At 45.9% G+C, this 122063-nt stretch overlaps 3 protein-coding genes and 2 long non-coding RNA genes across 9 annotated transcripts; 4 read left to right on the top strand and 1 right to left on the bottom strand.

Moving 5' to 3' along the window:
- Positions 1 to 13188: 13188 nt before the first annotated feature.
- On the top strand, positions 13189 to 41541 carry LOC140716085 (uncharacterized). 2 transcript variants are annotated; one of them, XM_073028782.1, is made up of 11 exons: positions 13189 to 13309; positions 26150 to 26262; positions 27051 to 27173; positions 27379 to 27409; positions 30574 to 30639; positions 33088 to 33150; positions 33471 to 33534; positions 33656 to 33773; positions 34124 to 37789; positions 38070 to 38284; positions 40558 to 41541. In XM_073028782.1, the coding sequence occupies exons 1-8, from the start codon at positions 13234 to 13236 to the stop codon at positions 33744 to 33746; spliced, it is 627 nt and encodes a 208-aa protein (XP_072884883.1). In that variant the 5' UTR covers positions 13189 to 13233; the 3' UTR covers positions 33747 to 33773; positions 34124 to 37789; positions 38070 to 38284; positions 40558 to 41541. The 2 variants fall into 2 exon arrangements, with proteins under 2 accessions (XP_072884883.1, XP_072884882.1); XM_073028781.1 differs by having other exon boundaries at positions 38070 to 41541.
- Positions 41542 to 43486: 1945 nt separating this feature from the next.
- Positions 43487 to 60544, bottom strand: LOC140715637 (uncharacterized). The gene is made up of 3 exons (XR_012096183.1): positions 60472 to 60544; positions 48036 to 48252; positions 43487 to 44517 (listed from the first exon to the last, which is right to left on the bottom strand). It is a non-coding gene; the product is annotated as an uncharacterized lncRNA (long non-coding RNA).
- LOC140715638 (uncharacterized) lies at positions 50185 to 52600 on the top strand. The gene is made up of 2 exons (XR_012096184.1): positions 50185 to 50321; positions 52159 to 52600. It is a non-coding gene; the product is annotated as an uncharacterized lncRNA (long non-coding RNA).
- Positions 60545 to 60655: 111 nt separating the features above from the next.
- On the top strand, positions 60656 to 83270 carry LOC140716086 (uncharacterized). Of its 2 annotated transcripts, none has more exons than XM_073028786.1 (9): positions 60656 to 60784; positions 63090 to 63202; positions 63977 to 64099; positions 64303 to 64333; positions 73720 to 73785; positions 77938 to 78003; positions 78334 to 78391; positions 78515 to 78633; positions 81212 to 83270. In XM_073028786.1, the coding sequence occupies exons 1-8, from the start codon at positions 60709 to 60711 to the stop codon at positions 78603 to 78605; spliced, it is 624 nt and encodes a 207-aa protein (XP_072884887.1). In that variant the 5' UTR covers positions 60656 to 60708; the 3' UTR covers positions 78606 to 78633; positions 81212 to 83270. The 2 variants fall into 2 exon arrangements, with proteins under 2 accessions (XP_072884887.1, XP_072884886.1); XM_073028785.1 differs by having other exon boundaries at positions 81182 to 83270.
- A 6724-nt stretch (positions 83271 to 89994) lies between these two features.
- Positions 89995 to 118304, top strand: LOC140716088 (uncharacterized). 3 transcript variants are annotated; one of them, XM_073028788.1, is made up of 10 exons: positions 90014 to 90095; positions 90677 to 90911; positions 93912 to 94129; positions 103001 to 103113; positions 107940 to 108050; positions 108518 to 108548; positions 110531 to 110557; positions 111005 to 111083; positions 111180 to 111329; positions 113538 to 113749. In XM_073028788.1, exons 1-10 carry the CDS (start codon positions 90023 to 90025, stop codon positions 113551 to 113553), a joined length of 1053 nt encoding a protein of 350 aa, XP_072884889.1. In that variant the 5' UTR covers positions 90014 to 90022; the 3' UTR covers positions 113554 to 113749. The 3 variants fall into 3 exon arrangements, with proteins under 3 accessions (XP_072884890.1, XP_072884889.1, XP_072884891.1); XM_073028789.1 differs by lacking the exons at positions 90677 to 90911; positions 93912 to 94129 and having other exon boundaries at positions 89995 to 90095; positions 113607 to 118304; XM_073028790.1 differs by lacking the exons at positions 90014 to 90095; positions 93912 to 94129 and having other exon boundaries at positions 90754 to 90911; positions 113607 to 118304.
- Positions 118305 to 122063: the final 3759 nt, after the last annotated feature.

The raw sequence follows: 122063 nt of genomic DNA, 5'->3' as shown, positions 1-122063 counted from the left end.
TTTCACCAAGCTTGGTATCTGTAAAGCCTACCATTTTGTCCACATCCACGAAGGGGAGGAGTGGAAGACGGCCTTCAAACCACCTCAGGCCATTATGAGTATCTGGTCACGCCATTTGGTCTCACCAATGCCCCCTCTGTCTTGCAAGCCCTGATAAATGATGTTCTCAGGAACATGCTCAACCAATGTGTTTTGTGTATCTTGACGACATTTTGTTTTTTTTTCTAAGTCCCTTGCTGAACACACAGGTCACATCTGCAGAGTTCTCCAGTGCCTTCTGGAGAAACAACTCTTTGTGAAGGCTGAGAAATGTAAAGTTCATCACAGTACAGTCTCCTTCCTGGGGTATGTAATTCCAGGTGGTTCCATTCTGATGGACCAACAGAAGGTCAAGGTGGTGGTTGAATGGCCCCAACCCTCGACTTGTTGGGAGTAGCAACGCTTCTTGGGCTTCGCTAGCTTCTATCGCTGCTTCATTAGAAATTGCAGTGCACTGGCTGCACCACTCACTGCTCATACCTCATCTGCTGTCAGATTCTTCTGGTCCCCTGCTGCTGAAAAACCGTTCTCTGATCTGAAGGAACGTTTCACCTCTGCCTCATCCTGATTCAACCTGACACAGACTCGTAGTTCATTGTGTCTGACATTGGTGTAGGAGCTGTTCTCTCTCAGTGTTCAGCCAAGGATGAGAGGGTGCACTACTGCGTTGCCTTCTCTCACTGCCTCACTCACATGGAGCGGAATTATGATGTCAGGAACTGGGAGCTGCCGGCAGTGAAGCTAGCTCTGAAGGAGTGGAGGTATTGGCTGGAGGGGGCAAAGGTGCCATTCTTGGTCTGGACTGATGACAAGAATCTGAAATATCCCTATGGCTAGGCTTCTCAACTCTCGTCAAGCTCATTGGTCCCTGTTTTTCCTCAAGATTCGGTTTTACTCTGTGCTTCCGCCCCGGTTCAAAGAATGGAAAACCTGATGCCCTCTCCCAAAGATTTCCTTCCCCTGAGGTACCCAATGTCATCCTCCCTGCTCACTGTCTCGTGGGTGCAGCACATTGGGACATTGAAGCCATGGTGTGAGCTGCTCAACAGAGCAAGGCAGCCGCTAGTTAATGTCCCACAGACTGTGTTTATGGTCCCAGCTCTGTCCACTCACAGGTATTGCAGTGGGGTCATTTTTTCTGGTTAACTTGTCACCCTGGAACCAAGCATACTCGGGCCTTCATCAGTCGGCGGTTCTGGTGGCCCTCCATGGGAGGTGACATCTGCAACTTTGCCTCAGCCTGCTCAGTCTGTGCTCAAGGCAAGAGTTCTAACCAGTCACCTGCTGGTCAGTTACAGCTCCTGTCAATCCCCAAGAGACCCCGGTCCCACATTGCTCTGGAATTCGTCACCAGTCTTCCCCCATCAGATGATAATACCACCATTCTCACAGTAGTTGATAGTTTCTCCAAGCCTGTACACTTCATTCCTTTACTTAAACTCCCCTCGGCCAAAGAAATAGCCAAATTACTAATACTGCATGTTTTTAAATGACATGGTGTACCTGTAGATGGTGTGTCAGGCAAGGGCTCTCAATTCACATCCAGCTTCTGGAGGGCATTCTGTAATCTCCTGGGTAGCTCTGAGTCCACCCACAGACTAAGTGGCCCAAACCAAAAGCTAGAGACAGTATTGCGGTGTCTGGCCTCCCAGAACCCCTCCGAGTGGAGTCAGCAGCTACCCTGGGCCGAGTACGCCATTAACTCTCATCCATCCTCCTCCACCAGTCTGTCCCCTTTTGAGTGCTGCCTTGGCTATCAACATCCACTGTTTTCTGCCCAGGAGGAGGAGGTTGACATTCTATCTGACGAGGCATTCATCTGCCATCGTCAGTGGATGTGGAGGCGCACTCGCTCTGCCCTTCTCCGTGCCTCTGCTAGGATCAAGGATCAAACGTCAATCTGACCGCCATCGCTCAAAGGTCCCATGTTACCGCCAGGAACAGCGTGTTTGGCCTTCTACCCCAGACCTGCAAACTTGACCCCCCCCCCCCCCCCCCGCCGCTTCATCAACCCATTTCCCATTGCTAAAGTCATCAGCTCTGCTGTCGTCTGTCTCAAGCTCCCATCCACTCTCTGCTGCATTCATCCCACCTTCCATATGTTCTGCATCAAGCCTTTCATGAGCCACCCCCTGTGTCCTGTCCCCAAAACCCCCTCCCTCACGGCTCATCGATGGGGCAGTGGCCGTCATAGTACAACGACTGCTGGACATTCGTTGCCGGGACCGTGGTCTCCAGTACCTTGTGGACTGGGAAGGCTATGGTCCTGAGGAGAGGTGCTGGGTCCCCACCCATAACATCCTGGACCCCTCTCTCATTGCCGGTAGCCAGCTCAACCTGCCGTGACACCAGGAGGCATCTGTGTGCGGCCCTATCAGAACCTCCAGTTGAACTGTCTTTTATTGTGTTTCCCACTAGCTGTCAGTCTGTGGTTTTATATTGCCATGCGCTCCTGCTCCACTCTGGCCCCTGTATCACTGAGTATTCCATCTCTCATCTGCTTCTCATTATCACCTGTATTGCTGCCACCTGGGTCTCATTGTGCTCTTCAGACAGGATGAAGAGGTCAATACTCCCCAATGCCATTAGGCTTTACAATTCAACCGCCAGGAGTAAGATATGTTAAAGTGCCGGGGTTGATTGTATTTAATGTATTTAAGTAAACTACTTAAGAACTTTTTAAAAGCTATTATTAATGCTTTTTGAGAGAGTGATTTAGATGCATATCATATTTTTACTGAGTTAAGTATTGTATGTAATTACTTTTGCTACAACAAGTGTATGGGACATTGGAAAAAATGTTGAATTTCCCCATGGGGATGAATAAAGTATCTATCTATCTACCTACCTATCATCTGCCTCTCTGTTTATTGCTCAGTGTATTTCAGTCCTGTTTTCACCTGTTTATTACCAGATTGTGCCATTGGATTTTCCTGAGCCTTTCCAACATTCGTATCTGGACTCTTATCTGTCTGAATATCGACTCTGCCTGTTTCCCAATGCTGGTTTCTGGATCTCTCTGGCTGTTTTGTTCTCTGCCTGAAATTTGATGTTAAGTTTGTTCATACCTCGGGATTTGTTAATCAATTAATGTCACTGTACTGGGACTGTGGCTGGATCCCTGCTCCAGCGTCCTGACAGACGTCCGGTGTGTGTGTGTGAAAGAGATTGTGTGTGACAGACAATGCGCGTGAGAGATTTTGTGTGTGTGCGCGTGACAGACAATGAGACAGTGACTGAGATGTGTGTGTGTAAGGGGGCCAGAGACTGTGTTTGTGTGAGAGAGAGAGACAGACTGTCTCTGAGTGAGTGAGTGAGTGAGGGGGATCAGAAATGGAGAGAGTGAACAATTTCAAGTTCCTGGCTGTCAACATCTCTGAGGATCTAACCTGGTTCCTACATATTGATGTAGCTAGAAAGAAGGCAAGATAGTGGCTGTATTTTATGAAGAGTTTGAAGAGATTCTGTTTGTCACAAAAATGACTCGGACTTGTATAGATGTACCATGACAGACTGAATCACTGTCTGGTATGGGGGAGGGGCTTTGGCTCAGGACTTAAAGATGCTACAGAAAGTTGTAAAATTAGACAGCTCCATTTTGGGTACCAGCCTCTGTAGTATCCAAGACATCTTCAAGGAGTGCTGTCTCAGAAAGGGGGTGGTCCATCATTAAGGACCCCCATCTCCAGGAAATGCCCCCTTCTCATTGTTTCCAGCAGGAAGGAGATACAGAAGCCTAAAGGCACACACTCAACAATTCAGGAACAGCTTCTTCCCCTCTGCAATACGATTCTGAAATGGACATTGAGCCCATGAATGTGTCAGGAGCGGACATGGAATGGACCCAAATGCAGGACGCAGGCACTGAAGTACTAGGGGTAGGACAGGATGGGGATGGCATGCAAGGGGTAATGCAGGCGGGGCTGGATCCCGGAGATCAGGCTAGGCGGGAAGATCCCAGAGGTCAGGCAAGGCGGGAAGATCCCAGAATTAGTGGCAGACAGGAGGATCACAGAGTTCAGGCAGGTAGAAGATCCCCCTGGGGCGGGTGCATAACTCCTGGACAGGGCCGCCTCCCAGGCAGGAACAGAGGCCCAGGCAAGATGCGGAACCCTGGGAAGGTGCGGGCACAACCCGTAAGGAGCAATGGGTGGAAAAGGTTGGAGTCTTCAGGGCGGGCCGCTTGGATCCCAGGCAGAAGCACGGAGGCCTGGGCGGGTGCAGGGCACAACCCATTCGAACAAGGGGAGGAAAGGGTAGGAGTCCTCAGGGTGGGCCGCATCCTGGGCAGGACCGCCTCCCAGGCGGAGACACAGAGGCCTGGGCAAGACGCAGACACCTGGACAGGTGCGGGGCACAACCCATCTGACGTGACGGGTAGGAAGGGAACGGAGTCCCTCCGCCAGGCAATGGCAAGGGGGCAAGCGACAGGAAGGGACAGAACCACCCAAGAGGTAACGGCGACAGCCTGGCTTACCCGACAGAGACAAGGGATCAGAAGGGAGCTGGGTCCAGGGTGGGCAGCAGGACAACTGGGATACACCGGTAAACTGGAAAAGGCAACCGACAGCGTGACAGCGCGGGCAAGGCAAATTAGGCGGAACAGCAGGACCAGCGCACGAGAGAAGCAGGGGGAACAAGACCAACTGGACAGAACAGATACAGAGCAGGCTGGCTATCAGGACAGAACAGGATTCCGAGCAGTTCAGCAACCAGGGCAGAGCAGGGCAGCAAACAGGGCAGAACCAGATCGAGAGTGAGCGGACCAGGTACAGAGCAGGATTCAGAGCCGGCGGACCAGGTACAGAGCAGGATTCAGAGCCGGCGGACCAGGTACAGAGCAGGATTCAGAGCCGGCGGACCAGGTACAGAGCAGGATTCAGAGCCGGCGGACCAGGTACAGAGCAGGATTCAGAGCCGGCGGACCAGGTACAGAGCAGGATTCAGAGCCGGCGGACCAGGTACAGAACATGATGACCCCCCAACTAGGCTCAGTCCCCGAGCCCCTTATAAGCACCTGCCTCCTAATAGGCGACAGGTGTACCTCCTTAAACCAAGATGATCCAATGGCTCTGGGTGACAGGAGGGCTGGCTGCAAGGCCCGGAGTCTGGAAACCACGGACCGGAGCAAGACCCGGAAGGCGGGCTCCAGACCGGACCCTAACAGACTGCTGCCTCGAACAAACACGAGGAAATCTGCAGATGCTGGAAATTCAAATAGCAACACACACAAAATGCTGGTGGAACACAGCAGGCCAGGCAGCATCTATAAGGAGAAGCGCTGTCGACGTTTTGGGCCGAGACCCTTCGTCAGGACTAACAGAAAGGAAAGATAGTAAAATATTTGAAAGTAGTGGTGGGAGGGGGAAATGTGAAATGATAGGAGAAGACCGAGGGGGTGGGGTGAAGCTGAGAGCTGGAAAGGTGATTGGCGAAAGTGATACAGAGCTGAAGAAGGGAAAGGATCATGGGACGGGAGGCCTCAGGAGAACGAAAGGGGGGGGGGGAGCACCAGAGGGAGATGGAGAACAGGCAAACAACTAAATACGTCAGGGATGGGGTAAGGGGAGGAGGGGCATTAACGGAAGTTAGAGAAGTCAATGCTCATGCCATCAGGTTGGAGGCTACCCAGCCCGTATATAAGGTGTTGTTCCTCCAACCTGAGTTTGGATTCATTTTGACAATAGAGGAGGTCATGCTGCCTCCCTGTTTTATGTATTACTTCTGTTTTGCACTATTTAAAATCTAACTATTTAATATACATATATACTTACTGTAATTGGCTTACTACTTTACTTTTTCCTTCTGTATTATCATGCGTTGCATTGTATCGCTGCTGCTAAATGAACAATAATAAAACTGATTCTGACTGTAAATCTGACTAGAATGCGGAAATGCGGAATAAGACGTCATAATCTTACATCACACTGATCAACCAGTTTTTTTTCAAGTCAGTGCTGGATCAAACGAGTTAAAGCATTACAATCTTGCATCATCAATTCAGTCATACAATATGGATCTCCCTCGGAGTAGTTCTGCGATATTACTAATAATGTTGATCGGTTGGCCCGCGGAGGTGTTAGTCAAAGGTAAGGAGCTGCCGTCGGTGAGGGCTGAACCAGGACCCTTTCCTTCCAAATACCCGATCCTCACCCTCCAGCCGCCCCGGGATGTTGGAGACGGGCTTCGGCTCTGCTTGGGAGGGAACCCCGAGGATGTGGCTGGAGAGAGAGGCTCGTATTGAGAGATGAGCTGGTGGGCCGCTGAGGGAAGGAGAGGAGACCGAGGTTTCGGGCTTTGCATGAAGGATCGCTTCCTCCCCCAACCCCCCCCCCCCCCAAACCCTCCGGCGGGAAGCGGCAGCAAACGCGACCTGTCCCGGCCGCCTCGGAAGCCACGGGCTGAAGAGCCGGTCCGAAACGTCCATTGATTTCCATTGCCTGATGTGTTGATTTTTGTGTGTGTTCCCCCGTATCTCCGTCCCTCGCTCCATCGCACCACTCTATCCTCTCCCCTCCTTCGCTTCTCTCTGTACCCCCATCTACCCTCAGTAGCTTGCATCTCTCCCTCCCGCCTTCCCCTCTTCTCTTCCTCACTACCCTCTCTCCCCATCTACCCTCCCACTCAATCACACCGCGCACGCGAAAATATATCTGTACATATACACACATACACATAGATAAAATATGTAATATATGTATACAAATAAATTAAAAATCTAAATGTATATATAAAATATAATAAAATCAATATACACATAAATACACACAATAGATATACAACATAAAATATTTAAATGTGTGTATATATATATCTAAAAACGTAAGTACGTTTGTATATGAATATATGTACATCAAACTCCATATGTTAAAATGATATGTGTGTGTGAGAGAGAGAGATTGGGTGTGTGAGTGAGTGTGTGTGTGTGTGTGTGTGTGTGTGTGTGTTTGTGAGAAACAGAGACAGACTGTGTGTATGGGAGAGAAAGAGAGACAGAGACAGCATGTGGGAGAGACTGTGTGTATGTGTGAGAGAGAGACAGAAAGTGTGTATGTGTGTGTGTGTGTGTGTATAAAAGGGGAGGGGGCACAGACCGTGTGTCAGTGAGAGAGACAGACAGACAGACAGCCTGGCATCTGCACAAAGTGAGACTGTGAGTGGGTGAGGGAGATCAGAAGTGGATAGATTGAGCAATTTCAAGTTCCTGGGTGTCAAGATCTCTGAGCATCTAACCTGGTCCCTGCATAACGATGTAGCTATAAAGAAGGCTACCTCACTTTTTGATGTATTATTTCTGATTTGCACTATTTTGAATCTATTTAATATACGTATATACTTACTGTAATTGATTTATTACTTTATTTCCTTCTGTATTATCATGTGTTGCATTGTACTGCTGCTAAATGAACAATAATAAAACTGATTCTCATTGTAAATCTCACTTACATAGAAACATAGAAAATAGGTGTGAGAGTAGGCCATTCGGCCCTTCTAACCTGAACCGCCATTCAGTATGACCATGGCTGATCATCCAACTCAGAACCCTGTACCTGCTTTCTCGCCATACCCCATGATCCCTTTAGCCACAAGGGCCATATCTAACTTAAGTGCGGAAATGACTCAACGTAGTTTCAATGAAGTGATTTTTAAGGCTACTAGACCAGATTCTTCAGTGATGTATATTTGGGTTGGTCGGTTAAAGACGTCATAATCTTACATCATACTGATCAACCAGTTTTTCAAGTCAGTGCTGGATAAAGCGAGTTAAAGATCGGAAATGAATATTTAAATAAATGGGGATCTTATCTGAAGATTTTTACTGATGGCTCAGTGGACCCAGAGATGGCAGGATTTGGGATGTACGTGTCTCAGCTTGGAGCTGAGATTAGTCACCAGATTTCAGATGGTGTTTCTGTCTTTGTAACAGAATTATTAGCAAGACTGTGGGCCTAATGGTGGATAGAAGACTCTACATCACGCCGGGTTGTCACCTGTTCAGATTCTGCTGCTGCCAGAGACGCTATAGAGTAAAAGGGAATAAATCGAAAGCTCATCCTGACATAGTTATTGAGATTCTCTTAGTTTTGTTTAGAGTAGGGAAGATGGGCTGTGAAGTCAGATTTACCTGGGCACGCTGGGGTGGAGGGAAATGAAATTGTGGGTGGCATTGCAAAGTCTTCCTTACAGAGCAGGCAAGTAGGAATTAGAATACCCCTAGGCAGACCAGAATTGAGAAGTAGGATTTAAAGAAAAGGTATGGAGAAGAAATGGCAGGAGGATTGGAAAAATTAATTAAAGGGAAGGCATTTCTTTCCTAGTCACCCTCCAGTTAAAAAGGTCTCAAACTGTTACTCTTTAAATCATAGAGATATGGTGAAATTAACAAGACTTAGGTTGGGACATTCTGGGTAAACTATTACTTGAAGATGATAGGAAAACATCCGACTGAATTATGTGACTGTGGTAGTCCAGAGACAGGTCAGCATGATTTGCGGAGTTGTTACCGATTTAAAATTGAAAGAAGAATATTGTTCAAGAGGCTGTCTGACTTAAATGTATTTTGTTTTTCTATTAAATCTTTGTTTGGCTACCAAGAGACCCACCATCTCATTGAAAAGTTTATTATTCTGTTTCTACGTGCGACTAGTTTATATTTGAGTTTCTAAAAATTCTGTGATTACGGAAATTCCACATCCTGCGGAGAGCAGTAATGCGCCTAGACAGGTCTAAACTCCCGGAAATAGGAGAAGAAGAGAGATCGTCGTAGAATATGGAGCTGCCTTGGTATAGCTCTGCGATATTACTAATAATGTTGATCGGTTGGCCCAGGGAGGTGTTAGTCATAGGTGAGGAGCTGCCAGCGGTGAGGGCTGGGTTAGGACCCTTTCCTTCCAAATATCCGACCCTCACCCTCCAGCCACCCCGGGATGTTGGAGACGGGCTTCGGCTCTGCTTGGGAGGGAGCCCCGAGGCTTGACTGGAGGATGTGGCTGGGGAGAGAGGCTCGTATTGGGAGATGAGCTGGTGGGCCGCTGAGGGAAGGAGAGGAGACCGAGGTTTCGGGCTTTGCATGAAGGATCGCTTCCTCCCCACCACCCCTGCCCCCCCCCCAAACCCTCCGGCGGGAAGCGGCAGCAAACGCGACCTGTCCCGGCCGCCTCGGAAGCCACGGGCTGAAGAGCCGGTCCGAAACGTCCATTGATTTCCATTGCCTGATGTGTTGATTTTTGTGTGTGTTCCCCCGTATCTCCGTCCCTCGCTCCATCGCACCACTCTATCCTCAGTAGCTGGCATCTCTCCCTCTCGCCTTCCCCTCTTCTCTTCCTCACTTCCCTCTCTCCCCATCTACCCTCCCACTCAATCACACCACGCACGCGAAAATATATCTGTACATATACACACATACACATAGATAAAATATGTAATATATGTATACAAATAAATTAAAAATCTAAATGTATATATAAAATATATTAAAATCAATATACACATAAATACACACAATGGATATACAACATAAAATATTTAAATGTGTGTATATATATCTAAAAACGTAAGTACGTTTGTATATGAATATATGTACATCAAACTCCATATGTTAAAATGATAAGTGTGTGTGAGAGAGAGAGATTGGGTGTGTGAGTGTGTGTGTGTGTGTGTGAGAAACAGAGACAGACTGTGTGTATGGGGGAGAAAGAGAGACAGAGACAGCATGTGGGAGAGACTGTGTGTATGTGTGTGAGAGACAGACAGAAAGTGTGTGTGTATAAAGGGGGGGGGCACAGACCGTGTGTCAGTGAGAGAGACAGACAGACAGACAGCCTGGCATCTGCACAAAGTGAGACTGTGAGTGGGTGAGGGAGATCAGAAGTGGATAGATTGAGCAATTTCAAGTTCCTGGGTGTCAAGATCTCTGAGCATCTAACCTGGTCCCTGCATAACGATGTAGCTATAAAGAAGGCTACCTCACTTTTTGATGTATTATTTCTGCTTTGCACTATTCTTAATCTATTTAATATACGTATATACTTACTGTAATTGATTTATTACTTTATTTCCTTCTGTATTATCATGTGTTGCATTGTACTGCTGCTAAATGAACAATAATAAAACTGATTCTCATTGTAAATCTCACTTACATAGAAACATAGAAAATAGGTACAGGAGTAGGCCATTCGGCCCTTCTAACCTGATCCGCCATTCAGTATGATCATGGCTGATCATCCAACTCAGAACCCTGTACCTGCTTTCTCGCCATACCCCATGATCCCTTTAGCCACAAGGGCCATATCTAACTTAAGTGCGGAAATGACTCAACGTAGTTTCAATGAAGTGATTTTTAAGGCTACTAGACCAGATTCTTCAGTGATGTATATTTGGGTTGGTCGGTTAAAGACGTCATAATCTTACATCATACTGCTCAACCAGTTTTTCAAGTCAGTGCTGGATAAAGCGAGTTAAAGATCGGAAATGAATATTTAAATAATAAATGGGGATCTTATCTGAAGATTTTTACTGATGGCTCAGTGGACCCAGAGATGGCAGGATTTGGGATGTACGTGTCTCAGCTTGGAGTTGAGATTAGTCACCAGATTTCAGATGGTGTTTCTGACTTTGTAACAGAATTATTAGCAAGCCTGTGGGCCTAATGGTGGATAGAAGACTCTCCATCACGCAGGGTTGTCACCCGTTCAGATTCTGCTGCTGCCAGAGACGCTATAGAGTAAAAGGGAATAAATCGAAAGCTCATCCTGACATAGTTATTGAGATTCTCTTAGTTTTGTTTAGAGCAGGGAAGATGGACTGTGAAGTCAGATTTACCTGGGCACGCTGGGGTGGAGGGAAATGAAATTGTGGGTGGCATTGCAAAGTCTTCCTTACAGAGCAGGCAAGTAGGAATTAGAATACCCCTAGGCAGACCAGAATTGAGAAGTAGGATTTAAAGAAAAGGTATGGAGAAGAAATGGCAGGAGGATTGGAAAAATTAATTAAAGGGAAGGCATTTCTTTCCTAGTCACCCTCCAGTTAAAAAGGTCTCAAACTGTTACTCTTTAAATCATAGAGATATGGTGAAATTAACAAGACTTAGGTTGGGACATTCTGGGTAAACTATTACTTGAAGATGATAGGAAAACATCCGACTGAATTATGTGACTGTGGTAGTCCAGAGACAGGTCAGCATGATTTGCGGAGTTGTTACCGATTTAAAATTGAAAGAAGAATATTGTTCAAGAGGCTGTCTGACTTAAATGTATTTTGTTTTTCTATTAAATCTTTGTTTGGCTACCAAGAGACCCACCATCTCATTGAAAAGTTTATTATTCTGTTTCTACGTGCGACTAGTTTATATTTGAGTTTCTAAAAATTCTGTGATTACGGAAATTCCACATCCTGCGGAGAGCAGTAATGCGCCTAGACAGGTCTAAACTCCCGGAAATAGGAGAAGAAGAGAGATCGTCGTAGAATATGGAGCTGCCTTGGTATAGCTCTGCGATATTACTAATAATGTTGATCGGTTGGCCCAGGGAGGTGTTAGTCATAGGTGAGGAGCTGCCAGCGGTGAGGGCTGGGTTAGGACCCTTTCCTTCCAAATATCCGACCCTCACCCTCCAGCCACCCCGGGATGTTGGAGACGGGCTTCGGCTCTGCTTGGGAGGGAGCCCCGAGGCTTGACTGGAGGATGTGGCTGGGGAGAGAGGCTCGTATTGGGAGATGAGCTGGTGGGCCGCTGAGGGAAGGAGAGGAGACCGAGGTTTCGGGCTTTGCATGAAGGATCGCTTCCTCCCCACCACCACTGCCCCCCCCCCCAACAAACCCTCCGGCGGGAAGCGGCAGCAAACGCGACCTGTCCCGGCCGCCTCGGAAGCCACGGGCTGAAGAGCCGGTCCGAAACGTCCATTGATTTCCATTGCCTGATGTGTTGATTTTTGTGTGTGTTCCCCCGTATCTCCGTCCCTCGCTCCATCGCACCACTCTATCCTCAGTAGCTGGCATCTCTCCCTCTCGCCTTCCCCTCTTCTCTTCCTCACTTCCCTCTCTCCCCATCTACCCTCCCACTCAATCACACCACGCACGCGAAAATATATCTGTACATATACACACATACACATAGATAAAATATGTAATATATGTATACAAATAAATTAAAAATCTAAATGTTATATATAAAATATATTAAAATCAATATACACATAAATACACACAATGGATATACAACATAAAATATTTAAATGTGTGTATATATATCTAAAAACGTAAGTACGTTTGTATATGAATATATGTACATCAAACTCCATATGTTAAAATGATATGTGTGTGTGAGTGTGTGTGTGTGTGTGTGTGTGTGTGTGTGAGAAACAGAGACAGACTGTGTGTATGGGGGAGAAAGAGAGACAGAGACAGCATGTGGGAGAGACTGTGTGTATGTGTGTGAGAGACAGACAGAAAGTTTGTGTGTATAAAGGGGGGGGGGCACAGACCGTGTGTCAGTGAGAGAGACAGACAGACAGACAGCCCGGCATCTGCACAAAGTGAGACTGTGAGTGGGTGAGGGAGATCAGAAGTGGATTGATTGAGCAATTTCAAGTTCCTGGGTGTCAAGATCTCTGAGGGTCTAACCTGGTCCCTACATATCGATGTAGCTATAAAGAAGGCAACCTCACTTTTTAATGTATTATTTCTGCTTTGCACTATTTTTAATCTATTTAATATACGTATATACTTACTGTAATTGATTTATTACTTTATTTCCTTCTGTATTATCATGTGTTGCATTGTACTGCTGCTAAATGAACAATAATAAAACTGATTCTCATTGTAAATCTCACTTACATAGAAACATAGAAAATAGGTACAGGAGTAGGCCATTCGGCCCTTACAACCTGCACCGCCATTCAGTATGATCATGGCTGATCATCCAACTCAGAACCCTGTACTTGCTTTCTCGCCATACCCCATGATCCCTTTAGCCACAAGGGTCATATCTAACTTAAGTGCGGAAATGACTCAACGTAGTTTCAATGAAGTGATTTTTAAGGCTACTAGACCAGATTCTTCAGTGATGTATATTTGGGTTGGTCGGTTAAAGACGTCATAGTCTTACATCACACTGATCAACCAGTTTTTTTTCAAGTCAGTGCTGGATCAAGCGAGTTAAAGCATTACAATCTTGCATCATCAATTCAGTCATACAATATGGATCTCCCTCGGAGTAGTTCTGCGATATTACTAATAATGTTGATCGGTTGGCCCGCGGAGGTGTTAGTCAAAGGTAAGGAGCTGCCGTCGGTGAGGGCTGGATCAGGACCCTTTCCTTCCAAATACCCGATCCTCACCCTCCAGCCGCCCCGGGATGTTGCAGACGGGCTTCGGCTCTGCTTGGGAGGGAGCCCCGAGGATGTGGATGGGGAGAGAGGCTCGTATTGGGAGATGAGCTGGTAGGCCGCTGAGGGAAGGAGAGGAGACCGAGGTTTCGGGCTTTGCATGAAGGATCGCTTCCTCCCCACCACCCCTGCCCCCCCCCCCAAACCCTCCGGCGGGAAGCGGCAGCAAACGCGACCTGTCCCGGCCGCCTCGGAAGCCACGGGCTGAAGAGCCGGTCCGAAACGTCCATTGATTTCCATTGCCTGATGTGTTGATTTTTGTGTGTGTTCCCCTGTATCTCCGTCCCTCGCTCCAACGCACCACTCTATCCTCAGTAGCTGGCATCTCTCCCTCTCGCCTTCCCCTCTTCTCTTCCTCACTTCCCTCTCTCCCCATCTACCCTCCCACTCAATCACACCACGCACGCGAAAATATATCTGTACATATACACACATACACATAGGTAAAATATGTAATATATGTACACAAATAAATTAAAAATCTAAATGTATATATAAAATATATTAAAATCAATATACACATAAATACACACAATAGATATACAACATAAAATATTTAAATGTGTGTATATATATCTAAAAACGTAAGTACGTTTGTATATGAATATATGTACATCAAACTCCATATGTTAAAATGATATGTGTGTGTGTGAGAGAGAGAGATTGGGTGTGTGAGTGAGTGTGTGTGTGTGTGTTTGTGAGAAACAGAGACAGACTGTGTGTATGGGAGAGAAAGAGAGACAGAGACAGCATTTGGGAGAGACTGTGTGTATGTGTGTGAGAGAGAGACAGAAAGTGTGTGTGTGTGTGTGTGTGTGTGTGTGTGTATAAAGGGGGGGGCACAGACCGTGTGTCAGTGAGAGAGACAGACAGACAGACAGCCTGGCATCTGCACAAAGTGAGACTGTGAGTGGGTGAGGGAGATCAGAAGTGGATAGATTGAGCAATTTCAAGTTCCTGGGTGTCAAGATCTCTGAGCATCTAACCTGGTCCCTGCATAACGATGTAGCTATAAAGAAGGCTACCTCACTTTTTGATGTATTATTTCTGATTTGCACTATTTTGAATCTATTTAATATACGTATATACTTACTGTAATTGATTTATTACTTTATTTCCTTCTGTATTATCATGTGTTGCATTGTACTGCTGCTAAATGAACAATAATAAAACTGATTCTCATTGTAAATCTCACTTACATAGAAACATAGAAAATAGGTGTGAGAGTAGGCCATTCGGCCCTTCTAACCTGAACCGCCATTCAGTATGATCATGGCTGATCATCCAACTCAGAACCCTGTACCTGCTTTCTCGCCATACCCCATGATCCCTATAGCCACAAGGGCCATATCTAACTTAAGTGCGGAAATGACTCAACGTAGTTTCAATGAAGTGATTTTTAAGGCTACTAGACCAGATTCTTCAGTGATGTATATTTGGGTTGGTCGGTTAAAGACGTCATAATCTTACATCATACTGATCAACCAGTTTTTCAAGTCAGTGCTGGATAAAGCGAGTTAAAGATCGGAAATAGATAGATAGATAGATAGATAGATAGATAGATACTTTATTCATCCCCATGGGGAAATTCAACATTTTTAATGTTTATTTAATGTTTTAATGTTTATAAATGAATATTTAAATAATAAATGGGGATCTTATCTGAAGATTTTTACTGATGGCTCAGTGGACCCAGAGATGGCAGGATTTGGGATGTACGTGTCTCAGCTTGGAGCTGAGATTAGTCACCAGATTTCATATGGTGTTTCTGTCTTTGTAACAGAATTATTAGCAAGCCTGTGGGCCTAATGGTGGATAGAAGACTCTCCATCATGCCGGGTTGTCACCTGTTCAGATTCTGCTGCTGCCAGAGACGCTATAGAGTAAAAGGGAATAAATCGAAAGCTCATCCTGACATAGTTATTGAGATTCTCTTAGTTTTGTTTAGAGTAGGGAAGATGGGCTGTGAAGTCAGATTTACCTGGGCACGCTGGGGTGGAGTGAAATGAAATTGTGGATGGCATTGCAAAGTCTTCCTTACAGAGCAGGCAAGTACGAATTAGAATACCCCTCGGCAGAGCAGACTTGAGAAGTAGGATTTAAAGAATAGGTATAGAGAAGAAATGGGAGGAGGATTGGAAAAATTAATTAAAGGGAAGGCATTTCTTTCCTAGTCACCCTCCAGTTAAAAAGGTCTCAAACTGTTACTCTTTAAATCATAGAGATATGGTGAAATTAACAAGACATTGTGGGTGAACTATTACTTGAAGATAATAGGAAAACATCTGACTGGATGTTTTCCTACACCCAGCCCTCCAGCGGGAGAGGCAGCGAACGGCACAGGCTGAAGAGATGGCCCGAAATGTCCACTGATTTCCATTGCCCGCTCTGATGATTTCCTCCAGAATTTTGTCTGTGTTCCTCTGAATCTCCGTCCCTCGCTCCATCACACCACTCTATCCTCCCCCTCCCTCACTTATCTCTCTACCCCACATCTACCCTCCCGAGCTTGCATCTATCCCTTCCCCCTCCCTTCCCCTCCCCTCTTCCTCACTTCCCTCTCTCCCCATCTACCCTCACACTCAATCACACACACAAAAATATATATGTATATACACACATACACATAAATAAAAATATAATATATATAAACAATATATATACAAATAAATTAAAAATCTAAATGTATATATAAATATATTAAAACAATATACACATAAGGCACATAATAGATATATAACACATATAAAATATTTACATGTATACACTCATCCATAAAATGTATAAATATATATATAAATATATGTACATCAAAATCTATATGTTAAAAATAATATCGGTTTAAGATTTAAAACATAAGAGTGGAGGTAGTGTTCAGGAGGCGATGAGCGCCACCTGCCTTGGCTGCCTCCGAACACTTCACTGGGCTGAAGACGGCCCAAAACATCAACCGATTTCCATTGCCTGACTGTTGAGTTCTTCCAGAGTTTTGTGTGTGTTCCTCCGTATCTCTACCACCTCACTCCATCACACCACTCCACCTTCTCCCCTCCCAGTCTCCCCTTTCTCCCCCATCTACACCCCCTCACTTCCCACTCTCTCCCTCTACCCCTCCCCACTTCCCTCTCACTCTGTTCCAACTCCCCACCCTTATTTCCCTCTCCCACTTTTCCCCAACCCCTCCTTCACTTCACACTCTCCCTAACTCCCCACCTCCTCTTCCCTCACTCTCCTATTCCCCATCTCCCCCATTCACTTTCCTCTCTCCCACTCCCCCTCCCCTCCTCCCAAACATCCCATTCCCCCTCCCTTCCCCTTTTCGCCTCGCTTCCCTCTCTCCCCATCTACCTACCTCATCCTTTCTCTCTCCCCTCCTCTCCAATCCTGCCTCATTGCCCTCCCTCCCCTCCCTTTCTCCATTTGATCCTCTTCCTTCCTCTCACCGCTCTACTTCCCTCCCCTTCTTCCTACCTACCCCTTTCCCCCTCATCTTACCTCTCCCCCTCCCCACACCCTCTTCTCCTCACACCTCCCTCCTCCCTTCACTGCTCTTCCCAAACTCCTCACCTCCACTTCCTCCCCTTCCTCCATCACTCTCCCTTCCTCCTTCCCCCTCTTCCTCTCACCCACTTTCTTTCCCCTCCCTCTTCCACCCCTCCTCCTCCCACTTCCTCCACCCCCACTTTTCCTCCCACTTGTCCTCCCCATCTCATCTACCACCTCTTCCTCTCACCTCCCACCTCAGTCCCCTGCTCCCAACCCCACCTCACCCCACCCTTTCTCTCTTCCTCCCTTCCCTCTCCCAATTCTTCCTCCCCTTCTTCTCATACTCCACTGTTCCTCATCTCTTCCCTTCCTCCCATCCTACCTTTTCCTTCACTCCATCCCTCCAATCTCTTCATCCCCTCCCCCTCACCTCTTCCTCCACCTCTGCCTGTCTCATCTATTACTACACTCCTCCACCAAACTCCTCCTCCCCCACCGCTTCCGCCCTCCCCCTCCCCTTTCTCCCTCACACCCTCACCCACTTGCCATTCTCTGACTTCCTTCTTCTCTCTCCCTCTCCCTGTCTTCCCATTCCTTGCCTCCCTGACCCCTCCCCACTTCCTCCCCTATTCCTCCCACCTCTCCCCCCCACATCTCTTCCTCCGCTTCCCCTCTTCACCTCTCACCTCTTCCTAACCTTCCTTCCTTCTTTCTCCCCTCCCATCTCTTTTCCCTCAATTTCCACCTCTTCACCTCCCCTCTCTCATCCCTTTCCTCCATCCCTCTCCCACACTCTTCACTCCTCTTCCCCTCCACTCCATCTTTTCCTCCCCCACCCCTGTGACCCCTCCCACTTCTTCCCCACTCCTCACCCCACCACCTATGCCTCCCCCTCCACTTTCCCCTCCTCTCCCCTACCCCCTCCTCCTCCCTTTCCCTAACCGCCTTCTCCACCCCTCCACAATTCCAATCCTTCCCCCCTCTTCTACACTCCTCTGGCTCTTCCACCCTCTCCCCCTCTTCCACGCCTCTCCCCCCACTTTCACCCCTCTGCCGCCTCTCTTCCTCACTGCTCCTCCCTTCCCCGCTGTCTGGAAGGTGCTTGTTTGTCTGACTCGCGAACGTACGCATTTTCTCGGGCTGCCTCGGTTTCCTCCCATGGTGCGAAGACACACTGGTGAGGAGGTTAATTGGCCATTGTACATTGCCCTGTGGTCAATCTTGGGCTAATTCGGTGGGTTGCTGGGTGGTGTGGCTGGTTTGCATTGAAGGGCTTGTCTCTCTAAACCAAATAAATAAATAAAGACCATGAGTAGCCACCATATTTATGTGATTTGGTGAACCTCAGCCTCCTCCGCTCCAGGGAAATCAAGTCCCAGCAATATCAAGTGTATTGTCATCTGTATATATACTGAGCAAAGCTTCAAACAGCACAAAAACCAAAAGATTACCATAAATAAGTTAATAAAATATATTTCAAAATGCACTGCACAGGTAATCAGTAAACAGCACACTGACCAAGTGACGAGACGGAGGTGGCAGGGTATTTGTCACTCTCACAGCCGGAGGGTGGAACCCTGGCTGCCCTGGTCCTGATACTGCTGTACCTCCATCCTGACAGTAGTGGGTCAAAGAGACTGTGGGATCGATGGAGGGGATCCTCAACATTCCCTTCATCTCCAATGCTCCCAGTAAATTGGGGGAGGGAGACCCCAGCGATCCTCTCGGCGTTTTTTTGCTGTCCTCTGTAGTGTTTTGCGGACTGAAGCCTTGTAGCTTCTAGCCCACACAGTGATGCAGCCAGGCAGGATGTTGTTGGCGGTTCTCCTGCAGAACGTTGTTAAGGTGGGGGCGGGGAGCCTTGCATGCCTTAGTCTCCTCAGAAAGTGGAGATGCTGCTGTGTCTTCTTGACTACCGAGGAGGTGTTGTGGGTCCAGGATAGATCCTCCATTGCGAGCTCTCCAAGGAACTTTGTCCCTTCACTCTCTCCACGCTGGAGTTGTTGTTGTGCAATGGAGAGTGGTCAACCTTCCTGAAGTCCACAATCATCTCTTTTGTCTTGTCCACGTTGAGACTCAGGTTGTTGTTCTGACGCCATTTCGCAAGCCTCTCTTATTCTGCAGACCTCCAAACACCTCAAATACACAACAGGCATTCCTGGGATCTGTACCCCTAGATCTGATTTCAGCTTATAACCCATTCCCAGGGATCTGTTATTTTGTATTTAATTCCTTCAAATCCCTGGATTAGATCCCAAACTGTATACTATTCCTGCACTTAATGTGATGTGTAAGAGATGCAATGGGGATTCTGAGGTGAAACCTCTTTATCCAGAGAGTAGGTGGAATCTGGAATGTTCTTGTATACCTCGCTGCAATCACAGCATGGTATGGAAACACCAATTCCTTTGAATGGAAAATCTTCCAAAAAGTTGTGAATACGGCTCAGTCCGTCTGTGGAATTTGTTGCTACAGGTGGCTGTGGAGTCATGTCTTTAGAGATATTCAAGGCAGATTGATTCTTGATTCATCAGGGCCCGAAGAGATACGGGGAGAAGGCAGGAGATTGGGCCTGAGAGGGAAAATAGATCAGCCATAACAAAATGTTGACTCAAGCCCGATGGAGTAAATAAATGGCCAAATTCTGGTCCTATATCTTATAGTTTTATGTTCTTCTGGGTAAAGTCATTGAGCACACCTACACATAGTGTTGTTCCCGGATAGCAGCACCCATCATCAGGGATCCCAATCACCCAGGACAAACTCACTCCTCCCATCAGGAAGGAGGTACAGGAGCCTCAGGACTTACACTACCAGCACCAGGAACAGTTATTACCCCTCAATCATCAGGCTTTTGAATCAATTTCTTCAACTTCATTTGCCCCATCATTGAAATGTTCCCACAATCTCTGGACTCACTTTTTTTTTTCTTTTTTTTTTAAATTAGTTTTTTTATACATTTTCTACATAGCTACAGATAAAAAAAAACCCCGGATCAAAATGAAGAACGTTGATACAGTGCAAAAATAAACATACAATAATAATATGATACAAAGAAAGATAATTGAGAAAGCACCCGAATTGAAGACATGTAAAATTAGTATCCTCCCCAAGCCCCGCAACAAAAAAAAACTCTAGACCAACCACAACACACTATAGAGAATATAAATCAGGACAATCGAACCCCCAAAACTGTAAATACACGTAGCAACAGAAGATATTAATGCCTACTACAAAAAAAAAGAGCTGAAAGCAAGGGACCGAGAAAAAAACCTTAGTTAAGAGGAAGGTTATGAAAGTACTCAATAAAAGGTCCCCAGACCTTATAGAACTTTAAATCCGAATTAAGGACTGAATAATGAAATTTTTCAAGGTCTAAGCAGGCCATAATATCGTTAAGCCATTGAGCATGTGTGGGCGGGGAAACATCTCTCCATCTAAGGAGGATTAAACATCTAGCCAGGAGAGAGGCAAAAGATAATATTCAACACTTAGTCGAACTCAGACGTAAATCTGTCTCACCCCAGAAACCAAACAAAGCAATTAAAGGGTTAGGTTCTAGGTGGTGATTCAGAATATACGATAACGTTATGAAGACATCTTTCCAAAATTTCTCCAAGCTAGGACAAAACCAATACATATGAATGAGAGAGGCCTCGCCCCTTTTGCATTTATCACAAAGCGGACTGATGTTAGGGTAAAATCGAGATAATTTAGATTTAGACATATGGGCTCTATGAACAATCTTAAACTGTAAAAGGCAATGGCGAGCACAAAGAGAGGTTGAATTAACCAATTTGAGAATCGAGTCTGAAGTCTCATCGGATAAAGAGGTATTTAAATCATGCTCCCATGCCATTTTAATTCTATCCACAGGGGCACGTCGTAGGGCTGCTAATTTATCACAAATAAATGATATTAAACCTTTACCTAGTAGATTAATAGAAAGAAATAAGTCCATAACATTTTTCTCAGGCATTTCAGGAAGTTAGGGATTAAAGGAGTAATAAAGTGTCTAATTTGGAGATATCTAAAAAAATGAGCATTAGGCAGATTGAACTTAGCAGAGAGCTGTTGAAAAGAGGCGAAGCAATTATCAATAAAAAGATCTTCAAAATGTCTAATGCCCTTCCTACACCAATCATGGAAGGCTGAGTCATACGTAGTAGGTAAAAAAAAAGGTGATTATGTAAGATAGGGTTAGAAAAGGAAAAACTATGGAAACCATAAAATTTCCTAAACTGAACCCATATACGCAAAGTGTGTCTGACAAGAGGATTAACTAATAATCTGGACAAACTACTAGGGAGTACAGAGCCGAGAAGTGCAGAGATAGATAATTCTTTAGTGGAGCTCAACTCCATTGCCACCCAATTAGGGCACTCGGGTTGGCCATGGAAAAAAGACCAAAAGGTAGCACAACGTATATTGGCTGCCCAATAATATAAACAAAAGTTAGGTAAAGCCATGCCACCCTCTTTTTTAGATTTTTGGAGATAAACTTTGTTAATTCTAGAGCGCTTATTCTTCCACAGATATGACAAAATAATAGAGTCTAAGGAATCAAAAAAAGATTTAGGAATAAAAATTGGGATTGATTGAAATAAATATAAAAGTTTAGGGAGAACATACATTTTAACAACATTAATACGACCTACCAAAGACATAGATAGAGGTGACCATTGTAACAGACTCTGTTTAATAGTATATGAAAGATTGGCAAAATTTTCACGAAAGAGATCTTTAAACTTCCTTGTGACTGTAATCCCAAGATAAGTAAATTGATTGTGGACTACTTTAAAAGGGAGATCACGAAATGTTAATTCTTGTGCTTCTTTATTAATTGGGAAAAGTTCGCTCTTATGTAAATTAAGTTTATATCCAGAGAACTGGCTAAACTGGTCAAGAAGTGAAAACATTGGAGGTAAGGATGTAGACGGATTTGAAAGAAAAAGTAATAAGTCATCAGCATAAAGAGAAACTTTATGCTCAACACCCCCTCTCCAAATCCCGGTCAGTTCAGGACAATTTCGAAAAGCTATCGCCAAAGGTTCTATAGCCAAATCAAAGAGAAAGGGACTTAAAGGGCATCCCTGACGGGTGCCACATTTGAGGTTAAATAACTGGGATTTCTGAGAATTAGTTAAAACAGAGGCAGTAGGACACAAATACAGCAATTTGATCCAAGAGATAAAACTTTGACCGAAGTCAAATTTTTCTAAAACTGCAAAAAGGTAGTTCCACTCTATACGATCAAATGCTTTCTCTGCATCAAGGGAAATAACACATTCAGGAATCCCAGTTGGAGGTGAATATAAAATGTTAAATAAACGCCGAATGTTAAAAAAAGGAAGACAGTTTTTAATAAAACCAGTTTGATCATCAGAAATAATAGAGGGAATAACAGTTTCTAATCTATAAGCCAAAACTTTGGCCAAGATTTTAACATCAACATTAAGCAATGAAATCGGCCTATACGAGGAACACTCTGTTGGGTCTTTACCCTTTTTTAATAAAAGAATAATAGAAGTCTCATTAAAAGAGGGTGGCAATTTGCCATAGTTAAACGAGTCAGATAATACTGAAAGTAACTGAGGGGAGAGAAGTGAAGAGAATGATTTATAAAATTCTACGGGGAACCCATCAGGTCCAGGAGATTTCCCTGAGGACAATGCAGAAATTGCAGAAGATATTTCTTCTGATGATATAGGCGCATTAAGTTTGGCTTTAAAATCAGATGAAAGCGAAGGAATATTCAGATTATTTAAAAAATGATCGATAGAGATATTGTCATTCAAAGATTCAGAGGAATAAAGTCGAGAATAGAAATTTTTAAATGCGTCATTGATTTCTAAGTGATCCGATGTAAGGTCTCCATTCTCCTTCCGGATCTTTGTAATATGTTGTTTGACTTTGAAACACCTCAGCTGATTGGCTAGAAATTTACCAGATTTGTCACCATGAATATAAAAATGACTCTTACTTTCAAGAAGTTGGCGTTCGACAGGTTGAGTGGACAGAAGATTAAATTTAGTTTGAAGTTCTACACGTTTCTTGTATAATTCAGGATTCTTAGTTTGAGCATACAGTTGATCCAATTCTTTAATCTGATTAATGAGGTCTAATCGATCTGCACAGGACTTTCTATTGAGATTTGCTGTATAGGAGATTATTTGACCCCTCAGATATGCTTTCATGGCATCCCAGACAATCTGTGATGACACTTCAGGTGATGTATTGGTGTTAAAATAAAAGGTTATCTGATCCTTGATAAATTTTAGAAAATCATCATCCGATAGTAAAGTTGAGTCAAACCGCCAGTGTTTATTCCTCTGAGGAAGGCCAGGAAAATTTAAAGACAGAGTAATTGGGGCATGGTCAGAAATCAGTATACTCTGATAATCACAAGAATAGACAAATGGAATGAGTTGATTGTCGAGTAAGAAGTAGTCAATTCTAGTAAAGGTATGGTGAACATGTGAAAAAAAAGAATAATCTCTCTCAGTAGGATGAAGGAAACGCCATATATCAGAGATACCATAATTAGAGAGAAACGATTGAATAGCTAAGGCAGATTTAGTAGGTGGTCTAGTAACAGAGGACAATCAATCCAAACTAGGATCTAACCAACAATTGAAATCACCACCCAGTATAAGAGAGTATGAGTTTAAGTCTGGTAGTGAGGAGAAACATATAGTTTACCAGAAACAATAACAAAACGGCCATTTGTATCAGATATCTTATTATGGAGTTCAAAAGGAATATTTGAGTTAATAAGGATGGAGACCCCCCCCCCCCCCCTAGCTTTGGCAGCAAAGGATGAATGAAAATGCTGACCCACCCACTTTGACAAAAGCCGGGAGTTATCAGAACAACAAATATGAGTTTCTTGAAGGAAAGCAATGTCCGCTTTGAGTTGTTTAATATGTGAGAAGACCTTCCTTCTTTTAACAGGGTGATTCAATCCCTTTACATTCCAGCTCACAAATTTAAGTGTATTAACAATTATCAATTGTTAGTGCGTAGAAGGCAGCAGGCATATAAAAAGTCAAGCAGTACAGTAACAGTCTGGGAGCAAAAATGTAAACATAGATTCGTAGAATCAAAACAGAAACATGTCCTGAGTAACAGAGGAAAGCAAAGGAAACAGTGAGTGGTGTTGGAACTGGAGAATCCACCCCACTCTCCCAACCCAAAACTAGATGGCTACCAAAAAAAGCAGCTAGCTCTACCAAAAAAATTAACCCAAGTATGACTTCCAGTTCTGTGTCGTTAACAACAGTTCCGTATAAATACTATAGCAAATGGTAACTAGTTTATGCACTAGAAAACATAACAAATAGGAACAGCTTCAGCAGAAGTGTGAGACTTAATACAAAGAAAATCAAAAGAAAACCAAAACTAACTTAACCGCGAAAAATTATAGGAGATTAAAAGAAAAAAAAAGGAGGGAGAAAAGAGGGAAATTATAGATTTGAAAAGAGTACTTATCAACCATTTACAGAAAAAAAAAGCAAAACTTAAACTATGAATCAACCAACAGGGAGGCCTTCAATAAAAACTCCCAACCTCCAAAACAAGTTAAAGTCAATTGTAGATCTCTTTAGATAAAGTTATACAAGAATACAATGGATTGCACAAGTACAAACTAAACGTCCGCAGGGAAACATTAAACTCGGATTATCTATTTAGAAAAAATGCACCAAGTCCAGGGAGAGATTGTCTACAGCCCTTAGAGTCTCAATAGATAATGTCTGAATTATTCAAGTACAGTCTGAGTCAGGAAAAAAAATAGCTTTACTATGAGAGGTACTTATCCATCATTTTAGAAGGTCAGACCGGGTTCCTGAGGAGATGGGATAGCCGGAAGACTTCCAACAAATGCCTCAGCATCCTTCACTGATTTAAACCACTTATATTCTCCAGTAGTAAGCGTAATTCGCAGGTCGGCTGGATTGCGAAGAGAGGGTCTAAAACCATGATCAAAAAGCACTTGCATTACACCTTTAAACAGTGCACATCTTCAGAACCTGGGGGGCAAAATTCTCCACAAAACGAATGACTATTTTGAAAAGCAAAAGTACCTCTGCGGCGTGCCTCCATAATCAAATGGTTTTTCACCTGGTATTGATGAAAGCACAAAATTACCGGCCATGGGCGGGAACCCAGAGTTGCACGGGGAACGTAGATCCTGTGTGCTCTTTCAAGCTCAGGTGGAGTCGGAAGAAATTCTTTCCCAAAAATCTCACAGAGAAAATCGGAAAAAAATTTCACGGGAGAGCCCTGTTCGGTGGCCTCTGGCAAACCAAGAATTCGTAGATTGCAACGTCTGCTACGGTTTTCAAGATCCACCATTTTGGAAAAAAGCTTACAAATCTGCTGCTCTAGGCTGGAGCAGAGGGTTTCCAGATATTGGACACGGCGTTTTAGATCTTCAGAAGTTGAGTCGATGCAAGATAAATGTTCGGCATGTTCGTCCACTCTAGCGTTGATCCGATCCAATTTGACATCCAGCTGATTGAAAGAAGATCTAAATTCCTTTAAAATATTTTGTTGATGCTGTTCCAAAGCAGCAAGAAAAAAGAAATTTATTTTTTCCCGGTTTTAGTACTTTTGTTAGACATTATAAGATAGATGTGTTCGCAGGCAAGTAAGAGAAACCTAATAAAATACCTAACTAAGGTTTAAGAATGGAGATATACAGTGCAAAGGTAGGGAAAATGACGGAGCAAAAGTTCGGAACAGCTAAACAGTCGCCATCTTGCCGGAAGTCTGGACTCACTTTCAAGGACTCTTCATCTCATGTTCTTGATAGTTATTGCTTATTTATTTATATTTACTTTTTTTTGTAATTACATAGTTTGATGTCTTTTACCCACTGGTTGAATGCCCAGTTGGTGTGGCCTTTCATTGATTCTATTAAGGTTGTTATTCTTATTATGGATTTATTAAGGATGTCCATAAGATAATGAATGGTTGGGTATGGTGATGTGTGTACTTTGATAGTAAATTTACTTTGAATTTTGAACAGCATCAGAAATTGTTTCTGTACTGTCACATGTACAGTGAAAATCTTGTCTTGGGCACTGGTCAGTCAGATCAGATCACAGTACATTGTGGCAGGACAAGCTAAAACAATAACAAGTGTAAAAAGTACTGAGAAAGTGCAAGATCATAACGAGGTAGGGTGTGAGGCCAAGAATCCATCTTATCATACACTTATGTTTCTGTTTATTTTATAGGGGATTCAGTAGAGATATTAACTACAACATATCGGTGTAGTCCATCATCGGAAATGGTGGTAAACTTATCTGCATATAATCTGTCATGTGATACTCTGATGGCCTCTATTAATGTAAGTGTCCTCATCGAGACCCGTTCCTTACCATCCTGTGCTGAGAGTGATGAGAGACAGTGTTGAGTTACACTGTGTGTGAATGGTGGTGTGAATGGCTTCGTGTTGTGGTAACGGGAGGGGCGATGATGATCGAAGGATGCCTGATGGGTGTATGGCCAATTTTGCCAATGATTTAAAGATTTAAACATGTTCTTATGTAAGCAAACGATTGTTATAATTCAAGCTCCCAACTCCAGGCACGTCCTGGTAAATCCTCCCTGGACTCTTCCTAATTTAATAACATCTTTCCTACAACATGGTGCTCAGATTGGGCGCACTAATCCAATTGTGGCCTCAACAGCATCTTGTATTACTTGTACGTAACTTCCCAATCCTAAATTTCAGAAAACAGGGCAGACGGACAAAGAGTTTTTCCTGGAGGGTATCATTAAGGGGAGGGCATGTTGAGATGAAAGAGATTTAAGGAGATCCAATGGGTATGTTTTTCTTTTAATACAGGCTGTGGTTTATATTTTGGATGACGGCCAGAGGAGGTGGTAGTTTCAGATATAATTACTACATTTAAGAGGCATAAGGGGCAGTTAAATTTGAAAGTGGTCCTGATGTGAGCGAACGGGATTGATGTAGATGGGTAACATAAGCCAGCATGGCCCCTTTGTGCTCCATACTGGACCCTGCTAGACCTGGGAAGGAAAGGGGATATTGGGAGGGGGGGTGGTGACAGGGCAAGTGAGCAGAGCTTGTTTTCTTAACGACTGTTTTCTCTGTCTCCCTCTCCATCACAGAACAAACCAGTTATTGTCCAAAATAACTTTTCTCTACCAATAACTAACTTTACGCCAGACAAGAACTTCACAATCCGTGGCTGCCATACCATTGAATACATATGTGACACGAGCGTAAAATCGGTGCGTATTGTCTCCCCCCCCCACCTCTCCTGAGCCCCCCTTTTAATGTCAGTTACTTCCCTCCCCCAGTATCTGTTCCCATTCCCCACCCTCACTGTCCCACACCCTTCGCATGGCTTCCCTCGCATGAACCCCTTATCGACCTCGTTCCTTGATGACCAGTTGTGTGGTGAGTTTATCAACCCTCGTATCTCTTTTCTTACAGGGTAACGTGGAGAAACATATAATAATAAATGGTGAGTCTCATCTTCCAGTGTAGTAGTCACCTTAGACCTGAACTCCCTCAATGCCCCACTCCCCAACTCTGCCTATTACCCTTCCTTTGCTAGTGCTCCTTTGTTTCCCCACTCAAAATCGCCCGTCCCCTCGCACTCTTCTCATCCGCTTTCCATTGATGCCTTCTCCTACTCCTCCTCACTCTATACCCTCTCCGTTCTCCACAATCCCCCTACACCCTCGCTCTTCACCACACCCTCACCCACTTTCACCTGGTCACTTCCCTCATCCCTCACTCTCCTCTCCCCCTCCTTGCCCCCATCAATTCTCCTTCCTGAAATCTTCCTCACCCTCTCTCTCTCTCTCCCCATGCCCTAAAAGAATAATACATGAAATAGGGGCAGGAGTAGCTATCTGGTCCATCAAGCCTGCTCAGCCGTTCAATGAGATCATGGCTGATCTCTTCCCTCCCTCTCTCTAACCTCTCTCTCCCACTCTCTATTCCTTTCTCCTACCTCTTACCCCACACACTCCCACCTCCCCCTCTCTACCTACCCCTCTCTCTCACCCTCTACCTCCTCTCTCCCCGCTCTCACCATTTTTCCCGCCTTCCTCCCCCTCTTTCTCACCCCATTTCTCACACCCTCCTTTCTCAGCCCCCTCTCCCCACTCTATCTGCCTCCACCATCTCTCCCACCATTCTCTCACCCTCTCTCCCTCTCACGATCTCCATCCCTTTCTCCTGCCTCTTACCGCACACACCTCTCTCTCTCCCACCACCCATCGCCCTACTCTCTCACCTCAGCCTCTCTCCCCACCCCCCCCACCCACTCTCAGGTCTCTCTCCCTCCTCTCCCCACCCTGCACCTTCTCTGTCCCCACCTTCTCTGTTCACCTGACTCTCTCCAACCCCACTCTCTCCTCCTCTCCCCCTTTCCCCTTCTCTCCCCACCCTCTCTCTCCCACTTCATCCCTCTCTTGCCTCTTACCCCATACTCTTCCCAGTCGCACACTCTTCCCACCCCTCCCTCTCCCCTATGCTGTCCTTCCCTCTCTCCATCCCTCTGTCCCCCCTAACTCCCACTCTCTCAACCCTCTCTATCTCCTTCTCTCTCTCCCCTCCCCATCTTTCTTCCCTCCCCATCTCTCTCCCCACCCTATCTCTGTCCCCACCCTCAATCTCACACCCTCTCCCCTAGCTCCCTCTCAACTCTTTGCCTCCCCATCTCACTCCCCCCTCTCCACCCCCACTCCCCCGCTCTCTCCCCCTCATTTTCTCCCTGTCTCTCTCCCACCCGTCTCTCCCCACCCTCACTCTCTCCATACCATCTCTCCCCACACTCTCTCACCTCTGTCTATCCACCACCATTCTCGCTTTCTATCTCTCTCTCCAGTCTCTGCCCCCACCCTCTGTCCTGCCACCCTCTCTCTCCCCAGCCTCTCTCTCCACCCCCACTCTCCCTCTCTCTGCCTCCACCCTCTCTCCCTCTCCACATCCTCTCTACCTCCCACTCTCTATACTTTCCCCCCCTCCCCTTTCCCCCTCTCTTCACACCCCCCTCTCACCCCTTCCCCCTCTTTCCCCTTCTCCCCCAATCTCTCCCCTCTCCCTGCCCCACTCCCTCTCCCCATCTCTCCCCTCCCCTTTCTTTGTCTCCCCACGCTCTCTTTCATCCCACCCTCTCTCTCTGCACCCTTTCTCTCCCCACACGCTCTCTCACCCCACTCTCTCCATCAACTGTCTCCCCCCACCCCCTGATTCTGACCCCACGCTCTCTCCTGCCACCCTCTTTCCCCACCCTCTCTCCCCTCATTGCTCCCTCCTCTCTCTCACACCCCCCTCACTCCCCCAAACCCCTTCTCTCTCGCCCCTTCTGTCTCCCCATCTATCTCTTTCCTCATCTCTCTCCCCTACTCTCTATCCCCACACCCAACTCTCTCTCCAACCCTCAATCTCCACCTCCCTCTTCCCCTTCTCTCTCCCCTCTGTCGCCATTACCTTTCGGGTGGTTCTGTCCCTTCCTGTCGCTTGCCTCTGTCGGGTAAGCCAGGCCATCTACTGTTGCCCGGTGGGGGGACTCGGTCCCTTTCCTACCCCTCACCTCAGATGGGTTGTGCCCTGCACCTGCCCAGGTGTCCGCGCCTTGCCCAGGCCTCCATGTCTCCGCCTGGGAGGCGGTCCAGCCCAGGATGCGGCCCGCCCTGAGGACTCCTACCCTTTCCTCCCATTGCTCCCTATGGGTTGTGCCCGCACCTGCCCAGGGTTCCACGTCTTGCCCGGGCCTCCGTGTTCCTGCCTGGGAGGCGGCCCTGCCCAGGAGTTATGCGCCCGCCCCAGGGGGCTCTTCTGCCCCGCCTGAACTCTGGGATTCTCCTGCCCTGCCTTACTCTGGAATCCTGCTCTGCCTGCCTGCTCCGCTTGCCTCGCCGGAACTCTGGGATCCAATCCCACCTGCATTACCCCTTTCATGCCATGGCATCCCCATCCTGTCCTCCCCCTAGTACTTCAGTGCCTGCGTCCTGCACCTGGGTACATTCCCATCCCCATTCCTGACAACGTCTCTCTCCCCCCACCCCTTCCTCCCCATCTCTCTCTCCCAGTCTCCCTCTCCACACTCTCCAACATCCAGCTCTCCCTCTACCTCTCTCTCTCACACCCTCTCTTGTCCCCTCTCTCCCCCCACTCTCCACTCCTCATACTCCCTATCCCCACCCTCTTTTCACTCTCTCTTCCTCCACTTTCTCCCACCTCACTGTCCTCCCTCCTCACCTTCTCTCCCCCACTCTGTCTCTATACCTACCTGTCCCCATCTCTCTCTCGCTCTCCCCTTTTCTTTCTCCCCACCACCTCTCTCTCTGCATGCTCTCTCTGTTCCCACCGTTCCTCTCTACCCACCCTCTCTCGTCCCTATCTCTCGCTTCCCTACCTCTCTCTCCCCACACGCTCCCCCCTCTCTCACTCACCCCTACCTTTCCACCCCTAAACTCCCTTAACCACACCCCCTCGAGAAAGTAGCAGGCACATTGCTTCTTCAGGCCAGAGACGAGGTGTGTGGCCTGGTCTTTGGGGACATTGAGGGTTGTGGAAATGTCTCATTGAGGGATGGTCAGACTGACGATGGAGGAGGGCCCCGGGACGGCCAAGAGACCTCACTGACAATCGGATCTCTGCTTCTCTCCACAGGGATAGAAAATCATATGAACAATACTGACGAGGGGATAAAGGACTCTGGAGGTCATCTTACAGACGGTGAGACTGCATTTGGATTATGGTGTGTAGTTCTGGGTATCCACACACAGGAGGGTTTTCAATAAGCTGGAGAGGGGGTTGTGTGGCAGAAACGATGTTGCTGGAACTGTGAGGAATTGAGATACAAGGGAAGACTCGATAAGACTGAGGCTGAGCGGTGATCTTGTCGATGTTTATAGCATTGACGGGCATCGATGAAGTGAATGGTTACATTCTTTTCCCCAGGATGGTGAGTCTGAACCTAGAGGGAATAGGTTTAAGGCAAGAGGAGAAAAGTTCACAAGTCAAGTGCAGTTCATTGCCCTGAGCACAAGTATAGTGAGATACTGGAATAATGAAAGAGAAAATTTACAACGATATTGCCAGGTCTGGGGGACCTGAGATCCATGGGAAGACTGAACAGGTTACAGCTTTATTCCCCAGAATGTAGAAGATTGAGAGGAGATTTGATAGAGGTATATGAAATTACAGATAGGGTAAATGCCAGCATGCTTTTTCCACTGACATTTGTGGACTGCAGCCAGAGGTCATGGGTTAAGGGTGAAAGGTGAAAAGTTTAAGGGGACCTTGAAGGGAAACCTCTTCACTCGGAGGGTTGTGAGCGTGTGGAAAGAGCTGCCAGCACAAGTGGTGCATGTGAGCTCGATTTCAACATTTAAGAGAAGTTTGAATAGGTACATGGATGGGGGGAGGAGGGTATGGAGGGCTATGGTCCCGGTGCAGGTTGATGGGGGTAGGCAGTTTAAATACTCAGCATGGACTAGATGGGCTGAAGGGCCTGTTTCTGTGCTGTGCTTCTTGTTGATAATTATAGTAGCAACACAAATAATTTGTGTATAATTCTTGGATGAAGTACAGGCAGGGTGGACAAAGGAGAGGCAGTGGCTGTCATTTACTTGGATTTTCAGAAGGCATTCGATAAGGTGCCACACATGAAGCTGTTTAACAAGATAAAATCCTGTGGTAGTACGGGAAAGATACTGGCATGGGAATAACCAACAGGCAGGAGGCAGTGATTGGGAATAATGGGGCCTTTTCTGGTTGTCTACCAGTGAGTAGTGGTGTTCCTCAGGGGTCAGTATTGGGACCGTTACTCTTCACATTGTTTGTCAGTTATTTGGATAATGGAATTGATGGCTTTGTGACAAAGTTTACGGATGATATGATGAGGGGAGGAGTAGGTAGTGCTGAGGAAGTGGTGGACAGAGGGGAACAGGTGAGTGTTATTTTACCTGGATTTCCATAAGGCGTTCGATGAGGTGCCACATGAAAGACTTATCCATAAGATAAGGATGCATAGAGTTGGGGGTGAGTTATTAGCATGGATAGAGGATCGGTTGTCTCATTAAAATCTGAGAGTTGGGATACATGGGCGTTACTCTGGCCGGCTATCAGTGGTGAGCGGTGTGTCACAGAGTTTGGTGCTGGGTCTGCAACTGTTAATGATACACAATAATGATCCGGAAGAGGGGATTGAGTGTAATGTATCTAAGTTTGCTGATGATACTAAATTGAGTGGAAAAGCAAATTGTGCAGTGTTGCCAGGACTTGGTGGTGGAACAAACCCAAGTGCTGAACACGGGAGTGGAGGCTGAGTCGGGAGGCATTACGGTCATAGCGAGCGCTCAGTTGGCGCCAAGGGAGTCTTTACCCGGAGCCTTGTTTTTTAGCAGAGAATTCAGGAATGATGCTAGACTTGGAACTGATATTCCTAAGAACCATGGAATGAGGTTACTCGTACACAAGTCGACCAACGAACTGGCAGCTTCTAGTTGTACTCACAGGGGTTTTTTTCAGCATCTGCTGATGGAAGGCAGGTGTTTGTAGTTGGTGGAACCAGAATGATTGGAAATAAACGAGGTGATTGAGGCCCAATTCCTGAGGTAAATAGCCAGGTGGGCGCTTGCCAGAAGGGACCATGACATGCAGAAGATACGGAGAGTCTGCAGAGAGATATAGAGAGGTTAAGTCAGTGGGCAAGGGTCTGGCAGATGGAGAACAATGTTGGTAAATGTGAGGTCATCCACTTTGGAAGAAAAAATGAAAGAGCGGATTATTATTTAAATGGTAAAAAGTTGAAGCATGCTGCTGTGCAGAGGGATTTAGGAGTGCTTGTGTATGAATCACAAAAAGTTGGTTTGTAGGTGCAGTCGGCTATCAAGAAGGCAAATGAAATGTTGGTCTTCATTGCTAGAGAAATTGAATTTAAGAGCAGGGATGTGGGGGGGTGGGGTGGGGAGCGCGGTGGGCTGTGTCTGCAAACGACCGGGCCATGTCCAAGGTCCACGAGCTGAACCTTAACCTCCCGAAACAGCAGGTCTGCCATGTTTGAGGACATTGAAGGTTATGGGACTGTCCCACTGAGGGATGGTCGGAGTGCCTTTGGTAGAGGGCCCTGGAACAGTGGAGAAAAATCACTGCCGATTGTATCTCTGCTTCTCTCCCCAGGGATAGAAAATCACAAAAACAATACCGAGGGCAAAAAGTCATCAAGAAGTCACTTTATACTTGGTGAGACTGCACTTGGATTATTATTTGTAGTTATGGTTTACCTGTGTAAGTCCCTCTACACACTCCTCCTGCCCCCTCCTCCCATCATCCTTCTATCCCTCCCTACCTGCCGTTCCACTCTCCACCCACCCGCTGTCATTCTTTCTCCAACCATTCCGCTCCCTCCCACCTGTTTGAATTTCCCACCTCCCACCCACACCAGCATCCGTCTCTTCCCCCACCCCTCCCTCTATTCACCATTCTTACTTCTGCCACCTCCCTCCCTCCGCTCTGTTAAAGAGTGAACTGCCGCTGATAGATTTTGATTTTGTTCCCTGCAGGAATTTCTGTGGGATTCGTGATCTTTATCTTTACCGTGGTCTTAGGAGTGATTGTTGTCAACAGGTAAATCTCATCCCCTCTCCTACTCCGTTATGCTCCCCTCGTCACCCCCCCCCCCACCCCCCCCGTCTGCTCCTTGGATGTTCTGTACCTGACTGACTCTATGCCCTCTCTCTCCACGCAGAGTAAAGATCAAACGCTGGTTGCAAAGTTGCTGCCAACAGGAGGAATTCCCTCGATCACAGAGACTCGCTGCTCTCCAGGAGGTCATTTAGCCATTACGGCGAGACATCTTGTTCCAGGTAGGGAAGACTGAGTAACCAGACTAATCCCCCTGCTGCCCCCCACCCACCCAGCTCCCAGCTTAGGCATCTTTCCCCAACTTCCACTGTCACTCTAACCCTCACCCCGTCTCTCATCCCCATCCCCCTGTCCCTCTCGCACTCAGTCCCCACCCCACTATCTTTATGTGGCTCCTGTACCTTGGTGATTGTTGATAATTTACCTGTTGACAACAGGTAAATCCCATCCCCTCTCCTACTCCTTCACGATTCCCTCGTTAACCGCTCCCACCCCCACCCCCACCGCGGGCTGTCTGCTCCTCTGATGTTCTGCACCTGCCTCACTCTAAGCTCTTTCTCTCTCCACTCAGAGAAAAGATCAGACGCTGGTTTCGAAGTCGCTTCCAGCAGGAGGTCATTTCAAATCTTTTTCTGATTATTATCCAAAATTGCCAAGAGGTACAGCGAAGCAAGTAACACTTACAATGTCTCAAGGTAAAAAAAAGTGTTTTAAAGATTGAAATATTTTTGGTAACAAAAAAGAGGGGGAAACAACCGTACTAAAGCAAAGAAAAGTGAGGAAAAAAAAACCTATTAGGTGCTTAACGCCGGAGACATACGTTATACAAAAAGCTTCTAAAGATAAACATCAAACCACCAGCAAGGAAAAAAGTACTGTGGCAACCCACTTCCCAGCACACTCAAACCGGCTCACAAAGTGGCGCGTGCCGGCATAGAGGCGTGCGGGACGGGACTGTGAATATGCGCATGAGGCCGGAAGTTTGAATAAACCTCTTTTGCAACTGCAGCTCACCGACTCCGTGTTGTTATTGCAGCGCTGCATGTAGCACACCGCTACAGTACCAAAATTTACAATTAGATTGTGGAGGAAATCTATCATTTAACTCAAACGATAATAGTGAGCAAATGAACCCCATCTTTTCTCAAAATCAAACAAGGGTTCAAAGGTTGATAACTATGTTGCAGTTGTTGAAGGTAAATTCATTATCTGTGATGTATCATGGCATGTGATGACATCACACCCGGTTTTTGCCACGTCTTGTGGGTAAATACTGGTTTGGAGAAACTGGAAGGCGGGGGCTTGCGTGTGCAGGATCAATGCGAGAAAAGTTCCATTCCTACTGTTATGACCGCAGCCCCCTCCTTTGTGAGAATCGCAAGAACACTAAATGGAGGGTGAGTCAGTGGACCCAGGAAATGAGAGAGGGACGTGCAAGATACCACGTCCCCAGCGATGTAAAATCCCGGGACATATCCATTGTTTCTTGGAGACACCTTTGTGGATTGTGATCCTATACTATGTGACAGCCTTCAGGGCAAAGTGGGCTGGGTGACAGGGAGAGATTGCATCATCCACCAACCTGATTGACATCTTCAACCCTGCAAGTCAGGATAAAAGAGGAGCTGTAGGAACAGCCCCCTCAGACGCACCAGAAGACACGCTAGCGATCCTGTAATAGCGGGCAGCCATTTGAAGGAAGCCACGTGCATTCGGTTCCCTTGCCTGGGAGCCGGTGGCAGGTGTCACAGAAACAATTTTCTTGAACTAACAACAGGGAACCAACTCCCCCGACTCAACGGATTGGCCTCATCAAAAGACCCGGGCAAGTTTCTTCTCTCACAAATCTCTCTCTCTCCAACAAGTGAAAACCCAGCGGTCCCCAAAACCCAGAAGCCTGCAGGAACTGAGTGACTTTTATATTTCCAACGGACAATATATTACCCCTAGACAAACGATAGAGCTACTTCTTATTGATGATTATTACTATACCCGCGCTTTAGATTGAGTATTGACAACATATATTATCTGAATGTTTGTATTAACCTTAGTTTTGTGCCCCTTTATGAATAAAGACTTTTAAAAATAGTACCATCAGACTTCAACAGACCTCTCTATCTTTGCTGGTAAGTGAACCAGTTACGTGGTACGTAACACTACACCCTAAGAAACATCATAGAAGCAATACCTTTTCACCATACATTAATGTGGAAGAGTGAACTGTAAACGGTTAATCATACTGTGATCCTGTCCTCATTGACTCCGGTTTAACTTGGTGTTAGTTCAGAGTTTCTACACCCTGCAGGAGAACACTACAGTGAAAAGGCGGCATTACCAGGTGTTTCGACAAGTGGTATGATAACCTCGCTATCTAGCGTCAAGTTGTTGACATCCGGTGCCAAAAGCAGTAGGGTATCAGCAAGAAAGGCTGCCCTTGCAAGAGCTAAAGCAGAAGCAGCCAAGGTGCGAGCATCATACGCTGGACAAGAAGCAAAACTGAAATTGGAAAAGGCTGCCAGAGAAGCCGAAAACCAGTTGGAAAAGGTACAAATAGGATCAGAGTTAGAAGTGCTGGCTTTCCACCGAGGAGCCGATGCTGCCATGGTGGAAGCAGAAATATTACAAAGCGCTGAAGAAATGCACATTCTAGATGAAGTAAAATCTACTTCAGAAAGGACCAGATTGGAACGTATTGAGAAATATACCTGACATAATCATTATATATACCTGAAATATAATCACTATGTACTAGCTATTTACTACACTATGTAATCACTTCTAGGTACTGAATATTACTATGTATTATTTTACTAGACACCTTTTGCTATGTATTGTTTTAACTAGATACTTTGTACTCTCTTAGCTGCATACTGTGGCAATTACAGAACACCTGTTTAGCTAGCAGCACTATTAGCTGAAATGTACTCCATGTATTACACTCAGCCTTTGTTTAGTAAGAGATAACTGTGGCAGACAGGATGGTATGAGCAAGAAATGTAATGTGAGGGAGGTTGTCTGGAAAAATAACCTTGGCCAGGAATAGGGCCCCAATGCGAACCGGAGAGAAATAATGGTGGTGCACCGAGAGCTGGGCAATAGTGATTGATTAGTTAATGAATAGATGATACCCAATTAAAAATTGATTGGGTATGCTAATAAAACCGAAAATGTAACTGAGATAAAAATTACTATTAAAAAAATGTTGTACACCGGAGCTCGGTGGGCTTTCGGTGACAAGTTCATTGATTGCCTCAGCCTTTGTTTGTAAATAAAGGTTTAAACTTCTTGGAGAATTGTCTGCGTCTCCTGGCCATTTCAAATAACCACGACAAACGCACTAGCAAATATATCCAATCTCAAAACGACCTGAAGATTCGTTCTTCTTCCCCATACTTACCTGCTAAGGTCCCATTTCATGAGGAGTCAGAGAGAAGCCCAATTGCATCGCATCCATCTGAGGAAGACAATTTATGCTTGCAACCTTGAGACGAACTCAACAATGAAAGGGCTGACGACAAATACTTCTCGACACCAAACTTACCAGATTTGATGTCGAGATTTGATGTTTGTATTGACGACTTTCTCTCCATGATGCCTTCAGTCTTCCACTCTCAGCCTCTTGCTTTGATTGAAAATACTTTTGAAACTTCCCTTTTACAATCTTTTACCAAATGCAATTACATGTTGGTTTGATGGAGAAATGCCATGAATAAATTGAAGGGTTATTCCAAATAAAATTGTCAATTTATTAGGTTGTAAATTAACTTTTAAAACTTTAGAAATTGTAGAGAAAATAGAGTTCCAGAAATGTTTCAATACAGAACATGACCAAAACATATGTGTCAATGTGGCTGTCTCGGTTTTACATCTGTCACACTGACTATCAACATTGGGAAACATTTTACTCAGTCTCTCTTTTGTCAAATAGTAACTGTGTTGCCCTTAAGGCATTTATTTAACTTCATTACATTTCCGCTTCAAATAATTTGTTTGTAACTATTTTCTAGTTAAAGGTTGATAACTACGTTACAGTTTAATAAAGGTAAAATTTGTTGTCTGTGATGCATCGCGGCATGTGATGATGTCACCACCGGTTTCGTCGCGTCTCGTGGGTAAGTTCTGGTTCTGGAGGTTCGGGAATGTGGGGGCCTGCACGTACAGGACCAACGTGAAAAGCTCCATTTCTACCCACAAAGAGATATTATAGAAGCAACGCCATAAGTTCATATGACAGTAGGTATGTTGAAGTAAAAATATTAACGCTGATTCTGTTAAAAGAAATGACGGTTGATGAGGTTTATTTTCCTGTGCCATTGAAAGCATTGCTGGAAAGATTGTGTTGGAGTCTACCTAAAACTGTTGATGGCTTAAGCAGATTCTGCCTGTATATTGTACTTTAATGAGACTTTAGTGTAATACAGTTTGTTACAGTTTTACTTTTACAAATATTTATGATGCAAATGTGGTGCCAAGAAGGAAACAGATTCTGTATATATTTTGTGTTATTTTATCAACAGTTTTCACCTCACAGAGCCAACAGAATTACGGGTGCACCCAGAAAAAAGATAAGCGCTTTTTGCGACAATTTGGACTAAAATGCTGTTGGTTTTGGGGGTCTCGGGGACTCAGAGGTGTGTAGCAGCTGCCGAAGGGTCTCTTCGATCCAAAGAATCTGGCAGAATTGGGGTTTGACAGGAGGCTCAGAAGATTGATTGAGAACACTGCAGTGGGGGTAAGTACGAATAAGGTAATAAGAAGTTGAGTAAAGAAAATTCCATGTGGTGTTGGTAAGTCCCTGTGGATACTGCTTTGCACGAAGCGAAGGGCTGAATGGGCAGGGAAAGTGAAGAGAAAGTTCTGTGAGTACTGCCCTAGGTTGAGGGCTGCTCGGGCAGAACGGAACAGAAGGCAGGAAGAATTTGATAAATTGCTTGAACACTGGTAGAATAAACTGTAGGTCTAGGCGTAAAGATAGGATCGGGGAAGTATTTGAACTGTGAGACTTTTTAAGAAATAATACCTAAGAGAAGAAGAACATAACATGGCAGGAGAAAAAGGAACAGCAGTAGACATACTGTGCAAGAAATTCCCGGTAAGTAGAGGTGAGATTACTGCAATTTCAGAGAAATGGGGAAAAAAGAACCAAAAACCTGCGCATGACGAAATGGCCAAAAGAAGGGACATTCGATGTAAGCTTGTATGAAGAGATGGAAGCACTAATTAAAAATCATAAACCAAACGGTAAGTCCAAGAAAAGGGAGGAAAGGAGAGAACAGGAGATGGAAGTATTGAAACTTTTTGGGATGGAGGGAGAGAGATTGAGAAAGACAGGCAGGATATTGATAATAAACAAAAAAGACACAAGGGAACAGGAAAAACAGCTGGGTGGGGGAGAGGAAAAGCCTAACAGAAACCCGGCTTCAGCTCCATACCCCCTCCCTATTATGAGCAGGGAACACCCAAGCAGTGCCCCATGATATCAGGAACAGTAAGCCTGCAGGGGGAAGTAGAGGTCTGGGACCCTGAGGAGGAAAGAAGGAAATATGAGAGGATGAGAGAGGTGCTGAGGAACGAGATAGAGGGAGAAAAGATGAGGTTGGAACAGGATAGAAGGGAGATGGAAAGAGAAGTGGAAAGGCTACAGCAGCTGAGAAAAAAGAGGGATTATGAGGAGTATCGGTTATACTGTAGAGACAGACAGACTAGAAGAGAACAGGAATCATCTAGATGGCAAGAATGGAGTGAGTTGAGAGGAAGCTGGAGGAAGGTAGGAGATGAGAGTTTGGAGGAAGCACGAGAGAGAACAGAGAGACATATATTGGAGATGGAAGAGGGGACTAGAGGAGAGAAGGAGCAAGGGAGAAGGTATATCCCAAGGAGGTATGAATGGCAGCCAGTAGAAATAGGGTCAGCAATAGATGAAGAATCAGGTGTGGAAGGAAGCTTGATTACATGGAATGGGGAGAAGGAAATGCTGCCACTGCTGGTAAAAGGATTAGGACAAGTACAGTATATCCCTGGGGATCCCAGGACCTGGAAGGGCTGAAAAATACTCTGCCTCGTCTGCACGAGGGGGCAGGAAAGTGGATTAGAGCCTTCAAGGAGGAAACAACGGGACGATTGTTGGCAATGGGAGATTTGAAGGCACTGCTGATAAGGCTGATGGGAACTTCCAAGCTAAAAGAACTGATGGAAATGGCTGGCTTACAGAATGCGGACAACCCACAGACTGATGGGACCAATTTTGATCCAGTGAGGCAGAGGGTATGGCAGGCCCTCAGGAAGCTTTATCCACCCAGAGTGGACCTCAAAGCCTTAAAGGGGGAACCACTGGGAGACACTGAAAACCCAGCAGCCTATGTAGAAAACCAGTTGAAAAGGTGGAGACTAGAGACTGAGCAAGAGGTGGAAAATAGCTTGTTTCTGAACTCACTGTTCTGACAAAGCATTCTGGACGCAATGCCTCCGCAAGTCAAATCTAAATTGGAGGAAGCGGTTGGGCTATCGTCGCTGACCCCACAAGCATTCGGCGATCACGTAGTCCACACGGTGGAGAAATATCGGAGAGACAAACGAAAGCTGGCTGAGCAGCAAGAAGAGGTGCAGCGAAAGCTATTGCAAATGCAGCTCGAAGAACTGAAAAAGAAGGGAAAAGAAAAAAGCAAAATGATGCTGCCAGCCACCACCAGTGTGAGTACAGCCATTACACCACTAGATGGAGGAACCGGTCATTCTGTCAGTCAAGGGCCAGAAAACCCCATGCCAATAATGAATGTCTCTTCGGAGGAGCATTTCCACAGATGCCCTATCAGGGACAGAGTAGATTTAAGCAACAGCCCAGGCAGGACTGGAAGTCCCAAGGTGGGGGGCAGAGGAGTTATGGGCGACTGGTTAGAAAGCAGACTAGAGGGATGGGGTGCGTGGCTGACTAAAATGGCAATAGCTGCAGGTGTTGTATTGATAAGTTGTGCACTTATTCTGTGCTGTTTTCTTCCATGTCTCAAGACTTTGATAGTGCGTGCGACAGCAGAACGATTCCCGATGCTCCTGGAAATTGTTGAATCTGACCCCAGACAAGGAGAAAAACCAGTGATGTACTGCTACAGTCTGCACGACGCATCAAATGGACTGGAGGGTGTTAATGATATGGACACTAGTCTGTAAAGGTGTCTGAGTCTTTTTCCCTGTCTCAGCTACGGAGGGACAGGTTTTTGGCTCAGCAGCCTAGGGTAACAGAGAGAGATCATTTTGAGCTCTGAGTACAGAAATTGTAGTTGACCCAAATTTGGGATTAAAATACTGGACTTTATTTTGGCTTTGGTGCACGGCCTCTGAGTGTTCTCTTTCTGTGTGAGACCCTGTGGGTCTCAAAGGGGGGATTATATTGAGAAATATACCTGACATAATCACTATATATACCTGAAATATAACCACTATGTACTAGCTATTTACTACACTATGTAATCACTCCTATGTACTGAATATTACTATGTATTATTTTACTAGACACATTTTGCTATGTATTGTTTTAACTAGATACTTTGTACTCTCTTAGCTACATACTGTGGCAGTTAAAGAACACCTGTTTAGCTAGCAGCACTAATTAGCTGAAATGTACTCCATGTATTATATTCAGCCTTTGTTTATTAGGAGATAACGGTGGCGGACAGGATGGTACGAGCAGAAGATGTAATGTGCGGGAGGTTAAGGAGGCTGACTGAGAAACAACCTTGGCCAGGAATGAGGCCCAATATGTGAACTGGAAAGAAATACTGGTGGCGCACCGAGAGCTAGGCAAGAGCGATTGATTAGTTAAGGTATAGATGATATGCAATTAAAAATTGATTGGGTATGCTGATAAAACCAAAATGCAACTGAGATAAGAAATTACTATAAAGAATGCTGTACACCGGAGCTCGGTGGGCTTTCGGTGACAAGTTCATTGATTCCCTCAGCCTTTGCAAATAAAGGTTTAAACTTTTCGAGGAATTGTCTGCGTCTCCTGGTCATTTCAAGTAACCACGACATCATCAGGGTGGAAATATCTTCATAGTTCAATCAATCCAAATCGGTTCAAAAGGAGTTAATAAATGGGAGAAGTGTTAGAAGTGTTGTATTTGATACTTCTATTAAATTTGAAAAGATATGGAGACCATTTATTCAATATTTTCATATGATATAATATGATCCTGTTCCAAGCCTATTTGTTTTTCCAGTTTCGATTTTATATATGTTGAGAGGATCGGAGTTGACGACACTGATGATTTTGTATTTTTGTTAGATATTATAAACAGCCCTTTTTTCATTTTTTCTTTTTCCCTTTTTTCTTTTTTTGTTTTTTTCCTTATTAGATATTAGATTGTTAGATTAGTTTTTTTGCATAATTTTTTTTTCTTTTTTCTTTTTTTTTTAATATATATATTATGATATACCTAGGTTTGCCTTGTTTATTTGTTACTTGTATCATCCATGATTTGGGAAGACTCATTTATACTGTAACTATTGCTTATATATTCTTTCATGTTCAGTTGAAATGTGTATGTTTGTAATCCCATTATCTATGTATCAATTTATTATGTTGATATTAATAATAATAATAATAAATTGAAAAAGAAAAGGAGTTAATAAATGACGCGGAGAGATTTGGAAGTCGCTGATTGGTTGAGCTCTTGTCAATCAAAGGATTTAAGCAACAGTTAAAATCCCCACATATATCAACATATATATTCATTTAAATCAGGCAGTAAAGCAAATACATTTTTGAAAAAAGAAGGATCATCTAAGTTAGGACCCTACAAACTGACCAAAACAACTTTTCTGTTACAAATTACTCCCTTAACAATTAAAACTCTACCATTAAAATCTGACTTAATATCCTCAAGTAAATGAAATATTGGATTTATAAAGATAGACACTCCCTTAGTTTTACTCTGAGAGGTAGAGTGAAATTGCAAACCCCCCACCATCCAAAGAGTCTATTTTGATCTCCCGCCTTGATATGCGTCTCTTGGGCAAAAATCATTTCAGGTTGGAATCGGTTAATGATTTTACAAGACTTTTTTTTTGTTTGATAGGATGATTCCAACCACGTATATGCCAAATTATTACACTAATCCGTTTAAATACCATACTATAATTTTATTCTACTTTACACATGCCAATACGGTATGATCAAAAATGGCGGCGATGAAGCATACAACCACATAGAAAACACGCATCCTCCGGAACCACCCAATGGGAAAAACCTCCTAACTCTAACTCCAACCCCTGCCCCCACAGCCCGAAAGGAAGCAGGTACCCTATGATAGAATACGAAGCCAGGGGCTGCTCTGTCTGTACAAAAAAAAGTTTTAAAAGATTCTCTATCCCGCCCCAGTTTTAAAAAAAACGAAACCCACTGACCTTGTGAGAGGAACAGCAAAGTCTCAATAAAGGGAAGTGTTTACATTCCAGCATCTACAAACTATCCCATGTTTATATTTAATCTTTTTTAAAACAGAGAGAACCACAAAAGTTATCTCTTAAAAAGAAAAACCAGCACCATCTTAAATTTAATATTAATTCTTAAATTCGGTTATAAGACACTATAATATACTATTATATAAAAATACTAATATATTGAAAAAATTAAAAATAAGCAATTATTAAGATCTAAAATATATTACCTAGAGAAACCTAAGCATAGGTCTAATAACAGATCGACACAGTTTTTCAAAAGAAAGAGCAAAAAAGCAAAAAAAAAGGTTAATAGCATATTAAACCCAACTAAATTTTCAAAGATACCAACTAGTAATATTGTATAAGTAATTGAACCTTCCCCTAAGTATATATAAAAAAGCCTCATTAGTAGGAAACACTACCAATTTATTAAGAAGGGAACAAAAAAAATCAAACCAGATATTAGGTTAAATGAACAAGTCCTTTTATCTCCTTTTTCTCAGTCGAATGTCCGAATAACCATTTACACAATCATACTTAAACCATAAATTTTCTTTCCAAAAAAACCAATGACATGCAATAATGAACAAGTCCCCTTCGCTTATTTTAATAGTCTCTCAATGAAGTGTCCAAGTAACCTTCATAAATCTTCTTTCCGAAATGCCAATAACATGCAGATAACCAAGCAGTCTTCCAGGCAGTTCATTCGACAGTTGCAGCAGGTATAGTTTGAACGAACGCCAGTGCAACTTTAGGATCAAAAAATGAACAAGGAGGAGAATTAGGAGGAAAAACTTTAATTCTTGTTGGGTAACGCAAGAAAGGAAACAGTTTCTTATCATATGCCTGTTTCATTACCAGAGCAAATTTATATCTTTGTTCCATTACCTCCTTCGGATAATCCTCATAAAAGCGGGGCTCAGATTCGTTAAATCTAAAAATTCTCAGTATTCTTGCCTGTCGCATAATTTGATCTTAAATTTTTAAAGTGATGAAAACAAACCAGAACAGACCTTGGTTTATTGGATCTTGAGATCTTGAAGTAAAATCTCTGTGTGTTCTTTCTATAGTAGATGGTTGTGATAATATACTAGGAAATAAGGTATGAAAAAGCTTACCAAAGTGAGCAGCTAAATCTCCATTTTTGGCTCCTTCTTGCAGCCCAGCAATTCATATATTCCTTTGGTGAGACCTAGTTTCCAGGTCTATAATCTTATTTTGATATCTTTCCAAATGAGTTGTAGTTTCAAGCAATTTTTGCTTAGTTATCTTCAATTCCTTTTCATGTGTAATAACTTGAGTTTCCAGGTCTTTAAGTTTTCCAAGACATGACATCATTTCATTACTATTCTTTTCCAGTTGGACCATTGAACCATTCTGATCTTTAATTGAATTCAGTGTCCGAGCCATATCTTCAGCCAATGGTGGCATTTCATCAGATCTTGCCTTTTGCATCTTTCCTTTCCCATTGCCTTTATCACTAGGTTCAGACAAGTTCTTCCCACTCCTCAAAGACATATTGTTCCCCTTCAAGGATCAGCAAATAAAAATTTTAAATTCAAAGGTTAAACTAGGGGAAAAGGAACAAAACTGGGAGCAGCACAAAAACTGCTGCTACTCCGTTCACAGACAGGCGCAGTCTCATCTTCCAACAAGAGGTCGTTCAGCCGCTGACTGCGAGACATCTTGTTCAATGTAGGGAAGACTGAGTAACCGGACTAATCCCCCTGCTGCTGCCCACCCACCCTGCTCCCAGCTTAGGTACCTTTCCCTGACTCCCACTGTCACTCTAACGCTCAATCCCCCTGCCCCTCACCTCCATCCCCCTGTCCCTCTCCCACTCCGTCCCCACCCCACCATCTCAACGACCACCGGCTCCCTAATTGCTTGCCAATACCCTCACTTTGTCTGGCTCTCGCTAACAGCAGTTTTCCTCAGTGATCATTTCTTTATGTGCCTCCTGTACCTAATAAAGTGGCTACTGCAGATACATCTGTATTCTTCTACAACTGTAGCCCATCCACTTCAAAGTTCCTCTGCACAACACCGTATGGGCTACTGTCACCTTCCTGACAGTTTGAACCAGTCTGGCCATTCTCCTCTGACCTCTCTCGTTAACAAAGTGTTTTCACCTACAGAACTGCCACTCACTGCCACTCATTTTATTTGTTCTGCACCAAGCTCTGTAAACTTTTAGAGACTGTTGTGTGTGAAAATCCCAGGAGATGTCTGAACAACAACTGAACCTCCAGACCATGTCTGCACGCTTTTATGCATTGAGTTGCTGCCACAGGATTGGCAGATTGGATGTTTGCGTTGACGAGCAGGTGTACAGGTGTAGTTAATAAAGCGGCCACTGACTGTAAGTAAACAGTCAATCGGCAGATCAGTTTATTGTTGTCAGTGGAGGATCTGGTGATTTTTTAGGAGTCCCACAATGTGAAAATGTGTTGTTTTACGATCGTTTATTTTAAAGTTCAGACAAAGGAACAGATACAGAGCATGTGAACTAAAGAGCAGACTGAGGCCAAGACGAAGATGGAGAATATGCAGAGGCTGGCACTGTTTACTTAAGCTAAGGCATCTAAGAAGGGGGTTGCCCACCTGATGACCCCTGGGAAGCATCTGCCACCCACCAAACCCCACCTCAAGATCTCTATGCTATGACCTGAGTTAACAGGTGTTTATCATAGAATTGAAACATCTAGTCCTATGAGCTCAAATTCATTCCTGACAAAGTAAAAAGCCAATTAAGGCATGTGCTAATACTCAGCCAGTGGAAAACAAAAAGGAATGTAGCTGCTATATTGCTTTTGGCCCAGTAGGTGGAGAAAAACACCAGATTTTGTGAAAAGTTTTGTATTAAAAGTACAAACTAATACCTCAGCATTAAAAAAAAGGATTCCAACATCAGATATACAAAATTATGGTGAAAATGTTTGTTTTGCATGCCATCCATACAGGTATATGGAGAAATTTAAGGTGGGGGTTTATATGGGAGGCAGGGTTTAAGGGTTTGCACAGCATTGTGGGCCGAAGGGCCTGTTCTCTGCTGTACTGTTCTATATAATTTCATTACAACAGTGCAATGAGGTAATACAAGGCAAAGGAACAACAGAAGGTATATAAAGTATTACCGTTACAGACAAAGTGTCGTGCAGGCAGGCAGTGAGGTTCAAGAGCCACGATGGAGTAGATTGTGAAGTCAGGAGTTTATCCAGGTGACTGTTCAGTAATCTGATAACAGTGGGGTAGAATCCGTTCTTGAGCCTGGTGGTACGTGCTTTCCGGGTTTTGTATCTTTTGCCCAATGGGAGAGGGAGAGGAGAGAATGTCAGGGTAAGTGGGCTCTTTGATTATGCTGGCTGCCTCACAAAGGTAACGGGAAGTGTCGACAGAGCCAGTGGAAGAGGGGCTGATTCCCATGATGTGCTGCACTGTGAGCACAACTCTCTGTAGTGTCTGGTCACGGGCAGAGCAGTTGGCTTGACAAACCGCGATGTATCCAGACAGGGTGCTTTCTCTGGTGCTATATTTCATTTGGAGTTTGAAGGGAGTTAGTAAGTCACCAAACACACTTGCAAATTTCTGCAGATGTACCACGTAGAGCCTTCTCGCAGGTTGCATCACTGTCTGCTCTGGAGGGGCCACTGCACAGGATTGAAAAAAGCTGCAGAAAGTTGTAAACTCTGTCAGTTCTATCATGGGCACTAGCCTCCCCAGTATCCAGGACATTTTCAAAAGGCAATGACTCAAATAAGCGGTATCCTCTGCCATCAGAGTTTTGAATGGACAATGTACTCCTGAACACTTCCTCATTTTATCCTTTTTTTGGCACTACTGGTTTCTTTTTCCGTATACTCATTGTAATTGCTATTTTTATTATTATGTATTGCATTCTACTGCTGCAGCAAAACAACAAATTTTACGACATATGCCAGTAATATTAAATCTGATTTTAATTCTGACAATAGGTGTCAAGGTAACAATGAAGTAGATTGAGGCCCAAGGACAAATACAAGGGGTTCATTCAAAAGGCATGGTAGAAGCTGTCCTCGAGCCTGGTAGATAGTTCACTTGCTATATAACTTGCTGACTCTTCATCTCAGTGTCTTGACTAATAAAGGGAAGCATGGCATATGCCTTCTGAGCTCTAACCTCTGCTGGAATTTTTTTAATACATTCTGAAAATCTGAATATACTACATCTGCTATGTCACCTGACCCACCCTCCCCATCTTAATTTCACTAATATATTAGACAAATGTATTGAATTCTTGCTAACTCTGCCTAACCATCAAATATTACTTTCTGCAGCTCAATCTGTCTTTCTTCCAATGAAATCTCACCATCTGACAACATTGTCCCTGACCAGCATCGTCTCTACTTCCCCACTTCCCTATCACAACGTCAGCTGCCTGTTTCTGTGATGGCAAACCCTTCCGCGATGGACTCGGGATGGAGTTGACGCATGTCACAGATGATGTGGAGGGGAAGCGCACAAAATGACAGGATCCCACATTGACATCGATGTCCCAGGCATCTGTCTTGGAGAAAATACCAGGAGCATTTCTGATATAAGATTATTTTGTTATGTAAGTATCTCTGTCCAATGGAGTGGAATCCTTGGCCTTTGTATTTTGTATGTTGTATTTATCAGATATGTTATCCCAGAATATTCTACTGAATAGGATATTTGGGTTTAAGAATCAATATACAGTGTAATAGATCCAATATGCATTACAGTTCATGTATTTAAATATGACACAATAGTCCTGCATAATCTGTTTCAGATATGTGGTTGGTGTGTCTTATTACCAATGGAGTGAATCTATTGGGCATTACAGCAATGCTTAAATTTGTATTGTATCAAGGAGACCACTCCAATGTTGTTGATTACATATGATTAATTCTCCCTTCACCAGATTCTGTAAGTGAGTAGTAAAGTATATGACTTCAGAGATTTCTCCAGACTTATGACTTTTCTTCCATCCCCCTCCTCCACCACCACCAACAGCTAAATGCACGGCAAATCATTTTTTTTACCTGTTGGCAATCAAGGAGCAGAGAACTTTATGAAAGGGAACATCCACCAAGATGGGGGCAGCGTCAATGCTTAAAGGGATGAGCAGGAAAGGCCGGTGGGGTTGCATCACTCCAGACTCTTGGGGGTTAGTTTGTCAGCGTTACGGTGCCTATCTCACATGGAGTGAGAGAAGGGAGAGTTCTCTTCTGTTTCCAGCTCAGGGAAGACTTGCATATCCTGTATACATGATTGTTCGGTCAACATCAGACACAGACTTATACAGTTTGATACAATACATAGACTCCATTATTCCAAAGAAAAGTTGCACAGCTTCTATCTCGATGTTTCACCAACTTGTCACATTCATTCTGGTCATGTTGTAAGCTTTATGCATACTGGAGAAGTACTGTTCACTGTTTTGCTGAGGCTTATGGGACGCTATACAAATGTGGTTCTATGCAAATGTACGATCTATGGCTGAGAAAACCGGCAAACACTTTACATTTGGAGCGACTCAGACTATGCAATGAGGACAGAGGGGACATCTTTGAAGGGATATGTGTCCCTGTATTGGACTTTCTTACGGGGTGAGACTCAGGTCTATTTGGCACGGTGCCCCTCTGCTGTGTATGTTTACTTTTGCCTTTATGTTATTCTCCCTTTTGCTGCTCAATATTTAATTTGATTTTGTTATGGTCGTGGTTTTTGGGGATGAGCTGTATTTTTGTTGTTGTTTGTTTCTGGGGAAAAAAGAATAAAAAACTATTTAAAAAAATAAAAAAACATCTTTTAGGTCATTTATTAATTAATATTGTCATGATGTTTATGCAGCTAGCTCAAGGTGTTCTGAATCAAGGCAACTTGCTTCCCATTGAAATAAGTGAAAGGCATCATTAATCAATTAATATCTTTGATTTGCTTTGCTATGCCTGACTTTAAGACCCAACCGGCTGAATGAACATTGTAAGTTTCTCCTCTCTCTCTATGTGGTAACCTCAGCTGTATTGTCAAGAAGATTGAATTTTGCTTTCCATCTGTTAAGTAGTCATGCATTCCAGTAAAGGTCTTCATGTTGAAAGGAATTTGTAATACAAAATATGTCGATTAAAAAAAGACTTGCATAGCCTGAGCTCACAGGAGTCTTGGGGAACGAGAGGGGCGCTTGTCCCTGGGTGGTGGGAGCCTCTTTGTTTTTTATCCACCCTGCCACCCCCTCCCCTTTAAGGACAACCCTTCAGACAGAGTGTTTACCTGCTGGCTACCCCTAAACTGATCCCTGCCTCCGCCATGCCCTCTCTGCATGTGTGTGAGTGTGAGAGTCGGAAACTCTACCCATCCTCCCTGTGGGACTTCTCCTCTGATTGCCTCCCACCATCCCAGAAACCGTGCTGAGCCTGTGGGCCAATGAGATGCTGTAGGTGCCCCCCCATCTCTGGGCTGTGGCTGAGGGGGTAGAATCTGTAGGTAGGCAGTTGATTGATGTGAAGAACCGGAATGAGGAGCTGTGTAAAGGGGTTGGAATGGACTTGATGGGATGAATGGACTGTTCCTGTGCTGTCCCTCCCCAGTAAAGAACAGAAATTAAGTAGGATTGGTGTAAATGGGTGGTTGGGGTCAGGCTGGACGTGATGTGGCTTCACATTCAGAGATGTCACAAACCTCTGGAGACACAGAAGGTTCCCATGGTTATAGGTGACCTGACCCACGGTTCGTCTGCCTTATCCCAAATTCTCATCTATATTTTAAAAGTGCATTTAAAATATAATAATAATTAATATTAATTAAGTGTCACGGTATGATTAATGTGTGGATATGGTACATGTTCCATTCTGGCCAGTGTCAGGAGTATGATGAAATTAACTTGCACAGGCGGCTGGTGTAAGTGGATATTTCTAATGTGGGGAGAATTTGGTTCAGAGACAGCACCCGGGAAGGGAACCCATTCAACACCTGGGGAAGGCCTCTGAGCCCGTCCAATGGTATTGACTGTGGTGGTGTGAAGACCAAACCTATCCACCCATCTTGGGGCCAATCCCTCAGATTGTAGATAATGTTTGGACTGCAAATACAAGTTATTAATTTTTATTTCGAGGTACAGCACAGTCACAGGCCCTTCCAGCCCAACTTGCGAAATGTTCTGATTTTAAGCTGGAAGGGAGACAATGTTTGTTATGGACAGTTTTTCAAAATTTTATTGTACTTTATTTTCTTGTGGCTAATGATTGTACACACTTAAATATTAAATTTTCTTTGATTAAGCTTGCGTCGCCTGATCGTATCTGTGTGACTTATGAACCTACTAAGCGGTATGTATTACTATGATAGAATTCATCCTGCTGTTTGAAAGCACAGGGTAAATACATCCCAATGAAGAATAAGTACTCTAAAGGCAAGGTGACACAACCGTGGCTGACAAGGGAAGTCAAAGCCAACATACAAGCAAAAGAGGGCATATAATCAAACAAAAATGATGGGAAGTCAGATGATTGGGAAGCTTTTAAAACCCAAAAGAAGGCAACTAAAAAGCCACAAGGAGGGAAAAGATGAATTATGAAAGTGAACACACCAATAATATCAGAGGATACGTTACGTATCTAATATTTCAGTAATATTAAAATAATCAAATATTATTTTATAATTTTCTAATTTAATAATATATTAGATTATCAAAAATCTGTTTAGTCAACTGTGTTATTAATAAAAATGCTGGAGATGGGAACTACGTTTAATGGTTCTTTACTGGTAGAGTCTGAACTTGGACACACATATAAAGATCAATACGCGCCTAATAGCACATGCAACGATGTGTTACTAAAACATAAAAGTAGTCCCTTATTATAATGTAGGCTATACAGTACACTCCTCCCCATTTATTTTAATAGTGTATTAACTGTGTATCCATCAAATAGACCACGCAGCCTATTTGACATGCACGCCATTGGGAGGATTTAATGGGCAATGGGAAATTATCCCCACTACAACCCCCAGCTAAAAAACCTTAAGGAACCATACATTTATCTATACTATATCTCTGGCTCTCCTAATCCTCAAATATCCATCAGGTCTCTCTTCAGCTTCCATCTCTCCAAAGCAACTCAAATCTTGCTTTCCCTCTAATGCAGGTGAACCTCTTCTGCACCCTGTCCAAAGTGTGCGCGCACGCGTGTGTGTGTGTGTGTGTGTGTGTGTGTGTGTGTGTGTGTGTGTGTGTGTGTGTGTGTGTGTGTGTGTGTGTGTGTGCGTGCGCGCGTGTGTGTGTGTGTGCGTGAGACACAAAGAGAGACTGGGTGTTTAAGAGAGAGAAAGAGTGAGACAGACTGTGTGAGAGAATGAGAGAGGTAACGACTGGGTGTAAATGTGTATGTGTATGGCAGAGACAGAGATGGGTAAGTGCATATGAGTGGGAGACAGATTGAGACTCTGTGTGTGTGTGAGTGAGAGAGAGAGAGAGGAAGATCGAGGGGGCAGAGACTGTGTGTCTCAATGTGTGTGAGAGAGAGGGGGAGACAGAGACTGTATGTGTGACAGAGAAACAGACAGACAGTGACTGGGCGTATTAGAGTGGGTGACAGAGGGGGGGGAACTGTGTATCTGAGAGAGAGGGTGTGGGTGGGGATGGGGATTAGCAGAGGGAGAATCAGAGACTGTTTGTGTGACAGAGAGAGAGCGAGAGAGAAAGTATGTGTGTGTGTGTGAGAGAGAGAGAGAGAGAGTGTGTGACAGGGTGTGCAAGTGTGCGAAAGAGACTGTGTCCGAGAAGAGAGTGATAGAGAGAGGCAGAGACTGTGTGAGAGATAGAGAGACAGTCAGACTCAGTGTGTGTGTGTGTATGAGAGACAGACTGTCTGTGGAAGTGTTTGTGATAGAGAGAGATTGCAAGTGTGTGTCAGAGAGAGTGTGTCAGTTTGTGTGAGTGACACAGAGAGCAAAGCAGAGACTGCGTATGTAAGTGTGTGTGTGTGTGTGTGTGTGTGAGAGAGAGAGAGAGACTCTGTGTGTGAGGGGAAGAGAAAGAGAGACTGCATGTGCGTGGGAGAGAGACTACGTCTGTGTGTATATGGGGAGAGTGAGACCGAGACTGTAAGTATGGGAAAGTGTCAGTTCCTCCAGTTGAACTCTGTCTCTTTTTGCGTTCCTCCCCAGCTGCAGAAGATCGTGAACCTAGCCCAGCACATCACACAAACCAATCTTCCATCCTTGGACTCACTTTACTCCACACACTGTCGGAGCAGTGTTGCCAGGATAATCAAGGACAAGACCCACCCAGCCAACACACTTTTTGTCCCTCTTCACTCCGGGAGAAGGTTCAGGAACATGAAGATTCGTACAGCCAGATTTGGGAACAGCTTCTTTCAAACTGTGATAAGACTGCTGAATGGATCCTGACCGGGATCTGGACCTGACTTGCACTACCATACTTTACCTTTTCTATTTTCTAATTATGATTTATAATTTAAATTTGTATTATATTTACTTTGATTTGTACTTCAGGGAGCGCGAAGCGCAGAAACAAATATCACTGTGATGATTGTACGCTTTAGTATCAATTGTTTGGTGACAATAAAGTATTTGTATTTGAATGTCAGTTTGTGGGTTTATATTGCCATGTGCTCCCGCTCTACACCGGCCCGTATCACTGAGTACTCTGTCTCTCATCTGCTTCTCATTATCACCTGTATTGCTGCCACCTGGATCTCATTGTGCCCCACCTATCATCTGCCTCTCTGTTTATTGCTCAGTGTATTTCAGTCCTGTGTTTTCAACTGTTTGTTGCCAGATTGAGCCAGTGGATTTTCCTGAGCCTGCCCAGCATTTGTATCTGTATTCTGTCCGTCTGAATATCGACTCTGCCTGTTTCCCGATGCTGGTTTTTGGATTGCTCTCTTTTTGACCTCTGCCTGAAGTTTGACACTGACTTTGTTCGCACCTCGTGATTTGTTAATATCACTGTACTGGATCTGTGATTGGATCCCTGCTGGATCCAGTGTCCTGACAGTACAATCTGGCCAGAATGGATCCAGCCAACCCTGGCCATCTGAGAGCTGCACTGGAATAACAGGGAGTGACGCTGGGCAGACACCAGAACCAGCTGGACCGTGTTCAGGGCAGTGGAGTCACTTTCAGCCAATGTAGCTGACCTTGTGGCCCAGACTCAGTCACTCCAGCTGTTCCAGAGCGCCCATCAACATTCTGCAACTGCATCTTCTGCCCCGTCCTCCATGTTCTCGCTCACTCCTCCCATCCAACAGCCCCGTCTGCCTCTTCCAGAAAAGTACTCAGCTGAGTCTGGTACCTGCCGCTCTTTTCCTTCCCAGTGCACCCTCATTATTGAATTACGACCAACAACCTTTCCAAATGATCGAGCCAAGGTAGCCTACATCATCACCCAACTGTCCAGTCGGACGAGGGAATGGGGAACAGCCGTCTGGCAGGCAGGCTCACCTTTCTGCAGTAGTTTTCAGTTATTTTTGGATGAGATAAGAAAAACGTTTGACCGCTCCAAACGTGGGAGAGAGGCTGCCCATGGAATGCTACACATGCAACAGGGGCACAGATCTCCATCAGATAACGCCATAGCGTTCCGGACCCTAGCCACCTCGAGGGGCTGGAACTCGGAGGCACAATACAACAGCTTCCTGAATGGCCTCTCCAAACACATCAAAGATGATCTGGTCACCCAGGTCCTTCCTGCCACCTTTGAAGCCCTGGTGGATTTGGCCATCCGTATTGATGTTCACCTTCAGCAGTGCTGCAGAGACTGGGTTCCAGAGGGTCCCTGGGGGCACTGGGTGAGTTCCAAGCTCCTCATCAGTCTACGTTGCCCTGCCATTTGCCTCCATCTACAATTCCTGTTCCAGAGCTGAGGCTATGCATGTTGACCCTATCTGCCTGACGCTGACTGAAAGACGAAGGAGATTCAACACCCGCTCCTGTCTGTACTGTGGCCAACCTGGCCATTTCATCTCCACCTGCCCGGTAACAGCCAGCGCTCACCAGTACGATGAGGAGTATGGGTGAGTGTGACCCCTGTCCTGCCCTCATCGGCATCACTCACTTTCATACCTGCTTCTCTGGGGTAGCATGTCCAACGCCAAGCAGTCTCCCCCTTGTTCGATTCTGGTGCGAAGGGGTGTTTTATCGATTCTGGCTTGGCTGCCCAGTGGGGACTATCTCCAGTCACCATTAATAACCAACACCTTGAACGGTCAGAGATTGGCTAAAATCACCCATGTCACGGCCCTAGTGAGTCTCAGTTTATCCGGTAACCATCATGAACAGTTAACCCTTTATGTTATTGACTCGTCTCAAGCTCCCATTGCCTGGGCCATCCCTGGTTATTCAAACACAACCCCCACATTGACTGGCTCAGTTGCAAGATTGTAGGGTGGAGCCCATTCTGTCACTCTCACTGCCTGGGCCATGCCCAGATCCCCTTGTCTAAACGCCCAGAAATCCCTCCTGGAGGAATTTCCGGATCTTAGTGCAATCCCTCCTGAATACATGGACAGCAAGGCTGTATTCAGTAAGTCCCGGGCCACTTTTCTGCCGTGTCATCATCAACATGATTGCACCATTGATGTCTTGCCTTGCACATCTCCCCCAAGGGGCCGCCTGGAATACGCCCGTATTCCCTCTTCCACTCATGACCTCGGCATTTGAACTACTACAAGGAGCTTCAGTTTTCACCAAGCTTGGTATCTGTAAAGCCTACCATTTTGTCCACATCCACGAAGGGGAGGAGTGGAAGACGGCCTTCAAACCACCTCAGGCCATTATGAGTATCTAGTCACACCATTTGGTCTCACCAATGCCCCCTCTGTCTTGCAAGCCCTGATAAATGATGTTCTCAGGAACATGCTCAACCAATGTGTTTTGTGTATCTTGATGACATTTTGTTTTTTTTTCTAAGTCCCTTGCTGAACACACAGGTCACATCTGCAGAGTTCTCCAGTGCCTTCTGGAGAAACAACTCTTTGTGAAGGCTGAGAAATGTAAAGTTCATCACAGTACAGTCTCCTTCCTGGGGTATGTAATTCCAGGTGGTTCCATTCTGATGGACCAACAGAAGGTCAAGGTGGTGGTTGAATGGCCCCAACCCTCGACTTGTTGGGAGTAGCAACGCTTCTTGGGCTTCGCTAGCTTCTATCGCTGCTTCATTAGAAATTGCAGTGCACTGGCTGCACCACTCACTGCTCATACCTCATCTGCTGTCAGATTCTTCTGGTCCCCTGCTGCTGAAAAACCGTTCTCTGATCTGAAGGAACGTTTCACCTCTGCCTCATCCTGATTCAACCTGACACAGACTCGTAGTTCATTGTGTCTGACATTGGTGTAGGAGCTGTTCTCTCTCAGTGTTCAGCCAAGGATGAGAGGGTGCACTACTGCGTTGCCTTCTCTCACTGCCTCACTCACATGGAGCGGAATTATGATGTCAGGAACTGGGAGCTGCCGGCAGTGAAGCTAGCTCTGAAGGAGTGGAGGTATTGGCTGGAGGGGGCAAAGGTGCCATTCTTGGTCTGGACTGATGACAAGAATCTGAAATATCCCTATGGCTAGGCTTCTCAACTCTCGTCAAGCTCATTGGTCCCTGTTTTTCCTCAAGATTCAGTTTTACTCTGTGCTTCCGCCCCGGTTCAAAGAATGGAAAACCTGATGCCCTCTCCCAAAGATTTCCTTCCCCTGAGGTACCCAATGTCATCCTCCCTGCTCACTGTCTCATGGGTGCAGCACAATGGGACATTGAAGCCATGGTGTGAGCTGCTCAACAGAGCAAGGCAGCCGCTAGTTAATGTCCCACTGACTGTGTTTATGGTCTCAGCTCTGTCCACTCACAGGTATTGCAGTGGGGTCATTTTTTTCTGGTTAACTTGTCACCCTGGAACCAAGCATACTCGGGCCTTCATCAGTCGGCGGTTCTGGTGGCCCTCCATGGGAGGTGACATCTGCAACTTTGCCTCAGCCTGCTCAGTCTGTGCTCAAGGCAAGAGTTCTAACCAGTCACCTGCTGGTCAGTTACAGCTCCTGTCAATCCCCAAGAGACCCCGGTCCCACATTGCTCTGGAATTCGTCACCAGTCTTCCCCCATCAGATGATAATACCACCATTCTCACAGTAGTTGATAGTTTCTCCAAGCCTGTACACTTCATTCCTTTACTTAAACTCCCCTCGGCCAAAGAAATAGCCAAATTACTAATACTGCATGTTTTTAAATGACATGGTGTACCTGTAGATGGTGTGTCAGGCAAGGGCTCTCAATTCACATCCAGCTTCTGGAGGGCATTCTGTAATCTTCTGGGTAGCTCTGAGTCCACCCACAGACTAAGTGGCCCAAACCAAAAGCTAGAGACAGTATTGCGGTGTCTGGCCTCCCAGAACCCCTCCGAGTGGAGTCAGCAGCTACCCTGGGCCGAGTACGCTATTAACTCTCATCCATCCTCCTCCACCAGTCTGTCCCCTTTTGAGTGCTACCTTGGCTATCAACATCCACTGTTTTCTGCCCAGGAGGAGGAGGTTGACATTCTATCTGACGAGGCATTCATCTGCCATCGTCAGTGGATGTGGAGGCGCACTCGCTCTGCCCTTCTCCGTGCCTCTGCTAGGATCAAGGATCAAACGTCAATCTGACCGCCATCGCTCAAAGGTCCCATGTTACCGCCAGGAACAGCGTGTTTGGCCTTCTACCCGAGACCTGCAAACTCGCCCCCCCCCCCCCCCACCGCTTCATCAACCCATTTCCCATTGCTAAAGTCATCAGCTCTGCTGTCGTCTGTCTCAAGCTCCCATCCACTCTCTGCTGCATTCATCCCACCTTCCATATGTTCTGCATCAAGCCTTTCATGAGCCACCCCCTGTGTCCTGTCCCCAAAACCCCCTCCCTCACGGCTCATCGATGGGGCAGTGGCCGTCATAGTACAACGACTGCTGGACATTCGTTGCCGGGACCGTGGTCTCCGGTACCTTGTAGACTGGGAAGGCTATGGTCCTGAGGAGAGGTGCTGGGTCCCCACCCATAACATCCTGGACCCCTCTCTCATTGCCGGTAGCCAGCTCAACCTGCCGTGACACCAGGAGGCATCTGTGTGCGGCCCTATCAGAACCTCCAGTTGAACTGTCTTTTATTGTGTTTCCCACTAGCTGTCAGTCTGTGGTTTTATATTGCCATGCGCTCCTGCTCCACTCTGGCCCCTGTATCACTGAGTATTCCATCTCTCATCTGCTTCTCATTATCACCTGTATTGCTGCCACCTGGGTCTCATTGTGCTCTTCAGACAGGATGAAGTGGTCAATACTCCCCAATGCCATTAGGCTTTACAATTCAACCGCCAGGAGTAAGATATGTTAAAGTGCCGGGGTTGATTGTATTTAATGTATTTAAGTAAACGACTTAAGAACTTTTTAAAAGCTATTATTAATGCTTTTTGAGAGAGTGATTTAGATGCATATCATATTTTTACTGAGTTAAGTATTGTATGTAATTACTTTTGCTACAACAAGTGTATGGGACATTGGAAAAAATGTTGAATTTCCCCATGGGGATGAATAAAGTATCTATCTATCTATCTACCTATCATCTGCCTCTCTGTTTATTGCTCAGTGTATTTCAGTCCTGTTTTCACCTGTTTATTACCAGATTGTGCCATTGGATTTTCCTGAGCCTTTCCAACATTCGTATCTGGACTCTTATCTGTCTGAATATCGACTCTGCCTGTTTCCCAATGCTGGTTTCTGGATCTCTCTGGCTGTTTTGTTCTCTGCCTGAAATTTGATGTTAAGTTTGTTCATATCTCGGTATTTGTTAATCAATTAATGTCACTGTACTGGGACTGTGGCTGGATCCCTGCTCCAGCGTCCTGACAGACGTCCGGTGTGTGTGTGTGAAAGAGATTGTGTGTGACAGACATTGCGCGTGAGAGATTTTGTGTGTGTGCGTGACAGACAATGAGACAGTGACTGAGATGTGTGTGTGTGTAAGGGGGCCAGAGACTGTGTTTGTGTGAGAGAGAGAGACAGACTGTCTCTGAGTGAGTGAGTGAGTGAGGGGGATCAGAAATGGAGAGAGTGAACAATTTCAAGTTCCTGGCTGTCAACATCTCTGAGGATCTAACCTGGTTCCTACATATTGATGTAACTAGAAAGAAGGCAAGATAGTGGCTGTATTTTATGAAGAGTTTGAAGAGATTCTGTTTGTCACAAAAATGACTCGGACTTGTATAGATGTACCATGACAGACTGAATCACTGTCTGGTATGGGGGAGGGGCTTTGGCTCAGGACTTAAAGAAGCTACAGAAAGTTGTAAAATTAGACAGCTCCATTTTGGGTACCAGCCTCTGTAGTATCCAAGACATCTTCAAGGAGTGCTGTCTCAGAAAGGGGGTGGTCCATCATTAAGGACCCCCATCTCCAGGAAATGCCCCCTTCTCATTGTTTCCAGCAGGAAGGAGATACAGAAGCCTAAAGGCACACACTCAACAATTCAGGAACAGCTTCTTCCCCTCTGCCATACGATTCTGAAATGGACATTGAGCCCATGAATGTGTCAGGAGCGGACATGGAATGGACCCAAATGCAGGACGCAGGCACTGAAGTACTAGGGGTAGGACAGGATGGGGATGGCATGCAAGGGGTAATGCAGGCGGGGCTGGATCCCGGAGATCAGGCAAGGCGGGAAGATCCCAGAATTAGTGGCAGACAGGAGGATCACAGAGTTCTTGGCAGGGCAGGAGGATCCCAGAGTTCAGGCAGGCAGAAGATCCTCCTGGGGCGGGTGCATAACTCCTGGACAGGGCCGCCTCCCAGGCAGGAACAGAGGCCCGGGCAAGATGCGGAACCCTGGGCAGGTGCGGGCACAACCCGTAAGGAGCAATGGGTGGAAAAGGTCGGAGTCTTCAGGGCGGGCTGCTTGGATCCCAGGCAGAAGCACGGAGGCCTGGGCGGGTGCAGGGCACAACCCATTCGAACAAGGGGAGGAAAGGGTAGGAGTCCTCAGGGTGGGCCGCATCCTGGGCAGGACCGCCTCCCAGGCGGAGACACAGAGGCCTGGGCAAGACGCAGACACCTGGACAGGTGCGGGGCACAACCCATCTGACGTGACGGGTAGGAAGGGAACGGAGTCCCTCCGCCAGGCAACGGCAAGGGGGCAAGCGACAGGAAGGGACAGAACCACCCAAGAGGTAACGGCGACAGCCTGGCTTACCCGACAGAGGCAAGGGATCAGAAGGGAGCTGGGTCCAGGGTGGGCAGCAGGACAACTGGGATACACCGGTAAATTGGAAAAGGCAACCGACAGCGTGACAGCGCGGGCAAAGCAAATTAGGCGGAACAGCAGGACCAGCGCACGAGAGAAGCAGGGGAACAAGACCAACTGGACAGAACAGATACAGAGCAGGCTGGCTATCAGGACAGAACAGGATTCCGAGCAGTTCAGCAACCGGGGCAGAGCAGGGTAGCAAACAGGGCAGAACCAGATCGAGAGTGAGCGGACCAGGTACAGAGCAGGATTCAGAGCCAGCGGACCGGGTACAGAGCAGGATTCAGAGCCGGCGGACCAGGTACAGAGCAGGATTCAGAGCCGGCGGACCAGGTACAGAGCAGGATTCAGAGCCAGCGGACCAGGTACAGAGCAGGTTAAACCAGCTTCAGAGCATGATGACCCCCCAACTAGGCTCCGTCCCCGAGCCCCTTATAAGCACCTGCCCCCTAATAGGCGACAGGTGTACCTCCTTAAACCAAGATGATCCAATGGCTCTGGGTGACAGGAGGGCTGGCTGCAAGGCCCGGAGTCTAGAAACCATGGACCGGAGCAAGACCCGGAAGGCGGGCTCCAGACCGGACCCTAACAGACTGCTGCCTCGAACAAACACGAGGAAATCTGCAGATGCTGGAAATTCAAATAGCAACACACACAATATGCTGGTGGAACACAGCAGGCCAGGCAGCATCTATATGGAGAAGCGCTGTCGACGTTTCGGGCCGAGACCCTTTGTCAGGACTAACAGAAAGGAAAGATAGTAAAAGATTTGAAAGTAGTGGTGGGAGGGGGAAATGTGAAGTGATAGGAGAAGACCGAGGGGGTGGGGTGAAGCTAAGAGCTGGAAAGGTGATTGGCGAAAGTGATACAGAGCTGGAGAAGGGAAAGGATCATGGGACGGGAGGCCTCAGGAGAACGAAAGGGGGGGGGGGGGGGGAGCACCAGAGGGAGATGGAGAACAGGCAAACAACGAAATATGTCAGGGATGGGGTAAGAAGGGGAGGAGGGGCATTAACGTAAGTTAGAGAAGTCAATGTTCATGCCATCAGGTTGGAGGCTACCCAGCCGGTATATAAGGTGTTGTTCCTCCAACCCGAGTTTGGATTCATTTTGACAATAGTGGAGGCCATGCTGCCTCCCTGTTTCATGTATTATTTCTGTTTTGCACTATTTAAAATCTAACTATTTAATATACATATATACTTACTGTAATTGGCTTACTACTATCCTTTTTCCTTCTGTATTATGCGTTGCATTATATCGCTGCTGCTAAATGAACAATAATAAAACTAATTCTGACTGAAAATCTCACACGAATGCGGAAATGACTCAATATAAGACGTCATAATCTTACATCACACTGATCAACCAGTTTTTTCAAGTCAGTGCTGGATCAAGCGAGTTAAAGCATTACAATCTTGCATCATCAATTCAGTCATACAATATGGATCTCCCTCGGAAGAGCTCTGCGATATTACTAATAATGTTGATCGGTCGCTCCACGGAGGTGCCAGTCAAAGGTGAGGAGCTGCCGTCGGTGAGAGCTGAACCAGGACCCTTTCCTTCCAAATACCCGATCCTCACCCTCCACCCGCCCCGGCTTTCGGCTCTGCTTGGGAGGGATCCCGAGGTGGAGAATGTGGCTGGGGAGAGAGGCTCGTATTGGGATATCAGCTGGTGGGCCGGTGAGGGAAGGAGAGGAGACGAGGGTTTCGGGCTTTGTATGAAGGATCGGTTCCCGCCCACCACTACCCGGCGGCGGGAGAGGCAGCGAACGCGACCTGTCCCGGCCGCCTCCGAAGCCATAGGTTGTAGAGACGGCCCGAAACGTCCATTGATTTCCAATGCCTGATCTGTTGATTTCCTCCAGAAGTTTGTGTGTGTTCCTCCGAATCTCCGTCCCTCGCTCCAACACACTACTCTATCCTCTCCCCTCCGTTGCTTCTCTATTTTAACCCCATCTACCCTCCCTGACTTGCATCTCTCCCCTCCCCCTCTTCTCTTCCTCACCTCTCTCCCCCATCTACCCTCCCACTCACTCACTCACACACGCACGCAAAAGATATAGATGTATATATACACACATACACATAAATAAAACATGTAATATATATAGGTATATAAACAATATACATATATACAAATAAATTAAAAATCTAAATGGATATAAAATATATTAAGAGCAATATATACATAAAACACACATAATAGATATAATGTATATTAAATATTTACATTTGTATATATATCCACAAAACATAAAATATATATAAATATATGTACATCAAAATCCGTATGTTAAAAATAATATCTGTATAAGATTTATAAAAACATAGAGGTAGTGTTCAGGAGCCAACGAATGCCACCTGCCTTGGTTGCCTCCGATTCCTTCAGCAACAACTCATTTCCATTGCCTGACCTGTTGAGTTTTTCCAGAATTTTATGTGTGTTCCTCTGTACCTCCCCCACCTCACTCCATTACACCACTCCACCCTCTTCCCTCCCTAGCTGCCCTCTCTCCCCATCTACACTCCCTCGCTTCCCACTCTACCCCTCCTTCACTGCCCTCTCTCGATTTCCCCCTCACCTCCCTCACTTCCCTCTCTCCCTACCCTCTTCCTATTCCCTCATTCCCCTCCACCCATCTAACCTCTCTCACTTCCCTCTCTCCCACTCCCCCTCTGTCCCCTCACCCTAATATCACCTTCCCTTCCCTCCCCTTTGCTTCCCTCTCTCCCCTCACCTCAATGGGGATTCTGAGGTGAAACCTCTTTATCCAGAGAGTAGGTGGAATCTGGAATGTTCTTGTATACCTCGCTGCAATCACAGCATGGTATGGAAACACCAATTCCTTTGAATGGAAAATCCCACAAAAAGTTGTGAATACGGCTCAGTCCGTCTGTGGAATTTGTTGCCACAGGTGGCTGTGGAGTCATGTCTTTACAGATATTCAAGGCAGATTGATTCTTGATTCATCAGGGCCCGAAGAGATACGGGGAGAAGGCAGGAGATTGGGCCTGAGAGGGAAATAGATCAGCCATAACAAAAATGTTGACTCAAGCCCGATGGAGTAAATAAATGGCCAAATTCTGGTCCTATATCTTATGGTTTTATGTTCTTCTGGGTAAAGTCATTGAGCACACCTACACATAGTGTTGTTCCCGGATAGCAGCACCCATCATCAGGGATCCCAATCACCCAGGACAAACTCACTCCTCCCATCAGGAGGGAGGTACAGGAGCCTCAGGACTCACACTACCAGCACCAGGAACAGTTATTACCCCTCAATCATCAGGCTTTTGAATCAATTTCTTCAACGTCATTTGCCCCATCATTGAAATGTTCCCACAATCTCTGGACTCACTTTCAAGGACTCTTCATCTCATGTTCTTGATAGTTAATTGCTTATTTATTTATATTTACTTTTTTTGTAATTACATAGTTTGGTGTCTTTTACCCACTGGTCGAATGCCCAGTTGGTGTGGCCTTTCATTGATTCTATTTAGATTGTTATTATTATTATGGATTTATTAAGGATGTCCATAAGATAATGAATGGTTGGGTATGGTGACATGTGTACTTTGATAGTAAATTTACTTTGAATTTTGAACAGCATCAGAAATTGTTTCTGTACTGTCACATGTATAGTGAAAATCTTGTCTTGGGCACTGGTCAGTCAGATCAGATCACAGTACATTGTGGCAGGACAAGCTAAAACAATAACAAGTGTAAAAAGTACTGAGAAAGTGCAAGATCATAACGAGGTAGGGTGTGAGGCCAAGAATCCCATCTTATCATACACTTGTGTGTCTGTTTATTTTACAGGGGAATATGTAGAAATATTAAATACAACATATCGGTGTAGTCCATCATCGGAAATGGTGGTAAACTTATCTGCATATAATCTGTCATGTGATATTCTGATGGCCACAATTAATGTAAGTGTCCTTGTCGAGACCCGTTCCTTACCATCCTGTGATGAGAGACAGTGTTGAGTTAACGGGACGTTGGTGTGAATGGCTTTGTGTTGTGGGGTAACGGGAGTGGTGATAATGATCGAAGGATGCCTGATGGGTGTATGGCCAATTTTGCCAATGATTTAAAGACTTAAACATGTTCTTATGTATGCAACCGATTCTTATAATTCAAGCTCCCAACTCCAGGCACGCCCTGGTAAATCCTCCCTGGACTCTTCCTAATTTAATAACATCTTTCCTCCAACATGGTGCTCAGATTGGGCGCACTAATCCAAATTGTGGCTCAACAGCATCTTGTATTACTTGTACATAACTTCCCAATCCTAAATTTCAGAAGACAGGGCAGACGGTCAAAGAGTTTTTCCTGGAGGGTATCATTAAGGGGAGGGCATGTTGAGATGAAAGAGATTTAAGGAGATCCAATGGGTAGGTTTTTCTTTTAATACAGGCTGTGGTTTATATTTTGGATGACGGCCAGAGGAGGTGGTAGTTTCAGATATAATTACTACATTTAAGAGGCATTAGGGGCAGTTAAATTTGAAAGTGGTCCTGATGTGAGTGAACGGGATTGACGTAGATGGGTAACATAAGCCAGCATGGCCCCTTTGTGCTCCGTACTGGACCCTGCTAGACCTGGGAAGGAAAGGGGATTTTGGGAGGGGGGGTGGTGACAGGGCAAGTGAGCAGAGCTTGTTTTCTTAACGACTGTTTTCTCTGTCTCCCTCTCCATCACAGAACAAACCAGTTATTGTCCAAAATAACTTTTCTCTACCAATAACTAACTTTACGCCAGACAAGAACTTCACAATCCGTGGCTGCCATACCATTGAATACATATGTGAACCGAGCATAAAATCGGTGTGTATTGTCTCCCCGCCACCTCTCCTGAGCCCTCCTTTTAATGTCAGTTACTTCTCTCCCCCAGTATCTGTTCCCATTCCCCACCCTCACTGTCCCACACCCTTCGCATGGCTTCCCTCGCATGAACCCCTTATCACCCTCGTTCCTTGATGACCAGTTGTGTGGTGAGTTTATCAACCCTCGTATCTCTTTTCTTACAGGGTAACGTGGAGAAACGTATAATAATAAATGGTGAGTCTCATCTTCCAGTGTAGTAGTCACCTTAGACCTGAACTCCCTCAATGCCCCACTCCCCAACTCTGCCTATTACCCTTCCTTTGCTAGTGCTCCTTTGTTTCCCCACTCAAAGTCCCGTCCCCTCGCACTCTTCTCATCCGCTTTCCATTGATGCCTTCTCCTACTCCTCCTCACTCTATACCCTCTCCTTCCTCCACAATCCCCCGACACCCTCGCTCTTCACCACACCCTCACCCACTTTCACCTGGTCACTTCCCTCATCACTCACTCTCATCTCCCTCTCTTTGTCCCCATCAATTCTCCTTCCTGAAACCATCCTCACACACTCTCTCTCTCCCCATCTCCCTCTCTCTCTCCATTCCCTAAGAATATAAAAACATAAGAAATAGGAGCAGGAGTAGCCATCGGGTCTGTGGAACCTGCTCAGCCATTCAATAAGAGCGTGGCTGATCTCTCTCCCCACCTCTCTCTTTTCCCCCCTCCCCCCTCTCCCCCCGCCTCTCTAACCCGTCCCCTCTCATTCCTCCTCCTCTTTCGCCCTGGTTCTCCTCTCTTCCCCATCTCTCCAGAATGTCTCTCTCTACCCACTCTCCACTCTCTCTCCCACCATCTCTCCCTCCTCTCCCCCACTTTCCACACCTTCTCTCTCCCCACCCTCTCTTCAACCCACTCTCTCCCTCTCACTCTCCCTCCGCTGTCAATCCCACCACTCTCTCTCTCCCCTCCCTCTCTTCCCACCCTTCCTCTCTCCCACTCTCTATCCCTTTCTCCTGCCTCTTACCCCATACTCCCCCAGTCCCTCTCTCTATCCACCCCTCTCTATCCCTCACTCTCTACTTCCCTCTCTCCCCAACCCTCACTCACCCTTTCCACCCCACCTGTCTGCTCTCTCTCCCCTCCCCATCTCTCTCCCCACCCTCTCTATCTCCTTTTCTCTCTCCCCTCCCCATCCTGTTCTCCACCCCCAACCTCTCATTAACCCTTTCCCTTGCTCACTCTCAATTCTCTGCCTCCCCATCTCTACCCCTCTCTCACTCCCCTGCTCTCTCCCCTCTTCCTCCACCCTCACCCCTCCCTCCCCTCTGTCTCTCTTCAACCCAATATCTCCAACCCCACTCTCTTCACCATCTCTCCCACCACCCTGTCCCTGTCCTCTCCCCCTCCCCCTCTATCCCTCTTTCTCTTCTCCTCTCCCCCTCACTGCGCTGTCACCCCCGCACCCTTTCTCCCTCCTCCACAACATCTCTCCCCACCCACCCTCTGCTCTCTCCCCCTCTCTCTACCTCCTCCCCTCTCTGCACCTTCTCTATTGCCACCCTGTCTCTCCAACCCCACTCCCTACCCCCCTCTCTCTGCCTCCACCGTCTCACCCACCCCTCTCTCCCCTCCTCTCCCCACCCTCTCTCTCCCACTCTCTATCCTTCTCTCCTGCCTCTGACCACACACTCTCCTCAGTCTGTCTCCCTCCCCACTCTCTCCCTCCCTGTCTCTCCATACCTCTCCTCCCCTCACCCACCCCTCTCTCTCCCCTCTCCCCTTCAACCCTCTCTTCTTCCCCTCCCCATCTCTCTCCCCACCCTCAATCCTCCACCCTCTCCCCATAACACTCTCCCCTGCTTCTCCCCAACTTCTATCATTAACTCTCTCCCCTTAGCTCACTCTCAACTCTCTGCCTCCACATCTCTGTCCCTTTCTCTCCTCTCTCTCTACTCCACTCTTCCCCCTCCTTCTCCACAATCTCTCTTCCCTTTCCCTCTCTCCCACCACTCTCTCCCCACCTCTCTCTTGTCCCACCTTTTCTCTCTGCATCTGCTCTCTCCCCACCCTCTCTCACCCCTCTGTCTCCCACCAACCCTCACTTCCCCCATCTGACCCCACCCTCTCTCCCACCACCCTCTACCACTCCCACTCTCCGCCCTCTCTCCTGATCTCTCCCCATCTCTCACTCCACCCTCTCTCTCCCCATCTCTCCCCCACCGACACTCTCCCCACACTCTCTCTCCACCAACATTCTCCCTCTCTCTCTCTCCCATGTCTCTGCCCCACCCTCTTATCTCACAAGCCTCTGTCCACACCCTCACTTCCCTTCCCATTTTATCCCTCTCTGTCCTGCCTCTCATCCCCTTTCTCTCCCTGATTCTCTCGCCCCTCACTCCCCCCCTCTCTCCCCACCTCTCTCCACCTCCATTTTCTGTCTCTTCCTATCTCTCTCCCACCACTTTCTCTCTTCACCCTCCCTGTCCCCACATGCTCCTTCACCGCACTCTCTCCATCAACAGTCTCTCTCCCTCCCACCCCCGATTCTTACCCCATCCTCTCTCCTGCTGCCCTCTCTTTCCCCACCCTCTACCTCCCCTACCCTCTCTCACACCCTGTCCCTTGCTCCATCTCTTTTAAAAATTTTTTTTTTTTTATTAGTTTTTCAAAACATTTTACAAAATTAAAAACCCCAAATCCCAATGAGGAGCATTAATACAGTGCAAGATTAAGCATACAATAACAATATGCTACAAAGGAAGAGAATTTAACAAAAAAGCACCTAAATTAAAGACAAGTGAGCTTAGTGTCCTCCCCAAGCCCCACAACACAAGAAAAAAACAACAACAACTCCAGACCAACCACCACACAGTATAAAGAGTATAAGTCCGGACAGTCAAACTCCCAGACTGTGAATACACTTAGTAACAGAGGATAATAATGCCTACTACCAGAAAAAAAAGGGAGCTGAAAGCAAGGGACCGAAAAGAAGAAAAAAAAGAAAAAAAAAACCCTAGTCAAGAGGAAGGTTATGAAAGTACTCGTTAAAAGGTCCCCAGACCTTATGGAACTTTAGATCCGAATTAAGAACTGAATAATGAATTTTTTCGAGGTCCAAGCAGGCCATAATGTCGTTAAGCCATTGCGCATGAGTGGGCGGGGCAACATCTCTCCATCTAAGGAGGATCAAGCGTCTCGCCAGGAGAGAGGCAAAGGATAGTATTCGGCATTTGGTCGGACCCAGACATAAATCTGTCTCGCCCCAAAAACTGAACAGAGCAATTAAGGGGTTAGGTTCTAGGTGCTGGTTCAGAATACCCGATAATGTAGTGAAGACATCTTTCCAGAATTTCTCCAAGCTAGGACAGAACCAGTACATATGGATGAGAGAGGCCACGCCCCTCTTGCATTTATCACAGAGCGGACTAATGTAGAATCGAGATAGTTTAGATTTAGACATATGGGCTCTATGAACAATCTTAAACTGTAAGAGGCAATGGCGAGCACAAAGGGAGGTTGAGTTAACCGATTTGAGAACTGAGTCCCAGCTCTCCTCGGATAAGGAGATATTTAAATCCTGCTCCCAGGCCATTTTAATTTTATCCACAGGGGCCCGTCATAAGGCTGCTAGTTTATCTCGGATAATTGATATTAAACCTTTACCTAGTGGATTAATGGAAAGAAATAGGTCCATAGCATTTTTTGCAGGCATTTCAGGAAAGTTAGGAATTAAAGGAGCAGTAAAGTGTCGGATTTGGAGATATCTGAAAAAGTGAGCGTTAGGCAGGTTGAACTTAACGGAGAGCTGCTGAAAAGAAGCGAAGTGATTATCAATGAAGAGATCTTCAAAATGTCTAATGCCCTTCCTGTACCAAACATGGAATGCTGAATCGTACGTAGTAGGTAAAAAAAGGTGATTATGTGCGACAGGGCTAGAAACGGAAAACCCCTGGAAACCATAGCATTTCCTGAACTGAGCCCATATACGCAAAGTGTGTCTAACAAGAGGATTAGCTATTGATCTGGGCAGACTGCTAGGGAGTGCAGAGCCAAGAAGTGCAGATATAGATAATTCTTTAGTGGAGCTCAACTCCATTGCCACCCAGTTAGGGCACTCGGGTTGACCGTGGAAGAAAGACCAGAAGGCAGCACAATGTATATTAGCTGCCCAGTAATATAAGCGAAAGTTAGGTAAAGCCATGCCACCCTCTTTTTTAGATTTTTGGAGGTGGATTTTATTAATTCTAGAGCGCTTATTCTGCCACAGATATGACAAAATAATAGAGTCTAAGGAATCAAAAAAAGATTTAGGAATAAAAATTGGGATAGATTGAAATAAGTATAAAAATTTGGGGAGAACATACATTTTAACAACATTAATACCTTGCTCCATCTCTCACCCAACTTCTCTCTCTCTCCTCTCCCCACCCCTCTTGTTCACCCAGCCCCCATCTCTTGCTCACCCTCTCTGTCTCCCCATCTCTCTCTCTTCCTTCTCTCTCCCCTAACCCATCTCCCTACCCCTCACCCCTCCCCATTTCCCCCACTCCTCTCTCCCACCTCTCTACCACCCCTTCTCTACGCTCTTCCCCTCCCTCTCTCCCTCTTCCTCCACTCTCTTCCCCACACTCTCTCCCCGTCCATCTCCCCCTTCCGCCGGTGCTCTCCCCCCTCTCTCTCTAACCCTATATCTCCCCCTCCCTTTTCTAACTTTCCCCATTTCTCTCCCACTACTTTATCCCTACACTCTCTCTCTGCACCCTCCCTCTCCCACACACTCTCACCCCAATCTCTCCATCAACCATCTCTCACACCCTGATTCTGACCCCACCCTCCTGCTACCCTCTCCCTCCCCATTCTCTGCCTCCCATACCCTCTCTCACACACCATCCCTTGCTCCATCTCTCACCCAACCTCTCCTCTCTCCCCACTCTCTCTATCCCCATCTTGTTCAACCTCATCTATCTCTCTCGTCTCTCCCACCCATCTCTCCCCACTCTCTCTCCCCCTCTCCTCATATCTCTCTCCGCAAACTCTTTCATTCTCCGTCTACCCTCTTCTCACCCTCCCCTCTCTGTCTCCATATCTCTCTCCCTCTCCTCCCTCATTCCACCCACTCTCCCCCTCTCTCTCCATCTCTTTCTCACCCCTCGCCCCATCTCGCTCTCCCCCTTCCCTCTCTCCCCTTTCTCTCCCCCTTCCCTCCCTCCCCATCTGTCCTCACTGCACTCCTCCCTCTCTCTCCCCCTCTCTCCCCTCCCCTCTTTCTACCCTCCTCTCCCTCTCCCCTATATCTTCCCTCCCTTTTTTGTAACTCCTCATCTCTCTCCCACACTCTCTCTGCCCCCTCTCTCCCTACACATTCTCTCAACCCACTCTCTCCATCAACCGTCCCTCCCCCTCTCAACCCCCTGATTCTGACCCCACCCCATCTCCCACTGCCCCGTCTTCCCCACCCTCTTCCTCCCATATCCTCTCTCTCATACTGTCCCTCGTTCCATCTCTCACCCAACCTCTCTTTCTCTCCTCTTCCCCACCCCTCTCTTGTTCCTCCATCCCCCATCTCTCTCTCACCCTCTTCCCATCTATCTCTCTCCGCCTTCTATCTCCCCCTCTCCCCTCTCAACCCTCTATCCCCCTCTCCCCTCCCTCTCTTCCTATCCATTCTGTATCTCTCTCCCTTTTCTCTCTCTCCCCATCTCTCTCCCACCCCTCTCTCCCCACCGTCACTACTCTCTCCTCCCTACCTCACCCTCACCTCTGTCTCCCCTTTCTCTCTCCCCCTCCTCTCTCCCACTCCCCCAGCTCTATCCCCATCTCTGTCTCCACCCTGTCTCTTTGCATCTCTCTCCCACCCCTCTCCCCTTGCCTTACTGTCTCACTCCTCTCTTCTCTCTTCTCTCTCCAACACCCCACTCCCCCAACCCACACTTCTCTCTGCACCTTCTATCTCTCTCCCCCCTCTCCCCACCTCCATTTTCTGTCTCTCCCTATCTCTCTCCCACCACTTTCTCTCTGCACCCTCCCTGTCCCCACATGCTCCTTCACTGCACTCTCTCCATCAACAGTCTCTCTCCCTCCCACCCCCGATTCTTACCCCATCCTCTCTCCTGCTGCCCTCTCTTTCCCCACCCTCTACCTCCCCTACCCTCTCTCACACCCTGTCCCTCGCTCCATCTCTCACCCAACCTCTCTCCCCTCCCCCTCTTCCTCACCCCCATCTCTCCCCATCCCCTTTCTGTCTCTCCCCATCTCTCAACCCTCTTTACTCACCCTCTAACTCCCCTACCCTCTCTCACACCCTGTCCCTCGCTCCATCTCTCACCCAACCTCTCTCCCCTCCCCCTCTTCCTCACCCCCATCTCTCCCCAACCCTTTTCTGTCTCTCCCCATCTCTCAACCCTCTTTACTCACCCTCTACCTCCCCTACCCTCTCTCACACCCTGTCGCTCGCTCCATCTCACCCAACCTCTCTCCCCATCCCTTTTCTGTCTCTCCCCATCTCTCAACATTCTTTACTCACCCTCTACCTCCCCTACCCTCTCTCACACCCTGTCCCTTGCTCCATCTCTCACCCAACTTCTCTCTCTCCTCTCCCCACCCGTCTCTTGTTCACCCAGCCCCCATCTCTTGCTCACCCTCTCTCTGTCTCCCCATCTCTCTCTCTTCCTTCTCTCTCCCCTAACCCATCTCCCTACCCCTCACCCCTCCCCATTTCCCCCACTCCTCTCTCCCACCTCTCTACCACCCCTTCTCTACCCTCTCCCCTCCCCCTCTCACTCTTCCCCCACACTCTCTCCCCATCCATCTCCCCCTCCCCCTCCCTCTCTCCCTCTTCCTCCACTCTCTCTTCCCCACACACTCTCCCCATCCATCTCCCCCTTCCGCTGGTGCTCTCCCCCCTCTCTCTCTAACCCTATATCTCCCCCTCCCTTTTCTAACTTTCCCCATTTCTCTCCCACTACTTTATCCCTACACTCTCTCTCTGCACCCTCCCTCTCCCACACACTCTCACCCCACTCTCTCCATCAACCATCTCTCACACCCTGATTCTGACCCCACCCTCCTGCTACCCTCTCCCTCCCCATTCTCTGCCTCCCATACCCTCTCTCACACACCATCCCTTGCTCCATCTCTCACTCAACCTCTCTTCTCTCCCCACTCTCTCTATCCCCATCTTGTTCAACCTCATCTATCTCTCTCGTCTCTCCCACCCATCTCTCCCCACTCTCTCTCCCCCTCTCCTCATATCTCTCTCCGCAAACTCTTTCATTCTCCGTCTACCCTCTTCTCACCCTCCCCTCTCTGTCTCCATATCTCTCTCCCTCCCCTCCCTCATTCCACCCACTCTTCCCCTCTCTCTCCATCTCTTTCTCACCCCTCGACCCATCTCGCTCTCCCCCACCTTCTCCCTTCTCTTACCCCCTTCTCTCCCCTTCCCTCTCTCCCCTTTCTCTCCCCTTCCCTCTCTCCCCTTTCTCTCCCCTTCCCTCTCTCCCCTTTCTCTCCCCTTCCCTCTCTCCCCTTTCTCTCCCCTTCCCTCTCCCTTTCTCTCCCCTTCCCTCTCCCCTTTCTCTCCCCTTCCCTCTCCCCTTTCTCTCCCCTTCCCTCTCCCCTTTCTCTCCTCCCTTCTCTCTCCCCCTTTCCTCCCTCTCCATCTGTCCTCACTGCACTCTCCACCCTCTCTCCCCCTCTCTCCCCTCCCCTCTTTCTACCCTCCTCTCCCTCTCCCCGATATCTTCCCTCCCTTTTTTGTAACTCCTCATCTCTCTCCCACACTCTCTCTGCCCCATCTCTCCCTACACATTCTCTCAACCCACTCTCTCCATCAACCGTCCCTCCCCCTCCCAACCCCCTGATTCCGACCCCACCCCATCTCCCACTACCCCGTCTTCCCCACCCTCTACCTCCCATATCCTCTCTCTCACACTGTCCCTCATTCCATCTCTCACCCAACCTCTCTTTCTCTCCTCTTCCCCACCCCTCTCTTGTTCCTCCATCCCCATCTCTCTCTCACCCTCTTCCCATCTATCTCTCTCCGCCTTCTATCTCCCCCTCTCTCAACCCTCGATCCCCCTCTCCCCTCCCTCTCTTCCTATCCATTCTGTATCTCTCTCCCTTTTCTCTCTCCCCCTCCCCCACCCTGTCTCTTTGCATATCTCTCCCACCCCTCTCCCCACACACTCTCTTCCCACCCTCTCCCCTTGCCTTACTGTCTCACTCCTCTCTTCCCTACCTTCTCTCTCCAACGCCCCACTCCCCCAACCCACACTTCTCTCTGCACCTTCTATCTTTCTTCCCCCTCTCACTCCCCTCCCCTATCACTCTCCCACCCCCTCTTTCCCTGTCTCTCCCCTTCCGTCTCACTCTCTCTTACACTCTCCTCTGTCTCTCTTTCCCTTTCCCCCTCTCCCACTCTTTCTCTCGTACCACTCTTCTTCCTCTATCAAAACTCTCTCCCTCTCACTCTCCCCCACTATCTCTCCCCCATCCTTTCTCTTTCGGCACCCTTCCTCTCTCTTCCATGCTCTCCCTCACCCCACTCACTCTCTTCACCAATCCTCTTCCTCCATCTTCTCTCTTTCCAGACTTTCTCCTCTCTCTGTCCTACTATCCTTCTCTCCCCCACATCTGTCTCCCCTCATTCTATCCCGCTATCTCTCTATCACAGATCTCTCTCCTCCGTCTCTCCCCCCAATCCCACCCACTCCCTCCCCACCATCGCTCTCCCTCTCTCCTCCCTCTCACCTCTCTCACTCCCCGAGATCTCTCCCTATCTCACCTCCCTCTCTCCTCTCTTTTTCTCTCTCTCGGTCTCCCCTTTTCTGTCTCCCCATCCCTTTCTCTGTCTTCCCAACCTGTCTCTCTGTTCCCACCATATATCTCCCCCACCCTCTCTCTTCCCTAACTCTCTCTTCCCCTACCTCTCTCTCCCATATATCTGTCTCCCCACACCCTCTCTCTCTTGCTCTCACTCATCCCCTTCCTCTCTCTGGCCTTGTTCTCCCCTTCCCTATCTCTCTCTCCCCATACCTGTCCCCCTTACTTCGCTCTCCCCATCTGTCTCTTCTGTACCTCTCCCCCACACACCCTCTCTTTCCACTTCCTCTTCCCCCTCTTTCTCCCTCCTCACTCTCTCTCCCCCTCCCCAGCCTCTCTTTGTACATCTCTCCCCATCTCTCTCTCTCTTTTTCACCCCCATCTCTCTGTCTCTTTCTCACTCTCCCCATCTCTCTATCTTCCCACCCTTTCTTTCTGTTCCCACTGTATCTCTCTCCCCATCCTTTTTCTTCCCTATCTCTCTCACCTTGCCTTTGTCTCCCGTATCTCTGTCCCTCCACACCCTCTCTCTTGTCACACTCTTCCCCCCTGTCTTTCTCTCTCTCTCTCACTCTCACTCATCCCTTTCCTTTCCACCCCTAAACTCCCTTAACCACCCCCCCTTGAGAAATTAGCAGGCATATTGCTTCTTCAGGCCAGAGACGAGGTGGGTGGCCTGGTCTTTGGGGACATTGAGGGTTGTGGAAATGTCTCATTGAGGGATGGTCAGACTGACGATGGAGGAGGGCCCCGGGACGGCCAAGAGACCTCACTGACAATCGGATCTCTGCTCCTCTCCACAGGGATAGAAAATCATATGAACAATACTGACGAGGAGATAAAGGACTCTGGAGGTCATATTACAGACGGTGAGACTGCATTTGGATTATGGTGTGTAGTTCTGGGTATCCACACACAGGAGGGATTTCAATAAGCTGGAGAGGGGAATGGGTGGCAGAAATGATGTTGCTGGAACTGTGAGGAATTGAGATACAAGGGAAGACTCGATAGGACTGAGGCTGAGCAGTGATCTTGTCGATGTTTATAGCATTGACGGGCATCGATGAAGTGAATGGTTACAGTCTTTTCCCCAGGACAGAGAGTCTAAAACTAGATGGCATTGTTTTAAGGCGAGAGGGGAAAAATTTGAAAGTCAAGTGCAGTCCATTGCCCTGAACACAAGTCTGGTGAGATACAACGATGTTGCCAGGTCTGGAGGACCTGGAATCCGTGGAAAGACTGAATAGCTTACAACTTTATCCCCCACCCTCGCTGTCCTCCATCTCCTCTCTCTCACCTCTACCTCCCACCCTAACTCACTCCCTCACTCTCCCCCAACTCTCCGTCTCCCCATTTATCTCTTTGCTCATCTCTCTCCCCTCTTGCTCTCTCCTCACTCCTCTCTCCCCACACTCTCTCTCCCATCTCTCTCCACCATAACCCCCCATGTCTCCGCCCCTCCCTCCACCCCTCTCTCTCCCTCTTTCGCCCTGCCTCTCCCCTTCTCTCTACACACTCTCTCTTCCTCACTTTCCACCCATCTCTTTCTCTCTATGGATTCTTTCTCTCTCCCTCTGCCCACCTTCCCCATCTCCCCCCCTCTCCTTTCTGTTACCCATTCCTCTCCCCCTCTCTCACACCCTCTCTCCCCACACGCATTCTTCCCCCACATGCTCTCCCTCTCTCTCCTCTCACTCTCCACTGCTCACACTCCCTATCCCCACGCTTTCTTTCCTCTCCTTCTCTACCATGACTTTCTCCCACCTCTCTGTCCTCTCTCCCCCACCCCCTCTCTGTCCCTCCCTCTCTCTTGCTGTCCTTCTCCCACACCCCCACTCTCCCTGACCCCTATCTCTCTCTTCCCTTTCTTTCCCTCTCTCCCCACCCTGTCTCTCTCTCTACCCTCTCTGTCCTATATCTCTCTCTTCCCTATCTTCTCTATCTCTCTCCCCATACTTGTCTGCCTCTACCTCTCACCCCATCTGTCTCTCCCGTATCTCTCCCCCACACCCCCCTCTTTCCACTCCCTGTTCCCCCACTTTCTGCCACCTCTCTGTCTTCCCTCCCCACCCTCTCTCCATCTCCCATCTCTCTTTTTCTCCCTCTCTCTCTCTCGCTCTCCCCTATTCTCTCTCCCCATCCCTTTCTCTATTTTCCCACTCTTTCTCTGTTCCCACTGTATCTCTTTCCCCATCCTCTCTCTTCCCTGTCTCTCTTACCCTATGTCTATCTCCCCCGACCTTTCTCTCCCATATCTCTCTATCCCCACACTCTCTGCCCCCTCTATTACTCTTTCTCTCTCACTCTCACTCATCTCCTTCCTTTCCACCGGTAAACTCCCTTAACCATACACCCACTCGAGAAATTAGCAGGCACATTGCTTCTTCAGGCCATGACGAGGTGGGTGGCCTGGTCTTTGGGGACATTGAGGGTTGTAGAAATGTCTTTTCCCTTGGACAGGAGAGTCTGAATCCAGAGGGCATAGGTCTAAAGTGAGAGGAAAAATGCTTGAAAGTCAAGTGCAGTTCATTGCCCTGAGCACAAGAATAGTGAGATACTGGAATAATGAAAGAGAAAATTTACAACGATATTGCCAGGTCTGGGGGACCTGAGATCCATGGGAAGACTGAACAGGTTACAGCTTTATTCCCCAGAATGTAGAAGATTGAGAGGAGATTTGATAGAGGTATATGAAATTACAGATAGGGTAAATGCCAGCAAACTTTTTCCACTGACGTTGGGTGAACTGCAGCCAGAGGTCATGGGTTAAGGGTGAAAGGTGAAAAGTTTAAGGGGAATTTGAGGGGAAACCTCTTCACTCAGAGGGTTGTGACTGTGTGGAAAGAGCTGCCAGCACAAGTGGTGCATGCGAGCTCGATTTCAACATTTAAGAGAAGTTTGAATAGGTACATGGATGGGGGGAGGAGGGTATGGAGGGCTATGGTCCCGGTGCAGGTTGATGGGGGTAGGCAGTTTAAATACTCAGCATGGACTAGATGGGCTGAAGGGCCTGTTTCTGTGCTGTGCTTCTCTATGACAATCACAGTAGCAACACAAATAATTTGTGTATAATTCTTTGATGAAGTACAAGCAGGGTGGACAAAGGAGAGGCAGTGGCTGTCATTTACTTGGATCTTCCGAAGGCATTTGATAAGGTGCCACACATGAAGCTGTTTAACAAGATAAAATCCTGTGGTAGTACGGGAAAGATACTGGCATGGGAATAGCCAACAGGCAGGAAGGAGTCAGTGATTGGGAATAAATGGGCCTTTTCTGGTTGTCTACCAGTGACTAGTGGTGTTCCTCAGGGGTCAGTATTGGGACTGTTACTCTTCACATTGTTTGTCAGTTATTTGGATAATGGAATTGATGGCTTTGTGGAAAAGTTTATGGATGATATGATGGGCGGAGGAGTAGGTAGTGCTGAGGAAGTGGTGGACAGAGGGGAACAGGTGAGTGTTATTTTACTTGGATTTCCATAAGGCGTTTGATGAGGTGCCACATAAAAGACTTAACCGTAAGATAAGGATGCATAGAGTTGGAGGTGAGGTATTAGCATGGATAGAGGACTGGTTGTCTAATAGAAAACTGAGAGTTGGGATATATGGGCGTTACTCTGGTTGGTAATCAGTGGTGAGCAGTGTGCCACAGTGTTCGGTTCTGGGCCTGCAATTGTTAATGATATACATTCACTCACGATCTGGAAGAGGGGACTGAGTGTAGTGTATCTAAGTTTGCTGATGATGCTAATTTGAGTGGAAAAGCAAATTGTGCAAAGATACGGTGAATCTGCAGAGAGATTAAGTGAGTGGGCAAGGGTCTGGCAGATGGAGTACAATGTTGGTAAATGCGAGGTCATCCACTTTGGGAGGAAAAATGAAAGAGCAGGTTATTATTTAAATGTTTAAAAAAATGTAGCATGCTGCCGTGCAGAGGGATTTGGCAGTGCTTGTGCATGAATCACAAAAGGTTGGTGTTCAGGTGCAGCAGGCTCTCAAGAAGGCAAATGAAATGTTGGTCTTCACTGTTAGAGGAATTGAATTTAAGAGCAGGAAGGTTATACTGCAACTGTACAGGGTACTGGCGAGGCCGCACCTGGAGTACTGCGTGCGGTTCTCGTCTCCTTACTTGAGGAAGGATATATTGGCTTTGGAGACCATATGGAGGAGGTTCACCAGAGGGGCATTAGACTGAGCAGAGACTGAGTCTCCAGGGACTGGACTCGCTGGAATACAGAAGAATGAGGGGAGATAATATAGAAGCATATAAAATTATGAAAGGGATAGATAAGATAGAGGCAATAATGTTGTTTCCACTGGTAAGTGAGACTAGAACTAGGGGACATGGCCTCAAAATTTGGGGGAGTAGATTTCAGACAGAGATAAGGAGGAACTGGTTTTCCCAGAGAGTGGTGAATCTGTGGAATTCTCTGCCCAATGAAGCAGTGGAGGCTACCTCGGTAAATACATTTAAAACAAGATTGGATAGATCTTTGCATAGCAGTGGGATTAAGGGCAGGTAGGTGGAGATTAGTCCGTGGCCAGATCAGCCATGTTCTTATTGAGTGGTGGAGCAGGCTCGATGGGCCAGATAGCCTACTCCTGTTCCTATTTCTTATGTTCTTAACGCTCTGTGCAGATGGACTGGACTGTATCCACTACTTTCTGTAGGATTTTCCATTCAAGGGTGTTGGTGTGGCAGAGAGAAAAGATGTCATGGCCTCATTGCTGAGGATCCTTGATGCTGCCTTCCTGACACAGAACTCCTAACGATGCTGTTGGAGGTTGAGGGGGTGTTGGGGGGGGGGGGGGGGCAAAGTGGGCCTTGTCTGCAAACAACCAGGCCGTGTCCACTGCTGACAAGCTGAACCTTAACCTCCCGAAGCAGCGGGTCTGGCATGTTTGGGGACATTGAGGGTTATGGGGCTGTCCCACTGAGGGATGCTCAGAGTGCCTTTGGAAGAGGGCTCCGGGACAGTGGAGAAAAATCACTGCCGATCGTATCTCTGCTTCTCTTCCCAGGGATAGGAAGTCACAAAAACAATACCAACGTGGGCGTAAAGTCATCAAGAAATCGCTTTACACTTGGTGAGACTGTACTTGGATTATTGTTCGTAGTTCTGGTTTACAAGTATAAGTCCCTCTACACACTCCTCCCACCCCCTCCTCCCATCATCCCTCTAACCCTCCCCGCTTGTCGTTCCACTCTCCACTCACCCGCTGTCATTCTTTCTCCAGCACTCCCCAGCCATTCCGCTCCCTCCCACCTGTTTGAATTTCCCACCCCCCACCCACACCAGCATCTGTCTCTTCCCCCACCCCTCCCTCTATTCACCATTCTTACTTCTGCCACCTCCCTCCCTCCGCTCTGTTAAAGAGTGAACTACCGCTGATAGATTTTGATTTTGTTCCCTGCAGGAATTTCTGTGGGACTCGTGATCTTTATCGTGCTGGTCTTGGTGATTTTTGCCATCAGGTAAATCCCGTCCACTCTCCTACTCCCACACGCTTCCCTCGTCAACCCCCACCCCACCGTGGGTATGTCTGCTCTTCGGATGTTTTGCACCTGACTGACTCTATGCCCTCTCTCTCCACGCAGAGAAAAGATCAAACCCTGGTTGCAAAGTTGCTGCCAACAAGAGGAATCCTCTCGATCACAGAGACTCTCTGTTCTCCAGGAGGTCATTTAGCCACTGACGGCGAGACATCTTGTTCCAGGTAGGGAAGACTGAGTAACCAGACTAATCCCCCTGCTGCTGCCCACCCACCCAGCTCCCAGCTTAGGCATCTTTCCCCACCTCCCACTGTCACTCTAACCCTCACCCCCATCCCGCTGCCCCTCTCCCACTCCGTCCCCACCCCACCATCTCAACGATCACTGGCTCCTAATTGTTTGCCAGCACCCTCACCTTGTCTGGCTCTCGATAACAGCAGTTTTCCTCAGTGATCATTTCTTTATGTGGCTCCTGTACCTAATAAAGTGGCTACTGCAGATAAATCTGTATTCTTCTACTGCTGTAGCCCATCCACTTCAAAGTTCCTCTGCACAACACCATATAAGCTACTGTCACCTTCCTGTCAGTTTGAACCAGTCTGGCCATTCTCCTCTGACCTCTCTCGTTAACAAGGTGTTTTTGCCCACAGATCTGCCACTCACTGGATATTTTATTTTTTCTGCACCATCCTCTGTAAACTTTTAGAGACTGTTGTGCGTGAAAATCCCAGGAGAACAGCAGTTCCTGAGTTACTCAAACCATGCCGTCTGGCTCCAGTGGTGAAATTCACTTAGATCACATTTCCTCCCCCACGCTGATGCTTAGTCTGAACAACAACTGAATGTCTGCACGCTTTTATGCATTGAGTTGCTGCCACAGGATTGGCAGATTGGATGTTTGCGTTGATGAGCAGGTGTACAGGTGTAGTTAATAAAGCGGCCACTGACTGTAAGTAAACAGTCAATCAGCAGATCAGTTTATTGTTGTCAGTGGAGGATCTGGTGATTTTTTAGGAGTCCCACAATGTGAAAATGCGTTGTTTTACGATTGTTTATTTTAAAGTTCAGACAAAGGAACAGATACAGAGCATGTGAACTAAAGAGCAGACTGAGGCCAAGACGAAGATGGAGAATATGCAGAGGCTGGCACTGTTTACTTAAGCTAAGGCATCTAAGAAGGGGGTTGCCCACCTGATGACCCCTGGGAAGCATCTGCCACCCACCAAGCCCCACCTCAAGATCTCTATGCTATCACCTGGGTTTAGAGCTGTTTATCATAGGATCGAAACATCTAGTCCTATGAGCTCGAAATCATTCCTGACAAAGTAAAAGGCCAATTAATGCATATGCTAATACTCACCCAATGGAAAACGAAAAATTATGTAACATCTATACCGATCTATACCACATTTTGTGAAAAGTTTTTGCATTAAAAGTACAAACTAATATCTTAGCATTAAAAAACATTATTCCAACATCAGATATACAAAAGTATGGAGAAAATCTTTGATTTGCACGCCAACCATACAGGTAATTTCATTACAACAGTGCAATGAGGTAGTACAAGGCAAAGGAACAACAGAAGGTATATAAAGTATTACTGTTTCAGACAAAGTGTCGTGCAGGCAGACAGTGAGATTCAAGAGCCACGATGGAGTAGATTGTGAAGTCAGGAGTTTATCCAGGTGACTGTTGAGTAATCTGATAACAGTGGGGTAGAATCCGTTCTTGAGCATGGTGGTACGTGCTTTCCGGGTTTTGTATCTTTTGCCCAATGGGAGAGGGAGAGGCGAGAATTCAGGGTAAGTGGGCTCTTTGATTATGCTGGCTGCCTCACTAAGGTAACGGGAAGTGTCGACAGAGCCAGTGGAAGAGAGGCTGATTTCCGTGATGTGCTGCACTGTGAGCACAACTCTCTGTAGTGTCTGGTCACAGGCAGAGCATTTGGCTTGACAAACCGCGATGTATCCAGACAGGGTGCTTTCTCTGGTGCTATATTTCATTTGGAGTTTGAGGGGAGTTAGTAAGTCACCAAAGACTCTTGCAAATTTCTACAGATGTACCACATAGAGCTTTCTTACAGGTTGCATCACTGTCTGCTCTGGAGGGGTCACTGCGCAGGATTGAAAAAAGCTGCAGAAAGTTATAAACTCTGTCAGTTCTATCATGGGCACTAGCCTCCCCAGTATCTAGGACATTTTCAAAAGGCAATGACTCAGATAAGCGGTATCCTCTACCATTAGAGTTTTGAGTGGACAATAAACCCCTGAACATTTCCTCATGTTATCCTTTTTTGGCACTACTGATTTCTTTTTCCGTATACTCATTGTAATTGCTGTTTTTATTATTATGTATTGCATTCTACTGCTACAGCAAAACAACAAATTTTACGACATATGCCAGTAATGTTAAATCTGATTTTGATTCTGACAATAGGTGTCAGGGCAACAATGAAGTAGATTGAGGCCCAGGTCAAATACAAGGGGTTCATTCAATAGGAGTGGTAGAAGCTGTCCTCGAACCTGGGAGATGGTTAACTCGCTATATAACTTGCTGTTTCTTCAACTCAGTGTCTTGACTAATAAAGGGAAGCATGGCATATGCCTTCTGAGCCCTACCCTATGTTGGAATTTTTTGAACACATTCTGAAAATCTAAATATACTACATTTACTATGTCACCTGACCCACCCTCCCCTTCCTAATTACACTAATAGACAAATGTGTTAAATTTTTGCTAACTCTGCCTAACCATCAACTATTCCTTTCTGCAGCTCAATCTCCTTTCTATCTTTCTTCCAAAGAACTCTCAACACCCGACAACATTGTCCTTGACCAGCATCATCTCTACTTCCCCACTTCCCTATCACAACGTCAGCCGCCTGTTTCTGTGATGGCAAACCCTTCCGCGATGGACTCGGGATGGAGTTGACGCATGTCGCAGATAGTGTGGAGGGGAAGCGCACAAAATGACAGGATCCCACATTGACATCGATGTCCCAGGCATCTGTCTCGGAGAAAATACCAGGAGCATTTCTGATATAAGATTATTTTGTTACATAAGTATCTCTGTCCAATGGAGTGGATTCCTTGGCCTTTGTATTTTGTATGTTGTATTTATCAGATATGTTATCCCAGAATATTCTACTGAATAGGATATTTGGGTTTAAGGATCGATATACAGTGTAATAGATCCAATATGCATTACAGTTCATGTATTTAAATATGACACAATAGTACTGCATAATCTGTTTCAGATATGTGGTTGTTGTGTCTTATTACCAATGGAGTGAATCTATTGGGCATGACAGCAATGCTTAAATTTGTATTGTATCAAGGAGACCACTCCAATTTTGTTCCTAATACATCCGAAGTTACTTATGATTAATTCTCCCTTCACCAGATTCTGTAGGTGAGTAGGGATACAAAGTATATGACTTCAGGGATTTCTCCAGACTTATGGCCTTTCTTCCACCTTCCCCCCCCCCCCCCCCCCCCCACCAACAGCCAAATGCATGTTAAATCATTTTTTTACCTGTTGGCAATTAAGGGCAGTGAACTTTATGAAAGGGAGCATCCACCAAGATGGGGACAGGGCCGATGCATAAAGGGATGAGCAGGAAAGACTGGCGGGGTTGCATCACTCTAGACTCTTGGCGGTTAGTTTGTCAGAGTTATGGTGCCTGTCTCACGTGGAGTGAGAGAAGGGAGGGTTCTCTTCTGTTTCCAGCTCTGGGAAGACTTGCATATCCTGAGCTGACAGGAGCCTTGGGGAACGAGAGGGGCGCTTGTCCCTGGGTGGTAGGAGGCTCTTTTTTTTAACCGCCCTACCACCACCTCCCCTTTAAGGACAACCCTTCAGGCAGAGTGTTTACCCACTGGCTACCCCCAAACCGATCCCCACCTCCGCTATGCGCTCTCTGCGTGTGTGTGAGCATGAGATTCAGAAACTCTACCCATCCTCCCTGTGGATCTTCTCTGATTTCCTCCCACCAACCCAGAAACAGTGCTGTGCCTGTGGGCCAATGAGATGCTGTAGGTGCCCCCCATCTCTGGGCTGTGGCCAAGGTGGTAGAAACTGTGGGTAGGCAGTTGATTGACGTGAAGAACCGGAATGAGGATCTGTGTAAAGGGGTTGGAATGGACTTGATGGGATGAATGGACTGTTCCTGTGCTGTCCCTCCCCAGTAAAGAACAGAAATTATGTAGGATTGGTATAAATGGGAGGCTAGGGTAAGGCTGGATGTGATGTGGCTTCACATTCAGAGATGTCAGTAAACCTTTGGAGACACAGGTTACCAGGGTTGTGGGTGACCTGACCCATGGTTAGCCTGCCTTATCCCAAATTCTCATCTATATTTTTAAAGTGCATTTTAAAATATAATAATAATAATAATAATAATAATAATAATAATAATAATAATAATAAATATTATTAATAAAGTGTCCCAGTATGATTAATGTGTGGATATGGTTCATGTTCCATTCTGGCCAGTGTCAGGAGTATGATGAAATTAACTTGCCGGTGTAAGTGGATATTTCTAACGTGGGGAGAATTCGGCTCAGAGCCAGCACCCAGGAAGGGAACCCATTCAACACCTGCGGAAGGCCTCTGAGCCCGTCCACTGAGCCAATCCCTCAGATCGTAGATAATGTTTGGACCGCATATGCAAGTTATTACTTTTTACTTCGAGGTACAGCACAGTCACAGGTCCTTCCAGCCCAACTTGTGAAATGTGGCCTGATTTTAAGCTGGAAGGGGGACAGTGTTTGTTATGGACGGGTTTTCAAAATTTTATTGTACCTTATTTTCCTGTGGCTAATGATTGTACAGACTTCAATATTAAATTTTCTTTGAATAAGCTTGCGTCGCCTGATTGTATCTGTGTGACCTATGAACCTACTAACCGATACTATGGACTATATCATAATATATCAACCGATATCATAATATTATGATAGAATTCATCCTGCTGTTTGAAAGCACAGGGTAAATACATCCCAATGAAGAATAAGTACTCTAAAGGCAAGGTGACACAACCGTGGCTGACAAAGGAAGTCAAAGCCAACATACAAGCAAAAGAGGGCATATAATCAAACAAAAATGATGGGAAGTCCGATGATTGGGAAGCTTTTAAAACCCAAAAGAAGGCAACTAAAAAGCCACAAGGAGGGAGAAGATGAATTATGAAAGTGAACACACCAATAATATCAGAGGATACGTTATGTATCTAATATTTCAATAAAATTTGTGTTGTGTATGTGGCCTGTTTAGACAACTACGTTATTAATTAAAATGCTGGAGACAAGAACTAAGTTCCATGGTTCTTTACTGGTAGAGTCCGAATATTGAAACGTCTCGATAGAGTGGATGTGGAGAGGATGTTTCCAATAGTGTGGGCAGTCTACAACCAATGGGTACACTTCAAAGTAGAGGGATGTCAATTTAGAATGGAGATGAGGTGGGATTTTGTTAGCCAGAGGTTGGTGAATCTGGAATTCATTTCCACAGGCAACTCAGGAAGCCAGGCCACTGGGTGTATTTAAAGTGGAGGTTGACAGATTCTTGATAAGTCCAGGTGTGAAAGGTCATGGGGAGAAGGCAGCAGAATGGGATTGGGAGGGAAATGGATCAGCCATGATCAAATGCAGAAGCAGACTTGATGGGCCAAATGGCCTAATTCTGTTCCTATGCATTATAGTTTTTGGAATGTGGGAGGAAACTGGAGCACCCAGAGACAGCCCACCATAATGGGGAGGACAAAGTCCTTACAGACATTGATGGGAGTTATACATTATTATCGATTATTTACCAGTATTTACAACAGAATTGGTTGCCATCACTTTAGGCTTACAGTGGGTGGACGAAATTTGTCCATGCAAAGTTGTAATTTGTTCAGACTCCTTTTCAGTTTTGATGAATCTTAGAATAGGTCATTTTAGCAGGAGGTCATACTTAGTGTTGGAAGCTCATCAAACATTATTTCATATAGTAAGTATTGGTTTACATGTCTACTTATGGGTCCCAGCACAGGAGGCAACAAGGGGAATGAGTTAGTTAATTGCTTAGCTAAGAAAGCTGTTATAAGTTCAACAGTGGGCGTAGACCTTCCAGTCACAAGGTTGCGGGACCGGATGGCATCCCAGGGCAGGTACTCAGGATGTGCGCGGCACAACTGGCAGGTGTGTTAACAGACATTTTTAATGTCTCCCTCTCCCAGTGCCCTCCTGCTTCAAAACATCCACCATTTTACCGGTGCCTAAAAAGACCAAGTTAACATGTCTGAACAACTGGTGTCCTGTCACACCTCAATAATAAGCAAAATGCTTTGAGACTACAAGGACTACATCTGCAGCATGCTACCATCCACACTGGAGCCCCTACAATTCACCTACCGGCACAACTGATCAACAAACAATGCAATAGTCACAGCTCGACACACTGTCATTACACATCTAGAAGAAGGATGCTTATGTGAGAATGCTTTTCTTGGACTACAGTTCAGCATTCAACACCATATTTGCCTCCAGGCTCGACAAGAAGTTCAGAGACATCGGCCTTCACCCTGCCTTGTTCAGCTGGATCCTGGCCTTCCTGTCAGATTGCCAGCAGGTGGTAAGAATGGGCTCCCTCACCTCTGCCCCTCAATACAGGAGCCACTGTGGTAGCAATGGTTAAAACTAGTGTCTAATGGAATACTTGACAATTCTGGAGCAGCTGGGCTTAAGACTGCTGATGCGTGTCGAGAATAACCTTGGATGATAAGCGCAGTACCAGAAACTCCAATTAATAAGATACTAGGCCTCTGGGACCAAGAGGGATGATGTGTCTGGGGGTAAATTATGAGCCCAGAGAATAGGGAACAAAGTCGACTGTTAAACTTGTGCTGACAGAATAATTGACATGACTTTTAAGCGATTGATCTTGTGCTGACTGTGGGATGCCAAAGTTATGTGAAGTTGTTTGTCTTGCTGTATAAATATGAGCTCTGTATAACCTAGAATTCAGAGTTCTGGTGGCGGTGGGGACTGCTGCAGACCCTCCATGCTGTCATGTTAATAATCTCTTAAAACGAAACTCTAAGTAACTCCAGGTGTTCTTAGTGTTTCCATGACAGCCCCTCAGGGCTATGTCCTAAGCCCGCTCCTTTACTCTCTGTATACCCAATACTGTGTTGTTACCCACTGCTCCAACCTGCTAATTACATTTGCTAACAATGCTACATTGATTGGCCTTATCTCTAATAATAAGGCAGCCAATAGAGAAGTCATCACCCTGACACAGTGATATCAAGAAAACAACTTCTCCAGCCTTTTCTAACATTAAATCTGTTTCATGGAGCAGGCTTTCTCTCAGTCCATTATCCGGGATTCCACAAACTAATTTGTCTGTAACTAGTGAGTCTCTCAAGTCCCCAAACTCACAGGACTTGCTCAGTGTGTGAAGCTCAGTATTGGTCAAAGCTAACACTTTATTTCTAATCACAAGAGAAGAACTTGTATCTTTTGAGCGTGACGTTTATACTTGGAACAAAATATTCCTCAGAAGTTTTCACCAGTGTCCATAGAAAAGGCTGTTCATCAATTGGAAAGCTGTCATATATGTCCAAAGCACCTTCGCCAATTCCGGCTCTGCGCACATCGTTATTTGAAGTGTTTCCAGTTATCTCTTAAGTTGCTGGTAAACTGCATTGGTGCTGGGAGGACATAGCTTATCCATGACAGGATTTTCGGGCTCTCACCTGGTGAATGCAGTCTCTCCATCAGAACCCAGCGCCTCTTTCTTCGGGGCAAACACGAGGAAATCTACAGATGCTGGAAATTCAAACAACACACACAAAATGCTGGTGGAACATAGCAGGCCAGGCAGCATCTATAGGGAGAAGCGCTGTTGACGTTTCGGGCCGAGACCCTTCGTCGGGACTAACTGAAAGGAAAGATAGTAAGAGATTTGAAAGTAGTGGGGTGAGGGGGAAATGCGAAATGATAGGAGACCGGAGGGGGTGGGTTGAAGCTAAGAGCTGGAAAGGTGATTGGCGAAAGTGATACAGAGCTGGAGAAGGGAAAGGCTCATGGGACGGGAGGCCTCGGGAGAAAGAAAGGGGGAGGGGGGAAGCACCAGAGGGAGATGGAGAACAGGCAGAGTGATGGGCAGCGAGAGAAAGAAAAAAAACAAACAACTAAATATGTCAGGGATGGGGTAAGAAGGGGAGGAGGGGCATTACCGGAAGTTAGAGAAGTCAATGTTCATGCCATCAGGTTGGAGGCTACCCAGACAGAATATAAGGTGTTGTTCCTCCAACCTGAGTATGGCTTCATCTTGACAGTAGAGGAGGCCATGAATAGACATATCAGGAGAATGGGACGTGGAATTAAAATGTGTGGCCACTGGGAGATCCTGCTTTCTCTGGCGGACTGAGTGTAGATGTTCAGCGAAATGGTCTCCCAGTCTGCGTCGGGTCTCACCAATATATAAAAGGCCACACCGGGAACACCGGACGCAGTATACCACACCAGCCGACTCACAGGTGAAGTGTCGCCTCACCTGGAAGGACTGTCTGGGGCCCTGAATGGTGGTGAGGGAGGAAGTGTAAGGGCAGGTGTAGCACTTGTTCCGCTTACAAGGATAAGTGCCAGGAGGGAGATCGGTGGGAAGGGATGGGGGGGACGAGTGGACAAGGGAGTCGTGTAGGGAGCAATCCCTGCTGAAAGCAGAAAGGGGGGGGAGGGTAAGATGTGCTTGGTAGTGGGCTCCCGTTGGAGGTGGCGGAAGTTACGGAGAATTATACGTTGGACCTGGAGGCTGGTGGGGTGGTAGGTGAGGACAAGGGGAACCCTATCCTGAATGGGGTGGCGGGCGGATGGGGTGAGGGCAGATGTCAAGTCAAGTCAACTTTTATTGTCATTTCGACCATAACTGCTGGTACAGTGCATAGTAAAAATGAGACAACATTTTTCAGGACCATGGTTTATATGACACAGTACAAAAAACTAGACTGAACTACGTAATAAAAAAAACAGAGAAAGCTATACTAGACTACAGACCTACACTGGACTGCATAAAGTGCACAAAACAGTACCGGCATTACAATAAATAATAAACAGGACAGTAGGGCAAGGTGTCGGTCCAGGCTTCGGGTATTGAGGAGTCTGATAACTTGGGGGAAGAAACTGTTATATAGTCTGGTCGTAAGACCCCGAATGCTTCAGAGCCTTTTTCCAGATGGCAGGAGGGAGAAGAGATTGTATGAGGAGTGCATGGGGTCCTTCATAATGCTGTTTCCTTTTCGGATGCAGCGTGTAGTGTCAATGTCTGTGATGGCGGGAAGAGAGACCTCAATGATCTTCTCAGCTGACCTCACTATCCGCTGCAGTGTCTTGCGATCCGAGGTGGTGCATTTTCCGAACCAGGCAGTTATACAGTTGCTCAGGACGCTCTCAATACAACCCCTATAGAATGTGATGAGGATGGGGGGTGGGAGATGGACTTTCCTCAGCCTTCGCAAAAAGTAGAGACGCTGCTGGGCTTTCTTTGCTATGGAGCTGGTGTTGAGGGACCAGGTGAGATTCTCCGTCAGGTGAACACCAAGAAATTTGGTGCTCTTTACGATCTCTATCAAGGAGCCGTTGATGTTCAGCAGGGAGTGGTCGCTCCGTGCCCTCCTGAAGTCAACAACCATCTCTTTTGTTTTGTTCATATTAAGAGACAGGTTGTTGGCTCTGCACCAGTCCGTTAGCCGCTGCACCTCCTCTCTGTAAGCTGACTCGTTGTTCTTGCAGATGAGACCCACCACGGTGGTGTCATCGGCGAACGATGATATGGTTCAAGCTGTGTGTTGCAGCATAGTCGTGGGTCAGCAGAGTGAACAGCAGTGGACTGAGCACGCAACCCTGGGGAGGCCCTGTGCTCAGTGTGATGGTGTTGGAGATGCTGCTCCCAATCCAGACTGACTGAGATCTCCCAGTCAGGAAGTCTAGGATCCAGTTGCAGAGGGAGGTGTTCAGGCCCAATAGGCTCAGCTTTCCAGTCAGTTTCTGAGGGATGATTGTGTTGAATGCTGAACTAAAGTCTATGAACTGCATCCGAACGGATGTGGGGGAAATGGGAGAGATGCGTTTGAGAGCAGAGTTGATGGTGGAAGAAGGGAAGCCCCTTTGTTTAAAAAAGGAAGACATCTCCTTCGTCCTGGAATGAAAAGCCTCATCCTGAGAGCAGATGTGGCGGGGACGGAGGAATTGTGATAAGGGGATAGCATTTTTGCAAGAGACAGGGTGGGATGAGGAATAGTCCAGGTATCTGTGAGAGTCTGTAGGCTTATAGTAGATAAGCCATCTCCAGAGATGGAGACAGAAAGATCAAGAAAGGGGAGGGAGGTGTCGGAAATGGTAAATTTGAGGGCAGGGTGGAAGTTGGAGGCAAAGTTAATGAAGTCAACGAGCTCAGCATACGTGCAGGAGGCAGCACCAATGCAGGCGTTGATGTAGCGAAGGAAAAGAAGGGGACGGATACCCGTATAGACTTGGAGCATGGACTGTTCCACAAAGCCAACAAAAAGGCAGGCATAACTGGGACCCATACGGGTGCCCATGGCTACACCCTTGGTTTAGAGGAAGTGGGAGAAGCCAAAGGAGAAATTATTGAGAGTAAGAACTAATTCCGCTGGACGGAGGAGAGTGGTGGTAGAGGGGAATTGGTTAGGTCTGGAATCCAAAAAGAAGCGAAGAGCTTTGAGACCATCCGGGTGGGGAATGAAGGTATATAGGGACTGGACATCCATGGTGAAAATAAGGCGGTGGGGGCCAGGGAACTTAAAATCATTGAAAAAATTCAAAGAGTGAGAAGTGTCACGAACATAGGTGGGAAGAGATTGAACAAGGGGGGATAAGACAGTGTCAAGGTATGCAGAAATGAGTTCAGTGGGGCAGGAGCAAGCTGAGACAATAGGTCTACCTGGACAGGCAGAGGTTTGTGGATCTTGGGTAGGAGGTAGAAACTGGAAGTGCGGTATGTGGGAACTATGTGGTTGGTGGCAGTGGATGGGAGATCCCCAGAGCTGATAAGGTTGGTGATGGTATAGGAAACAATGGCCTGGTGCTCCTTAGTGGGGTCATGATCAAGGGGTAAATAAGAGGAGGTATCAGAGAGTTGTCGCTGTGTCTTGGCCAGGTAGAGGTCAGTACGCCAGACAACAACAGCTCCCCCCTTATCAGCAGGTTTTAAAGTGAGGTTGGGATTGGTGCGGAGGGAGCGGGCAGCAGAGCGTTCGGAAGGAGTTGGGTTGAAATTGGAACAGGGTGTAGTGAAGTCGAGACGGTTGATGTCCCGTCGGCAATTAGCAATGAAGAGATCCAGAGCAGGCAGAAGACCAGAGCCGGGTGTCCATGAAGAGGAGGAGGGTTGAAGACGGGAGAAGGGGTCATCGGTGGGGGTAGGAGAGTCCTTGTCAAAGAAGTAAGCTCGGAGATGGAGCCGGCGGAAGAAGAGTTGGGCATCATTTCGCTGAGGTGTGGGCAAAGGGGCCTCTTTCTTCATCGCTTCATCCTCACACGGAGGCGCCATACGTCATCTCCCTTACGTCACGTCCGGCTCACCGGACAGGCAACTGCTGTTTAAGATGGGGGTAGTAACTACCTGGCGGTACTGGTTTATGACCCTGACAATGTGGATCCCGGTCCTGTTAACTGAAGGTGGGGATCCCGAGCTTGGTCGTTTTGTTTGGACGGTGGGGGAAGGAGAGGGGTCGGAATTTTCGGGCTTTGGACGAAGGCTGTTAGCGAGTGGCCGTCGTTAATGTGGGGCGGTTGGAGGGGGCCGTACGACTTGGGCCTAGGGCTAGGCCTGAAGTCACGGTGTCGCCCGTTTGCAGCCGCTCGGAAAGGGGATGAAGCCGTTGTGCTTCACCAGGGGCAGTGTGGCGCGGTATCCATTTCGGAGCTGGAGCCACCCTGCCGGGCTTTCGCTCGGCTTGGACCAGCTCTGCTGTGGCCGACTGCAGATTTTTTTTTAGCGACACTCAATGGACCTCAAGCTTGCGGGGTGTCTTAGCGCAGTTGTGGCGCCTGAGTATTTAAAATGGACTGAAGGGTGTCTGGTGTATTTGTCTGGTGGTGTTTTCACTAATCTGTATGTGCTTGTATATTCGAGCACTGGGTTCAAAGCGACGGTATCGCCTAGCAGGCGCCGGGAGCTAGTCGACAGATGATACTGGTGGGCTGTGGGGTCTGGACTATGTATAAAAGCATATTTTGCATCTTTGTATTTTTGATAGATATTGTACATGGGTTTGTTGACATGTATGCATCAAGCTGTGGCGTCGCCGGGGAGGGGGTTGGGGGAAGAGGAGGAGGGGAGAGATGTGGGCGTCGGCGGGCACGGAGCCACGGACGTCTCCAGACCGCAATTCCCTGCATAAATCATACCAGAGCAGATTCAGTATCCGGACTCCACTGCCATCAGCACATACCAAATGCTGGAGGAACCGAGCAGGCCAGGCAGCATCTATGGTAAAGAGTACAGGACTTAAGAACTTTTTAAAAGCTATTATTAATGCTTTTTGAGATAGTGATTTAGATGCATATCATATTTTTTACTGAGTTAAGTATTGTATGTAATTAGTTTTGCTACAACAAGTGTATGGGACATTGGAAAAAAAAGTTGAATTTCCCCATGGGGATGAATAAAGTATCTATCTATCTAACGTTTTGGGCGGAAACCCTTCGGTAGGTCGGATGTCCACCGCCATCAATACGGGTTCCAACGACCTCTGACATCTTCAAAGTGCCATTGCACAAACTCCAACTGGGCTCTGCAATCCCGTGTCTTTCAGTCCCTACTGCCAGCTCTTGGGTCCTCGGAGATTCCATCTTCCTCACACCCTACCATCCCTGAACACCCCAACCCTCCTCTCCTCTGATTCTACCAACCCCCCACCCCCCCATCCCAGCTCTCATCCAACCCGGTCTTCACCATCCCCTCCAACCTTCCCGTCTCTGAGGCAGATGTTCCTCAATGTGGGCCTCACCTTTGTCATAGTGCACCCGCACCTCAGTGAGTTCCACACCCGCCTCGACACTGAGCTCTTCTTCCACCGCCTCTGTCTCTGTGCCTACTTTGGCAAGGACTCCCTTCTCCACACTGATGACCCATTCTCCTGCCTTCAACCCTCCTCCTCTTCCTGGACCCCACCCTGGCCTTCTGCCTGTTCTGGATCTTTTCATTGCCAACAGTTGACGGGACATCAACTGTCTCAACTTCACTGCTCCTCTGTCCAATTCCAACCACACTCCTTCCGAATGCATTGCTCTCCAATCCCTCTGCACTAATCCTAACCTCACCGTCAAATCTGCAGATAAGGGGGAGTGCTGTATTAGTCTGGTGGACTGACCTCTGCCTTGCTGAGGCCCAGAGACAACTCAGACACCTCCTCTTACTTACCCCTGTAACAAGGCCCCACTGAGATGCACCAGGCCATTGCCTTGCACAACATTACCAACCTTATTAACTCTGGGGATCTCTCAGCCACTGCCACCAACCTCATATTTTCCTCACCCAGCACCTCCCATTTCTAACTCCTACCCAAGATCCACAAGCCTGCCTGTCCAAGTAGACCCACTGTTTCTGCTTGGTGCTACCCCACTGAACTTGAGGTATCTGCATACCTCAACTCAGTTTTATTACCCCTTCCCTCCTGGTTTAATCCTTTCCTACCTTCATCTGTGTCACGTCACACATTCTTGATCTTTTCAGTGACTTCAAGTTCCCCGGCCACGATCATCTTATTTTCAATATGGATGTCCAGTCCCTATACACCTCCGTCGTCCACTAGGAAGGCCTCAAAGTTCTCCATTTCTTTCTGGACACCAGACCCCAACCAGTTCCCCTCCAACACCACTCTCCATCTGGCTGAACTGGTGCTCCCTCTCAATAATTTGTCCTTTGTCTCATCTCACTTCCTTCTCGTAAAAGGTGTAGCAATGGGCACTCACATGGGTCCCAGCTATGCCTGCCTTTTTGTTGGCTACGTGGAACAGTCTGTGTTCGAAGCCTATACTGGTATCGCTCTCCAACTTTTCCTATGCTACATTGACTGCATTGGTGCTGCTTCTTGCACTTACGTAGAGCTTGACCACTTCATCAACTTCATTGCCTCCAACTTCTACCTTGCATTCAAATCTACCTGGTCTTGTTTCTGACACCTCTCTCCCCATTCTGTCTCTTTCTCTGGATGCAGCTAATCCACTGATTCACAGCTACCTGGACTATACCTTTTCCCACCCTGTCACTGAGGGTGAGGCATTTTTCATTCCAGAACTAAGGTGTCCTCCTTGTTCAAAGAAAGGGGCTTCCTCATTCGTCCACCATCAACTCCGCCCTCAACTGCATCGCTTTCATTTTGCTTAACCCATCCTCCTGCCACCCCACCAGCCTCTGCATCCAGCGCAGAATTCTCCATAATTTCTGCCATGTCCAACATGATCCCACCACCATGTACATCTTTCCCACCTCCACCCCAATCCCCTTCTACCTTCTGCTTTCTGCAGGGATTGCACCCTACATGGCTCCCTGGTCCATTTGTCCCTCCCCATTGATCTCCCTCCTGGCACTTATCCTTGCAGATGGAACAGGTGTTAAACCTGCCCATACACCACCTTCCTCACTATCATTCAGATCCCCAAATAGTCCTTGCAGGTGAGGCGACATTTCACCTGTGCGTCTGTTGGGGGCCATGTACCGTATCCAGTGCTCTCAGTGTGGCCTGCTGTATTACGCAGATTGGAGACTCCGTTGGCTAGAAAAAGTGGTATCTCCATTTTAATTTTAATTCCACTTTCCATTCCCATTCTGACATGTTAGTCCACTGCCTCCTTTATTGTTGCGATCAGACCACACTAAGGTTGGAGGAACAAGACCTTGTATTCCGTCTGGGTAACCAACCTAGTGGCATGAACATCGATCTCTCGAACTTCCAGTAATAGCCCCCCACCTTCACCATTCCCTGTTCCCATTTCTCCCTCTCACCTTATCTTCTTACCTGCCCATCACTTCCCTCTGGTGCCCCTCCCCCTGTTTTCTTCTGTGGCCTTCTGTCCTCTCCTATCAGATTCTCCTTCCTCCAGCCCTCTATCTCTTTAACCAATCGACTTCCCAGTTCTTTACTTCACCCCTCTTCTCCATCTGGTTTCCTCTGTCACCTTGTGGTTCTTCCTCCTCATCCCTACTTTCTACTGTGACTACTGTGACACTTTTTACTGTGCATCTACAAACGTCGACTGCAGATGTTATCTGGCCTGCTGAGTTCCACCAGCATTTGGTGCATGTGGTTTGCTGAGATTCGTATTATGTGATTGTGATCTTGGCTGTGACTATTAGTGATGTGTCTTTGCATCTAGATCGCATAGTAACACTGTCTTGTTTGGCTGTTTCATGAGTTAAGTGGTTAAATGACAGACTTGAATTGAAAGATCTCTCTCTTTCTCCCCCCACCCCCCCACCCCACTCTGCAGTGGGAGGGAGGCAGCAAGCCTGTGCCGGCCTCATCCAAAGTCCTCCCCGGACTGGATCACCATCACCTTACTCCCTCACGGCCCGCTGTCTTTCGAGGCTTTCAGACACAGCAGTAGAATTAGGCCATTCAACCCATCAGGTCTTCTCCACCATTCGATCTTCTCACTACTGCCATTGGGCAGGAGCCTTGGGTCCCACACTACCAAGTTCAGAAAGAGTAATTATACCATTACCATTAGTCTCCTGAACTAGTGTGGATAACTTCAATCACCACGACTCTAAACCGATTCTATGACCTACTGACTCACTTTCAAGGACTCTTTACAATTTTTGTTGTCTACTGTTTTTGTTCGTAGTTTCTCTTCTTTTGCACATTGGTTGGTTTTCAGTCTTTGTTATGTTTATGCATAGTTTTTCGTAAATTTCTATTGTATTTCATTTTTTTTGTGAATGCCTGCAAGAAAATGTACCTCAAGTTGTATGTGATAACATATACATGCTTTGATCACAAATTTACTTTGAACTTTGAATTCACTGGACATGGCCCCCCCCCACCGAGTGCGTGTCTGTGCATTATAGAATCCAACCTCTGATCAGATCCCAGTTTGTGACCCACTCACGAGAATCTATCATTCTATAGACAGAAACCCTGAACCTGTGTTCAGTTCTGGTCACCTCACTATGGGAAGGATGAGGATACTATAGAGAGTGTGCAGGGGAGATTTACAAGCATGTTGCCTGGATTAGAGGATGTACCTTGTGACAATAGGTTGAGTGTACTTGGCCCTTTTCTCCTTGGAGCAACGGAGGATGAGAGGTGACCTGATTGAGGTGTATAAAATGATGAGAGGCATTGATCATGTATCCAGAGGCTTTTTCCCAGGGCTGAAATGGCTAACACGAGGGGGCATAGTTTTAAGGTGCTTGGAGGGGATGTCAGAGCGAAGTTTTTCATAGAGTGGTGTGTGCATGGAATGCACTGCTGGCGATGGTGGGTGCAAAAGAGTTGTTTAAGAGAGTCTGACATACATGGACCTTAGAAAAATAGAGGGCTATGCACTAGGGTAATAGTGTAGGTTACCTGGTTTACACAATCTTGCACAATATGCTGTAAATTTCTATGTTCTAACCCCTAATTTAGATCCCAGCCTATAACCCCATACCGGGGATTCTATATATAAACCACCCCCGAACCTCTGGACCAGTATGTAACCCATTCACAGGGATCTGTTTTTGTCTATATATAAACAGACTGAACCCCTGGATTAGATCCCATCCTGGAGATATGTTATTCAATTCATGTTTAATTGGCATTTAACCAGGTATGAATATTCATGACTATAGCCAAATGAGACACTGTTACTACAGGTTCAAGGTGCAAGGTAACAAACCAGTATAGAATACTAGTAAAAATACAATGATGCAGAATGTGCAGAGGTGTATTAGTCCAGATCCCACAGTCCATCAACATTTCAGTTGACTAACCTGGTGCCCACTAGGTGACTCCATGGCTTTGAGACCCAGTCCTTGCCCTGACGCTCGACTCCTGCAAGGTGAATCTATGGCTTTGAGACCCAGTACTCGCAAATACAAGCCCATATACAATATTAGTCAAAACACAACCAGACAAATATATAGAGTGCCTATAAAAAGTATTCCCCTCACCCCCTGGAAGTTTTAATGTTTTATTGTTTTGCAACATTGAACCACGGTAGATATTTAATTTGGCTTTCCCAACATTGATCAACAGAAAAAAAACAGATCTCTACGAAATGATTTAAATTAATTAGAAATATAAACCACAAATTAATTGTACAAGTATTCACCCAGCTAAATCATCACTGGTGTAGCCAATTGGTTTTGGATGTCGCATAATTAATTAAATGGAGATCTGTTTTTGGAGACTTGTGTGCAGTCAAGGTGTTATATTGGAGGGATAGAAAGGTAGGCAGAAGGGATGGTGTGGCTCTACTGATAAAGAATGGCATCAAATCAGTAGAAAGATGTGGCATAGGATCGAAGATGTTGAACTCTTGTGGATTGAGTTAAGAAAATGCAAGGGTAAAAGGACGTTGATGACAGTTATATGCAGGCTTCCCAACAGTGGCTAGGAGGTGGACCGCAGGTTACAACAGGAAATAGAAAAGGCGAGTCAAAAGGGCAATGTTATGGTAGTCATGGGCGATTTTTAACATGCAGGTCGATTGGGAAGATCAGGTTGGTAATGGACTGCAAGAGAGTACGTTTGCTGAAAATGACTTTTTAGAGCAATTTGTCATTAAGCCTACTAGGGTGTTCAGCAGTACTGGGTGGGGTGTTATGTAATGAGCATAACATTAAGCGATTAGGGAGCTTAAGGTAAAATAACCCTTAGGAACCAGCGATCACAATATGATTTTGTTCAACTTGAAATTAGATAGGGAGAAAGTAAAGTCTGCTATAACAGTATTTTGGTGGAGTAAGGGAAATTACAGTGGTATGAGAGAGGAGTTGGCCAAAGTAAATTGGAAGGAGCTGTTGGCAGGGATGTCAGCAGAGCAGCAATGGTGTGCGTTTGTGGGAAAAATGAGGAAGGTGCAGTACATGTATTCCAAAAATGAAATATTCAAATGGTAAAATAGTACAACTGTAGCTGACAAAGGAAGTCAAATCTATTGTAAAAACAAAAGAAAGTGCATACAACAAAACAAAAATTAGTGAGAAGATAGAGGATTGGGAAGTTTTTAAAAACCTACACAGATCAACTAAAAAAAATCATTAGAAGGAAAAAGATGAAATATGAAAGCAAGGTAGCAAATAATATCAAAATGGATTATAAAAGTTTTTTTCAAGTACCGGTACATTTAAAAAAGAGAAATGAGAATGGATGTAGAACCACTAGAAAATGAGGCAGGAGAAATAATAATAGGGGCAAGGGTATGGCTGATGAATTAAATAAGTATTTTGCATCAGTCTTCACTGTGGAAGACACTAGCAGTATGCCTAATGTTGTAGTGTGTGAAGGAATAGAAGTGGAGGCAGTTACTGTTACGAGAGAAGGTGCTCAAAAAATTGGAAGAGCTAAAGGTACGCAAGTCACCTGGACCAGAGGAACTGCACCTGGGGTTCTGAAAGGGGCAGTGTTAGCGATTGTGGTGGCATTAGAAATTATCTTTCAAAAATAATTGGACTGTGGCATGGTGCCAGAGAAATAGAAAATTGCAGATGTTAGTCCACTCTTTAAGAAAGGAGGAAGGCAGCAGAAAGGAAATTTTCAACCAGTTAGCTTGACATCAGTGGTTGGGAAGATGTTAGAGTCAATTGTTAAAGATGAGGTGATGGAGTACTTGGTGACACAGGACAAGATAGTACAAAGTCAGGATGGTTTCCTTCAGGGAAATTCCTGATGGAATTCTTTGAGGAGGTTACCATTTGGATAGATAAAGGTGATGCAGTGGATGTTATATATTTGGACTTTTCAGAAGGCCTTTGACAAGGTGCCACACATGAGGCTGCTTACCAAGTTAAGAGCCCATGGTATCACAGGAAAGTTAGTAACATGTTTAGAGCATTGGCTGATTAGTAGGAGGCAGTGAGTGGGAATTAAAAGAATCCTTTTCTGGTTGGCTGCCAGTGACTAGTGGTGTTCCGCAGGGGCCAGTGTTGGGACCACTTCTTTTTATGCTGTATATAATTGATTTAGATGATGGGATAGATAGCTTTGTTGCCAAGTTTGCAGATGATACCAAGATTGGTGGAGGACAGGTAGCATTGATGAAACAGGTAGGATGCAGAAGGACTGAGACAGATTAGGAGGATGAGCAAGAAGGTAGCAATTGAAATACAATGTTGGAAAATGCACAGTCATGCACTTTGGTAGTAGAAATAAATGTGTGAACTATTTTCTAAACGGGGAGAAAATCCGAACGTCTGAGATGCAAAGGGACTTGGGAGGCCTTGTGCAGAACAGCCTCAAGGTTAACTTGCAGGTTGAATCAGTGGTGAGGAAGTCAAATGCGATGTTAGCATTCATTTCAAGGGGTAAAGAATACAAGAGCAAGGGTGTGATGCTGAGGCTTTATAAGGCACTGGTGAGGCCTCACCTTGAGTATTGTGAACAGTTTTGGGCCCCTCATCTTAGAAGAGATGTGCTGTCATTGGAGAGGGTCCAGAGGAGGTTCACAAGGATGATTCCAGGAGTAGAAGGGTTATCAGATGAGGAACGTTTGATGGGTCTGTACTTGCTGGAATACAGAAGGATGAGGGGGATCTCATTGAAACCTTTCGAATGTTGAAAGGCCTAGACAGATTATGTGGGGAAAGGATGTTTCCCATGGTGGCAGGGTCTAGGACAAGAAGTCACAGCCTCAGGATAGAGGGGCGCCCTTTGAAAACAGATGCAGAGAAATTTCTTTAGCCAAAGGGTGGTAAATTTGTGGAATTCGTTGCCACATGCATCTGTGGAGTCCAGGTCGTTGGGTGTGTTTGAGGCTGAGACTGATAGGTCCTTGATTGGACATGGTATCAAAGGTTAAGGGAAGAAGGCTGGGAACTAGGCTTGAGGAGGAGATGGGAGAAAAGGATCAGTCATGATTGAATCACAGAGCAGACTCGATGGGCCAGATGGCTTAATTCTGCTCCTATGTCTTGCGATCTTTCAATTGATTGTAGTTAAATGCACCTGTATCTGGAAGATACAACTGCTGGTGAGTCAGTATCCTGGCAAAAACTATGCCATGAAAACAAAAAAATACTCCAAGGAACTCCACAAAAAGGTTATTGAGAAGTATAAGTCAGGAGATGGATACAAGGAAATTTCCAAGTCACTGAATATCCATTGGAATACAGTTAAGCCAGTCATTAAGAAATGGAAAGCACAGCTGTATATCTGCCTAGAGCAGGCCATCCTCAAAAATTGAGTGACTAATGTCTTGTAGTGGCCTAGTCAGAGTCCAGACCTCACTCCAAATGAAAATTCGTGGCTGTACTTGAAAAAGGCTGTTCACTCACGATCCCTATGCAATCTGACAGAGTTTTGTAATGAAAAAGGGGGAACGTTGCTGTGTCCTGATGTGCACAGCTGATGGAGACCAATTCACATAGACTCAAGGGTGTGGCAGCTCCATGTTGCGCAGCTTGTTCATTATCTCTGTCAGCAAGCAACTGGCTTTTGGTGTAGACTTGCAGTACTTTTGAGTTCTTAACCTATGACAGAATCTTGCGATTATTAGATGTGCATTTAAGTAGAATGATAGCACCTTCTGTTGACCCTGTAGAAGCTGCTGCGACTAGTCGCACCGCCATCTTGCTGGAGTGTATAAAACCCTCAATGCCTCACTTAGATCCCAGCCTGCAACCCACTTCTGGAGATCAATTGTTCTATATATGGACACCCCAGTCTATAACCCTCTCCCAGGGATGTTATTCTCCATATAAATGTCCTCAAACCTCTGAAATTGATCCCACTATGTTAACGGATCCCAGGCTGTAACCCACTCCCAAGGAATTGTTGTTCTGTATATAAACTCCCCTGAATCCCAGGATTAGACCCCAGCCTGTATCTCACTCCTTGGCATCCATGGAGGGGTGACACAGACCAAGGGCAGAGCCTGCCCATTCCTGTTCTGTTTGTGTTGTTTACTCGCTCCCTGATAGGAGTAGACTTGGGCTGAATGGTCTATTTTTGAGACCGTCTACTGAGCATTGGGGTTTATCTTGCCTGCCAGATATGCAGTGGTGGTGAATTCAGAAACATCGAAAACATATAGCACAGTACAGGCCCTTCGGCCCACAAAACTATACCAAACATGTCCCTACCTTAGAACTACCTAGGCTTTATCCATAGCTTTCTATTTTTCTAAGTCTTGGATCCCATGCCTCCTTACTTTCTCAATAAGCCTTGCATGGGGTATCTTATCAAATGTCTTGCTAAAATCCATATACACTATATCTAAGGCTCTATCTTAATGTGTTTAGTCACATTCTCAAAAAATTCAATTACGTTTGGAAGGCATGACCTGCCTTTGACAAAGCCATGTGGACTATTCCTAATCATATTATGCGTCTCCAAATGTTCATAAATCCTGCGTCTCAGGATCTTCTCCATCAACTTACCAACCACTGAAGTAAGACTCACTGGCCTATAATTTCCTGGGCTATCCCTACTCCCCTTCTTGATTAAGTGAACAACATCCGCAACCCTCCAATCCTCCGGAGCCTCTCCCGTCTTCATTGATGATGCAAAGATCATCGCCAGAGGCTCAGCAATCTCCTCCTTCGCTCCCCACAATAGCCTGGGGTACATAATGTCCGGTTCCGGTGACTTATCCAACTTGATACTTTCCAAAAGTTCCAGAAAATCCTCTTCCTTAATATCTACATTCTCAAGCTTTTCAGTCCACTGCAAGTCATCCCTACAATTGCCAAGATCCTTTTCCATAGTGAATACTGAAGCAAAGTATTTATTAAGTACCTCCACTATCTCCTCCGGTTCCATGCACGCTTTTCCAGTATCACACTCTCTCACATATTATCCTCTTGCTCTTCACATACTTGTAGAATGCCTTGGGGTTTTCCTTAATCCTGTCGGCCAATGCCTTCCCATTGCCCCTTCTGCCTCGCCTAATTTCATTTTTAAGCTCCTTCCTGCTAGCCTTGTAATCTTCTAGATTCCTATCATTACCTAGTTTTTTGAACCTTTCATAAGCTCTTGACTAAATTTACAACAGCCATTGTACACCAAGGATCTTGTACCCTACCATCCTTTCCACGTCTCATTGGAACGTACCTACACAGAACCTCACGCAAATATCCCCTGAACATTTGCCACATCTCTTCCGTACGTTTCCCTGAGAACATCTGTTTCCAATTTATGCTTCCAAGTTCCTGCCCGATAGCCTCATATTCCCCTTACTCTAATTAAATGTTTCCCTAACTTGTCTGTTCCTACCCGTCTCCAATGCTATGGTAAAGGAGATGGAATTGTAATAACTATCTCCAAAATGCTCTCCCACTGAGAGGCCTGACATCTGACCAGGTTCATTTCCCAATACCAGATCAAGTACAGCCTCTCCTCTTGTAGACTTATCTACATATTGTGTCAAGAAAACTTCCTGAACACACTTAACAAACTCTACCCCCTCTAAACCCCTCAGTCTAGGGAGATGACAATCAATATTTGGGAAATTAAAATCTGCCACCACAACAACCATGTTATTATTACTCCTTTCCAGAATCTGCCTCCCTATCTGCTCCTTGATGTCTCTGATGCTATTCGGTGGTCTATATAAAAAAAAACACCCAGTGGAGTTATTGACCCCTTCCAATTCTTAACTTCCACCCACAGAGACTCTGTAGACAATCCCTCCATGACTTCTTCCTTTTCTGCAGCCATGACACTATCTCTGATCAACAGTACCACTCCCCCACTTCTTTTGCCTCCCTCCCTATCCTTCTGAAACATCTAAAGCCTGGCACTTGAAGTAGCCATTCCTGCCGCTGCACCAGCCAAGTCTCTGTAATGGCCACAACATCATAGCTTCAAGTGCTGATCCACACTCTAAGCTCATCTGCTTTGTTAATGATACTCATTGAAACATAGAAAACCTACAGCACAATACAGGCCCTTTGGCCCACAAATTTGTGCCGAACATGTCCCTACCTCAGAAATTACTAGGCTTACCTATAGCCCTCTGTTTTTCTAAGCTCTATGTACCTATCCAAAAGTCTCTTAAAAGATCCTATTGTATCTGCCTCCACCACTGTTGCCGACAGCCCATTCCCACTCCTCGCATTAAAATAGACACATCTCAAGCCATCGGACTGAGTGCGTCCCTTCTCTATCACCTGCCTATCCTCCCTTTTGCACGGTCTCCAAGCTTTCTCTGTTCGTGAGCCAACCTCCCTTTCCTACGTCACTTCAATTTGGTTCCCACCCCCCAGCAATTCTAGTTTAATCTCTCCCCCAATAGCCTTAGCAAACCTTCCTGCCGGGATATTGGTACCCCTCGGATTCAAGTGCAACCCATCCTTTTTGTAGAGGTCACACCTGCCCCAAAAGAGGTCCCAATGATCCAGAAATCTGAATCCCTGCCTCCTGCTCCAATCCCTCAGAGACACATTTATCCTCCACCTCACTCTATTCCTATACTCTGTCACGTGGCACAGGCATTAATCATGAGATTACTACCTTTGAGGTCCTGCTTCTCAACTTCTTTCCTAACTCCCTGTAGCCTGTTTTCAGGACCTCCTCCGTCTTCCTACCAATGTCATTGGTACCAATATGTACTATGACCTCTGGCTGTTCTCCTTCCCACTTGAAGATATTGTGGACGCGATCAGAAACATCCCGGACCCTGGCACCTGGGAGGCAAACTACCATGCGTTTCTTTCCTGCGTCCACAGAATCACCTATCTGACCCCCCTAACTATAGAGTCCCCTATCATTGTTGCCATCCTCTTCCTTTCACTACCCTTCTGGGTCACAGGGCCAGACTCTGTGCCAGAGGCGCAACCACAGTTGCTTCCCCCAGGTAGGCCATCCCCCCACCCCCCAACAGTACTCAAGCAAAAATACTTATTAAGGGGGACAGCCACTGGGGTACTCTCTAGTACCTGCTTCTTGCCCTTCCCTCTCCTGACTGTTACCCACTTCTGTGTCTCCTGTGGTCCCAAGGTGACTACCTGCCTATAGCTCCTCTCTGTCACCTCCTCACTCTCCCTGACCAGACGAAGGTCATCGAGCTGCAGCTCCAGTTCCCTAATGCAGTCTCTTGCAGTCTAATGCTGCCGCTTGATGCACCTGGTGCAGATGTGGTCATCCAGGAGGCCGGGAGTCTCCAGGACCTCCCACATCTGACACCGAGCACAGAAAACCGGCCTCACACACATACTTTCTGTCTTTATTTTAAACAGATAACCTGCCTGGCCTCAACCCTTTATTGCCGAAGCCCCGTTGAGCCAAAGCCTTCCTACTCTGTTCCCAGTACTCCGTCGCCTACTCCTCTGTCTTCCATTTAAACACTTCCGGCTGTTCTCACTGGTTAACCTTTACGCGCTTGCGCAGTCGTGCCCTGTTGAAATGTTTCTTTAATGTGTTTTTTTTTTACAGATAACACTGTAAAGGTTATAAATGTATCTTATGCGTCTCAACATATGGGGAATTGCTGGTTTAATTTCAAGTACTACAATATTACTTATGATGATATACATCTTTCTATTAATGTAAGTATACTTCATAACCGGTGGGTATTGAGGGTGGTGGGTGACGGTGGTGTCAGAGGGGCGGTGTGAATCTTTCAGATTACTGCGTTTTTCAGCTCTGGTGACTCTCAGAAAGGATTAGACTGTGCTGGGGAGACTTGAGTCACAGAGATATACAGCACCTCAGCAGGCTCTTCACCCCCAAATGGTCCATAGTCAGAAAGCCTAAAAAGTCTTTTCCTTGACGAAGAGGCATATGGGAGTGAGATGGATCAGCTGGTTGAGTGGTGTCGCAGCAACCACTTTACATTCGATGTCAGTAAAGCCAAAGAATTTACTGTGGTCTTGGCTAGAGAGAAGGTCCTATCTGCCCTCTAAACCTCACCTATCCATGAAGTTGTCTAGATGGCTTTTAGTTATTGCTAATTTGCCCGCCTCCACCATGATTTCTCGCAGCTCATTCCAAGTACACTCATTCTTCATGTGAAGTAAATTTCTCACCTCTGATCTTAAACTTAATCCCTCTTGTTTATTCCCTCTTATTCCCTCCCGTAACAAAAGTCTGTGGTTTTACCTTGTCTGTGTCTCTCATAATCTTACACACCTCCATCACTTTGCCATTCAATCTACATTATAGGGCATGAAATCCAAAAGTCTGTGCAGCTTGTCCTTGTAACTCAGGCCCCCAATCTCTGGTAAATCTTTCCAATCTTTCTGGTTTCGGTCTTTTGTATTGCAGCCAAGTGTGAGGTGTTTTTTCTTTGGCAGGAGAAAGCAAAGAGTGGGTCTTGCAGTACGAACGGTAGGACACTGAGGAGTGCGGTAGAACAGAGGGATCTGGGGTTTCAGGTGCATAATTCCTTGGAAGCCGACCGTTGCTGTGGTGACATCTGCACTGGACTTCGAGTCGAGTGGTCTTGTGTTCAAATTCCGCCGGCATGTACTTGCACGTTTTCATTCTGTGCTGGGTTGAGCATTCTCAAAAACAACAACAGACAAGCTGTAGAAATGGTATGCTTCTGACCAATGCACCACAAGGTGTGGAGCGGAACAACAACACTTCTTTGAAGGTGGTGTCACAGGTAGATAGGGTCATAAATAGACCTTCTGGCACTTTGGTCTTCATATATCAGAGCATTGATTACAAGAGTTGGGACAGATGTTCAAGCTGCACAAGACATCATCAAGGCCAAATTTGGAGTATTTTGTGCCTTTCTGGTCACCTACCTACAGGAAACATCAAGATTGAAAGAGTGCAGAGACATCTAGCAAGGATGTTGGCAAGACTTGAGGGCCTGAGTTGTTGGGAAATGTTGAATAGGATTGGACTTTATTCCTTTGAATGCTGAAGAATGCACATTCTGAAAGGGAGAATAAAAGTACAATCTATGTGAACTCCTGCAGCATCTGGTGACCCTGTGATCTGTGTCTCAGAGGCCAAAGTCAGAGTGTCTTTCAAGTGGGTGATCTCTGGAAAAGCATTAGTCCTTGATGGTGCACCTGGTAGGAAAGCCTGTGCCAATCTACTGATGGGAGTGTTCAAGGAAATCTTAAGACTCTCACTGCTGCAGTCAGTAGTTCCCACCTGCATCAGAAGGTTGTTGAGCAGGGTGACCTGCCTCAATGACTATCGCCCAGTTGTACTCATATTGACTAGGTTGAGATGCTTTGAGAGGTCGTTCATTGCCAGAATTAACTCCTGCCTAAACAAGGACCTGGACCTGCTGCAGTTTGCTTATCGTTATAATAGGTCTACAGCAGATGCAATCTCACTGGCTCTTCACTAAGCCATGGATCATCTGGACAATTGCAATACCTACATCAGGCTACTGTTTATTGACTACAGCTCAGTGTTCAACACAATCATACCGTCGATTCTAACTAAAAAAAAAGCTCCAAAACCTAGCCTCTACCTCCCTCTGCAATGGATCCTTGACTTCCTCACTGGGAGACCACAGTGTGTGTGGATCAGAAAGAAACATCTCCTCACAATCGACACTGGTACACCTCAAGGTTGTATGCGTAGCCCACTGCTCAACTCTCTACACCCACGACTGTGTGGCTAGGCACAACTCAAATGCATCTATAAATTTGCCAACAACAGAACTACCACAGGAAACATCCTCTGAAAATCCACTCTATCAAGGCTTTTCACGATTCGAAAGGTTTCAATGAGCTCACCTCTCATTCTTCTGATTTCTAGTGAATACAGGCATAGAGCCATCAAATGCTCTTCCTACAACAATTCTTTCAATCCTGGAATCATTTATGTGAATCTCCTTCGAACCCTGTCCAGTTTCAGCACATTTTCTAAGATAACATTTCCAAAGCTGCTCACAATACTCCAAGTGAGGCCTCACCAATGCTTTATAAAGTCACAACATGGATATCCTTGTTTGTATTCTAGTTCTCTTGAAATTAATTGCATTTCCCGGCCTCACCAGAGACTCAACCTGCAGAAGGACTCCCGGGTCCCTTTGCACCTCAGATTTTTGTATTTTTCTCTCATTTCCCTTTCATTTCTTCTACCAAAGTGCATGACCGTACACTTCCCAACAGCATATTCCATCTGCCATTTTGTCCATTCTCCTGATTTGTCTAAGTCCTTCTGTAGCCTCGCTTCTTCCTCAAGACTATCTGCCCCTCCACCTATCTTCATATCATCTGCAGAATGTGCTCACAAAGCCATCAATTCCATCATCCAAAATATTGCAATATAATGTAAAAAGAACTGGTCCCCACACAGAATCCTTTGGAACACCACTAGTCTATGGCAGCCAATGAGAAAAGGCTCCCCTTTATTACCATTTTTTGCCTTCTGCTAATCAGCCATGTTATCCATGTTAGAATCTTTCCTGTAATACTGTGGGCTCAAAGCTTGTTAAGCAGGCTCATGTGTGGCACCTTCTCGAAAGTCTTATGGAAAATGCAAGTACACAACATCAACTGATTCTCCTTTGTCTATCCTACTTGTTATTTCTTCATGTCACCAAAGACAATCGCAAATTTCTATAGATGTACCATGGAGAGCATTCTAACTGCTTGCATTACTGACTGGTACGGAGGGGTCACTGCACATGATCGGAATTCACTGCAGGAAGCTGAAAACACAGCCATCTCCATCATGGACACGAACTTCCCCAGCATCCAGGACACCTTCATAAGGCTAAGCGTCAAAAAGGCAGTGTCCATCTTTAAGGACCCCATCACTCAGGTCATGCCCTGTTCTCATTGCTACCAGCATGGAGGAGGCTCAGGAACCTAGACACACACTCAATGTTTCAAGAACAGATTCTTTGGCTCTGCCATCAGATTTCTGAATGCACAATGAATGCCTGAACACTTCCTTGCCATTTACCCTTCATTTCATTATTTACAGAATTAAATAATATTACTTGAATTACATGGAATATAGAACAGTACAGCACAGGAACAGGCCTTTCGGCCCACAGTGTTGTGCTGAATCAGCTAAAAAGCAAATCCAAAACACCCAAACACTAATCCCTCCTACCTACACAAATCCCTCCATCTTCCTCATATTCCTTTGCCTATCTAAACATCTCTTAAAAGTCTTTAATGTGCTTGTCTCAACCACCATAGCATTCCATGCATTCACCACACTCAGTGAGTTTTTAAAAAAAGTGCCCTTTGAACCTTCCTTCCCCTGCCCCCCCCCCCCCCCCCCCCCCCCCCCCCCCTCACCTTCAGTGCATCCCCTCTGGAATTAGACATTTCAACCCTGTCTACTCTGTTTGCCTCTCATAATCTTATAAACTTCTATCAAGTACTTATTGTAGTTCAGTTTTTATTATGTCTTACAATATGCTGTTGCCACAAAACCACAAATTTCGCAACATTTGTCAGCGGTATTAAATCTGATTCCGAATGAGAGGAGATCTGATAGGGTTATACACAATTATAAGAGTATAGATAGGGTAAATGAATGCTTATTTTTTTCAACTGAGGTTGTGTGAGACTAGAACTAAAGGTCATGGGTTAAGGATAAAAGGTGAAATGTTTAAGGGAAGCTTCTCTGCTCAGTGTGTGGAACGAGCTGCTAGCACAAATGGTGGACATGGATTCACTTGTAACATTGAAGAAAAGTTTGGATAAGTACATGGATGGGTGGGGTATGGAGGGTTATAATACTGGTGGGTTGAGGCAAAGGTCAGTCCATGTAGACTGGATGGGCCAAAAGGCCAGTTTCTGTGCAATTTGAGTCATATAATACTCCAGCAAGGTTACCAAAACTGCACACTACTCCAAGTGCAACCTTACAAGCACGCTAAATAACATGCTGGTGAGATAGGGCTGTAAAGAGAGCTTTTGGCACATTAGCCTTCATAAATCAAAGTGCTGAGCACAGGAGATGGGATGTTGAAATTGTCCAAGACATTGGTGAGGCCTAATTTGGAGTATTGTGCATGGTTTTGGTTACCTACCTGCAGGAAAGATGTAAATAAGATTAAAATAATGTGGAGAAGATCTACAAGGATGTTGCTGGGTCTGGGTGGAGTTTGTACATCCTCCCCATGGAATGTGTGGGCTTCCTCTGGGTGCCCTGATTAATTGGTCATTGTAAATTGTCCTGTGATCAGGCTGGGGTTGAATGGATGGGTTGCTGGGTTTGGCTTGTTGGGCTGAAAAGGACTGTTCTGAGCAGTATTTCTAAATACCTAAATGAAGTTCCTAGTCCTATACTACATGGGATAGTCAAAATGTTTGTCTTAGTGGGACCTTGAGGAAATGGTCAGAGGGTGTTGGGGCAGAGATGTGTGTTCAGACACATGGGCAAAGTTGCTACTGCTAAGAGCTGTTTATTTGCATTCTCCTCCCCTCTCCTGCAGGATAGAACGATTCTCAATAGCGACGGCTATGTTCCGCCCGTAATGAATTTCAGTAAGCCTGAGGGATTCAAGGTGGAAGGCTGCCAAACTGTATCGATGAGGTGCCACAAGGTGAGAAGCGCAACAATCCGAACTCTTATCTCCCTCCTGCATTGAGTCTCACTGTTTTTGCCTCTATCCCTCTCTCTTTCATTGCTTCCCTTTTCCCCTACCACCCCTCGCTCCCCCTATGTTTCCTCTCTATCCCCATTCCTCGCTCTTCCTCTGCAGCCCCCACCACGTCCCTCCAGTGTTGGTCCACTTCCTCTGTCCTCTTGCATCCACATACACACCCACTTCCCCCCAATGTTCTGGCATCCAGACCCATCCCCCATCCACTGTCCATCCCCCTCCCTTTCACTCATCCCTCTGGCGTCCCTCCCCCTCCCCATCCCTCAGGTATCCGTCTCTCTAACACCCACCGCTCCTGTTCCACAGACACCACTCCACAACCCCTTCTTTCACACCGTACTGTGTTAAGCAGTTGTGCCCAATCATTTGTGAGTCACCCTGCCACTCTCTCCCCCTTTCTCTTACAGGATGGCGTGGAGACGATTTATAAAATTCAAGGTCAGTCTGGTCTTCCTGTATTGCGATCAGTGTTTAATCACAGACACATAGCAAACAGCACATAGAACACAAATTACACACAGATTACACTGGGATCAAGGGAAGATTGGTTTATTATCCCAGGTTGAGTGAAAATCCTGTCTTGCACACTGTTCTTACAGATCAGATCATTACACAGTGAATTGAGGTAGAACCAGGGAAAACAATAACAGAATGGAGAATAAAGTGTTAGTTACAGAGAAAGTGCAGTGCAGGCAGACAATAAAAAAGATCATAACAGGATTGATTATGAAGTGAAGAGTGCATCTTGTCATCCTAACACACTGTTCAATAATCTGATAACAGCTGGGTAGAAGTTGTTCCTGAGCCTCGTGGTAGGTGCTTTCAGACATTCGTATTTTGTATCCGATGGAGAGGGGAGAAGAGACAATGTCAGGGTGAGTGTAGTAACTGGAAGGGGGTAGGAAGGGATAGAGGGGCAGACAGATGGGGAAGGGGAGCTGGAGGGAAGAGGAGTAGGAAGTAGTTGGAAGGGAATTCAAGTTAATTTGAATTCATTGCCCTGTGCACTGGTACGGTGGGGTTCCGATGCAATGAAAGACTTGCTTGCAGCAGCATCACTGGCAATGCAGATTTTGACAACACACAGGAGATAAATTACAGAGAGTAAAAATAGAGTGTGCAGGAACAAGAGTGCAGCGAAGACACAATCATGGACCAGTTCTGGCTTAGATGGTGGTGGTGAATCTCGACAACAACTGGCTGGTGGCCGAGGAAGCAGGGTAAACAACTAAATTCTTTATTTGCCAGACAAAGTGTGATTTAACAATCATTGCAAGCGTTAGAATGTATCCTCCCTTTGGAGTCGGAGGCAATTCATGGTGGCGGCCGTCACCGAGAGTGATTTAAGCGCCATGACGAATCAGAAAGATTGTGTAGAAGCCAAATCAAGGCATGATTTGGTTTTTTTCTCTGCACGTTGGGTGACTGACATTCCTTTTGTTATGGGTTCTTTCGGGTTTCTTTGCTTCACGGTTGCCTGTTAGGAGACGAATCTCAAGGGTGTGTAATGTTTGCATACTTTGATAATTAATGTACTTTGAACTTTGGGAAATGCCTGTAGTAGTGCAAGATGTGGTTCTGTCCTGTTCTGTTGCTGAGGGAGGTTTAAGTTGTAGAAGTCAGTTCAAAATCAGCATAGTTGAAGGGCAGTAGCTGTCCCTGAACATGGTGTTGTGGCACTTCAGGCTTCTGCAGCTTCTGCCCGATGGTAGGTGTGAGAAGATGGCATGGCCCAGATGGTGGGTGATCTACACGGTAGCGTAGTGTTTAGCGCAACGCTTTACAGTACCAGCAACCCAGGTTCAATTCCTGCTGCTGCCTGTAAGTAGTTTGTACGTTCTCCCTGTGACCACGTGGGTTTCCTTGGGGTGCTCCGGTTTCCTCCCACAGTCCAAAGACCTATTAGCAAGTCAACTTTTTAGGAGCAGCTACTTCCCCTCCACCTTCAGATTTCTGAATGGGCAAAGAACCCATGAACACTACCTCTCTTTTTGCACTACTTATTTAATTTCATTTTTAGTGCAAATTATAATTTTTAAATTATTTGTTACACTGCACTACCACCGCAAAACGTCAGGTTTCATGATGTGTGCCAGTGAAATAAAACGTGACTCTGGTTTTCAAAGCTTGGTGATTGGGTTGTGTCAGTTGTTTCAGGACCACGTTGTTGAAGGGAAGTAGCTGTTCCTGAACCTGGTGCCACGTGACCTCAGGTTTCTGTACCTCCTCCCTCGATGGGATGTGAGAAGACGGCACTTCATAAGGGACAATTGCAGGGGCCACAGACAGTGTGATGTGGAGGCCACAACTAATTTGGGGAGTGCTGGAGGGAGGTAGGGAAGAGTTGGGGAGGGAGGGGTTGAAGTAAAGGGAGATTGGAGATACCCCACTAATAGTCATTTCACTGTTTTTGCTTGCAGTGAAGGAAGAGGGTGGAGACGGCAATGGTGAGTGATCCTCATTCTTCAATCTCTGCCTGCCTCTGTCATCTGTTGCTCTCTCATCCAGCATATCCCGTCTCATTATTCACTGCTCCCTCCCTCCATTTCTCATCACTGGCCTGCCCCACCTTCATCTGTTCTATTTCCATCTCTGCATCATCACTCACACAAACCCTCATTCCTCATTTTCCCCCTCCCTTATTGCTCCCTCACCCCCTCCAACCATCCCCCTGACATGTCACCGCTTTCTCCACACCTTCCTCACTAACTCGCGGCACCCTTCTGTCCCCCTTGCACTTCCCCTCTCTCAACATTTCCCTTGCCCCCACTCTCCCTGTGACCCCTCTTTCCACACCTCCCTCGCTTCCTCTGCCCCTCTCATGTGCTATCCTTCAGCCCCTCTCTCAGGACAGGGGGCAGTGAACCGAATGTGACTGACCTTGTTCCCTGCAGGAAATTGGAAAATCTGGGTAGCTGTGGGCTTCGTATCTCTGTTCCTGGTATGTCTGATCCTGGGACTCTTTTGCTACAGGTAAATCACAACCTCTCCCTTTGGCCTCCACCCACACTTATCTGTTGCACTCCTTGGACATCCAGTGCCTGACTGTCTCTCTCCCTCTCCGCACAGGAAAGTACGTCGCCGGAATAAATATCATTTGCCCTTCTGCTGTGAATCCCGAATGAAGGACCCCATCGAAGACCCCGCTGTGGAACAGAACCTGTGTGAATCTCAGGAAACCCTGCAGTCGGAGCAGCTGACTGGCTGTGCCGATCCCAGGTAGGTCTGCTGAATAGCTGGCCCCTTCCCCCTGATACCAGTTCAGGGAGCATCGCTGTGCTCTCGCTCCACCAGCCCTTGTCACACGTACTGAGTTGCAGTGAAAGTCTCTGTTTTACATGCCAACCGTACAGATCTGATCAATACATAGTGCGTCGAGGTAAGCAAGGTAAAACAATAACAGAATGCAGGACAATGTGTTACAGTTACAGAGAAAGTGCGGTGTAGGCAGACTGCAAGGGCCACAATGAGGTAGATTGTGAGTTCAAGAGTCTATCCTATCGTACTAGGGGGCAGTTCAGTATCTGACGGCAGTGGGGTGGAAGCTGTCCGAGGGCCTGTTGGTACATGTTTTCGTGCTTTTGTATCTTCTGCGCGGTAGGACGGGAGAAGAGACAGTGTCCTCTCTGGACACTGGGAGGTCCAGTGGGAGGTGGTCCTTGAGCCTGGTGGTATGCGCTTTCAGGCTGCTGTGTCATCTGCTTGATGGGAAAGGGGTGAAGAGAGAATGTCCAGGGAGTGTGGGATCTTTTGATTATGCTTTTCTGAGCAAGCAAGAGGTGTAGACAGAGTCCATTGAGGGGAGGCTAGTTCCTGTGATGTGCTGAACTGTGTCCATAACTGTCTACAGGCTTTTTTGTGGTCACAGGCAGAGCAGTTGCTTGTCCAAGCCGTGATGTACCTGGATAGGATACTTTCTATAGTGCATGCCGTCTGTACCAATCTACCAGTCTGTTGCAACAGTCGACTGCGGGAACACCACAGCAAAATGTAGAATAAAGTGTTACAGTTAATGAGAAAGTGCAGTGCAGACAGATTATAAGGTGCAAGGGCAACAATAAAGTAGATAGTGAGGTTAACCTGAGTGCTAGAAATCCATTCAATGGTGTTATAGCAGCACTGTAGGGCCTGGCAGGTGGTTAACCTCTGATATAATTTCCTGACCCTTTGACTCAGTGCCTTGACAAATAAAGGCAAGCATGCCATACACCACCTGAGCCCTGCTCACCCTCCCCACCACCCCTTCAAAGTGTGGAGCTTCCCCCTATGTTGGAACCTATTGAACACATTCCGAAAATCTCAAAGCAGTGGATTCTGGTTAATTGGGCAAGTTGGGACCAGTACTTCATGGCGGCGGCTGCAATTAGTCAAAGTTTCACAGAAATATTTAAAAAATGTATTTTTTAAAAATGGACTGAGCACCAGATTTTGTATTTAAATGAAACACAGAACAAGTAAATACTTATTAGGAACTAATAGTTTTATAGTATTGTATAACTCCCCAATGCCATTAGGCTTTACAATTCAACCGCCAGGACTTAAGAACTTTTTAAAAGCTATTATTAATGCTTTTTGAGATAGTGATTTAGATGCATATCATATTTTTTACTGAGTTAAGTATTGTATGTAATTAGTTTTGCTACAACAAGTGTATGGGACATTGGAAAAAAAGTTGAATTTCCCCATGGGGATGAATAAAGTATCTATCTATCTAACAAACAACAGAGGAATTCATCTGCATTGCATTCTTTTGACTGTAAATGAGCAAATTCAGGATAGACACTAAGTGTAGATAATGGACTGCATTTATACAATGCTATCAACAATTGCATCCTCCAAATTTTCATTTTCGTTGTAACATTCAAAGTGATTGTTGACACCTTGAATTTTTTTCATAGTTTTTTTTAACTTGTTGAAGTGGTAAAATTGTTTCATTTTCACTCCTGATCATCTCTGGCATATCCAAGCCCAAATGCTTGAAACCGCACTGAGAAAATTGGTTCTGAATTGTCTTTCTACTTTCTCGCCAAAGGTCAGTGCAAAGAAATGTGTTTTGAACAGGAATACACAGCTGGTGCTATTTAAAACTTACTTTTTTAAGCATGGTGTTGGATCTATCGGCCAGGCAAGTGTACGTGACTTGACACTAGTTAGAAACCCTTTGGCAGCAGTGTCCTGCCCCCAATTAAGCAGCATAGTGTCCCAAATAAACAAAGGGAACCTTAGCTATTTTCTCGATTAGATTTTGTTCTTTAAGAGTTGCCCCAAATAAGTGACTGCCCTAATGAAATGAATGCCCATTTTACCGGAAACCACTGTGTACCACATCTAGTGTGTCACCCGATCTACACTCCCCATTCTATCTTCGCTAGTAGATTAGACAAATGTGTTGAATTCTTGCTGACTCTGCCATGTTCTTTTCTGCAGCTCATGTCAACAATGAATTTGCTTATCCTCCTTCTGTTGAACTCACTGTGTCTGGCAAACTTGTTCCAGATTGCCATCGCCTCTCCCTCCCTGCACCCCCATCACACCTTCAGCTACTTGTTTTTGTAACGGCGAACTCTCCCGCGATGGACTCGGGAGAGAGTTGATGTGTGCCGCTGATGGTATGGACGGGAGGTGACTGGAATGATGAGATTCACATTGATGCAGTCCATCTATCGCTGCCACTGGATGTGTCCTGGAGAAAACTCCAAAGATTTTCTGACATGAACTTATTTGGTTAGAAATGTGTGTTTGATTCCTTGGGCTTTGCATCTTGTATGTTGTATTTAACAGATGTGTTAACTGCTGAGGGTCTTAAGAATGTATGTGCATTGGAATAGATCCAGTGGGCATTATAGTTCATGTATTTATGATGCCCGTTTTGCATAATTTGTTTTAGATATGTAGTTGGTGCTTATTACCAATGGAGTGGATCCATTGGGCATGATAGCAATAAGTAAACTTGTATTGTATAAAATAATTTTGTAATAACTCTAAAGCTACATAGAATGTACAGAAACTGTAGGTGCACAGGAATCTGTCTGACTTTGGGGGTATTTCCAGACTTTTTGCTTTGATTCCCCCCACCCAACTTACCAACGGGTAAATTGCTGTTTTATTTTTTACCTGCCCGCTATTAAGGAGCGGAGAATTTTATGAGAGGGTGAATCCAGGTACTCTGGCATGGGAAAGGCCTGCAGGGTAGCGTATCTCCAAACTCCTGGGGGTTAGTTCATCAGAGTTTCTGTGCCTATCTCACGTGGAGTGAGAGAAGGGAGGGTTTTCTTCTGTTTTCAGTTCAGTCAAGACTTAATCCTGTTCCTCTTTATATCCTGAGTTCTGAAGAGACTTTGAGAACAATAAGGATGCTTGTCCCTGGGTGGTGGGTCCATCTGCTTTTTAACCACTCCTCTACCACCCTCTGCTTTACAGAGAGCCCTTCAGGTGGAGTGATTACCCATTGGCTCATTCCTCTTGGTGGCTCCCCTATTCGATCCTCGCCTCCGCCCAAGTGCTCTCTGCATGAGAGTACGGAGCTCTTCCCATTCTCCCTGTAGGTCTTCCCATCGATTTTCTACCACATCCCCAGAAACCGTGCTAGGTTTATGGGTGAATGGGACACTGTGAATCTCCCTGGGCTGTGACTGAGGGGTGGAATCTGTAGGTGGGGGTGGGTGGGGTGGCCGGTTGATTGATATGAAGATTTCGGTGAGGATCGGTGTAAAAAGGAGCTAGTTGGAGTCTGGAATGGACTCAATGAGCCAAATGGACTGTCCCTGTGCTGTTCCTCCCCAGTAAAGGACAGAATCTAAGTAGGATTGTTGTAACTGGGCGGCTGGGGTCAGGCTGGACGTGACGTGGCTTCACATTCAGAGATGTCATAAACCGTTGGAAACAGGTTCCCAGGGTTATGGGTGACCTGACCTGTGGGTCATCTGACTTTTACCAAATTTTCCCATATATTTACTTTGAAAAAATTAGAGTGTTCAAAGCAGGCTTGGCATGCCTGAATACTCGAGCTAGGAATATTTCAAAGTTTTAAAAAAATAAGATAATAATTAATTAATATTAATGTGTGATTAATGAGTGTATATGGCACATGTTCCATTCTGGGGAGTGTTGGGAGGGAATGTATGATGAAATGAAAGGATTGCAACAGGCATATGTTGCATGGGTGGCTTGTAAAAGTGGATATTTCTAATGAGGGGAGAATTTGGCTCACAGTTAGCACCCAAGAAGGAAACCTATTCAAAACCCAGGGACTACCTGTAAGCCCCTCCATTGGTATTGACTATTCTGTGTGAAAACCAAACCTGTCCATGCATTTTGGGGTCAATTCCTCAATGTATACTCGACCTTGTACTTTTTATGTTGAGGTACAGCACAGTCACAGGCCCACTGGTCCAACTTGTGAAATGTTACTTAGTTTTAAGCTGGAAGAGGGGTCTTTTTATTATGTACGTTTTTTCAACATTCTATTATTTTGCTGTAAGTGCCTGTAAGAAACTGAATCTCAAAGAATATTGTATACACACTTTGGTAATAAATTTAATTTGAGTAAACCAGGTCACCAAGTTGTACCTATGTGACCTGTGAACTTATGATTTAATATAATAGAATTCACCCTGCAGTGAGAAGCTGAAATCAGATGTGTCAGTAAAGGGAATTACAGAGGCATGAGAGAGGAGCTGGTCAATGTTGATTGGAAGGGGATACTGGCAGGGATGACAGCAGAGCAGCACTGTCTGAAGTTTCTGGAGACCTTTCATAAGGCGTGGGATAGATACATCCCAAAGAAGATGTATGCTGAAGGCAGGGTGACACATCAATGGCTGACAAGGGAAGTCAAAGTCAACATAAAAGCAAAAGAGAGGACATATAATAGAACAGAAATTAATGGGAACAGTGCATTGGGAAGCTTTTAAAAATGAACAGAAGCTAACTAAAAAGCTATAAGGAGGGAAAAGATTAAGGTAATCTGGCCAATAATATTAAGGAAGCTAACTCTGTTAATAAATTTTCTATTATTTCATTATTTCTCTTCTGGGATCCTCACTCCCTTTATCTTTTAGTAAACTAACTGAAAATTTGGTAGTTAAACATACTTTGAGGATCTGGGTACAATTAGGAAATTCTTTGGTCTATTGAGATTTTCTCTGTCTCGTCCCATTTGTTTTAACTTTTTTTAAACCTTCGGTGACCGATTTTAAAGAATGGGATAGATTGGGTATTAAATGCTTCCAGGATTTGTTTGTTGGAGGAAGTCTTTCATTTGAGCAGCTAAATATAGTTTACCCAAAACTTACTTTTTTCGTTATTTACAAATTGGAGACTTTCTGCATTCTCAACCACAGTCGGCCCTCTTTATCCACGAGTTCAGCATGCGCAAATTCAACCAACCGCGAAGCGAGAAAACCCAGAAATGCTCTTCCAGCACTTGTTGTTTGAGCATGTACAGACGATTTTTCTTGTCATTATTCCCTAAACAATGCAGTATAACAGCTATTTTACATAGCATTTACATTGTATTAGGTATTATAAGTAATCTGGAGATGATTTAAAGTATACGGGAGGATGTGCGTAGGTTATCATGGATCTGGATCGAAAACATCGGAAGTTCTCTTACTGAGTAAGTCGGAACGTGTACATTTGGTATTGTTCAGCATCAGTTGTCAAATGTTTGTCAGTATATAATATATATATTTACCTTTCTATGCATATAAAACACTTAAGAACATATGTTTTAGTGCCGGGCTGGGGAACAGAAGTTCCCGAGTTCGATCCAGTGACAGATCGCTCCCTAGCGCGCTCTCCACCATGCCAGGTTGATATGGAAGATCAAAACCCCAAAACCCAATAATTAAAACACTGTGTTGCTTAGTAATAATTGTAGCTTTCATCGGGGCAGAGCCTTTCTCACTTTAAAATTCTTCCGAACGTTGACTGACTGTAGCCTAACACTTTTCCAATGACGGATGGTGTTTCACCTCTTTCCAATCACTTTGCTATTTCCACTTTATTTTCTATCGTGATTATTTCGTGAACAGAAACACTGCGGATTCAGAGCTCCGCCACTGGGTCCTAATGTCCACCGCAGTGAGACAGGTTAAATAAGGTTTGGTGTTCCGCTGGGTCCTAAGGTCCACTTCATTGAGACAGGTTGAATAAGGGACTTCAGCATCTATGTTTTTTGGTATCTGCGAGGGGTCCCGGAACCAATCCCTGGTGGATAAGGAGGGCCAACTGTATATACATTTCCTATAAGTTCTGATAAGGACTTATTAGATGTAATTTTTAATTTGAAACCTTTTTATAATGTTCAATATCCAATATTTATGGTATGTTGTTAGGAATGAGAAACGTTCCTGTAGATAAAATTAAAAATCTTTGGGAACAAGATTTACAGGCTTCAATTTCTGAGGAAACTTGGAATGAAGTTTTTGAATTGGTTAACACTTCATCGTTATATGCTCGTCATTCCCTTTTACAATTTAAAGTGGTTCATAGGGCTGACATGTCTAAAGATAAGCTATCTCGTTTTTATTCAGATATATCCCCTTTCTTGATAGATGTAATAATGGAGAAGCTTCATTAATTCACATGTTTTGGACATGTCCAAGCCTTGAAAGATACTGGAAGGAAGTATTCCAAACTTTCTTGGTACTTTTCAAGGTAAATTTTAAGCCTAACCCTTTGACCGCATTATTTGATATTGTTGGAGGAAAAGACTTTATTTTGGAAACACCTGATTTGCATATTTTGGCTTTTACTTCTCTTATAGCTAGGAGGGCGTTCTTGCTTAGATGGAAGGATGCTGTTCCACCTACTCGTGCTTAATGGTTACGGGATGTTATGTCATGCTTAAATTTAGAGAAGATCCGATGTTCAGTTTTTGACTCTAGCCAAAACTTTTATACATTGTGAGGACCATGTTTGAGGTATTTTTAAAACCTTTGATTTGTTCTAAAAGTACAGATGGTGGTTAATATATATTATATGATAAGGGTTTTTCCCTTTTTTGCTTTTCCTAACAGCTCTGACTTTGGTAGTGGGTTTAGATTTTTTCTATATAACAAAATTAAATTTCAATATTACAATTTAATTATATTTTTATGAATACAGGGTTTTGTGATTTTGTTTTTAATACAATGTATTTGGGGCTATATTTTTTCTTTTGACTTGTATATTTTGTACTCTATTCCTTTATGCAGAAACTAATAAAAATATTGAAAACGAAAAGATATGTTGTGTATTCAATATGTCACTAATATTTGAGAAATACAGGAATTTAGTCTGACATTAGTGGTTTGCAGAATGTTAGAATCCATTATTAAGCATGAGGTTCCAGGACACTTGGAGGCACATGATAATATAGGCCAAAGTCAGCATGGTTTCTTTAAGGGAAAATCTTCCCTGACAAGTCTATTCGGAATTATTTTATGAAATAACAAGCAGGCTAGACAAAGGAGAATTGGTGGATTTGTACTTGGATTTTCAGAAAGCCATCGTTAAGTTGCTACACATGAGGCTGCTTTGCAAGATAAGAGTCATGGTATTATAAGGAAGATGCTAGCATGGATAGAGCATTGGCTGATTGGCAGAAAGCCAAGAGTGGGAATGAAGGGCTGCCGGTGCCTGATGGTATTCCACAGGGGTCAGTGTTGGGACCATTTCTTTTTGTTTTATATATCATTAATTGGGATGATGGCTTTGTGGCCATATGTGCAGATGATATGAAGATAGGTGGAGGAGCAGGTAGTGATGAGGAAGCAGGGAGGCCTCAGAAGGATTGGTCAGATTTAGGAGAAATGGCCAAAGAAATGTTAGATGGAATACAATTTCAGAAAATGTATGGTAATGCTTCCATTTCTTCTATCGAAGTGCAAAGACTATTTTCTAATGGGAGGGGGAGTTCAGAACTCTGAGATGCAAAGGGACTTGAAAGTCCTCATGCAGGATTTCCTTAAAGTTAAATTGCAGGTTGAGTCTGTTGGCAACAAGGCAAATACAATGTTAGCACTAATTTCATGATGACTGGAATATAAAAACAGATAAAATGCTAAGGCTTTATAGGCACTGGTGAAGCCTCACCTGGGGTATTGTGAGCAGTTTTGGGCATCTCATTTTAGAAAGACTGCTGACATTGGAGAGGGTTCAAGGGCTAGACAGGAGAATTAGATGTGTACTTGGATTTTCAGAAGGCAATTGAGAAGTTGCCACACGAGGCTGCTTAGCAAGATAAGAGCCCATGGTATTATAGGAAAGATAGTAGGGGGTTCAGAAAAATGATTGCAGGCATGAAAGGCTTATCATTTGAGGAGCATTTGATAGCTCTGGGACTGTAGTCACTGGAATTTACAAGGATGTGGGGGAATCTTATTGAAACCTCTCAAATACGGAAAGGCCTTGTTAGAGTGGACATAGAGAACACGTTTCCTATAGTGAGAAAGTCTAGCACCAGAGGGCTCAGCATCAAAGTAGAGGGACATCCATTTAGAGCTGAGGAGGAATTTCTTTAGTCAGAGGTTGGTGAATATGGAATTTGATGCCACAGGCAGCTGTGAAAGCCAGGTCACTGGGGACATTTCAGTTGGAGGATAATAGATTCTTGATTTGTCAGAGTGTGAAATGTTCTGAGGAGAAGGCAGGATAATGGGGTTGAGAGGGAAATGGATCAGCCATGATGAAATGGCGCAGAAGACTCGGGCCAAATGGCCCAATTCTGCTCTTATGTCTTATGGTTGTACTGTGTGAGAGTGAGAGACACACGCAGAGACTGTTTGTGCCTGTGTGAGGGAGTGTGTGAGTGAAAGAGTGTGTGTGTAACTGCGTATGAGCAAAAGTATGAGTGTGTCTATGAGAGATAGAATGTGATGTGTGTGTGTGTGAGAGAGACTGTGTGTAATTGTGTATGTGAGCGAGAGAGTGTGTGTGAGATTGAGACGGAAAGAAAGCCTGTGCGTGTGAGAGATAGACTATGAGAGACAGACAAACAGAGGCTGTGTGTGAGAGACCGAGAGAGAAAGAAAAAAATGTCCATTCCCCTTCATCAGACACACGGCACTTATCATTAAGGACCCTCATCACCCAGGACAGGTCCTCTTCTTATTACCGTCATTGGGGAGGAGTTACAGGAGCTTGAAGGCCCACACTCAAAAATTCAGGAACAGCTTCTTCCCTCCACCATTAGATTTCTGAACGGTCCATGAAAACTATTTTGTTCTTCCTTTATTTGAAGCACTTATTTATTTGGTACTTTATAGTAATGTTGCACTATTGCCAAAAAACAACAAATTCCACATCATAAACACAAGAGACTGCAGATTCAAGATTGACCTGACGCAGACTGGGAGAACGCCTATGTTCTGTCCACCAGAGAAAGCAGGATCTCCCAGTGGCCACACATTTCAATTCCATGTCCCATTCCCATTCTGATATGTCTATCCATGGCCTCCTCTACTGTCAAAATGAATCCAAACTCAGGTTGGAGGACCAACACCTTATGTACCGGCTGGGTAGCCTCCAACCTGATGGCATGAACATTGACTTCTCTAACTTCCGGTAAAGCCCCTCCTCCCCTTCTTACACCATCCCTGATTTATTTTTATATTTTTCCCCCCTTCCCCCCTTTTTCTTCCTCTCTCTGCCCTTCACTCTGCCTGTTCTCCATCTCCCTCTGCTGCTCCCCTCCCCCTTTCTTTCTCCCTAGGCCTCCTGTCCCATGACCCTTTCCCTTCTCCAGCTCTTCATCCCTTCTGCCAATCACCTTCCCAGCTCTTAGCTTCATCCCACCCCCTCCGGTCTTCTCCTATCATTTTGCATTCTCCCCCCCCCCCCCCACTTTCAAATCTCCTACTATCTTTTCTTTCAGTTAGTCCTAACGAAGGCTCTCGGCCCGAAACGTTGACAGTGCTTTTCCTATAGATGCTGCCTGGCCTGCTGCATTCCACCAGCATTTTGTGTGTGTTGCTTCAAGATTGTTTATTGTCATTCATCAGAACACATGTATAAAGGAGAACAAAATGATTCTTACTCTGGATGCAATGCAGTTTACTAGGGAAAAAACACAATAAACATAAATATAAAAACAACCCTATAAAACATGCTGCAAGTGACCCTTATATATATATAGACCGATTGGATGTACTATATACTGTATATATAAAGTCAATGTCCCTATCCCATATTCAAGTTAGTGGTTATTGGCCAAATCAAAGGGGGTGATGTATCAGCATGTAGGAGGGAGATTCAGAATCTGGTTGACTAGTGCCACGGCAACAACCTCTCACTCAACGTTAGCAAAACCACAGAGCTGATTATTGACTACAGGATGAAAAAACCTAGTAGGGTTGGAGTGGGGGGGGGGGGGGAGGTGGGTGGCGCGGGGGTCATTCATTACGAGGTGGACAGGGTCAGTAACTTTATCTTGGCGTTATCATATCAGAGATCTGTCGGGGGACCAGCGCATTAAGTACTATTGCAAAGAAGGTAATGTAACGCCTCTACTTTCTTATTAGTTTTCGCAGATTCAGCACGTCATCTTGACACACCTTGACAAACAGGTGCACACTGGAGAGTATACTGACTGGTGACATTACAGCCTGATATGGAAACGCCAATGCCTGAAGACTAGAATGCAAAAACAGGGATGAAATACTGAGACTTTATAAGGCACTGGTAAGGCCTCTTATGTACTTGTATCGTGAGCAGTTTAGAGCCCCTTATTCAAGAAAGGATGTGCTGACACTGGAGTGGGGTTCAGAGGAGGTTCACGAAAATGAATTTAGGAATGTAAGGCCTATCAAATGAAGAGTATTTGATGGCTCTGCGCCTGTACTCACTGGAACTTTGAAGAATGAGCAGGGGAATCTCATTGAAAGCTATTGAATGTTGTAAGTACATAATAGAGTGGATGTGGAGAGGACATTTTCTATAGTAGGGAAGTCTAGGACCAGACTGCACAGG

Source organism: Hemitrygon akajei, chromosome 24, assembly GCF_048418815.1.
Source record: "Hemitrygon akajei chromosome 24, sHemAka1.3, whole genome shotgun sequence".
In the NCBI taxonomy this organism is placed as follows: Eukaryota; Metazoa; Chordata; class Chondrichthyes; order Myliobatiformes; family Dasyatidae; genus Hemitrygon; species Hemitrygon akajei.
Note: the sequence above shows the minus strand (reverse complement) of the source record. Positions and strands in the feature narration are given on the sequence as shown.

Bases quoted from the DNA above. Each gene is read 5' to 3' on its own strand.
- LOC140716085 (XM_073028782.1), top strand. From the start codon at position 13,234: ATGGATCTCCCTCGGAGTAGTTCTGCGATATTACTAATAATGTTGATC. The intron at 27,410-30,573 runs GTGAGTCTCATC...TTCTCTCCACAG, and splicing joins GAAACATATAATAATAAATG to GGATAGAAAATCATATGAAC. The intron at 33,535-33,655 runs GTAAATCTCATC...CTCTCCACGCAG, and splicing joins GGAGTGATTGTTGTCAACAG to AGTAAAGATCAAACGCTGGT.
- LOC140716086 (XM_073028786.1), top strand. From the start codon at position 60,709: ATGGATCTCCCTCGGAAGAGCTCTGCGATATTACTAATAATGTTGATC. The intron at 60,785-63,089 runs GTGAGGAGCTGC...TTTATTTTACAG, and splicing joins CACGGAGGTGCCAGTCAAAG to GGGAATATGTAGAAATATTA. The intron at 78,004-78,333 runs GTGAGACTGTAC...TGTTCCCTGCAG, and splicing joins AAGAAATCGCTTTACACTTG to GAATTTCTGTGGGACTCGTG.
- LOC140716088 (XM_073028788.1), top strand. From the start codon at position 90,023: ATGGGGGTAGTAACTACCTGGCGGTACTGGTTTATGACCCTGACAATG. The intron at 90,096-90,676 runs GTGGGGATCCCG...TATTTTTGATAG, and splicing joins CCCGGTCCTGTTAACTGAAG to ATATTGTACATGGGTTTGTT. The intron at 103,114-107,939 runs GTAAGTATACTT...CCTCTCCTGCAG, and splicing joins ATATACATCTTTCTATTAAT to GATAGAACGATTCTCAATAG.